This window comes from Bufo gargarizans, chromosome 1, assembly GCF_014858855.1.
Source record: "Bufo gargarizans isolate SCDJY-AF-19 chromosome 1, ASM1485885v1, whole genome shotgun sequence".
NCBI classification, from domain to species: Eukaryota; Metazoa; Chordata; class Amphibia; order Anura; family Bufonidae; genus Bufo; species Bufo gargarizans.
Window position 1 is genome coordinate 272193120 of NC_058080.1, and position 144179 is coordinate 272337298.

Sequence of the window (144179 nt, forward strand, 5' to 3'; positions counted from 1 at the left end):
GAGGGGGGTTCCTTACTATTCCCTGTTGATCTTGACTTGCCGTGCCCTGGTGTATGTGAATATGTATTAGTGTCATCAATTATGGAAACTGATTATATGTATATATAATATGATCGTTTTATTTATCTTATTTTCTAATTTTCTTCTCTCTCTTTTTCTTTCTCCAGTTATGGGGACTCCACCTATTCTGTGCATGGACAGTGGGCGTCTATTTCTGCGTCTTCCTGTTGATCTATGGCGTTGGGGGAGATCTCTGGGGCCTTATGTACTGCATTGTTTCTTATAAGATACTCAAGGGGTTCACTGTAATTATATTTCTTGGAGTGGTGGTTTTCTCTCTGGTTACTTAGACATGAGGGTCGGCGTCTGGAACTGGGCACCTTGGCATTGATGTGCCATGGATCCCAGGCCCGTCATGGACCGGGGGCGATGATCGTGAGAACGACGTGGCCCCTTTTGGTCCCCGTCCCAGTGTCATAAAACATGGGTATGGCACAGATGATTTAGGGGTAACCCCTGTTTGCCGATATACTCGAACCACGTTCACTCCAATCTCCAAATATTCTAAATACATAAATATACAGGTTGACCCGATAAGGTATTCAGTAACCCTCGTCTGTATGCGCCCATAGATTTCTATTTGGCCTAATGTTCTCCCTCCGCCGTTCTTTGTGAGCTTGCGCCTGCCCTATGCCTGCCGCTGGATTTTGTGGAGACGCGGAGTATGTTGCTGGGCCGGCTGTTGCCATGGCAGTGACGCCACTACTGTAGGCGTGTCTGGCCTGGTGACGCGGACCCTGCATCGTGGGTGCTTCCCGGCGACGCCTCTGGTTTGGTCATGTGGCCGCCTCCCGGGTCGCGTGCCTTTGACGTCACGTCTCCTTGGTGATGGCTACTGGCTTCGGCCTAGAAGGTGTCGCTTCTGTGACGCGGCTGACATTTTGGGCATGCGCAGTTCGACAGTGAGGACGCGGATCTTGGTGCCCCTGCACAGGTGCTACGGTGTGAGTTTTTTAACCCTGGTTGTTATAATTGCACTTTATATATGATACACAGGTGACTTTGAGTATGTTGATGAGTTATGGACCAACAACTAAATCACAGTTGAGACTGATAACAAAATTGTTGGAGCTGTATACACTGTGAATGTATTGTGATATATAAATCATCATGTAATTGTATTAGACAGATCCACTGTATATTGCACAATGCACTTTTATGAACTAATCATGCTGTAGATTGAATAATTGTCACTATAATTGCTTGCTATGGATTGTGGGTATATATACCCCTGTATGACACTGTGTGATATGCTTGAGAAAGACCGCATTGAGACGGTTGAAACGTTGCAGAGGGAATAAAAGATCCACCATTTTCACTTTATCTGGAGTGCTGCCTCATCCTTTTGATGCCTATATATATATATATATATATATATATATATATACATATATATATATGTATATATGCAATATTTATACTTTCAATAAAGCATTGAGAATAATAATAATAATAATGATAATAATAATAAAAAAAGACACTGACCTAAATCTCCCATATACACAAGATGGATGACATATTTATACAAAATGGATTCTCATCCCTCACAATTCCCCTATTTTGAGCTATCTTCAGTTCTGCAGCTGTCGCAGGACAGAAGATTTTCTCAATAATCTCTATAATCTCTTCTCTTAATACTTACTTTGTGCACATAAACAGTAGCCGAAGCAATACATATGCTATGAGGATAAATATGGCGACTTGGACAATCGTTTGAAGAATTTCCATGAACCACCCTCCCAAAGTTTTGAACCAGGGCAGGGTTGAGGAAGGAAAAGGTTTCTCCCCACTATGAGTCTTTGTCTGCACTATTTTCCTGTAACTATTTGTCTCTCATGGCTTTCACATTTTCTATTCCAGCTTTTACCTGTAGGTTACCTTGGGGATCTACAGCCAGGTCCATAAATATTGGGACATCGACACAATTGTAACATTTTTGGCTCTATACACCATCACAATGGATTTGAAATGAAACAAACAAGATGTGATTTAACTGCAGACTGTCAGCTTTAATTTGAGGGTATTTACATCCAAATCAAGTGAACGGTGTAGGAATTACAACAGTTTGCATATGTGTCTCCCACTTTTAAGGTGACCAAAAGTAATGGGACAATTGGCTTCTCAGCTGTTCCATGGCCAGGTGTGTGTTCTTCCCTCATTATCCCAATTACAATGGGCAGATAAAAGGTCCAGAGTTTATTTAAAGTGTGCTATTTGCATTTGGAATCTATTGCTGTCAACTCTCAAGATGAGATCCAAAGAGCTGGCACTATCAGTGAAGCAAGCCATCATTAGGCTGAAAAAACAAAACAAACCCATCTGAGAGATAGCAAAAACATTAGGCGTGGCCAAAACAACTGTTTGGAACATTCTTAAAAAGAAGGAATGCACCGGTGAGCTCAGCAACACCAAAAGACCCGGAAGATCATAGAAAACAACTGTGATGGATGACCGAAGAATTCTTTCCCTGGTGAAGAAAACACCCTTCACAACAGTTGGCCAGATCAAAAACACTCTCCAGGAGGTAGGTGTATGTGTGTCAAAGTCAACAATCAAGAGGAGACTTCACCAGAGTAAATACAGAGGGTTTACCATAAGATCTAAACCATTGGTGACTGAGCCTAAAAAACAGGAAGGTCAGATTTAAGTTTGACAAACGACATCTAAAAAAGCCTTCACAGTTCTGGAACAACATCCTATGGACAGATCAGACCAAGATCAACTTGTACCAGAGTGATGGGAAGAGAAGAGTATGGAGAAGGAAAGGAAATGCTCATAATCCTAAGCATACCACCTCATCAGTGAAGCATGGTGGTGGTAGTGTCATAGCGTGGGCATGTATGGCTGCCAATGGAACTGATTCTCTTGTATTTATTGATGATGTGACTGCTGACAAAAGCAGCAGGATAAATTCTGAAGTGTTTTGGGCAATATTATCTGCTCATATTCAGCCAAATGCTTTAGAACTCATTAAACGGCGCTTCACAGTGCAGATGGACAATGACCCAAAGCATACTGCAAAAGCAACCAAAGAGTTTTTTAAGGGAAAGAAGTATGACCTGATCTGAATCCGATTAAGCATGCATTTCACTTGCTGAAGACAAAACTGAAGGGGAAATGCCCCAAGAACAAGCAGGAACTGAATGAAGACAGTTGCAGTAGAGGCCTGGCAGAGCATTACCAAGGATGAAACCCAGCGTCTGGTGATGTCTATGCGTTTCAGACTTCAGGCTGTAATTGACTACAAAGGATTTGCAACAAAGTGAAAGTTTGATTTATGATTATTATTATTATGTCCCATTACTTTTGACCCTTAACAAGTGGGAGGCACATATGCAAACTGTTGTAATTCCTACACCGTTCACCTGATTTGGATGTAAATACCCTAAAATTTAAGCCGACAGTCTGCAAATAAATCACATCTTGTTCCTTTCATTTCAAATCCATTGTGGTGATGTATAGAGCCACAAATGTTAGAATTGTGTCGATGTCCCAATATTTATGGACCTGATTGTATATAATGGCAACAAGCAAGTCCTACAACCTGACACATACCTCCTTCCTTTGCTGTCAGGTAGTCTAAAACCAAGGTGTGTTGATTGGTGACAATGATTATCTGGTCCTGGACAATGTTAGAGGTGTTCATGAGTCTTAACACCTCCCATATCTGATCATCCAAATAATCAGTTGCCACCACTATCGTGTCCCATATCTGCATTACCATGGGGTACAAGAACAAGGTACTAAAATCTTATTGGAGATGCTCATCTCTACTACGTGAGGTTTACCATTTGGTCTGGTTGTATTGTCCTTGGCCCTTCGATACAGAGTATGTTTAGGTACAGCGTTTATATCTATATAGGAATGGGGTATTACAAAGGTTACAGGAGTAAGCCAGACAATTGTACATAGACCATTGTCTTTTCTGGGCAAACACTTGTATGCCTTATATACACAGACCAGGAATATATCTTCTGGGACTGCAACCACCGTACTATTAAACAACCGAGTTAGCAATTTGGCCAGTCTGACACCTTCTGCCAGTTTTGGTCCCTTTTCCTGACTCTGTGAGGAGTTAGAGGTTATTTGGGCAATTAAATCAACTAAGGTACGGTTGTTGCAGGCCAGATTCTTACCCTTTACAGGATCTATTTCAACATACTGCACCAGGCTGTTTGGGTTAGAGTCATTGCAGCCAAATTTGTTATGAGGACTAAAAGACATACCTTTCGACTGTATTTACAACAAGGCTTAACCTGCTTCATGCCTGAGAAAAAGATAGTAGAGTTGGCCAGTTCAGTCAATTCAGAAAAATTGAGGGGCACGGCGAAATAGGGCATACTGGCTGAACTCACAGGACTGTGAGTACTGATCCAACAGTCCCTCAATTTTTCAATGTCATTCAGTCCTTCAAACAACTCCTAATGGTGCCGTATCAAAGCATTGTCCCAGTCATCATTAAGTGGACGAAACACTGCTGACACGCTCAGGGTCAGAGCCACTGCCAACAGAAGAATCTTCATCCTGTGATTCCAAGACTTTTTTGCAATGAGAAGCGTGTATCCAGTTGGGTTTTTCTTCAACCTTTACAGTGGTGTGGGTGGTCAACAGTACTTGAAAGGGACCATCAAATCTTGGATCTAGTCCTTTTCTCACATGCCTCTTGTGCTGATATATGAGGTGGGAGTGGTTCAGCTGTACCTACCTCGTGGTGTGGGACCACTGCATATCCAGTATGGAACCGGCCATCCTCTCCCATGAACCTGCTTCCATCTACAAAATACTCAAAGTCAGGATTAGAAAGAGGTTTTTCATGAACATGTTAAAAACCAAACATTTCCTGCTGCATTAATTAATCATGAGGGTCATGTTCAACAAGATCAGTTAAAAGTTCTGATACACCTCCCTCCCCCATTTCTGAATCTGTTATCAGTAACAAAGTAGCAGGATTCAGAGTAGTACAAAGTTTTAATCAGATGTTTGCAGGCATGAGGAGTTTGAACAGTTACAGGGTAGTCCAGAACAATTTCAGAAGCTTTTTCAATCATCACTTGCACTGGCGCTACTGCCTCTGGCAACAGGATGGAGGCAAGCATTAAAGTAGGCAATGGGGCATTGCCTATGTCAGTGTTTCTGAGTCAGTATAGCAGTGCTATGCCCCTGCATTTCATAATAAAACAAACAGAAAGGTTTGTGATATTTTGGAATGCCCTGAGCGGGGGCAGACAGTATGCACAGTTTCAAAGTATGAAAGTTTTTAACAGCTTTTTCTTTAAGATGAAAGGGATCAGAAGGCAAACAATCATAGAGGGGCTGCATTAACATAGATACGTGCCATATCCAGGGGCGACAGTATGAGACAAGACCCAAAAATACTCTCAAGTTCTGTGCTCCTTTGGGCACCTGTATCTTTTGCACTGCTTCTTTTCGTTCGGGGGTGAGGTTCCGGGCACCGTGCGACAGGCAGTGTCCAAGAAATATCACCTTGTCTTTACAAAACTGCAGTTTATGCCTAGAAGCTTTAAATCCATTTTCTTGGAGAAAAATTAGGAGTGGTAGCTTGACAGCTGGTCTCCGTTTCAGCACACAAAAGTAAGTCATCGACATATTGCAATAAGACCACAGTTCCAGGAGGGGACCAGTCGGCTAGGACAGACTGTAGTGCCTGACTGTACATGGGCGAGTTCTGGGCCCCCTGGGGTAAAACAGTCCATGTATACTGGTTCCCCTTGAAAGTGAAAGCAAAAAGCTAATGACAATCTGGATGCAGAGGTACACAGAAAAATGCATTTGCCAGGTCAATCACAGTAAAACAGGTAGTTGTGGATGGAACTTGGGACAACAGAGTGTACAGATTAGGCACTATTGGGGTTTGTAGGACTGTGACTTTGTTGACCTCTCGAAGATCATGGACCATTCGATATGTGACTGGCTGACCCTTAACGGCCTTCTTCTTCACTGGAAATAAGGGAGTGTTTGCTGGGGACACGGTCTTGATGAGAACACCTGCTCAGAGAAAACTATCTTTTTGGCTGGACACTGCTATTTCCTAAGCGTGACTCAATGGGTACTGTTTAACTTGCGGGGGCTGACACCCGGACTTTAGAGACACCATCACAGGGGACATAGGCAAATTACCTATGTCCATCTTTGAGGTGGCACAAAGACCTGGCTGAGCAGACTCTTTTTCAGATTCTGTCCAATCAGGAAGATTTAATTCAGCCACCATTATATAAGCCATCATTGGGCAGAGAACTTCTACTGGGACTCCAAATTCTACGTGACTAGTCCCATCTGGGTGTAGATGGATACTGGCCCCGATCATCCTTTACCAAAATTTGAGTGCTAACAGTACTGTCTTTGATTTTTAGTTTTATTGGTTCAGACTCACGGACAAACACGGTTTCCCCAGTGAAACCCATGGATGGGACATGGTATAGACTGAGTTGATAGGGTTTTAAAAAGTTCTGGTCAACAACTGTTTTGTCTGCCCCCGTGTCGACCAGGAATGGTACTGCCTTTTTATTTCCTAGGGATACTGGGATATGTATTTGGGGGCCCACAGACTCTACTTTAACAGGCAGAACTGTCACGGGGGTACCGGTATCCTAGTCTGAAGACGGTGGTGATTGTGAACTAAATTGGCCACCGTTGTCTATAGGTTTCCTGGGAGCCCTGCAATCTCTCTTCATGTGACCTGGTTTTCCGCAATTGTAACATTTTAAATCACGTTTGGGTTTGGGACTGGTGCCCTGCCCCATGTATTTACGGGAGCAGGGTTTTTCTTCCTGTCTAGTTCTAACCCTTTGGCTGCAGCAATTAATTGGGTTAAAGGGGTCACACGCCATTCAGGTTTACAAGCTTTCAGCTTAGCCTGGATGGTGGGTCGAAGCCCCTCCATGAATGCACATGTCAACAGTTTTTCTCCCATGTTTCCAGCTTGATCCCAACCCATGTCGGTCCAGATAGTCCTTAGTCCAGCAGCATAAGTCTCTACAGTCTCCTGAGGACCCTGTACTACGTCTTTAAGACTTCGGAAACTTTCTTCCTCCCTTGTGTAAAAATCCTGAAAAATTCAGTCCCAGACTATAAAGTCTTGACCCAGTCTCTAGTCATAATATCCATGGGGACATTTCTGTGTTCGTTCATATAGTCATTCACCATTTGATGTTGTGACTCGCCCATCTTCAGCAACATCAGATCCTTTAAGTCAGTCAACGTAGCCCCATAAGTCACCTGTATCTGTTGAAGAGTCCTAGAAGTAGGCATAGGTCTCGTCAGAGGGTCAGGCAGTTGGGTCAAAAGTCTGAGTTGGTCTTTCGGACTCCAGGGGTGGTACTCAGTCACACTGGAGTGAAGAAATTCAGGTTCCTGATTCCGGCTGGTCACTCCAATGACCTGTCCAGGTGGTCCTGAGGTTGTATCAGATCCTCCTCCCGTCGCCCCCTGTTGTCCTGTTGTGGGTCTGGGTAGGATTCTTGTCTTAGTCAGAACAGGGTAGAGTCCTACAGGTCTGTGGGGTCAGGGGGCACCACAGGCTCGGCATGCATTGGGCCAGACTGGATTCTGATTGCCACAGACATTACAAGTCCATCCCTCCGATCCATTCCCTGTTGGAGGTCTAGGGGCAGTTGGATATGAGGAAGGTCATTCGTCAGCATCATTGTCTTTTGATTTCTGAGTATACAAGTCTACCTCTGACTACTTCTCCTCGCCACCCATCAGTTTCAACTTCCCCTGCCACTTTAACCCAGGTATTAACTACTTCTTCACATCCATGATCCTTTATCCAACCACAATGTGACCTTCTGAATCATTTCCAAATATCCACATTCATATTTCCATGCTTTATTCCTACCTTCTTCAACACCCTGTCAATATTTTTAAAACCTTTTCCTTCCCTCTCTTCAACTAAAGTCTTAGCTGTTTTGTAACCCTCTGGTATACTGAAATTGGTTCCCCATTTTGTACGTCAATCTTTTTCCACAGAAAGTTAAACATATATTAAGACGTCTATTTTCCCTCAGTTTCCTCAGAATTTCCCCACTATATTTACCTAGTGTATTCTGTTACTGAGTTTCTTAACTAATCAAAACCTCACAAACCGGACATTGGAGTCTAAGGACTTTGATTACCCTTCCTGTAATTCTCCAAGATTTTCCACATACAATAAAGAAAAAAATAAGGCATATACCAAAACTCCCAAAGACTTCCCAATTGAAACTGTCCATCTCTTAGGTCTCAAAATCCAACAATCATAGTCATTTTCAGGTTCTTACCAAAAATAGGCTCAACTATAAAAGGACTTATACGTACATTCAATCACCAGATCCTGGAACCAGACAAACCACTCAGGGAGACACAGATATAGTGTAAGATAAAGTCTCTTACCTTTTAGTGCTATTTATTATATCTGCAAATCCCGGACCGAAACGTCCAATTTGTTGGGGACCAGATGAAGTGTACTTTAGTTGAGCCTCACATTGGGCACCAAGATTTTGTTAGAGAAATATCCCTTCACCTAAATAAATCATAAATCATAAGACCATACATATGTTTCCATTCCTCTCTCCTCTTCTCCCCCCCCCTCTGCACTTCCTGAGGCTCAGAGTATACCGCGTTTCCCCAAAAATAAGACATCCCCTCGAAAATAAGACCTACTTCCAGTTTTGCCTCTCGCTGTAATATAAGGCATCCCCCCCAAAAAAGGGCCTCCCGATAATAAGGCCACCCCCGAACATAAGGTCTCCCCGGAATATAAGGCCCCCGAAGCTTTCGTAAGGCGTCTGACTCCTGTGGACCGTAGCAGCGGGCGCCACCGCGCAGATCACTGGTTGGCCGCAGCGCAGCCAGAGCTGTTCAGGCAGTGCGAGGTCTCTTTAAATCAGAGAGCCCGTGCCGCCGCCAGGACAAGCTGCTGCCTACTGCTCGCTCTGCCCTGACAGAGTCTGGCTGACTCACAATTAGACAGTGAGTAAGTCGCGCGGGGCAGGAGTCGGGCACATTGTGTGGAACAGACACACAGGGGTGACAGAGGTGGAGGGGGATGTCTGGTGAAGGTGGTAGGGGTAAAGAGACTAAATAATCCACTGTCCACTGGCACAGGGGAGGGGGATCACTTAAAATGACACGGGGGGGGGGGGGGAGGATCAGAGGGGGGAATCAAATGACACAGGAGGATCAGAATGGGGTACTAAAATGGTAATCCCCCCCCCCCGGTCTGATTCTCCTGTGCCATTTTGATTCCCCCTTCTGATCCCCTGTGTCATTTTGATTCCCCCCTCTGATCCCCCTGTGACATGGAAAAATAAGACATCCCTTAAAATAAGACCTAGCGCATGTTTGGGAGCAAAAATGTATATAAGACACTGTCTTATTTTCGGGGAAACAGGGTACTACTGTCTGCTAGAGAGGAAACTGTGGGGGAAGGGGGATGTGGGTACACACATGAGCTGACCTTTCCATGCCTTCTTTTAGATTAACCCTGTAAGCTCCATTCAAGACACTGACCTAAATCTCCCATATACACAAGATGGAGGACATGTTTATACAAAATGGATTCTCATCCCTCACAATAGCGGAGACCTAGAGAGGGTTGAAGGGATTTTCCAATTGCACACAAAAAAAATATACCACCGGCATTGAGCCTTACTACATTATATAATAAGATGATGATGTTCTGAGTGCATTTTGACTCCACCAGCATAATTGCGACCTGTGACCCGCATCCTGTCTTTATATGCTGACACAAAACTCACAGGAGTGTCTGTAGCATCAAGTCTCAGCTTCTTCTCCTCCCAGATCCAAAAAGTCTCATTAGTATTCACCTCAGCTGCCTTGGATATGGATTGGGGGAGGGGCACATAGACTTTTACTAATTATATAACAGGTTTTCGTTAGGATTTTCACTCCAGATCTTCTGTGTGGCAGGCAGAAGTTACCATTACACTACAGAGCTTCTCTGTTAGAGGGGCTGAATTTTCTGTACTTAAAGGGTTTGTCTCATTTCAGTATGTGGCATTTATCACATATAGTTAATACAAGGCACTTACTAATGTATTGTGATTGTCCATATTGCTTCCTTTTCTGGATGGATTAATTTCTCCATCACATTATACACTGATCATATCCTGGGGTTCCAGCCACCACTGCAGTCCAGATAAAGCTACTATCACATTAGTGTTTTTTTGCGGATCCGTCATGGATCTGCAAAAACGCTTCCGTTACAATAATACAACCGCATGCATCCGTCATGAACGGATCTGGTTGTAGTATGTCTTCTATAGCCATGACGGATCCGTCGTGAACACCATTGAAAGTCAATGGGGGACAGATCAGTCTTCTATTGTGTCATATTTTGTCAGAGAAAACGGATCTGTCCCCAATGACTTACACTATGTCTTGCTCCGCACCACATCGCGGACAGAAAAACGTTGCGGGCAGTGTTTTGGTGTCCGCCTCCAGAGCGGAATGGTGACTGAACGGAGGCAAACTGATGCATTCTGAGCAGATCCTTTTCCATTCAGAATGTATTAGGGCAAAACTGATCCGTTTTAGACCGCTTGTTAGAGCCCTAAAACGGATCTCACAAACGGAAAGCCAAAGCGCTAGTGTGAAAGTAGCCTAAGAGGCGGCCAGAACAGGAGTTGCTGCCTATGCGTGCTCCCACGGTTCCAGCCACCAGAGAGGCTGGTACGTTTTCCTATAGTGTGCAAGCACGGCCACTGCTGCTGGTGGTCATGACTAGTGTTGAGTGAAGCCAGCTTTGGGTGCTTCATCCGAAGTTGCTTTGTTCAAAACTTCAGAATCATACTGTATGGAGATCCGTCTTTGTCTCGCGTGACTTCATTGAATAACTTCAGCTCACCAGAGCCCATACATTCTAATCCTGTACAGAGACAAATCTCCGTACAGTATTATTCCGAAGTTTTGAACAAAGAGACTTTGGATGGCTAGTCGCTCAACACCAGTCATGACCATGGAAACAAGCAATGTATAATGTGATGGAAAAATGAATCCAGCCAGCAAGGGAAGCAATATGGACAATCACAATACATTAGTAAGTGCCTTGTATTAACTTTGTCTACATCAGGGATCAGCAACCTCTGGCACTCCCTCTATTCTGAGACTACAACCCCCAGAAACCTCCTTTGTCTTCTGCGAGAGTTACAAGAACAGACAAGTCAGAGTCCATGGTGGGAGTTGTAGTTCCACAGTTGCTTGAGTGCTGAAGGCTGCTGATCCCTGTTCTTCATGATAAATGCTATTTGCTAAAGTGAGTCAACCCCTTTAAAGGGGTTGTCCGTGTTCAGAGCTGAACCCGGACATACCCTTATTTTCACCCCAGCAGCCCCCCTGAGGCTAGCATTGGAGCATCTCATGCTCCGATGCGCTCCCTTGTCCTGCGCTAAATCGCGCAGGGCACAGGCCTTTTTTGTTTTCAATAACACACTGCCGGTGTGTTCGGTGACGTCACCGGCTTTTATGGGCGGGCTTTAGCGCGGCCCTAGCCATTTTACTGGCTAGGGCAGGGCCGAAGCCCGCCTATCAGTACAGGTGACATCAACGGGCTTCCTGGCAGCCCCATGGAGAGCCCCAGTTCATCACCGGAACTCCTAAAAATGCGTTTGCCCTGTGCGATTTAGCGCAGGACAAAGGAGAGCATCGGAGCATGAACTACCCCGAAAAGCTCAAGTCAGGGGGGCTGCCTGGGTGAAAATGGAGGTATGAGCTGAACCCGGACAACCCCTTTAATTGAAGCGACCTCGATTTCAAAAGCCAATGAGAGGTTCTATGTGGTCCCTACTATCAGGAATACATGTGAGCTGTGGTATATAATCACTACATGTCATCAGCATCCTGGTCCCACTGGGTCCTGGGACAACGACACGACAGCAGCCTGTGTGCTGTGCGGGAGGGTCACGTGGCCCTTACACGTCACCGCCACGTCCTCCGCGCAGGCGCCGGCCACCAGTCACTTCCTGGTTTTCATTCCTGAATGCCCACGTCATCACACCTCTACTGTGTGTACACTGGGCGCATCCTCCGCCCCTTCTTCACCCTTCACCCCGCCGCGTCTCCACAGCACCGGGGCCTGCACCCTGCCTGTCCAGTGCCGGGGATCTGCCTCCCCCGAGTCCTTCTCCTCCGGCACGTTCACACCTGACGGCATCCTTCACCATGAATTTCCTAAGGGGAGTGATGGGAGGTCAACAGAGCCCTGGGGTGCAGCCGTCTGGAGCCGACACTGTGAGTGACAGCAGCCCCTGCCTGCTTCTAATACATATAGCACGATGACGTCACGGGCATGGGTCCGATCGGGTCCTGTCGGCAGGTAGACAGCTCCTTGGAAGCAGTGATCTCAGGAGGCTTTGTCATTCTGTGGGGGTTTATGAACCATCCATGGACATGGCAGATACTGACCAGGCATCTCCTAAGAGAGGAGCCACATGGTGACTGTTGTGTGCAAAGGGCAGGCAACGGAATCAGTGGTGCCCTGTCTGTACCTGATGAGAGTAATACTCCTATGGTGTCTATAGTGACATGCTAGAATTTCTAGGAGGCGATGCTCTGCCTAGTGCTGCACCCCTTCACATCTGGTCCTTTTACATGGACCAGTAATCAGGCCTATTTTAGTAGAGACGCTGGTGTAAAAGGTGTCCGTGATCAGCAAAAGAACAAGCATACAGTCTTTCGTCGGGTGCTCGCGTCTTTCACCCAGCACCTAGAATCCTCATTCCCATGCAGCGGGTTGTGCTGTGTGAACAGGGATCTGCTGCTTCTTTTCTATGGGCATGAGCTCGTCCCCATACAGCAGAGGTGATTGCTGTATGTAAGTGAACCCCCTCATCTCTGCTGACCATCAGGCAATTATCGGCAGCATCTGGTTCGTTCCCGATAATTGCCTGAAACATCGGTCCATGTAAGAGGACCTTTAGGCCTAGTTCACACGAACGTATGGCTTTTATAGTTTTTTGCGGTCCGTTTTTCACGGATCCGTTGTTCCGTTTTTGAGTTCCGTTGTGTTTCCGTTTCCGTTCCGTTGTTCCGTTCCGTTTTTCCGTATGCCATGTACAGTTTACAGTAATTACATAGGAAAAATTGGGCTGGCCATAACATTTTCAATAGATGGTTCAGAAAAAACGGAACGGAAACGGAAGGCATACGGATGCATTTCCGTATGTGTTCCGTTTTTTTTGCGGATCCATTGACTTGAATGGAGCCACGACCCGTGATTTACGGCCAAATATAGGACAAGCTCTATCTTTCAACGGAACGGAAAAACGGAAACGGAAGGCATACGGAACACATTCCGTTTTTTTTGCGGAACCATTGAAATGAATGGTTCCGTATACGGACCGTATACGGAACACAAAAAAACGGCCCGTACACCCGCAAAAAAAACGTTCGTGTGAACTAGGCCTTAGGCTGGGTTCACACGGGCGTGTCCGGATTAGGTCCGGATGCGTCCCGGTGTATTGCGGCAAACCCGCGCGATTGGGTACGCAATTGCAGTCAGTTTTGACTGCGATTGCGTTCCGATGTTCAGTGTTTATCACGCGGGTGCAATGTGTTTTGCACTCGCGTGATAAAAAACCGACTGTGGTACCCAGACCCGAACTTCTTCACAGAAGTTTAGGTTTGGGTTAGTTGTAGTGTAGATTGTATTATTTTCCCTTATAACATGGTTATAAGGGAAAATAATAGCATTCTGAATACAGAATGCTTAGTACAAGGGCAATTGAGGGTTAAAAAAATAAAAAATAAATTAACTCACCTTGTCCTCTTCATCGCGCAGTTCCCGGTCTCTTCTGATGAGCTGTCGGCTAAAGGACCTTTGGTGACGTCAGATCACATGCTCCAATCACATGGTACATCACCACGGTGATGTACCATGTGATTGGAGCATGTGATCTGACGTCACCAAAGGTCCTTTAGCCGACAGCTCATCAGAAGAGACCGGGAACTGCGCGATGAAGAGGACAAGGTGAGTTAATTTATTTTTTATTTTTTTAACCCTCAATTGCCCTTGTACTAAGCATTCTGTATTCAGAATGCTATTATTTTCCCTTATAACCATGTTATAAGAGAAAATAATACAGTGAATAGACTGTCACCTAGCAACCATGAGTGAAAATCGCACCGCATCCGCACTTGCTTGCGGATGCTTGCGATTTTCACTCAGCCCCATTCATTTCTATGGGGCCTGTCCTGCGTTACAAACGCAGAATATAGAGCATGCTGCGATTTTAAAGCATTGCAGAAGTGATGCGTGAAAAAAATCGCTCATGTGCACAGCCCCATAGAAATGAATGGTGCCGGATTCAGTGCGGGTGCAATACGTTCACCTACCGCATTGCACCCGCGCGGAAATCTCGCCCGTGTGAACTCAGCCTTACAGCCTGTGCCCTGAGTGAAAGAAGCAGTTTTCTATTACTGACTGCTGCGGATTCTCTGCAGTGGAATTACGTGCCGAAAATCTGCAGGCAAAGCGGAGGAGAGTACAGAAATCTTATCAAAACGTTGCTGAAACCTGCAGCGGGAACTGGTTTTCAATTCACACTGTGTTTTCAATCCGCAGCGTGTTTGCAATGCAGGGTTTAGTTCTACCCACGATCCTCTGCAGAAAATCCTCCCATCATGTGTCGCCATATCCTAAGGGCTTATGCACACAAACTTATTTTCTTCCCGTGTCTGTTTCGGTTTATTTTTGTTTGTTTTTTTGCGGACTGTATACGGAACAAAAAAAAATGGAAGTTACTCCGTGTGCATTCCGTTACCGTATGTCCGTATTTCCATTCCGCAAAAAAATAGAACATGTCCTATTATTGTCCGCATTACGGACAAATATAGAATTGCTCTACTAGGGGCCAGCTGTTCCGTTACGCAAAATACGGAATGCACACGGATGTCATCTGTGTTTTTTGCGGACAGCAATCTACATACGCTCGTGTGCATGAGCCCTAAGTGTCTTGTCCACCCAGTGATCTGCTCACTGCCAAGGAAGCCATAAAGAAAATATTGTCCTGGATAGGCTATTGGAAGCCCCTGGGATCAGCTGTCATTGTCGCTGGAGTCTGCTGGTGACATACCGCGCAGTGGTTGCGAGATGGGGAACTGGATTTCCGTGATAAAAGCACAGTAGTGAAGTGAATAGAGTTTCATAAACCCCATTCACTGCATAAAAACCTGCAGTAGATTGTAGGCATCTTGCAGATTGTCGTATTCTCAGCGTGCCGTATATGGTGGGGATTTTCAACCCAGATTTCCTTCATTGCAATGCAAAAAGTGTAACACGGATTTCATTGAGGATTTTGGTTTGGATTTGTAGGCTGTTTCAACAGTGTGACACTTATACCGTGTGTGAACATAGCCTAAACTGATGAAATGTAGTCTTAGGGCTCATGCACACGACCGTATGACCTCCGAGACATACGGTCTGTGAGCGGGCCATATGTCCCGGAGCGGCATGCATCGTGCACACAGGAGCACGTAGCATCATAGGTTACATATGAGTGTAGGACAATAGTCCCGCGGGCGACCCGATGCGCACAGTATCATAGTAACCTATGATGCTATGTGCTCCCGTGTGCACGATCAATGCTGCTCTGGGGCATATGGCCCGCTTACAGACCGTATGTCTCGGAGGGCATACAGTCGTGTGCATGAGCCCTTACACTGTGGCTGTTGATGTCTTTGGCTAATGGAGGGATTTCCTTAAAGGGGTTATCCAAACTCTAACACATGCCCCCCAATGCCTGGGCCCCTCATATAGATTATACTTACCTACTGCTCCCAGACCCCCGCGTTGCTCCTGATCCCGGCAAAGCATCCGGTGAGGGGGGGGGAGGGGGCAGCCAATAGGGACGAGCCTCCCTAGCATCGCAGGTAACACTAGGGAGGCTCGTTCCCGTCATGGCCTGCTATTGGCTGCTTCCCCCCCGTCGCCATATGTTTTGATCCTCGCAACAGGGAGATGCAGTGGCGGTTGTTCGGGGATCAGGAGCGACATGTGTGTCGGGGAGCAGGTAAGTATAATCTATATGAGGAGCACAGGCATTGGGGGGCATGTTTAGACTTTGGATAACACCTTAGACAGGGGCCATCTCTACAATGGTCATATGCCCTAACGTAGCATATAGAAGTGAGACGTCATTTAATGCGCTGGGGTAATAGTGACATTACTTGTACCATACCTTTTGCATGTGCCTAGCTTAGTTGATAAGATACCATCAGAATGTTCATCAGAAAAACATCCAAAAGAAGCAGACTGAGGAGCACAGGATACCACGGAGTTGCTTTATTCATGTAACGTGTTTTTGAAAGCGCGCTGCTTTCTTCATCAGACACCCTGAAAGCATAGCAGGGATCGCAATTTTATACAGGTTCAGGCTACATACAAAACCCGGACAGATAAGATAAAAATAAAAAGCAGTGGAGCAGATGTATTTTATTTGAATACCTGGCTCATTGAATGGTCTGATTGAGACCCCCCCGGCATTAGTATCCGTAACCAGTAGGTCCAATTGACGAGCCTGGAGGAGTGGCTTCTGGTGGCCTCAGTGAGGTGGAATCTTTAATCTTTGCGGAACAGGAGCAGACCAATTCATTTAAATAGGGCCACCAAAAATGCGGACAGCACACCATGTGTGGCCCGCATCCGTAGTTCAGTTCCGCGGCCCCGTAAAAAAGATAGAGCATGTCCTATTCACAGCCACGGACAAGAATAGGCATTTCTATCACAGGGCCGGCCATGGGCGGTCCGCAAAATGCAGAACGCACATGGCCGGTGTCCGTGTTTTGCGCATCCCAGAAACACTTGCAGACGTGTGAATGGACCCTTACTTCAATGATGGTTAACCTCAATTTCATGGTATGGAAGGTCTGCTCGACATACTCCAATCCGCAGGGACTCAAGAGGAGGTAGATGACATTTATGATGAGATTTATCAAGACTGGTGTAAAGTAGAACTGGCTTAGTTGCCCATAGCAACCAATCAGATTCCTCATTCCATTTTCCAAAGGAGCTCTGAAAAATGAAAGGTGATTGGTTGCTATGGGCAACTAAACCAGCTTTCCTTTACAGCACTTTTGATAAATCTTCCTCAATGTGTTGTGTGTGGTGTTTTTTTGTTGTTGTTTTTTTTAGTTACCTTTATTGACAACATCACCTGGAGACAGGCAACCATGTAAATACACAGAGTGAATATCCTCAATAGAAATCATTAGTCCTACTTCTTCGTTCCCATGGATGTGCCCGGTGTCATGTATGCCTGGGTCATGTGACTTACGCCATATTTAGCTTTATTTGGTTATACATTACACTGGACTGATCCATAGGATATCCCATTCTACTGTGCAGATAGTGGTCAACTACGCAGATGTAAGTAAGGTAGGTGAGCAGAATTTGAAATGCGGCGTGTATTAGAAACGTGTACGATGTGGGTCCTTGTCTGCTCAGTGTTTGTTTGCTGATTGCACACGGACCCATTCATTTCTATGGGTCCGCATCTGTGTGGCTGTTCCGCAAATTATAGAACGTGTCCTGTTCTTGTCCGTTTGGCTGAAAGAATAGCCAGTTGCATAAGCAAATTGCGGCATACACTCGGTCGGTATCCATATGTCGCTGATCTGTTGTTTTCAGACTGCAAAATGGATAGTCTTGTTGTGTGCTATGTTCATACTACAGTTTTTACAGTACATTATACTGTTCAGTTTTTTGTTTGTTTTTTTACAAGAAAACGCCAATTCCATTAGACTATTCTGTTGGGAAATGTCACCAGTTGGCACGAATGAGCTTCTCTATAAAGAGATTATTTTGGCTGGCACGTTAAAATAATAAACTTATACTTACTGGCCCGATCCCGTCCACTCCAACATGGTCTTTCAAGTCTTCCTGGCCAGGATTTGTTTACATGACTGCAGCAGAGACATGTCTGTATACAGCATGTGACCACTGCAACCAGTCACTGGCATGAGTTTTCTTGTACCTTCTACTGCCCAGGGAAATGATAGACTGCAGCGGTTACATGTGGTATACTGGCACGTCATCGCTGCAGCGGTTACATGTGGTATACTGGCACGTCATCGCTGCAGCGGTTACATGTGGTATACTGGCACGTCATCGCTGCAGCAGCGCTGGAGCAGAGGGAGCTTTGCTGGAAGAAAACGCATCAACAGTTGTGCTGCGATAATGTAATTGGACATGACTGGCGCGGTCAATTACTCTCCCAGTGGTCGCGTGTTGTACATGTAAGCATCAGTACTGAGGCATTTGGTTACACCATGCACATTACATGATTGCTGCAGGCCTGGAGGAGACCACCAGACCCTCAGCACTGGAGTGGCAGGGGCTTGAATGGATCATTTATTTTTCATTTCATACACTTAGGCTACTTTCACACTAGCGTTCGGGTCCGCTCGTGAGCTCCGTTTGAAGGGGCTCACGAGCGGACCCGAACGCCTCCGTCCAGCCCTGATGCAGTCTGAATGGAGCGGATCCGCTCAGACTGCATCAGTCTGGCGGCGTTCAGCCTCCGCTCCGCTCGCCTCCGCACGGACAGGCGGACAGCTGAACGCTGCTTGCAGCGTTCGGGTGTCCGCCTGGCCGTGCGGAGGCATGCGGATCCGTCCAGACTTACAATGTAAGTCAATGGGAACGGATCCGCTTGAAGATGACACCATATGGCTCAATCTTCAAGCGGATCCGTCCCCCATTGACTTTACATTGAAAGTCTGAACGGATCCGCTCAGGCTACTTTCACACTTAGAATTTTTTCTAAGTTATTAATGCAGACGGATCGGTACTGAACGGAGCCTCCGTCTGCATTAATATGATCGGATCCGTTCAGAACGGATCCGATCAAGCGCAAGTGTGAAAGTAGCCTTAGACTTCTTAAAATCCTGGTCAACCTCTCCTGTGGGAGATACAGAGACTTTCAAGAGCACTTAGTTCATTCCATCCATGATATTTTGATGAGTGCCCCTCTCGTGAAAGTTTGGTTGCAACTTTCATGTTCCTGAAGGATAATAAAAGAAAAAAGTTGTGCAGCTTTGAGCTTTCAAGCTTTTCATGGCTGGCAACTGTTCCTGGCAGCTGATCTAGCAGCTGTCACATGCCAATGGTCCTACATATATAAATTACTGAACATGGGGGGCCTTGTGATGAAAGAGCTCATCCTCAAGATTGTCCAGGTTCATGGAATGTAAAGGGCAAGTATGGTAACAAAGTATTGAGAGGATGAAAGTGACCACAACGAGGAGAGTCTTGTCCGAGTAAAGGCCCATTGATGATTGGGGATCAGATATACCTACGATTGTTTGTTCCCAATCTTTGCCCCGTGTAAGCATGCCCAGTGGTCAGCAAATACTTGTTGACTGAATCTCTTCTGCTGCACATCTCCACAGGGATGTGCTGTCAATGAATGCAAACTATATACGTTAAACCGTAACAATGGAACCAGACAACGCTCCTGATCAAGCTTCAATGAAGAACAGGCAAGTACTTACCTGCCAGATCCTGTGCCACCACTCCAGTTCTCCCGGCTGGGCTCTATTTAGCCAGCTAAATAAAGCCTGGCTGGCTGGATCTTGCAGGTAGGTACTTATCCGTTCTTCATTGCAGCTTCATATGGAGGGTAGAGCAGTTGCAAGATTAATACGCTTGTTCGTACCCATACCGTTTACATGATGATGTCTATTTCTTTCTTTTAAATGGAGCTTAGGCTACTTTCACATTAGTGTTAGCAGGGTCCAGCTACAGTTTTTGTCCGGCCGCCAATAGGTTGTAGAGTGTCCCAAGACTGACCAAATCAAGAGAGGTGACTTGAATTACAGGGGCAAGATATCAAAAAATAGAAAAAGGGAATGTGGAACAAGTAAGGGTGATTTCACCTCATGTTTTTTTTTTTCCAGCAGGGAATCTGTTTTTAAGAGAAACTGGGTCTATTGCAAAAAATGTATGCAAACCTGATATCAATTTTTTGGGGATGGATCCATTCTTTACATTTTACAGAAACAAGGCAAACATAGGAAAAAAAAGTGAAGTTTGGTTGTCATTGGTTGAGTTTTTCGGTGTCATTGGGAGGCATGGAAAAAACAGACCTGTTATGGGATAGCAAAAAAGTATGGTGTTGTATGCAATCCATTTAGCAGATTTCTACACGTTTTCATAAGCATTTATGTCATTTACTTTTAAGAATTCATCTAAACCCTTTTTAAAACTGTCCACTGTTCCTGCTGTGACCACGTCCTGAGGAAGTCTATTCCACAGATTCACTGTTCTTACAGTAAAGAAGCTTTGACGCTTCTGGAGACTGAACTTTTTCTTCTCCAGTCGGAGACAGTTTTTCACCGTATTTTTTTTTTTGTATGACCCATTTATATATTTGTATAGGTTAATCATGTCCCCCCCTTAGACGTCTCTTCTCAAGACTAAATAAATTAAGTTCTTTTAATCTTTCTTCATAACTAAGACCCTTCATGCCCCTTATCAGTTTAGTCGCTCTCCTTTGTACTTTTTCCAGCTGCAGTGCATCCTTTCTATGGACTGGTGCCCAGAACTGAACTGCACATTGCACATGAGGCCGCACCAGCGCTTTGTAAAGTGGTAATATTACATCCCTGCCCCGCGAGTCCATACCTCGTTTAATGCATGACAATATCCTGGTGGCCTTAGAAGCAGCTGATTGACATTGTAAGCTGTAATTTAATCTACCATCCACAAGGACACCCAAATCCTTCTCTATAAGTGACTCTCCCAGTGCTACATCACCTAGAACATATGAAGCACAGAGATTATTACTACCAAGATGCATAACTTTACATTTGTCCACATTGAACCTCATTTGCCAAGTTGATGCCCAATCACTCAGAGCGTTCATGTCAGCTTGTAGTGTGTTGACATCTTCTGTAGACTGAACAGTACTACATACTGTGCAGCAATGGATTGGGCCTTAGCGGAAAGGGATGGAGTTTCATGTGAAAGAGGGCTGGCCTATGTTACGCCATTTTTCGCCAAATTATGTCGCAGTTCTGGCAGAAAAATCTGTTGAAATAAGCCAACCAATAGTTGGTATTGAGTCAGAGAAAAGTGTCTATCCCTGCAGCACATCATCCAGCCTGATCCACTGTGATAAATGTGGTGCAGGTCTACACAGCCCATAGGATTGGTAAATCTAGTTTATTTTTCTTTACAAATATGTTAATTATCCCTCGTCTTCCCTTTCCCAGATCCAAAAGCTTTGTGACAGAGTTGCTTCATCGACCTTACTTGATGACCGAAGAGATGCCGTACGAGCCCTCAAATCCTTGTCCAAGGTCTGTTACTGACTGAGCGCGTGGATTTATTTGGTTGTGTGCCGGTCTCTATACGGATAGAAAATCTCACAATGTAAATTATTGTATATAATAATCACTACACTAATTTATCATCCGTTTGAATTGTGTTGTTCCGTCTGCTTCTGTCAGTCTGATGACATCACTTTTGGAGTGATTGACCACGTTTGCTAGTCATCCGAGTGGCTTATAGGGGAAAACTACAGTATTAACCCCTTCCTGACCTGCACCTTACATGTACTGCGCTGGCCGAGACTTAAAGGGGTTGTCCAAGTTATATTTATTGATGACCTATCCCCAGGATAGGTCATCAATATCAGATCGGAGGGGGTCCGACACTCGGCACCCCCTCCGATCAGCTATTTGAAGAGGAGACTCGCACGGTGTCAGCGCTGCCTCCTCTTCACTGTTTACCTTCTAGCCGTTGCATCTGCAGTGGTGAGCAGGTGTAATTACACCCAAGCCGTCCCATTCATTTCAATAGGAAGGCTTGGGTGTAATTACACCTGCTCACCACTGCAGATGCAACGGCTAGAAGGTAAACAGTGAAGAGGAGGCAGTGCTGACACCGTGCCAGTCTCCTCTTCAAACAGCTGATCGGAGGGGGTGCCGGGTGTCGGACCCACTCCGATCTGATATTGATGAGCTATCCTGGGGATAGGTCATCAATAAATATAACTTGGACAATCCCTTTAAATGATTGCACCTGCTCACAAGAGCAGCGGGCGCAATAGCCGCTGGGTGCCTGCTGTTTCATATCTACGACTGGCGGTAATGCTGGACACAAACTTTCAAGCCTTCAGATGCCGTAGTTAAACCTGACCACAGCATCTGCACACGCTAAAACTCGGAAGCGCGCGTTTCTGGGTGTGCTCCGGTTCCCCCCGGCAAGGATCAGGGACGCTGGATGTAGTGTGCAGCATCCCCTGTCCTCCTGTGTGACAGGAGGCTGCTGCACATTAGTTCCTACGGAGTCTATGAAAGAAGCAATCTAATAATTGCTTGTTATAGTTTCCTAATTGTTAAAAATAAAAAAATAAACATTCAAATCACTCCCCCCTTTCCCATTCAGAATGCAAACTGACCTGTTTTGGACCGCTTGTGAGAGCCCTGAGCGGATCTCGCAAACGGAAAGCCAAAACGCGAGGGTGAAAGTAGACTCATGTACACTGCAGTGTGAATGCTCCTTTACAATGTTTGACAGATAAGGGCAGACTTATCAAAATTGTCTAATCCAATCAGAGCTCTGCTTTCAACTGTTGTTAAGGGCAACCAAGACCGTTTTTCTTTTTGACAGTCTTGATGAACAAGGCCCATTGTTCAAAGACAACCCGAAAAAAAAAAAATCTGTGTTCCTTTCTTTGAGCAGAAATATCGTCTTGAAGTGGGCACTCAGGCCATGGACCATCTGCTGAACGTATTACAGACTGACCGGTAAGAGACACTTCTTCTTTGGAGAGTTGAGAAAAGACCTAGGTCCATCAAGTTCAAGCTTTTGGTGGCATTTCTTCTAATGTAGAAATTATCAAGTGACTTCTTGGTCCCCGTGGGCTACACCATGTACTTTTATGTGCTCACAGTGGGAAGTCAGGTGTGTGCAGGGTAACCCCCCAAGGATGCATCTTCTTGGGCTGAAGTGTAGATATATCAATCGGTAGCTATAGCTGAGGGTGCAGGATTGTTGCTGATGTAACACAAGATGTGTTGAGTCACTTTCTGTTAGCTCCACTCTAGATCTCTGCTCTTTTCCATTGTATTTGATCTCAGAAATGTAGCTGATATGCTTTCAGGCTGTTTGAACATACAGTTTTGCTATAACAGTAATTATCGAAACACCCAACAATCCAACTATTGTTCATACCCAACCTGGTCTTCCCCCAATCACTAGTAGAGGCCACTATGTTCTGATTGACTAATGTTCTGTCCAATTGGCCCATTTTCAATGAGTTAAAAAAAGAGTTTTAACTTTGTGGGATAACCACTTTAAAGGGGTCAGTCCTGGTCAACATCTAAGGCTACATTCACACGAAAAATGGCCACACGTCCGTTTTAAAAACAAAGGTAGGCTATGGGGTTATTCACACGGCGGTTTCTATGACCGCTAGTGAATAACGGAAACTAAAAAATAGAACATGTTCTATCTACCGTTTCCTGTGACCAACAGCCCCCATACAATTGAAGGGGACCGTTTTTAACGTCCGTTTTTCAAAAAGGCATCGGTGGAAAAAAAAAGTGTTAAAAGCTGACTGTTTGTTTTTAGCTGACATTTTTTACACCGTCATGTGAATGTACCCTAAGTTCAGTGAAATATCTACCTGTCCATGTGTGACTTCTGTTCTCCCATGGAGAGAAGAGTGGATCCTTAGGAGAGGAAAGTATAAAGCCAAGACTTCTTATTCACCTCTTTTTGGGACTCGGCTGCATAGATGGAAAAATTACACCAAAAACAATGTGAGCAAGGCCTTACATGTGAAGTGGATTATCTGATCAGATTGCATGTTATCTTTCAGTGCTGATTCTGAAATTATTGGCTATGCTCTGGATACTCTATACAACGTCATATCCAATGATGTGGAAGAGGCAGGTAAGTCATGGGTCTCGCCTACATCATGTATATAACTCACTTTTCATTAGTAGTTATGGTTTTGAGTTAAGGTTTCTCAAATAACACTACCATCATCCACAGAAATTATTTTTATTTTATTTTTTACATTATTTATCTAACAGAAAGCGCCTGTCTGTCATAGAGCCAGAAGTTTCTTTCCTACATTGATAGCTTTGTATACATTATGCCTATCTTATTCTTTCTTAAGCTTCCCATACACGTTCAATTGCTCTCATGGCTTCGACTTGGCCGAATATTTGTGTATTGTATGGGAGGAACAGATAAAGCCTCTTCTAGACAGTTCCGGTGGTGGCTTATCTCACCGGAGAACCAAAGGATCAGGGAAAATTTCACCCAATCCTTGTCTCCCCTGATATCTGTCGGAGGAGAGTTGAGAGCTCCTCGAGACACGTTAGTGTAACACGCAAATGTATAATGTGTATGGCCAGCTCTACACCAGTAGAGTGGTGCTGAAAAGTTTGTGAACCCTTCAGAATTTTCTAAATTTGATCTAAAACTACATCAGATTTTTCCACAAGTCCTAACAGTAGATAAAAATAACCAAATCCAACAAATAAGTAAAAAATATTAGACTTGGTCACTTATTGAGGAAAATGATCCAGTATCATGCCTATGAACGGAGTCTGAACTTGGGCTGAAACATGTAACTGACGTCTGGCTCTAAATGGGTTAAATTAGGCATCCTCAAACTGCGGCCCTCCAGCTATTGTAAAACTACAACTCCCACAATGCCGTGCTGTAGGCTGATACCTATAAGGCTGTTCGGGCATGCTGGGAGTTGTAGTTTTGCAACAGCTGGAGGGCCGCAGTTTAAGGATGCCTGGGTTAAATCTTTACCCTTCCTTCTAGGCACCTCTGTTCTCGCTACAGTTAGTGCCTATCCTGTGTAAAGTGCTGCAGTCTGTTTCTTTTTGAGATATGTCTGAGGAACCAAGACTTCAGCCGCTGTGCTCCCTATAATCTAATATTGTATGGGCTTGGAATATGCTGCTGATTTCACTTGCATACCTCAGGACATATAAAAAAATGTCTGATGGATGGAAGTCCCCTTGCTGGAGTCCTCACTCGTTGGGAAAATGATGGTGACTTGTTCCCTGATTTGCCTTTGAGTGGGACAGAACGTGCGTAGTAGAGAAGAAGCAGAGGAGAGTCAGCAGGCTGAGCAGGTATCTCCGCATAGACCATGTTGGAGTGGACCCTGCCCATGCTGACTTTTCCCCATTTTCTTCCCATTGTTTCTTGGCTTAGGGACACAAATCCTAATGTTTCCAATAGGTGGAGACCTTAGACAGTGATTCGTCTTGAGGAACTACAGCAGGGTAGAGTCTTTAGTGAGTTCTTTTATGGCCTATAATTTATATTAAGGCGTATTGGGACAAGGGAAGAGGATACATCCTACCATGTACTGATCAAAGTGGTCAACTGGTAGAAGATGCTACATGGAGAATTCCCTTGTCAGTCCTGACGCCCAGGAGATGCCCATAGATGCAGCCAATAATTTTATATTCGTTTTTGATTGATGTTAATATTCAGGAATTGGCCATTTACGTCCTACTACTCTGATTTTGCTCCCTTATGTTTCCCCCACCACTCCTGTACCAAATTATTCATGCAGTTGATCGATTCCCTTCATGGAGCCTCCTTCCCAGAGATACAGGTGAACTACCACCTAAGAACACATTGCTTCTGGCAAACAGACAGGCTGCTTCTGTTGGTGACCTCACACGCATGCCCACCGCTACGGCATCATGGCTGACATTGATTTGTCGCAGTTAATAGTATTGCAGTGTGTGGTATATGATAAAATGTTGCTTTATTAACATGGCATGCTACAGTCACCACTGGATGTGTTAAATTGTTAATTGTAGCCTTCCTGTTTTGTAAACTTATCATCTTTCTTTCTTTCATGTCTTTGCAGCCGAATCTGAAGGTAAAATTTAGTGTCTGCATGGTGTTGTAGTCCTCACCCTGCTTTCCCTCTTACCACCCTGGTGTTGGTTTAGCTTTGTCTTGTGTTGCTCTTCCACTTCCATGTAGATCCTTACTGAACTAATCCATTAAAAAACCAAAACCTTTTACGCCTCATTGCAATGTAGATTTGAGAATGATGGACTGCCAGGCACAAAGGACCACATCAACTGTCATGCAATATGGATTCTTTTTATTGCGTTTTGTTTGCAATAAAAAGAATCCATTGATCGCACTACAGTTGATGTGGTCCTTTGCGCCTGGCAGTCCATCATTCTCAACTCTACATATCTCCTCGGAAGACTGGGCACCTGTCCTTGAAGTTCGTGTGACTGCGGCTGCATCCCATACAACTTTTTGCGATTCTGATACGCTTACATTAGAGTTGTGCCTAAACGAGCACAACTTATAGATGTGAGCCTCCAATTTACAGGGGTCTGACGTACTCACCCTGCGGTATGCTGCTTATTTCTGTTTTAACCCTAACAGATACGCCCTGCCCTCTGTTTGGGATCATTGCAATATATAGCTGTGATCTGAGGCCATTTATTGCTCTTGGTAAACTTGTGCGCCGACCATTGGATAGTGGCTGTGCTTGGTATTGCAGCTCAGCTATATTCACTTGAATGGGACTGAGCTGCACCTAGACCATGTGACAGATGAACGTGATGTCACTGGCCTAGGAAGAGACCAGAGTGCTGCAGCCTCGTCAAACAGGTGATTGGCGGGGTGTGATGGGAGTTGGACCCCCATCGATGTGATAATGACGAAAATCTCATTTAAGTGAATGCAATACCAGACACAGCTTGTGGACATGAGTGGCACTTTTTATGAGAAAAAAAAAAAAAAAAGAAGCAGACCTTTCTTTTTTAATCTTAAAAGGGGTTTTCTGGGAGTTTACTACTGATGACCTATCCTCAGGATTGACAATGTATTATATAGAGCAGCACAACAGTACCCTTGCGTGGAACTTTAGGAATGCATCAGCCAATCCAAGGCCCCACCAGATCCATAGGGGTCAACGCGACAATATTCAAAACAAAGGTGGTGGCAGCCTCTCCAATCCAACAAGGTTTATTCACAAGTGGTGGATGAGACAGTACAAAAGGTCCAAAAACAGCAACGTTTCGGCTACATAGTAGCCTTTTTTAAGCTTGATGATTGCAAATGGCAATGGCATGGGGCTGATGGCGCTGGCTGGGGGACATGGATGATGCTGGCCATGTAATTTGTATACATACAGGAGAAAATATCTGACGATATATCGTTATATTGTACATGCTTCAAATTATATTGCGATATAGATTTTAGGCCATATCGCCCAGCTCTACTGGGAGCTATAACTGTGTCTGTCTACTTACCAAAACCATGTGAGGAAGAAGAGCAGCACAATGTATAGGAGACTTGGTGCTTTTACAAAATATGTACAATAAAAAATAAATAAATGCAGACACTTATCTCCAGTCCAGGCATTATCCCATGAATTCAATTTCTAAATATCCGATTTAAATGAAACATGTCTTTGGGTGAAGTTTTACCTTTTATTGAATGCCCTTGTCAACCCATCAGCGCCGCAGTTCCAGGGGGGCTTGTTCTGCTGCTTGTTAAGTCCTGTTACCTTCACTAACTAACATAGTACCCACTTCACTTCTGTGACAAGCAGAGAAGATGGAAATTATTTTGCGGGTGCTAGTTCTTCTCTGCTTGTCAGGGAAGCAGAGTATGTTACTGTGTCTGGTCGCTTGACAAGCAGAGATGCCAAAGACTTATTGCATAGCCTGCTCAAATTATGGATCCTCCACCTCTACCCAAGGAAATAGACTGCAAAAGCATGTCTACCAATACAGAGTACAGAAGGTAGGACACTGAACAGTTATGAGACTGTATAGCAATACTGTAATCTTCACAGAATCTGTGTACACTGATAAAATTCACATGCTGGTGTGTGATGTCATCGAATATGTAAATACATTTTTGGGGGATAACCTCTCCAAAGGTATTTTCTAGGAGAAGAATAATGTATTTATAGAACCACTAACCTTTCTTGTGTGAACTACAAAGATCTGCCATTGTCCTCCTAATACTTTTCCTGATTCATTTGACAGAAGAGAACCAGCAAGTTCAGACGGATGATCTGGGAGTCCAGTTCACAGAAATGTTCATCAAACAGGAGAACGTCACAATGATACTGTCTATTTTAGAGGTTAGTCTTCGTAAAGAGAAATTTGAAATCTAGTTATATCCGTAGCTAAAGCCTAAGTCGCCACTAAATGTTATTTTATGGTACTTGGTCAGGCCCCAGTTCATAAGCTTTCTATCCAGGTTGGTTATTCTGCCCAGGTTAGATCTCGGCTCTTAATCTTTTGCATGATGTGAATAAAGGGGCTAGTGTTCTGAACACTACAATCTGGGGTCTATGCTAGCAATAGTGGTCTATAGATCTCAGTTTATCATGTCCGTGACATAAAAACTCCCCGCAGCTGTTCTCTCCATTGTCCATAACATAGTGCCACCTACTGAAAATATCCACGTCTAAAGCCCACCCCATGGTACATTTTGAGTGTGCACCATAGCCAGCTGCCCAAGCAATTCATGGCCGAGTGTCATGTCCTCTGCTGGCAAGGACTGGGGAGGCAAAAAGTCACGGAAAAGAATGCAACATTATATATGAACCGAGCCCTCATTCTGATATGATAAAATCTGAGACTCTCTGCCAATATATTTTGATCAAAACACATCTGTACCCGCCTACCCGCGCCAAGGTGGTCTCAGTCAGGCACGCTAAACCTACCTATCTACATTCAGGAGAGCAGACCCTACACATATAGTGTGCTGCTCCTAGTTACCTAGACGGACGAGTTTTTCACCACTTCTGTCTTGTACACAGCACAGGGTTAAGACACAGGCAGACAGGCAAGCTAGCCCTTCTACAGGCTAAAAAAGCAGCTGTTAGTTCCAGCATGAACAGTACTTGTAAAAATCATCTGAAAATCGCTGAATGCCATGTTGTATGCCTTATTTGTGTCCTAACCAGGCACATTCAGGGATTTACCCCAGCTAATATCTTAGTTTTTTTCTATCAAAACACACACACACGATTCATCTTTTCTTCAATTGCTTTTGCAGGAATTTGATTTCCATGTACGTTGGCCGGGTGTAAAACTACTCACAAGTCTTATGAAACAGCAGGGACCTCAAGTTCAGCAGATTATTTTGGTTAGCCCTATGGGTAAGTGACATCTGCTTCACTGAATCTTGAAATCGCCATCTTATATGCAATCTACAACGGCCTAGATATGATTCAGAGATAACTTGTCAATATGAGAGACCTCTTTAAATTCCACCATCAATGTGATACCCTAAAGCTGGGTTCACACGTTGCGGTATTGTGCTAACCACAAATTGCTGCGATTTTGAGATGCTGTTATTGGCTGTGCAGGTTCCACATGTTTCATTTGTTAAAAATAAAATAAAATTAAATAAAAGGTATGACCAATAACCACACCGTATCAATTCATGGTATAACATTCACAGTTTTGACGTGTGGCACACTACCATTAGATGTGAAACAAAGCTCTATAGTGAGTTTAATTGCATTAACTTAAAGGGGTTGTCCCACTTTGCTTTTTTAATCTTATCAGCAGTAGATGTCCTGATAACTTCCTGGTTCTCAGGCAGTTGAGTGAAGGCCACGCCTCCTCATGACTCACCCTGCGTGCTCGTTCATGTGTATGAGGTCATCCACATGGAGCCGTATGTGAGGTCCCGCCCCCCCCCCCAGTATAATAAACATTGAGTGCGGCCCCCCCCCCCCCAGTATAATATACATTTAGTGCGCCCCCCCCCCCCAGTATAATATACATTCAGTGCGGCCGCCCCCCCCCAGTATAATATACATTCAGTGCGGCCACCCCCCCCCCAGTATAATATACATTCAGTGCGGCCACCCCCCCCCCAGTATAATATACATTCAGTGCGGCCACCCCCCCCCCCCAGTATAATATACATTCAGTGCGGCCACCCCCCCAGTATAATATACATTCAGTGCGGCCACCCCCCCCCCCCAGTATAATATACATTCAGTGCGGACCCCCCCAGTATAATATACATTGGTGGCGCAGTGGGAAGTGCCAATGAGGGTTAAAAAAATAAATAAAAAATTAACTCACCTCCTCCAATTGTTCGCGCAGCTGCCGGTCTCCTGTTCTATCTTTAGGACCTGTGAAAGGACCTTTGGTGACATCACTGTGGTCATCACATGGTACATCATATGATCCATCACCATGGTAATGGACCATGTGATTAGCTCAGTGACGTCACCAAAGGTCCTTTCACAGGTCCTAAAGATAGAACAGGAGACCGGCAGCTGCGCGAACAATTGGAGGAGGTGAGTTAATTTTTTATTTATTTTTTTAACCCTCATTGGCACTTCCCACTGCGCCACCAATGTATATTATACTGGGGGGGTCCGCACTGAATGTATATTATACTGGGGGGGGGGTGGCCGCACTGAATGTATATTATACTGGGGGGGGTGGCCGCACTGAATGTATATTATACTGGGGGGGGGGGGGTGGCCGCACTGAATGTATATTATACTGGGGGGGGGGGGGGGTGGCCGCACTGAATGTATATTATACTGGGGGGGGGGGGGCGCACTGCGCCACCAATGTTAATACAAATGCAGGAGGTGGGTGCCGGAGTGAAATAGCCGGCACCCGACCTCTATGATAGGGGGCTGCGATCAGCGGCAGTTAACCCCTAAGGTCCCGCTCCCTGTCATAGAGGTCGGGTGCCGGCTATTTGATTCCGGCACCCGCCTGCTGTATTTGCGCATGCGCGGGCGTGCGCGTACTTGTAGGAATGGAGAGGCGGCCCGAGTACTTGTTCAGCCGTTGTGCGCAGGCGCGGCACAGCGATGCGGCCGGACGAAAGAGGCCGTATCCATGGGATACAGAAAACAACAAAGGAATCGCTTTACATGATTTTTTGAATGAAAGGTAGCTTTTGGATAATAACATGGATAGGAAGATATGTTGTGTGGGGGTAAATAGATTAGATAAAACCTATTTTATGAAGTGGGACAACCCCTTTAAAGCTCTTCTGTCAGCATGATCAACCCTGTTAAATCAGGTAGAGTTGACCATCCTAAGTAAAGTGATACCCTCCTTTTGTCTGTAGGGACAGGAGTCAGCACACAGGGTTAGATAAGAGTTCTAGCCCTATCAGTCAAAAGGCAAAGTGGAGTGCACAGAGCGCAAGGGCGTACTATTAGCGGTGCTCCAAGCCCTATGGCCAGCCCCTTGTTCCTCAAAGTAGGACATTTGCGTAAATATAAAAAGTTATGTATCGCTGCAGCTATTGACCCTAGAGACAAGAGAATGGTATAATAGTATTCAGCATGATCAACTCTACCAGGCCTGGTTAAATAGGGTTGATCATGCTGATGTTCTTTAATAGCACCCAAAGTGCAAATTTAAGGGCTGAAGAGAAATACATCAGTAGCGATTGTTCAACTTGTATCGCATAATAAATCTTGGTTTGTGACCAATGTTATTTTATGTATTTTTAAATTGTATGATGATTTTTTTTTTTTTCAGGTGTTTCCAGGCTTATGGATTTGCTTGATGACTCTAGAGAAGTTATCCGTAACGACGTAAGTCAAACACTAAATGCCATTCTGGATCCAGACTTCTGTCCCCCTATCCTGAGGCATAGCTAACTGGAGGTGTCTCCAGGACCACACTGTTTGTACCTGTTTTTGATAGTCCACATTTTCTTGGAGTATAGTTTTTATGGTTTCTGTGTCTTTTGGGAAGCACTGATATACCTTCAAACAACTTGTTTATATTATTTGTTCCCTTGCTATTTAAAGATGATATATATATATATATATATTTTTTTTTTTTTTAAGTGCTAGACAGATGTATGAAATGAAGAAAAAATCCACACTTATAATAATCCAATCGCTCCCATCCCTTCTGGCCCTGCAGTGGTCAAGTGCATCATTGGTACATGACTACTGGAGAGCAGTGATTTGCTGTGGTGGTCACGTGAAATTTAAAGGGATTGTCTCACTTCAGCATATGGCATTTATCATGTAGACAAAGTTAATACAAGGCACTTACTAATGTATTGTGATTGTCCATATTGCTTTATTTCCTATTATGCCCCATGATAGCAACTGTGAGAGATCCTCCCCCTTCCGGACAGGAAACAGGAACTTCCCAGATCTTTAAAAGGGTCCTCTGTACTCCACTGCTCAGTTTCTTCCAGTTTCTTGTCCGTAGGACAGGGGATGGTTCTTTCCCAGGTCTATTAGGGGGTTGCAGTACCTCTAGGGTAATTACCTTAGGCCTAGTGGAGGTACCGGATGGCGTAAGTCTCCACTAGGAGCCGTTGTAAAGCCCGGTCGTTCCCTCTTCATTATGCCATGGGGGGATCCCTGGTGGCCACCTCGTACCCTTCGGTCTGCGGCCAGCGAAGAGGGGGGAGAAGTCATCCTCTCCTCGTGGTTATCGGCAGGCCTGTTCCGGGCGCACGGGAAGTGACACGTGCGTTCCACCTGAACAGGAAGGGGAGGGGCCAAGAAACATGTTGGGGGGTGCGCGACCTTTTTGAAGAGGGGACGCCGGACAGCCAGCATGGAAAGAAGCAGCACAGCAGCAGCCTTTGATCAAGCGGCCAGATCTTCCTTCCAAAAGCGCACTGAATGGAACAAATGGAAACCAAAACACCAGTGTGAAAGTAGCCTTACCCCCAAAGCTTGTTGTCAACCCTGTCTGGATAAATTGGTAGCGGAAGAATCACCATCCTTACTCCAGAATATTCAGGATTTAGTCAAAATGGAGGTTCGTTCCTCTGTGTAAAAAATTTAAAAAGTCACTTCCAGGTTCGTCCAAACATAGGAAAACTCAGGTGATTGAATGTGACACTACTAGAGGAAGAAAAAGAGTCTAGATCCAGACGAAAAGTAATTTTTGAGAGTCTGAGACCAAGAAAAGCAAGAGTATTCCCCATTCAGGATTGCATTAAAGAACTAGTTAAACGTGAATGGGACAAACCGGATAAAAAGTTCTTTATCCCTAGAGCTGTTAAATGAAAATACACATTTAATGATGAAGAAATTGTGGCCTGACAGGATGTCCCTAGGGTAGACACCCCGGTAGCAAAAGTGAATAAAAGATCAGCACTTCCATTTGAAGATCTAGGATCCCTTAAGGATCTGATGGATAAGAGAGCAGACGCCTATCTAAGAAAAAATTGGGAGGTATCCACATTGTCTTTTAAGCCTAATATCTCAACGACCTCAGTGGCCAGATCGCTTAAAGTCTGGTTAGGAGAATTAGAATGACATATTGTGAATAAAACCCCAAGAGAACAACTACTGGAGGCGATGCCTACCATGCTAAAGGCAGTAGATTTTATTTCAGACGCCTCGGCGGATGCACTAAGGTTATTGGCTAGAGCAGCTGCATTATCTAACTCTGCCAGGAGATCCCTCTGGTTGAACGGATGGAAGGGTGATGTGGCATCCAAATCTAAATTATGTGCCCTCCCTTGCCAGGGAAATTTCTTGTTCGGGTCAGCATTGGATGACATACTGCACAAGGTGTCGGATAGAAAAAAGGGATTTCCAGTACCAGCTTTTCCCAAACAAAAAAAAAAAGCCATTTCGTGGGTGGAGAGAAAAGATTTGGCTTTGGGGACCAAAAGAAAAGTAGTGATTGGAGAAGTAGCAAATCAAAGGGTTTGTTGTTCAAATCCAAACCTCAAACCCCAAATGTGTCTCAGCAATGACGCTAGACTTCAGGTGGGCGGTCGTCTTTCTTTATTTTCTCAAGCCTGGCAAAATATCACAAGTGCCTGGATTAAAAAATATTTTAAAGGAAGGTTACCGCCTAGATTTCAAAAAGCTTCCACCAAAAAGATTAAAAACATTGGGGGGTGACACACTGCTTTATATCAACATTAACCAAAGCTGGTTTATGCTTTTCACCCTCTCGGCCTATTACTCAGGGTAATTCCGAAGATCAGGAGGAAGGAGGCAACAGTGATCTGAATAGCTCCATTCTGGCTGAAAAGAGTATGGTTTGCCTGGTTAAGGAGGTTATCTCTTTCGGATCCCTGGATACTGCTGGGGACTTGCTGTATCAGGGCCCTCTACGTCATCCGGAAGTAAAGAAGTTACACTTAACTGCCTGGATTTTGAGGGGGAGTTCTTTAAAGCCAGGGGTCTGTCAGAACAAGCGGTAGAAACTTTACTAGGTAGTAGAAAGGAGGTTACCTCTAACATTTATTTTAGGGTTTGGAAGACCTTTGTTCAATTTTCAGGGTCAGGCCTAGATCTGGTATCGCCACCAAATATTCCTTTCATTTTAGATTTTCTACAGGAGGGTCTTAACAAAAAATTAAAACCTAGCACTCTAAAAGTCCAGATTTCTGCCCTCTGCACTATTTGACTTCAGGTTGGCTACCCATCCCTGGATTAAGAGGTTTATTAAAGCGTCATCCAAGTTATTCCCTTCTGTTAAGGCCAAGACAGCTCCCTTGGGATCTTAATATAGTACTTTCTAGGTTAACCAAAAGTCCATTTGAGCCCATAGAGTGTATTTCCTTAAGAATGTTGTCTTACAAGACTGCATTTCTGGTGGCTGTTACATCTGTTAGACGAGTGGGGGAGCTTTCTGCCTTATCCGCCTCTCCACCTTATACCTTGGTACTGGAAGATAATAGGATAGTGTTTAAACCAGACCCTGCTTTTCTGCCAAAGGTTCTCTCGGATTTTCATAGATCCCAGGAAATAGTTCTCCCCTCTTTTTGTCAAAATCCCAAAAGCGAAGATGAGGAGACATTTCATACACTTGATGTGAGGAGATGTGTCTGTAGATACTTAGAGTCAACAAGGGAGTGTAGGAAAGACTCTCAACTTTTCGTTCAGTTCCAGGGTGTAAACAGAGGGTTAAAAGTTACAAGTCGCACTTTAGCCAGTTGAATTATGAAGACAATAGGCTTGGCCTATTCTCTGGCAGGTCTCCAGGTTTCTACGGGATTCTCGGCCCATTATACGAGAGCAGTGGCATCATGTTGGGCAGAGAAGGGGTGTGCCACCATTGACCAAAATTGTAGAGCTGCAACCGGGAGCTCTCCGACCACGTTTTACAAACATTACAGATTGGACTTATTGTCTGCTTAGGACCTGTCCTTTGGGAGAAAGGTGCTGCAGGCTGTAGTCCCACCCTAAAATTATCTAGTCTAATCTCTTGCAGGTGCTCTCATGGGGCGTAATGGAAATACATTGATTACTCTTACCGGTAATCTGTTTTCCATGAGCCCATGACAGCACCTACATTATTCCCCTCCCCAAAAGATTTATAAATTGACATATATATTTTGTTTCATAGAAGTTATCTTAAAAGAGGAGATATGCTGAATGGCATATATTTAAGATATTTATGTATGAGGTCTTAAGTTTCACTGTGTATAGGTGTTTTGGCGGTCCTAGGAATCTTGTTACAAACTGAGCAGTGGAGTACAGAGGACCCTTTTAAAGATCTGGGAAGTTCCTGTTTCCTGTCTGGACGGGGAAGGATCTCTCATAGGTGCTGTCATGGGCTCATGGATTACCGGTAAGAGTAATCAATGCATTTATGGCTAAACTCATTATATATTATACTTATTAACTTATTATATACTCATCAGATTATACACTGCTCATTTCCATGGTTATAACCACCCTTCAATCCAGCATTGGTGGGCGTGCTTGCACATTATAGGAAAAAGTGCTGGCCTATGGGTGCTCCTATGGTGACGGCTACCAGAGAAGCCAGTGCTTTTTTCTGTAGTGTGTAAGCACGGGCCACCAATTCTGTATTGCAGGGTGGTCGTAACCATGGAAATGAGCAGTGTATAATGTGATGGAAAAATTAATCCAGCCAGCAAAGGGGGCAATATGGATAATAACAATACATTAGTAAGTGCCTTGTATTAACTTTATCTACATGATAAATGCAACTTGCTGAAGTGAGACAACCCCTTTTAATGAGTATTTTTGTTCACAATGTGCATCCTTTTAAAGGGGTTGTAGAGTGAAGTAATGTTGATGACCTATCCTCATGATACATCATCAGTATCAGATTAGTGGGGGTCCAACTCCCAGCACCCCGCCGATCAGTTGTTTGAAGGGATCGTGATGCTTTCTTTTCACAGTCTACCTGTGCATTATCTATTTTGCAAGGCGGCACAGTGTAATTACAGATGCTCCGTTCCATTAAAGGGAATGAAAAAGTGAGCAATATTGACCCTGCCCGACGGGACCCCTTCAAACAGCGGACCGCCAGGAGTGCTGAGCGTCGGACCCCCGCTGATCTGATATTAATGACCCATCCTGAGGATAGCTCATCAGTATCGTTACACTGCCCCTTTAAGTAAATTCTGTTGTGTTACCTGTGCTGAGCCTCCATGTAATAATAGCGTAGACTTCTCGTGTTCGCTATAATAATCCGCTGTCAGTGATAGCCTGACATGGGCTTGCTCAGCAATCTGTTTTGTACTACAGGGCCTTCTGTTACTACAGCAATTGACAAAAAGCAATGCCGCCATACAGAAAATTGTAGCTTTTGAAAATGCTTTTGAGAGACTCCTTGACATCATAACTGAAGAAGGAAGCAGCGACGGTGGTAAGTGTGGGCAGTCATATAGTCAGCCAAGGATTTGGGGCACATAGCAACCAGTCATAGGGCAACTTTCATTTTTCAAGAGCAGAATCTGAAGTGAAAGCTGTACAGTGACTGGTTGCAAGGAAGAGAACCGTTCTGCTAAACGGCTTTCAGAACTCTGCCCCTTTTATTCTTAGAGGGTTTCTATCACTAGAATTTTCAGTATTAAACTGGGTGACATTAGCGATGTGCTAATGTCAGCGGCACCTAACTCTGCTATTCTAATGATTATCCGTGCCCCCGTTACTGTAGAATTCTTACTTTTATCATATGTAAATGAGCCTCGGGGGGGGGGGGGGGGTGTTGCTCCTGCACTTAGAGGCTCCCGTCTCCCACCTCAAGGCATCGTTCGCATCCTTCTGCGTGTCCTGGGGAAATCTTGCACCGTTCGGTATTCTGCGCAGGAGCGCTGAGGGAAGGGCGCTCGCAGGCTGCCAGCTTCCTCACCGCGCCTGCACAGAATACCGAAGGGCGTGGGATTTCCCCAGGACACGCAGAAGGATGTGAACGATAGAGAGACTTTGGTTTCCCCTCGCCTCGTTGACAACCACAGGGGGGGTGACACAAAATGGAGTCTCAGAGCAGGTACTTTACCTTCACACTTTCTGATCCAATCTATCACGTGGCTACTTCACTAGGATGTATGTTATCGCCATTCATTATGCTTTCTGATGATTATTGTTAGTAGAGGCTTGTTAAGGGTTCCTTTTCTTGTACTGTTTGTTGCATAGGTATTGTAGTTGAAGATTGCCTCCTGCTGCTCCAAAATCTCCTGAAGAATAACAACTCCAATCAAAACTTCTTTAAAGAGGGCTCCTACATCCAGCGTATGAAGCCATGGTTTGAAGTGAGGGATGACAACTCAGGCTGGTCTGCCCAGAAAGTAACAAATCTTCATTTGATGCTGCAGGTATTAATGCTAGTTAATGTGTGCCATGGGTGGCTGGGTATTCCTCCATTTTGACCTATGTGGATGTCATGTTTGTGCACATCCTCTGTGCCCACGTTCTCACCAGCTGGAGGGAAGATGTGATTGGCTAATGGTTTTATAAGGACCTAGTGAACTTTCCTTGTAGTTGTCGAGCATTAAAGGGGTTGTCCCATATTTAAAAGTTATCCCTTATCCACAGAATAGGGGACAAGTAGCTGATCAGACTGCTTGAACCCTCGACGATCTCAATAACAGGGGTCCCCACACTTGTAACAACTCGCACAATGAAAGGTGCTAGACCACGTAAGACATACCCAAATATCACGTTATTGTAATACATCAAATAGATTGTTAAAATCCAGTCAGTGCAAAGCAATTCATAGCGTACACAAGAAATGCATGCAAAATAAAGTGCCAGATATACTGGTAATAAGGAGCATCGCCCTTGCTATAGGACAGGGCTGGCCAACCTGCGGCTCTCCAGCTGTTGTAAAACTACAAATCCTACCATGCCCTGCTGTAGGCTGATAGCTGTAGGCTGTCAAGGCATGCTGGGAGTTGTAGTTTTGCAACAGCTGGAGAGCCTCAGGTTGGCCATCCCTGCTATAGGATAAAGCCAAAAAGTGCATCAGACCACTCGCCAAAAAGCGTAGAGACGGGCAGGTGTTCAGCAGTATGTATGGAGATAGTATGTAATAGAATGTATAGAGAACATCAGTTTTATAAGATCACTAAAATATGCCATCACTGTATAATTTGTGGCGGTCCAACCTCTAAAAGCCCCCCCACCCCCCTCCTCCCAAGAACGAAAGGCATCACTTCTCTGATTTTTTTTTAAATGTTTTTTTTGTACACAGCAGACCTGACTGCGCTGTGTACTGTAGTTGCCCCCATGCTGCAGTTCTCTGTACACTGGGCGACACAGTACAAATCACGATCTGTCCCACCGTCATAAAGCAATGCCATTTCCTAGCAATGTAACAACACTTCATAAGATCAGAATATCCCTTTAAGAAGGTTAAACAAGAAAAAGTCCCAAATTTGCTTAATCCATAAGGATGAAATAATATCAATAATAATAATCAAAGATATGCCATACATTCAGGAGCTTTTTTTCTGTAATAATCTGATAATCGAGTGTCTGATCTGGCTCATGTCTCAGGATTTCACCTGTGTGCGCAGGATAGGTAGAAGTGTCTGATCAGTGGGGGCCCAACAGCAGAGTACAGTGATCGCCTATCTCTGGCAGTGCCCTAGAGATAATAGAGCACACGCTGTGCCATTTATATAGGGAGACACATGATCCCCTTCTCATGATGAGACACATATTCCCTGGACTTATCTTATATGAGCTGTCAGCCTCCACAAAAGTGGTGGAAGTCGGAGCACCTGTTTTATGTTAAATGTGGAGGTTTACAAAATTTGACCAGTAATTGCTATTTCCCTTTTGCAGCTTGTAAGGGTCCTGGTATCTCCAGGGAATCCTCCAGGGGCCACTAGCAGTTGCCAGAAGTTCATGTATCAGTGTGGTTTGCTGCAGCAGCTCTGCATCATCTTGATGGCGACGGGGGTCCCTGCTGACATTTTAACAGAAGTAAGTATCTTCACACACAGACATCTTAATATGACTAAAAGAGGCACGCTTTAGTCTCAGACTCTTTTTTGCTGTTGTGCTTTAAAGTGATGTTCTAGGATTTTAATATTGATGTCGTATCCTCTGGATAGGTCATTAATATTTGATCGGTGCCGGTCTGACAACCTCCACCCAAGTCGATCAACTGTCTCATACTAGCTGCAGCTCCCTCCATTGTGCAGTAACCAGCTGCATCCACTTCACAATGGACGGAGCGGTGTAGTTACGGCGCCGACTTCTGATGCCAGAGCTACTGCAGAACATTGGGTCAGATTGGCTATTGATGGTCTATTCTGAGGATAGGCCATCAGTATTCAATCTTGGAATATCCCTTTAAGCTGACTATACACATGAGATAGCAGTCAGCAAACCACTTGTTCAGCCGCTAGATGTCTTTCCTAGCCTCCCACACATACTCATGCTTGGTTGAGCGTGAATGGGAGAGGAGAGAAAGCTGCTGTCAGCCTCCTGGCAGGGACTTATGTCCCTACTAATTAAAGGATCAGGCTCTGAAATCCAAAATGCCGATTCTTATCTTAACATTAGCCTCCACAGACATGAAGGTATTAGTCTGTAAGTGGAAGAATGGCAGCAACAATTATGTAAATGAAGCCTAAAATAATGACTCAGAAAAAGTGATAAATATAAGATTACTGGGACCTACACGGATGACTGAAATTGGGGTCTTCACTCTTTCATTCCTCTTGACTTCATGACCAGGGGAGCCAGTTTTAGTGATAACATCTTTAGGGTCCATTCACACGTCCGCAAAATGGGTCCCCATCCATTCCTGCGGAACAGGTGCGGACCCATTCATTTTCAATGGGGCCAGAATGTGCTGTCCGGATCCGCAATTGCGGACAAGAAAAGGCATTTTCTATGAGAGTGCCGGTGATGTGCAGTCCGCAAAATGCGGTACGCACATTGCCGGTGTCCGTGTTTTTCAAATTGCGGATCCGCAAAACCCATACGGACGTGTGAATGGACCCTTACTGTGTGTTACATGTCTTCACTATTGCCATTGAATGCAAGCATTGTTACCATCCAGAGGCTGAAAACAGTGCAAACCTAATACTTCTCATCGCTGCTGGTTTGCTACAATGAATCAGGTCCAGACAATCATCTCTGCCTGAGCTGTGCTTTCTGTATTATGCAGAAATGAACCCTATTGATAAGTAATTACATATATTGTGCAGTTATTTTTTTGGCTGACTTTTCACATTTAAACTGAGCATTGATATCTTCCATTGCCTTCTAAAGACCATAAACACCGTCTCCGAGGTCATCAGAGGCAGCCAAGTTAATCAGGACTACTTTGCATCTGTAAATGCTCCATCAAATCCTCCAAGGTAATCTTACATTGTGATTAGTCTTTCTGCTTGGCACATAAAGAGGTGACCTTTAAGAGTCTTTCTAAGATAAGAACACGTTGGCTGACCCGCCATCACTACACAGTCAGCATTTCCTTGCTCCGATGCTCCACTTGCCTGCACCGTGCAGGATAAGGTCGCGGTGACGCTCCACATCACTATGCTAGGCAGAGACCTCCGCCTGGCAGGGAGCCCGCTTAGATATTGTGTTACTATCTGCCTTCACATGCTTCTAATTTCTTGTTTCTTCCTCTTGTTTCCATGAAGGCCTGCCATTGTGGTGCTTCTTATGTCCATGGTGAATGAAAGGCAGCCGTTTGTCCTGAGATGTGCCGTTCTTTACTGTTTCCAGTGCTTCCTTTACAAGAACCAGAAGGGTCAAGGAGAAATTGTAGCCACTCTCCTCCCTTCAACTATTGACGGTAGAGCCTCTTTTGTGCATTTATTTCTGGATAATTGACCCTTCCCTGAAGCAGCAGTTTACTTCATGGCGCATCATATAATAGACTTCTGGATATGCTACAAAAGACTGATCAGTGGACTCTGGGGCTCACAGATCCAGAGAAGCGGAAGTGACAGCTCATACATTAAAGGGAATCTGTCACCAGTTTTATGGTGTCCTCAAGAAGGGCAACATAACCTAGTGACAGATCCCCTTAGCAAAATGCTGGGTCACTTTCTTTAATTCTCCCAGCCATTTTGTCAAAATCAGCGCATGCGGGTGAGTCCCCATATTCATGAGCTCCCGGCTTTCCCCGCCCACCCGCTGCTGATTCCTATGGGAAAAAGAACTGTCAATCAGAGGCAGGTGGGCGGGAATAACCTTCAGCTCATGAATATGGGGACTCTGGCATGTGCTGGAGCTGTAAGGATTTAAAAGTGAGGGCAGCAGAAAACTGCTGACATACTCCCTTTAAAGGGAATTTGTCACCAGTTTTACGCATCTAGGTTTTAAAGGGAACCTGTCACAGGGATTTTGTGTATAAAGCGGAGGACATGGGTTGCTAGATGGCTGCTAGCACATCTGCAATACCCAGTCCCCATAGCTCTGTGTGCTTTTTATTGTGTATTGTGGATGTGCTAGCGGCCATCTAGCAACCCATGTCCTCAGCTCTATACCCAAAATCCCGGTGACAGGTTCCCTTTAATGCATGTTTGTGAGTCCTGATATTCATGAGCTTCTGGCTTTCTCCGTAAACTCCCCTAGCCACCACTGATTGACCAAAATTTTTTTTTTCCAACTGAATTAGCCGCACGGGGCTGACAAAATCAGGAGCTCATGAATATTCAGGGTTATATACTCAATGAGACCTGGCATCTGTATGCTTGGGTTTTGGCTTGCTGTAACATTGGTCAGATCCCACCATTAAGACATTTGCATCATATCATATCCACATTATCTATCTCTCTCTTATCTATCTATCTACCTATTCTATCTATCCATCGATCCAGAATAATTGCCTGGATGGATATAAAGCCACCGTATGAATTTGGGAAGGCATGAGGTGCGCTTTGCCCAGTGCTGTATAGTTTGTGTAAACCAGCGTCTGTTTCATATCTTAGACTCGTTTGACAATAATCGGTTGCTTTCTTAGTGGGCTTTGTTTCTTACGGTTATATTTTATCTAGTGCAAAGGTGAAATCCCAAAAATCTGCTGATCATGGTTGTGGTTGAACTGCTACAGGGAACAGATGGTTGCACATTAATGTCTGTCTCTTTTCACAGCCACTTCACTGTCGGCCGGACAGCTACTCTGCGGAGGTCTCTTTTCCACAGATTCTCTCTCAAACTGGTGTGCCGCCGTGGCCTTGGCTCATGCATTGTTAGAGAATCCTACACAGAAAGAGCAATTGCTCAGAGTCCAGCTGGCGACCAGTATTGGCAATCCACCGGTATCTCTACTGCAGCAGTGTACCAACATCTTGGCACAGGTATGAGCATTCCCATGGCATCTGAAATCATGTGAAGCAGTGCTTCTACTAACAGTATGATGACTCATATTCGTTCTAGTGATTCTTAACAGTGCTTCATCTGAAGGCAGTAGGACAGTCCATCTGAAGTAGAGATCAGTATTTAGGAAAGCCGTGTGGTGCTGACCCTAGATTTGCACCCTAATACTTTGCGCCTTTCTGACCACTGAAGTCAGACACCTTTTAGCTGTATCGGGGGTCCATATGAAATACTGTGTGTGGTCAGAGTTTGGGGATGGGAGTGCACACTTTTCCATACACTCCCCGTATATTCCGTTTTTAGAGGGATTTGAGTGACTAACCAAAAATTGGCTCCTGGTATATTACTTGGGTTGTACAAGATTTAAATGAGGGTGTGCCGTTCACCCAGAAATGGCACCACTCTTGTCCACGTGTTGTGTCTGGTATTACAGCTCGGCGACATTCACTTGACTTAATTTATACTGAGATGGAATATCTCTGGAAAAAGTTGACTTTTTGGACACCCCCTTTAAAGTGACCTTCCAGTAACTACGGAACGCGGACAGAACACTTGCATGGTGCCATGCTTTTCATCTTTTTGGCTGCAGATCCGTCAGTTACCGGGATCCTCTTCTGCCGTCCAAGATGGCCGCACAGCTTCTCAGACTGCCTGAGGCACACTATGCATTTGGTAGCCCTTGGATCGGCCAGCACTACTCACATGAACAGTGCTGGCCGATCTAAGAGCAGGGCTGGACAAGTAAGTGTTCCGTTATTTCCCCAGTTAATCAGATTTTTTTTCTTGAACTGGAGGGTCGCTTTAATTATCAATATTTAGGGGACCTTTACTTTATAGACACTTTGTATATCAAGCCCATCCATGAATAAAAGATACCGGACATGTTAATTCGTGGATGCCTTTCTTCTAAACCAGGCATGCTCAACCTGCGGCCCTCCACCTGTTGTAAAACTACAACTCCCACAATGTCTTGCTGTAGGCTGATAGCTGTAGGCTGTTCGGGCATGCTGGGAGTTGTAGTTTTGCAACAGCTGGAGAGCCGCAGGTTGAGCATGCCTGTTCTAAACCAACGCATGTAGCCAGTTGCCTGTGCTCTGTTCAATTACATTTTTTAATAAACCCTGAGAACCCTTTGTGTTATTACTCAACCAAATTCACGTTTATCAACTACCATTCTCAGAAACATGATACACTCTTATCATTCGGCTATCCATGACCATAAATCTGTTTACGGTATACTACCAGCAATGCCCAGCAGAACATGTAACCACCACTGACAACATACTAGCCTCTCAAGCCTTCCTCTCCTCTCCAAGTTTTCCTGTTCACTACATTCCCTTCTGTAGGCTAGTGCGAGCCACAAGAGCAAAGGCCACAGTGCAAGCGCAGAACATACACTGAAGCACTAGCCCATAGAAGGGAGGGTAGTGCGCTGGCACCGGAAAACATGGAGAGGGCACCTGCACAAGATTTGGAAGTGCAGCACATTGACGTCAAGGGAGAGGGGAGGAGTGGAAATTGGGTAGAAAAGGCAGGTTTGGGCACTTTCAAAAGGAAAGTCCGCCCGCTGGGCACGTTGAGATGGATTTGCATATGAGCAATGACTTCACATCCTGGAGACATACAGGTAGGTTGGCAGTGGTGGTTACATGTTCTGTTGGACATTGCTAGTAGTATAAAATGTGAAAAGTGGGTGACACATTCCCCTTAAAGGGCATCTGTCAGCGGATTTGTACCTATGACACTGGCTGACCTGTTACATGTGCACTTGGCAGCTGAAGGCATCTGTGTTGGTCCCATGTACATATGTGCCCACATTGCTGAGAAAAATGATGTTTTAACATATGCAAATGAGCCTCTAGGAGCAATGGAGGCTTTGCCCTTACACCTAGAGGCTCTGCTCTCTCTGCAACTGCACTTTGACAGGGCCAGGCAGTGTAAACGTGATCATGCCTGGCCCTGACTCCTAAAGTCCTGCCGTGCGCTTCAGTATCTGCCATAGGCACAGTACAGCAAAAAGGCTCATAGTACAGAAGAGAAGTGCCAACCAGCCTATTTCCTGCGCCTCCGTTGCTCCTAGAGGCTCACTTACATATAATAAAACATCATTTTTCTCAGCAATGAGGACACATATGAACATGAGACCAACACAGATGTCTTCAGCTGCCAAGTGCACATGTAACAGGTCAGCCAGTGTCATAGGTACAAAACTGCTGACAGATGCCCTGTAATCTGTGTAAACTGCCTGACATAATTTCTGTGAAAGTCTAGTCTGTGTTATTTGTACTCCTCTAGACATGGGGGTGAGGGGTGACTGTGCCATTGTGTTTTTTGGGATAAATTCCACTACAAATATTATGAGTGCCATAAGAAGAATTCCAAAAAGCATTTTGAAAGAAATTAAATGTCTGACATATAATTTGCAGGGTGATAAGCTCAACAGACGGGTATGTATACGTTGGCACTGCTTGCTGCCACCCCAGGGCTTCTTTGACTTGCTTTTTCAATATGGGTTTTGTTTTTTGTTTTTTTATTTAACCTTTTAAATAACTGCTCTGAAGTGACTCACAAGTTCTCTTTTCTGCTGTGGTATTCCATCATAGGGTGCTGGGCTCATCACTGGTGCTTACAGGACGCAGCATGACCTCTCCATGATTCTGGCCTTCATGTCTTCTCAAACCAGGAGAGATGGAGGGGGCACTTAAATACCTATTATGGGTGTCTTTTATTATTTAGTTTGCATCTTTAAAGCCACAAAACAAATCTCGTTCCAATGTCCTTCACATCTTCTTTTTCCCTGAGGATGAATTGAATGTCAAAATTCATCTTTTTCTGTCTTGTTCTTGATGTATCTCTATGCAAATCTTTGCTTCAGTGTGAGTCAGCCTTGTTCTAAGATGCTACCTTCCAGCATTACATGCAAGTGATGCCTATCTTTGCCCAAGTCCAGAAAGATTGCTTAAAGGGGTTGTCCGGGACCAAATTTTAAAAATTTTGTACTCACAATGTACATCTAAATAAAGGTGCCTCTGTATATTTTCAGCTATTTTCGCTACTTCCATGTGGCTCCAACGGTCCCCCACTCATTGTTTATATAGCTGTTTATCTTTACCTGACTTCCGGCTGCACTGCCCTGTGGGTCCTGGGGCAGCGCGGCATCAGGTGGTTACAGCTGTCTCTCTGCTCCGCTGTAACTCCGCCCCCTCATCAATATTCACCTCCATTCATTCTGAAGCTCACCAGACTGGGGGGGGGGGCTTAGCAGAATACCAAGGGGCGGGGCTTAGTGGGTTGTCAAGGAACGGGATGGCGGCCAGCCGCTGTAACTCTGCCCGTCATCAATATTCACCTCCATTCATTTGCTGCCAGTGACGTCACCGGGCTCCCTGAGCAGTGGGAGAGGAAGCTTTGCTCGCCTGCAAGGGACCCGGTACGTCACTGAGGAGAAGAAACCAGTAACTTCCGGCCATGAATTTCAAAGATAAAAACGGGGCTGCAGAAATCTGTGCCAAAGGTACTACCTGCTTGTATGTAATGTGTATGCCACATTTGTACTATTAGAGCAATGTCCCCAATCCCGGACAACCCCTTTTAGCTCGGCATTACAGTGCCCCACTATTGCCCATATGTCTATGCCATTCCATTCTAAAGATGACCATTCGTTCCCCTCGCAGCACCGCACTATTTCAGTGGTCTTATTGTCTGCACTGTGATCTTGCTTGGCTGGCTGGAAACTATGGACATTTTTAAGAATGAAAGTTTTTACCAAAGAGAAGAGGTGTAGAAATTGTGCCCACTAGGCAAGATTAACTGGCTCCTTTTCAGTCTGTGAGTTCTCCTCTTGTGGATTGAAAGGCTTTCAGGAATTTTAATCTTGATTGATCTGTCGGATAGGCCATGGATATTAGATCACTGGAGGTCCTACTATCTGCTGTCTGAAGGAGATGTTGCTCTCCATTGAACTCTGCAGGCTATTAGATGTTTACAGTACTCCATCATCTAACCCCCCTCCCCCCATCAGCCCTCGACCCCCCCCCCCCATCTACCCCAGCATACATTTAGATGTTATTTATTCCTGCAGCTCTAATGCTCTGATGATCACTGATCAGTAGATGACTCAAGTCAAGCAGCCCCCCCCCCCCCCCCCCATCCAGCGCGGCCGGCAGGCACGGCAGCAGCAGCAACGTGGTCAGTGGCTTGCCTGCTGCCCAGAGGCTGGAGCCTCCCCAGGCTCTGTGTTAGCCCAGCCCTGCCTGAGAGAGCTGCACCCCATCAATCGAATATCCTAAGGATAAGGAAATCCAGGATAACCTCTTTAATTACCTTGAGAATCCCATAGGCAGTTGTCTGAGAAAAGCTGTTCCTCTAATAATCCTTTTGGAAATGTATGAATATATGAATGGATAACCAGGTGTTACCATTCCCTTGCCAAGAGTCTCCCTAGACTCTTATTACACAGGGTCAGACTGTGTTAGGATGCTCGCAACTGACAACTGCAGTAGTAACACCCAGTTGTCAATGGCTCCAGAATTTTGCCATGGTAACTGCAAGTATTTGCATGGCAGGTCCTCTTTAAATTCCATTTTTGAAGCTCTTCCAGTGGACACTAGGTGATTTTGAGGGGTCAAAAAAAAAAAAAAAACAGCATTTCCACCACAGGTTTTTTTGAATTTTGTATGGTCCAATTACTGTATTTTCTGTATTCAGTGGGTTAGTACAATTACTAAATTGCAAATGGTAGGACCTTGGAGTTTCCTGTCTACAGACAGTCCAATATAACAGTAGTCTGTTAAAATCAAGTCTTTTCCAGTTTCATGTGGATTTGCTCACCACATCCACTTGTCCAGAGAAGTCCTTTCATCCTCATCTGCCTCCGTGTTTCTAGCCGAGGCTCTGTACTCCACTCCGCTGTATGGGTCATCAATTGGGTGAAACTTCCTGTGCATCCAAGTCCTCCAGATGACCACTTTCCAGGTCCCCTTTACTTTTGTGGTATATAAAGAAATGAGAAAAGAAGGGTTCTGATAAAAAAAAAAAAAACATGCAGTGTACCCACTCCTTTTTTTTTACTTGCAAAATTAATTTCTTGTACACAAGCATATGAGTAAAAAGCACGGTTTGTACCTTACCGGCTTCACCTTATGGCACTGAAGAAGGGGGCACTGATGAAGCTGGAAGTCAAAGCCACCTGAGCTCCAATAGTGTTTTTTTACTGATGTGCTTGTGTGCAATTTGGTTGTGGTGATACAAATCATGTTGTGTTTTTTTTTTTATTTTTTTTTTTAATTCTCATAACATTTTGCAGTGGAAAAAATGTTTCTTTTTTTTAGTACATTTTAATGTTTCACTTTTTTATTTATTTAGTCTTGGCAGTGGACCAGGTGATTCCTCGTATAATACACTGCAATACTTCATAGTACAGTGTACTATTAGCACCTCCCTCTGTCTAAGGGCTCATCCACACGATCGTATGTATTTTGCGGTCCGCAAAAAAGCAGATCTGGCAAAAATATGGATGACGTCCGTGTACATTCCGTATTTTGCAGAACAGAACAGCTGGCCTCTAATAGAACAGTACTATACTTGTCCATAATGCGGACAATAATGAGACGTATTCTGTTTTTTTTTTGCGGAACGGACATATGGCGTGCACACGGAGTAACTTCCATTTATTTTTTATTTTTTTGCGGACCATTGATATGAATGGTTCCACATACGGTCCTGCTTTGATGTAGTAGTCACCATTGCCTGCAGCATATAAGCGGTAAATAACTGGGATCAGAGTTTAGTAGGGTGTCAGCTGACACATGCTGCTGATAGCGCTAGCCTGCTTCGTGTTAAAGGGGTACTCCGATTGTTTGAAGTTATCCCCTGTCCACCGATAATCCCGGTGATTCCCCCACCAATCAAGAGAGTGAGGTCCCCTGCTGCCTCCCTGAAATGAACTGAGCAGTCCAGCGTCCGGAAATAGCCAAGTACAGTTATCTCCAGAACTCCCATAGAAATTAATGGAGCAGCTACATGCATTTGTGGCCAGGGGGTTTGCAGGGGGTACGGGTCCCTCGTGATCGGTGGAAGTCCCAGCGTTAGGGCCCCAACTTATCTAATAATTGTTCCCTATCCTATTCAAACAACCTTTAGGACCATTCACCAGTACCATCAATGTAGGTGGAGGGGTGAGAGAAGTGCCACCAAAAAGGAAGTAGAAACATTTTCAATGTATACATCACTACTGTATTTATTGGTTGTTTTGACTGAAGAAGCCCTGTTAATTTCTTTCAATAGATTTCTAAAATTGACTTGCACTAACCTCTTTGTAATTGTTTTGCTGTTGCATTTTGGGGTTATCTAAACTATGTGCTAACTTTGCTGCTGGAATTTGTGAATTAAGACATGTCACTGAAAGTCCATGCATGCTGTGAGTGCTTTAGTTTTCATTGTGTCCAGAGAAGACTGTCTACTATCTTCTATAATACTTTATATTTTATCAATTTGGTTGCTGATGGTATAAATATAAAGGTATATTCAGAACCTGTCAAAATGATCTTCCAATATTCTAGATAGATAATAGATCACTTTGATAGAACTTGTGATCTCAATGGTTTCCAGAATGAAGATTTTAGAATGGTGATTTAACCCTATTTCCCCTAAAATTCTGGTCTGTAACGGTGTAGTGGCAACTACTAGAAGTGAAGAAATGTTCATGCCTATGTCATGACTTGTACAAAATTCCAAAAAAATAAAAAATCAAAGAACATGGGACTAGCTTTACTTAGAAGAACAGCAAGTTCCCAGCAGGATTCATGCAAGAAAGCCAAGTGCCACACGGGATCTTGCAGAAGTGCAAAATACGGGTGGAGAGCCGCTCACATATTATTTGAGGGTTGGCCTATCTTTATAATAATTGTCTATAAGGTGCAAGTCATACAGTTGTGTGCAATGCGCCAAACAGACTTTTTGGTCCCACCCATATTAATAGATCTGCCCGGGTTATAAAAATAAGGTAAGCTGCCTCTCCCTCATTCTGATAAAAGCATCTGCAGCACTGAAGTGGTTTTCCAGGATTTATATGTCGATGTCCTATTCTCAGGATGGGTCAGATGAGTTGGGGGTCTGACTCCCAGCACACACTCCGATCATATGTCTGAAGAGGCTGCAGAACCCCTCTGAGTGTCTTAGTGGCCTCTTCCTAGGCCAGTGATGTCATGTTCATCCGTCACATGGCCTAGGAGCAGCATAGTCCTATTTGCATAAATGATCCTGAGCTGCAATACCAAGGATAACAACTATACAATGTATGGCGCTGTGCTTGGTAAGCTTTTAGGAGGCTATGTCACTGCAGTGAGTGCTGCAGCCTCCTTCAGAACACCTAATTGTTGGGGGTGCCAGGAGCCGGACCTCCGCCAATCTGATATTGATGACCCAACCTGACGATAGGTCCTCAATATCGAATTCCTGGAAAGCTCCTTTATGAAGGCAACACCTGTTCATACTCCCTTTTAGGAAATGTGGACATCATAAAGGGAGCTCTCCCACTTGAGACCCCCTTTTTGAGCCACAGTGGAAAGCCGTTCTGTAAAAGTGATTCCTGTTCTGCCAGACTTGAGATGTCCAATGGGCACCATGTAACACTGCATTTCCAAATGCCTAGCCTGCACCATCTTCTCCGACAAAAACATCAGCTGGTTGCCCGGTGGTACCTATGATGATCAGCTGATTGACGTGCAGAAAGCATAAGGAAGGGGATTAATTCATCTGATCGGTAGCAGTGCCATTAGTTGAGTCCCCATTGATCAGATATTGGTGGCCTACCTTAAGGCTGGTCACACATTAGATATACACATACACGTTCCGCTCAGGCAAACGTGCATATGTTATCAATAGAACGGGGAATTGCAGCTGTATGAGCAGGAGCAATCTCAGCAGCAATCATTCATCACTATATAGTGGAGGAGATTGCTGCATGGAAACGCAGTTCTCACCTCCTATGATGAGCAGGCAGGTATTGGGAGCAAACGGTTCACTTACAATACTTTCCTGCCCAGGCCGCTGACAGACACCTGGTGGCAGCTTATCTCCCTTGAGAAGAAAAGGATCAGGCATGTGGAAATTCAAGTTTGGACACCCCTGTACACATTAGATGGTCAGCTGAAATTGTCGGGGGCAGCCGTAATTCTTCTAATGTGTGTGGCCTGATTAAAGGGTTTCCATTGTGCAGTATTAAATATTTTTTTTTTTTTTTTAATACAACTTGAAACCGTTAAGTGTATCCACGAGGCAGAAAACAGTGGGAGGGGGACATTTACTTGCAAGGCTTGTTATATATACACCACTCAACAAATTGTTGGCATGATTTTATACATCGTCTTCCGTTTCTGCAGGGTAGTAAAGTGCAGACCAGAGTTGGACTGTTAATGTTGCTGTGCACTTGGTTAACCAACTGTCCCATTGCGGTTACACATTTTCTACACAACGCAGCTAATGTGCCTTTTGTATCCTTTTATTACAAATCATGTATTACCTATCCAAAGATGATAAATCTTTGATCGCTTGGGAGTCCTACCTCTGGGACCCCTGCAAGTTCCAAGAACAGGGATCCCCGAGTTCAGTGTGTGAAAGTAATGGTAGTGCGTGTGACCTCTGCTCCACTCACTGTCTACAGCACTCAGCGGTCTGGTGGCCACACTTGCACACTACTGCTCCTGTCACACAAGGGACTCGGGACCTCATTCTTGTGACTGGTTGGGTTTGCATTATATTATCATTGTTATGCCAAAACATTTTTCATACTGAAAATACTAACTTTTTATGATGTTCATAAAATGGACACTGAAAAGTAGTCTATAATCTGAACAGTAATAAAAATAAGTGACTGATGTCCATGTTCCTCAGACCTTCCCCAGAGATGTACACAGAACTATAGAGCCTCATAGTCAGATCTAGAATGAGCACCAAACCCAGATCTTCCACATGACCAAACCTCAGGCAGAGTGTTACTCTTCACTTTAAAGTACCACTAAAAGGTAGCAATGTCTTCTTTCTTGAGAAATCTTCTTCCTTAGTGGACATCCAGCTCACAGCGCAGATATCGGAGAACCTTGGAGAAGAGGAGCAGCTTGTTCAGGGCTTGTGTGCCCTGCTCCTAGGAATCTGCATTTACTATACCGATAACTCGCTTGAAAACAATACCAAGTAAGTGTGTAACAAAGTCCTCCTTTTTCCTCATACGCCGATCGCTTATTCACTTCTTCTAATAGTTAGTATGGTTTGTATGTTCACACACAATATCCGCGTCTATCAGGTGCATTAAAAGAAGAGGATAGTAGAAACCTCTGCCTTATTGCCGAGGGAGATTTTCATTAGAGTTTTGTGGGTGTATAAATCCAATTGTGGTACCATATGCTGTCTGTTAACCTCACTACATTGGCTCTTTTTCTTTAGAGAGAAGTTGAAGCAATTGATAGAAAAAAGAATAGGGAAGGAAATCTTTATTGAAAAGCTGAGCTTCATCACAAAGCATGAATTCTATTCAAAGGCTGCTCAGAAACCCCAACCAAGTTTCTCCAGTCCTGACCACATGATGTTTGATCACGAGTTCACCAAATTAGTTAAGGAATTAGAGGGTAAGATACCAATCCATATTGTTTATATATCTATCATCTATCTCATATCCATCATCTATCTCATATCCATCATCTATCTCATATCCATCATCTATCTCATATCCATCATCTATCTCATATCCATCATCTATCTCATATCCATCATCTATCTCATATCCATCATCTATCTCATATCCATCATCTATCTCATATCCATCATCTATCTCATATCCATCATCTATCTCATATCCATCATCTATCTCATATCCATCATCTATCTCATATCCATCATCTATCTCGACTGGAAACTCCATTTCAATATGATGCAGAGTAGGTTGAGACTTAAAGGGACTTGCACTTTATCCTGTTTCCACATTTGTATATGTATATCTGTTTTTTAATGATAATACAATACATTTTGATATATGTACTGGTATTTTGGTACTTAATTTTGTTGAGTTGAGTAATATGTAGACGAAGTACACCTGTGTACGCACTTGCTATATTGATCCAGTTGAATAGGGGTTATCCCATGACTAATGTAAAAAATTCTAATCAGACATCATATAGTACATGACAAAGCTAGAACCAGCCCTGTACCTCACATGGATCCAGAGATCTCCCCATTCAATGCTCTGCTAGATTGATGTCAAGCTGACAGCTGAAGGGGAGTGTCTTCTCTGCTGCAGATAAGGGGGCGTGTCCATGCTCTCCCTATCCCAGCTCAGGAGCCAGTTGAAGGATGAAACTGAGCATGTGCGGCCATCTCAGTGAGCAGGTCAAAGAAATAAGAAAAAAGCAAACAGCAGGTGGCGCTACTCAGATACAGTTTAGGCTACTTTCACACCTGCGTTCGGGTGTCCGCTTGTGAGCTCCGTTTGAAGGGGCTCACAAGCGGCCCTGAACGCAGCCGTCTGGCCCTAATGCATTCTCAGTGGAGGTGGATCCACTGAGAATGCATCCGTCTGCCAGCGCTCAGCCTCCGCTCCGCTCAGTGAGCGGACACCTGAACGCTGCAAGCAGCGTTCGGGTGTCCGCCTGGCCGTGCGGAGGCGAGCAGATCCGTTCCGACTTATAATGGAAGTCAATGGGGACGGATCCGCTTGAAGATGACACCATATGGCTCAATCTTCAAGCGGATCCGTCCCCCATTGACTTTCATTATAAGTCGGAACGGATCTGCTCAGGCTACTTTCACACTTAGAAATTTTTCTAAGTTATAATGCAGACGGATCCGTTCTGAACGGATGCAAACGTCTGCATTATAGGAGCGGATCCGTCTGATGAAACATGACGGACCCGCTCCGAACGCTAGTGTGAAAGTAGCCTTAATAACTCAGTGGGGGAGATTTATTAAACTGGTGTAAAGTAGAACTGGCTTAGTTGCCCATAGCAACCAATCAGATTCCACCTTTTATTTTTCTCAGCTCCTTTGGAAAATGAAAGGTGGAATCTCCCCCAGTGTCTAAACTAAATTTTTAATAACACACAATTCCAAAAGTATTCAGGTCCAGGTGCTGGTTTTTAAACTGTAGGACATTTTTTGTGGGACAACCCCTTTAACTCTCAATTCACTGCTTATATTCCTCTCACTGAAGTTGTCTGGGGATGGGGGAGGAGAAGAGGAGCTGCTGCAGATAGGCAGAGAGAGTGTTTGTAAGTGACTTACCATCTTATTTAAGTGCAGGATTCCCCCCTAAACTACCAAGTACTGCTTTATAACGTCCTCCATTAGTGCTGCAGCTTCTGAAGTTGGGTACAGAGAGTCATGGAGCAGATTATTCTCTTTCTCCATGTGTATTCTATGGGCAGACATGATGCAAGCTCCAAGATGTAGCAGGGGTAACACACCAACTCTTAACTCAAATACTCATTGCGTTATCTCGAAGCAAAAGCCATTGAAGGCGTTTGCTTAACGCATTTAGTTTAGATGACACGAATCTATGTTTAATACACACAAATTACATAATGGACACAGGGACAGTCGACATAGAATGCATGAGTACAGGGCAAACCACGTAATCTACAGAAATAGTATTTTCCTCATGTACACCCACATAATGGCTTATTCTCAATAATTGCCTAAAACGACAGTTACACCTGATTATCCTACCCCAGCGGAGAATGGCAGGCTGTCCCTATCGCTCTAGAGGGAAACAAGCTAGCTAATTCCTGGGATTGCAGCAACAGGCAGCCTCTCACATTTACTAATTTGAGTGCAACAAGACCTTGCCGTAAAATGCACCAAAAGTTGGCGTACTGAGGTGCATTTTTTGCACATCTATGATTTGGACCTATCTATGAGGCCAAGGTGACAAAATAAAAATCCGCTGCACCTAGCTTGTCAAGTAGTGTAGTTGGGGAACTCGGAGTAGCTTAGTGGGAAAGGGCCATGACTTAAGGTGCAACAATTCTCACCAAAATTGTCACAAAATGCTATTCCCAAGTAAGGCAACCAATAGATATAACGATAGACAAAAGGGTCTAACCGTGCACCCGATTTCTCATCCAGCATGAGTGGCTGTGAGAAATGTGATGCGTCTTTAGACTGCCTGTCTAAGTTTACCCTCTCTGCGTTTTAAAATGTTCAGTAAATTTGCCCCAGTATTTTTAGGATTAGAGCAAAATTCAACGAACACAACATGATGCTTGTTGCATGAGGTAAAAAGGCTTTATAAAAATGGAGAGTTTTGGTGATAGATGGAAATGTGAAACATATTATCATTTGTCCTACTGACGGCGGTGAACATCTACAAAATACGCCAATCTTCAAAACGCACAAGTTCTAAAAAAGAATAGAAAAAACATTTTCTCTTGTTTCTTCTGTTTAGATTGTTCTCAATGTTCCTGTAATGCTCTGACGCATAGTATGCGAATAATGTGTATGTAGATCTATTTGTATATATTGCTATGTATTTGTGCATAGTGCTATACTAAAAAAATACAGCATTAGCCAGTGTTGGGTTGAAATAGATGGAATATTGAGCCTTACTCTCTTCTTGGTTCTAGTGGTCATTTCTAAAGCTATCTACAAATCGAGTGAAGAAGACAAGAAAGAAGAAGAGGAGAAAAAGTCCCTGGAGCAGCATGATAACATTATATCTCACTACAAAAGTGTCATCCGAGAGCAGGTAAAAGTAATAAATAACCAATAGCCCTTAAAAGCTATGTACACCTCTAGGAGCTATTTTTTTATTACTGCGTTGTACTCCTTTTGAGCTAAAACATTTTCAATTGGTCTTTTTAAAAATTTGAAGCCCTTTTTTCTGTACAGAGCTGAGATGATCTGATTACTACTTATGTTTTAACTTGCCATACAGCAAGCTATAATGGGGTTGATAACTATGTTCACTTGTATTTGCCATAGTTTTTGTCAAGCTATGTAGTCTAGATAGAAATGATCATCTTTCCTGTGAACAATGCACTATACATACTTACTCTATATGTACATATGTCCATCAAAAATTACCAGACGCATGAAATAGAAGTATAATTTATTAACAATTCATAATTAACAGTCCATACATAAAAACAAGTGCAGGGAAAAGGCGACATCCACATCAAGAGACACAAATGGTGACTCAAGTCCACACATGAACAATAATCAAGTGCAAGTGCATATAAATATCAAATCCATATAATGCAAAGAGTCTATTTACCCATTATGTGTCACCTCTGGGATGGCGCCAGCCCCGACGCGTGTTTTGGCGGACCTTCGTCTGGTGTCTGGCGTCATCTCCGAGGGACACACATTAAATACAATGGCCAACCAATCGTGAACCCCACAACCTAATCAAAAATATATAACATCTAAATACATGGCGCTAGAAGAAGAGGGAAGGAAATGATGGAGGCGCATTAGTAAGACGCGAAGTCAGCAGTGACGTAGCAGTCACATGACCACCCATTAAAGCACGTGATATCCCCGGCAAAACCGCGATACTTAGTTCACGAAAATGCTGGAGGGATCAAACATGGTATAACTCATGTGCGGGCCCAACGCATATCAATATATCAAGCAGAATAAAATAGATAGTAGATGGAATACCATGATCGAGCTTAGTGGGTATATCATAAAGCACATAATCTTGAAGTAATAAAATAAAATAAATTTAATATGATCTAAAAGTGATTGAATCTGAGTGACAAAATGTGTGAAAAAATAAATATATATAAATATGAGAAAAGATGTGTATAGTGCACTAAACAAAAATGTACAGTGTGGGCAAAACAATATAATACATGATTTACAAAAATCTCTTAAAAATAAACATAAAATAAAAAATTATATTAGATAATAAATATTAGCGCCGCCCAGCTCATCAATATTCACTTCGCTGGGCGGCCCTTACTGTCCCCGACTTCACAAGATCCGGCGCATGCGCAGGGCACTGTTCAGCGCAGCGCTTCAGAGCGGGGACCGCAGAAGCCGCCCAGCAAACTGAATATTCATGAGCTGGGCGGCGCTTCAAAGCGGCAGTTGGGGGAGGCTGGCTGGGCGCAAGAGAGGTGAAACGCCGCCCCTTGGGCAGATTGAAGACCGTTGGAGCAGGTTATAAAACTTAAAGTTTACTGTATGTATAATGTGGACAGGGGGGACACTTATATGATTGTAATACCCATTATAAGACCTGTAGTGCCATATATATACCTCAATATGCTTATTGGCCCTGTCAGTGTCCCTTTAATATTCTGGTTGGTATATTATTATTTTAATTTTTTTTTACTTTTAATTTAATAACTATTTCCCCCTTAGGGGCTAGAGCCTGGGATCTTTTGATCCCTTGTCCTATTCGCCCTAATGGAGCTCTATTAGAGTGAATAGGACTTCACACTCTCCCTGCTGCCCTGTGCTTAGTACACACGGCAGTAGGGAGATTACCATGGCAGCCTGGGCTTCAGTAGCGCCCATGGTAACCGATCGGAGCCCCAGGATTACACTGCTGGGGCTCCGATCAGAAGCTTCCACTGCCACCAATGAGAGGAGGGGAGGGAACCCTGTGTCCAATGCCACCAATCATTTTAATACTGGGGGTGGGGAGGGCACACTGTGCCTCCAATGTTTTTAATGCTGGGGAGGGGAGAATGGCGCACTGCTCCACCAATGTTTTTAATACTGGGGAAGGGAGAAGGGCGCACTGCGCCTCCAATGTTTTTAATTCTAGGGAGGGGGGAGGGCACACTGCACCACCAATGATGGTTAACCTTTAATACTGGAGGCGGTGCCGGCAGAATTGCATAGCCGGCTCCCTGCCTCTGACAGGGCGCTGCGATCAGCCACAGTTAACCCCTCAGGTGCGCCTGTCCCTCCTCCTCTTCCTCCCGTCTCTCCTCATTGGCAGCGGCAGCACAGGGGAGAGGGAGAGACTGCTTCCTTCTCCGTGTGCTGCTGTGGGAACTTGTAGCGCAGCCCAATATCGAAAAAATGGAAATCCCGGTATTGTATTGAAACGGTTACAAAAGTATTGATTGTGTATCGAAATTTCGATACCCGAAGCAACCCTACTCTTTACCTCTAAGAGCAGTGGGCATATATATATGTTATAGGTTGCTAAAAAAAATATTCAGTGGGCTAAACAACTGAGCCTGCTCCATACATAGCAGGTGCTGCCTCTGTTACAGTAACACTGGAAGATCCTTGATGAGTAGGAACTAAGGTTTATCATTCCTTCATTTATATTTTGTAGGACATACAACTGGAAGAATTAAAACAATCAGTCTCTTCTTTACAAGCTAAAAATGAACAGTTCCAGACTACTATCTCCCAGCAACTCGTGCAGATTCAACAGCACAAAGATCAGTACAATCTTCTCAAGGTGCAACTAGGTAATGGTCAGATATTCATACCTTCATTGTATGTAATCAGTATTGACCATTGTGTAAAAAATAGAATCTAAATATTGTGCTCATGTCTTACATAAAGAAGCACTCCAGCAATGTTTTGCCTGCATAACAGAACTCTTAGGTATTATCAAAGAGTTCGGCACTCCAACTGCCGTGAAACTACAACTCCCAGCATGTACTTTTACTCGGCTGTTCTTGTAACTCCCATAGATGTGAAAGAAGGATTCTGGGAGTTTCAGAACAGCTGAGTGTCGGAGGTTGATCCCTGATGCAGAGGTTCAGGCAGGCAATGATAGATCAATGACATGGACCTTCTGTCCCCTAACGCACATTACACAGTCTTAGTATATTCTTATGTAATACAGCTTCAGCCTGTCTCTTCTGCCTCCTGCTTGTGATAGGTATCTCCTTGTCAGCCCTAACAAGCAGGAGGCAGGGGAGAGCAGTGTGAAGTTGCATGTAATCAAAATATATAGTATAGTGTGAGTCATGGGAGTTGTACAGCTGTTTATGGACTCAAATGTTAAATCACTGCACTCCTTTGTAGAAGTGACATCTTCAGCCGCACTTTATGTACGGAGGGAATTGCAGAATGACAAGGAAGCAGAGCTGGATAGGGAGCTCTCTGAGTGCTGCCAGCAGAGATCTGATAAGGGTAGTTTACAGAAAGTCAGCCAAGCAGGAGAGATTCTCTTGTCTACAATGGAGATCAAGTTCTGGACCTATGGGGGGTGGGGAGGGGGGATGACACATCTACCCATAATTAAAGGGTTCAAAATGTATAAATGCAGATGAGCTGCAATTAAACAAATGACACTTAGTATTGCTGGTGAGTCAACATTATATATATTACAAATAAATAAAAATACTTGAGTGGGTCTTTAATGAATACCAATGGTTATAGGATCTCTTTTTTTTTCCTTCCTTACTATGTGAGTGAATCCTTATTTATGACAATTCTCGCATTCTGCATTCCTTCTGTCCTTTTTGTTGGAGGCCTAGATCCATTCACTTGGCATTTCCTTTTTATATAACTAGGAAAAGATAACCAGCATCACAACACACATAACAGCAATGCACAGATGAATGGCTTTCAGTCTGAAGAGGTCAGCCGGTTAAAAGAGGAAATAGAAGAATTGAAGAAACAGCAAGAATTACTGCAAGGAGAGCTTTCTGAAAAGAACACTTTTGTAGAAAACTTGGTAAGATTTTTGTTTATATACTGTATTCACGTTGGGATAGTGTGCTAATTGACATTCAGATGTAGAAGAAACTCTGAGTTTCCAGTCTAACGTTCAGGTGATTAAATGGGTATTCCCATCACAGACAATGGGGGCATATTGCTAGGATATGCCTCCGTTGTCTGATAGATGCGGGTCCCACCTCTGGGACCCGCATCTACGTCGAGAATGGAACGGAGTCCGGCCACCGCCAATCGCTCTCTTCATACAATAGCCAGCGCTCAGCTATTTTGGGCGGCCCCATAGAAATGAATGGGGTGGCTGCGCATGTGCAGTACGCCCTCCACCACCTTTCCTCGCTCCGTTATCTGTGTAGGTGCGGGTTCCAGGGATGGGACCCGCACCCATCATACAATGGGGGCATATCCTAGCGATATTGCCCCCATTGTGTCTGATGGGAAAACCCCTTTTAAAGGGAACCTGTCATCAACTTTATGCTGCCCATACAAATGGCAGAATAACGTAGACAGGTGAGTTGATTTCAGCACTCTGTCATTTAAAAGTTAAAAGTAAGTGGTTGCCGAGAACCAACATCACAATCATTGCAGACTGGGCCTGGAAAAGGGTCACAGCCACCTGAGAAGAGTCATGGTTATTCATAAATTCCTGTTCTCCCTGCCCACCTGCGTATGATTGACAGTCTTTTACCTAGTGTTCTCTCTTTCTCTCTAGGAGATGTCGGGGATATAAAGCAAAAGGCTTTATATAAAAGAAAGGATCAAAGAAAAATTTGAAATGATTTTGATCCTCGATGTCGACATATATGACACCTCAAAAAGAGTTCAATCGGTTATTTAATTATATTATGCAATCAGTAAAACAAGGTGCAAACATCTATGCAAAAATATAAATGATTTATTATACAATAATTTATATACCATCAATAAGAATGAATATAAAACCAATGATAGTTAGTAAAATATAGTACCCAAAATGCACCACAAGATGGCACCAACACAAATATCAGCGTATTCACAGTACCTCTCAGACATAAGACTATAATACAATACGTCTTGACCACAATTTTAGATATAAAAACTCAATAACCTTTAATAAGATACGAACCCTTGCTCTGTACACAACTATGACAAATCTCAGATAATAGGTAGCAATATAAATTATCAAGCCTGATATTGACTATGAAATTCCAATCAGAGTTTCTTCTGAAAAGCAATATTAGATCTTTGATTCAGTAATACGTGTCGTTACTGAATAGTTATAATATTGATGTAGCGCCCTTTAACAACTACACATCTGCCAACAGCGGAGAGTTTGCTAAATATCAGCCTGATTAATGTATGTCAATATTACACAAAATAAAGTTATACATTACCGAGAATGCAGATGATGTGCAGAGACTAAGGGAAGTCCGCTCTAAGGTACGTTCTGGTCATCGGGATCTTTCTCCTGGGGTCTCTCCTTTCTTGTTGGTGGTCCTTTTTTTTTTTTTCTTCTACCTCCTCTATGTGGGTTATTATCTACAAACTTATCAGTAAGACACACCTTCCTAGTTTGGAACTTTCCAATCACGGTCGGATAGGCGTGTACATGTGATAAGGGTGGTGTCACTACATCACCCAGAATGCACTTCTGCGCCTGTTGTAAGGTCACCTACTCATACCTAGGTGGCACTGTTGTATAAGCCATTAGCATCATACTATAAAGAGTTAACTGTGCAAGTCTGACTTCATCTTGCATTCTATACATTTGACATCTAAAACCTAAATCAAAACTAGAGGGATTCATTCTGACACTTGCCAATTAAGGACAGACTTCTAGGCGCCCCTTTGAATGTTTCTCACACTCCTAAATTTATGTTATAGATAAGAAAATGATGAGCTTGTTTTCTCACAGAGATATCTGTGCCTCCTCTGCTACACCAACGGTTAATTGATTGTGAGTAAAAACACCACATCTTTACAGATACTCATTAACAAATTCCATACCCAAACTGTCTTCATCATATAATAGGAATATATGCGTTCCTAAGAATATATATACGATGGCAAATACATAAATGTCCTTAATAACGAGAAGAGGGGATATGATAGAAACTTTTAAATACATAAAGGGAATCAACAAGGTAAAAGAGGAGAGAATATTTAAAAGAAGAAAAACTGCTACAAGAGGACATAGTTTTAAATTAGAGGGGCAAAGGTTTAAAAGTAATATCAGGAAGTATTACTTTACTGAGAGGGTAGTGGATGCATGGAATAGCCTTCCTGCAGAAGTGGTAGCTGCAAATACAGTGAAGGAGTTTAAGCATGCATGAGATAGGCATAAGGCTATCCTTCATATAAGATAGGGCCAGGGGCTATCCATAGTATTCAGTATATTGGGCAGACTATGTTTCTATGTAATAAGACGTAACAATATAAAACAATACATTTTTGATTTTCTTATACAAAACTAAGGTTGATTATAAGTGTATATAGGTACCACAGATTTTCTGCCTCATTAATAGATACCAAACTGTAGTTAATTAGCACCAGCTGCTTCTAGAGCTTACTCTCTTATTTCAGACATAAATTTATTTGGAGACAAGAAGGCCTCTTTTAAGACTGGTACATTCATGAGAAGAAACCTTATTAATAGTGCCCTTCCCATGAACTCTCTCTATGTCATCTTTAAAATACATACAAAATGGCAATATGGCCTCTTGTAGATATATATAATCAAATCCACTATAACTAGAATATTTAGATAAATGTTTTATACACTTATGAAAAAGCACAACAGAGAGAACTGCCAACCATCAGCAGATGGGCAGGAGAGCAGGAGAGTATGGATAACCAGGACTCTTCTCAGGTAGATCTGACTCTTTTCCAGGCCTGGGCTGTAATGATTATGATGCTGGTTCTCAGCAACCACTTACTTTTAGCAGATGTATGACACACCGCTGAAATCAGCATTTCTGTCACTATTTTATGCTGCCCTCAGTGAGATCAGCATAAAGTTGATGACAGGTTACGTTTAAGGCCTGTGGGCAAATTTGCATCAGGCAATCTACCTGTGATCTTCAATAAGCCATGTAAGTAAATAGAAAACTGACAATGCACTGAACATACTGAGGCCTCTAATATGGTTGGAAGATATCTTGTACTAATCAGAGGCTGGATGCTGCGTTTTTTGTTTCTAAGACATGCTGTATACATGTTGCACATTTCATTTGCTTCTTTTTATCTACAGAAGTACAGTCAATCCGGCGGTCAGACAGAGCAAACCACTGGAGTGTCAGAGCAAGTCACAGAGCTCCAAAAGGTGCTGTTCCTTTGTTAGTAGGGCTTTAAATGTGCTTAAAGGGGATGGCCACTTTTTATTGACTCTATTTATATGCAGCAGACATAATAATAGATTACTTACCAAGTATACCATACAGGTGAAACTCGAAAAATTTGTATATTGTGCAAAGTTAATTTATTTCAGTAATGAACTTAAAAGGGAAAACTAATATATGAGAGACTCATTACATGCAAAGCGAGATATTTCAAGCCTGTATTTGTTATATTTGGATGATTGTTGCTTACAGCTTATGAAACCCCAAAGTCACAATCTTAGAAAATTAGAATATTGTGAAAAAGGTTCAGTATTCTAGGCTCAGTGTCACTCTAGTCAGCTAATTAATCCATACCACCTGCAAAGGGTTCCTGAGCCTTTAAATTGTCTCTCAGTCTGGTTCCATAGGAATCACAATCATGGGAAAGACTGCTGACCTGACAGTTGTGCAGAAAACCATCACTGACACCCTCCATAAGGAGGGAAAGCCTCAAAAGGTAATTGCAAAAGAAGTTGGATGTTCCCAAAGTGCTGTATCAAAGCACATTAATAGAAAGTTATGCGGAAGGGACGAGTGTGGAAGAAAAAGGTGCACAAGCAGCAGGGATCAAGAGCCACCACACACAGACGGATCCTGGACATGGGCTTCAAATGTCGTATTCCTCTTGTCAAGCCTCTCCTGAACAACTAACAACGTCAGAAGCGTCTTACCCGGGCTAAAGAAAGAAAGAACTGGTCTCTTACTCAGTGGTCCATCGTCCTCTTTTCTGATGCATCTCATTTGGAAACCAAGGACTCGAAGTCTGGAGGAAGAATGGAGAGGCACACAATGCAAGATGCTTGAAGTCCAGTGTGAAGTTTCCACAGTCTGTGTTGATTTGGGGAGCCATGTCATCTGCTGGTGTTGGTCCACTGTGCTTCATTAAGTCCAGAGTCAACGCAGCCATCTACCAGGAGATTTTGGAGCAGTTCCGCAGACGAGCTTTATGAATATGGTGACTTCATTTTCCAGCAGGACTTGGTACCTGCCCACACTGCCAAAAGTACCAAAACCTGGTTCAATGACCATGGGATTACTGTGCTTGATTGGCCAGCAAACTCTCCTGACCTGAACCCCGTAGCGAATCTATAGGGCATTGCCAAGAGAAAGATGACAGACATGAGACCAAAAAATGCAGAAATGCTGAAGGCTGCTGTTTTAAGCATCCTGGTCTTCCATAATACCTCAGCAGTGCCATAGGCTGATAGCATCCATGCCACACCGCATTGAGGCAGTAATTGATGCAAAAGGGGCCTAAACCAAGTACGGAGTACATATGCATGATTATACTTTTCAGGGATCCTACATTTTTCTATTTAACATCCTTTTTTTAATTTATTTTTTTATTTCATGTAATATTCAAATTTTCTGAGATTGTGACTTTGGGGTTTTCATAAACTGTAAGCCATAATCGTCCAAATTATACCAAATAAAGGCTTGAAATATCTCGCTTTGCATGTAATGAGTCTCATATGTTAGTTTCACCTTTTAAGTTGCATTACTGAAATAAATTAACTTTGCACGATATTCAAACTTTTCGAGTTTCATCTGCATATTAATTTAAATATTCCGTACCGTTTTCTTGATCCGAAAAACCACTACTCCTGGCTCAGAAATGGTTTCTAACTCTACGATAGGCAGTTCTCATCCATAAAATGGCAGGAGATCGAGGGTCACGTGATTCTACACGTCCACGAGCAATCTGCGCATTCCTAAATGTCCAGGACAAGGGTGCCCAACTTGCGGCCCTCCAGCTGTTGCAAAGCTACAACTCCCAGTATGCCCGGACAGCCTACAGCTATCGAGGCATGTTGGGAGTTGTAGTTTTGCAACAGCCGCAGGTCCAGGACATGTCTCAGTATTCACCAGATCTTAGTTGCCTGCCATTATTACATTATTGCCATACTGTGTGATAAAGGGGACACACTACAGGTAGGAGGTCGATGGATGACTTACCAGAGCTTGTGGAGCAGTGTCTTCTTATTCTCTATCGTAGTTTGTTAGCAGGACCTTGTCTACAGCATAAGGGAACACCAGAAAATGTTTAAGGGGGGCAGATTTTTCTTCCCAAAGACATTAGTGAGAAAGGATAATAATGCAATAATAACAGGCATTTAAGATCTAGGTCTTCCCAATGGAAATAGTGAGTACTGGCATAGGTCCTGGGCATCCAGGAAGCTACACTATGCACAGATTGCTCATGGACACGTAGAATCACATGACCCTCCATCTCCTCGTGTTTTATGGACAAGAGCTGCCTGCTGTAGAGGGACAAAGCATTAACCAAAGTTAACACTTACCGTGCCAGATAGCAGCAGGAATCCGCTGACCAGACCATTATTTTACAGGTCATAAATGCAAACCAAATAATAGTAATAAAAGAATATTGTAAGTGCCGGTTGTTCCACCAGTATGGCCATGAAATCTAAAGCACATGCACTTGTGTTAATGTGTCAAGTACCAAAACTTAGGAAATATATTTGTAAATATGAATTGTATAATATTCTGAACTGGTTTGGTTGCTCATAGCAACGGATTATCTTCCACCTTTCATTTTTCACTTCTTCTTTGTAAAATGAAAGGTGGTGGAAGGTGCTATGGGCAACTAAGCCAGTTCCACACTTTACACCCGTTTGATAAATCTCCCCCTTTGTTTTTATACTACTAATTTACAGGAAATGGAAACACTACGATCCCAGCTCCATGTTCAGTCTACAGAAATCAACAGGCTACAGGCGGAAAGAATGGAATTGGTTCAAAAAGTAGAAGCCAGTGTAAGTTTCCTTTGTGTACGCACCCTAGATTAAAGGGAATTAGAAATTTATATTAGTTAAATCAGGTATTTTTTAATTTTATTGTAGAGTTGTTGTTTTTTTGCGGCCTTCAACATAAATACAAATTTGAACTAGTCCAGTTTGTACATTGGCTACGAGGCCTCACAATGTGTAAGGCCAGGCTCTCTGCATTCTGTAGTTCACTTATCAGTTATCCTGCTTAGACTGAGGCACAGTGGGCAGTCTCATCACATAATCATTAGAGGCGGACAGGCACTTTTATACGACAGAACGCCAAGAAAGGTTAAGAAAAAAAGCCTATATTAATGGAAAAGTTGTGCAGCTGCTCAGAAAGGAGATGCATAGTACACCTACTACCTCCTTTGTTTTGATTTGGTGTGAAATATACAAATTAATATGGGCATTATTCCTCTTCTACGTGATGGCATTTATTAAAAGGGTTTTCAGATTTTTTTTATTTTTTTTTATTGATAGGTCAACAGTATCTGATCAGTGGGTGTCCGACACCCGGGGGTCCTGTCGATCAGCTGAAGGCACCAGCACTTGCATTAGTGCTGTGGCTTTCTTGCAGCTTTGCCTATGCATGTGATGACCCGTTCATCTGTCACATGGCCTAGGCGCCGCTCATCCCTGTTGAAATAAATAGGTCTGAGCTGCGAAACCAAGCACAGCTTCTACACAATATAAGGGGCTGTGCTGAGAGAAGGCTGCAGCGCTACTGCAAGTGTCAGCGCCTTCTAAAACAGCTGATCAGCGGGGGTCCCGGGAGTTGGACCCCCAACCAGTTAGATACTGATGACCTATCCAGAGGACCAGATAAGTCTTCAGTTGAAAAAAAAAAAAGCGGTTAACCGAGATTTATTTAACAAAATTGAAATGAGGTTGGTCATCATCTATTTTTCCATTTATACTGCAGGCTACAGTATCTGCATCAGGTGACAGTGCTACTGCTTCCTCCAAAAATAATGACCAGGAAGAAAAAATAGCAAGTTTACTGCAGGAGATCGGCTCTTTAAAGGTTTGTTGGTCACAATAATATATACAATGTTTTCCACCCTACAGAAAATTCAGGTTTAACAAATGCACGTTACAACAATTATAAGGCTGGACCGTGCACTGTAGAGGTCATTTCTGCCATTGAAAACATTTTAGGCTACTTTTACATCTGCGTTTTTAATTCAAGTTTTGAGATCCGGCAGAGGATCTCAGAACCTGTATTAAACTGGTCTGGTGCATTTAATGCATCCTGATGGCTCCGTTTCAGCTTGTATCTGATTGTATTAAATCAAAACGCAACAAATTGGATTTGGTATGAAAATCATTGTAAGTGAACGGGTGTCGGATCCGTTTTTTTCAGTAACAAAAAAAACAAATGGATCTAGCACCTTTGACTTACATTGATTTTCATTCTGGATCCGATTTGTTGCGTTTTGCAAATCGGACACAAAAACGCTGCTGGCAGTGGTTTTGTGTCCAGCCTCAAAACGTCACGTGGTGAGTGATGCTTGTGGGCTATGCTCCCAGGAAAACGTCAGCCAAGTGCCCAAGAAGTGGAACTGTAATGAATGCACAATAACGCAGACGTCTCTGGATGCATATGAACATGCATGGAATTGGACAGAACAATATGTTTTTATGACTTTTTTTGTGTGTTTTAAATGCTGTTTTGCACAAAATATCCTCGATATAAAATATATACAGGCAAAAACGTATGATGGTAATATGGATTTGAATACAGGATATTAGAATAGTGTGAGAAGGTGCGGAGCAGTAGCGCTCTCTACTGTATTCTGAAGTGTTGGCGTCATAAAGACTGTTGAAGGTGACCTTTGAATTCTGTGCCATGCCCACTAGCCAAGCGCTGTGTCCCCTGCTACATCTTGTTTACATGACAAGCTTGATGTGACGGTGGTAACCAATTGCTGACTAGAACAGTCATGTCAGGATCTACTGAACTGCTACTGCCATTAATACATTTCAGTGCTCACATGTCATGTACGTAATCACATGCGAGGATATACGGTCAACAAGATGAGATGGGGGCAGCATAGCGCTGACAGGGTGGGAATGGAATTGGTAAGTGTGGGTTGGTTGGTTCATCTGTTAGACAACATTGTTTCACCTTGATGGATCTTGGACTGATTGCAGTGAAACCTTATGTTATGAGACATCATCCCTTCTCATATGAATTAGCAATATTTTCTAATCCCATAAAGTCCTTTATAGAACAAGTGTATTGCTAGCAGTAGTGTGAAGCAATTGTCTGAACTTGTAAATCACCTCTTTTTGTTCTTTATACTTAAGGATGAACTTAAAGCACTATCTGAGGAGAAGTCTTCTTTAAAGCAGGAGCTAGATTCGGCTCACAGCACAGCAGCCATTTTAAACGATGAGAAAATCAAACTAACGCAAGAGGTTTCTGAATCCAAGAAGGAGCAAGATGATCTTTTGATACTTTTGGCTGACCAAGACCAAAAAATTCTCGGTCTGAAGAATAAACTGAAAGAACTTGGTGAACAGGTTAGGCACCTTGAGGATAAACAGAAATTGGTCACATCCTGGCCACGGCATCTGAGCGCGCTGAAAACCGAAAGCGCGCCCTTCCGGTTATGCTCCGGCTCCCCCGTGCAGCGATCGGAGTAGCCAGAGCGTGTATGCAACAGCCCCTGTGAATGACAGAAGGCTGCTGCATAGTATTTCCTATGGAGCCCTTGCCTATAATAGGGCTCCATAGGAAAGTAGTAAAATCATCATAGATTCCAATGCGAGTGCGTTGGAGTCTATGAGAATAGCAATCTAATGATTGCTTGTTATAGTTCCCTATGGGAGCTATAAAAAAGTGTAAGGAAAAAAAGTTTAAAAAAATTCAAATCATCCCCCTTTTCCTAAAATAAAAATAAAAGCACAAAAAAATAAAATAAAATACATATCATGGGTGTTGCGATGTGCGAATATGCCCATAGTATAAAGATATTAAAATATATTCCTCATACGGCAAACAGAAAAACTGAAAAAAAAAAAACGTCCAAATGGGCGATTTGCAGTTTTTGGTTGCTTCATTTTCAAAAAAAAAAATTTTATTTATAAAAAGCGATCAAAAAGTCATACAAAAGTTCAGATTGCCCCCACACAGCTTCGTACACATAATTACCAAAAAATTATAGCGGTCAAAATATGGCGACAAAAGAATAAAACTGATTTTTTTTCGCACTTTTTAATTTTTTTTATCACTATCAAAACGCAATAAAAACTATACATATAAGGTATCACCGGATTTGTACTGACCTGTAGAATAAAAGTAACCGGTCAGTTTTATCATTCATTGAACATCGTAAATAAAAAAACAGTAAAACTGGTGGAATTGCTTTTTTTTTTTTTTTTGCAATTTTGGATTTTTTTTCCCCGCACTACATCATATGCAATATTAAATGGTGGCGTTGGAAAGTACAACTTGTCCCACAGAAATCAAGCCCTCGTATGGCTATGTGAACAGACAAATAAAAAAGTTATGGCTCTGGGAAGGCAGGAAGCGCAAAACGAAAATTCAAAAAACAAAACAAAAAATCTCCGGGCTGAAAGGGTTAAACACACACTGTTCAGTTATAATGACACAGGTTTAAAGCCCAGGACCACGCAGCATATACTTACCTTTTTCAGGCCATAAGATGCACCTAGGATATAGAGGATGACCCCAATTCCTTCTTATACCGCAGATCAGACCCCCATTCCTTCTCAGACTTCAGATCAGACCCCCATCAAACCCCCAAGCTCCATCAGATCTCCTCGCCTCTCCTACTCCGGAGCACGTGCTCTTCCTGCACTCACTGCTCCCTGGTCACCTGACATCACACAACATCAGGTCATAGTAAGCGTCTACGTACATCTTTACGTTGTATGCAGGCACGATACAGTGCAGATTGGGGCCCGGAAGAAGACCATGGAGTTGTGAGTACAGCTCTACACTCACCACCCCTCTTACATACTGATGTCTGCTTTTGGAGTAAGGCCTCATGCACACGACTGTTGTTCGGGTCCGCATCCGAGTTGCAGTTCGACTCTGATGCGGACCCTTTCACTTCAATTCGTTGCTCCGTTCCGTGGCCCCACAAAAAAAATATAACATGTCCTATTCTTGTCTGTTTTGCGGAAGGCACATGGGCGGCTTCCGTTTTTTTGCGGACAGTAAAAAATGAAATGATCGTGTGCATGAGGCCTAAAAATTACTTCATGTGGTCCTCAACAAGTTACAATAAGGAACAACTTTAACAAGGAATTGTGAAAAATACAGTAAATTTCTCTGATGTGTTCTTTTCCTTCTCTTTAGGTGGAGGATGAAGATGATTTGGAGTCTGGAGATGCAGGTGATGAAGATGACCTGGATGAGGAAGACAGCATAGACGACGATATATAGAGACATTTATTGGAAACGGAAGTCCTGATTTATTTTATTTTATTTTTTTCAGTAAAAATACTCACTATTAATTCCCATAATTGAGCCCATAGTATGCAATGTGAAGGTGAAATCCAAAGGAAGTACATAATTTAGGTCCTAGATCTGTTGCCATAAACCTTCAATATAGTCCACATACTTCCAAGCTTGGAAGTTTGGGCTTTTATTGTTCTGCCAGTGTTATATGGCACCTTATTCTCTCTGGTGCTCCTCCATTCCCTTGCCATGAGCAAAGCATTGCTATGCAGTGTCCAACGATCCCCAGTCCTCTTGACTCTTCTAAAAGTTGCTGCTATGGCCTCTTCACAGCAAACCCTGATAAGATTTCTATCTTTATATAGAGAATGGAATTGGGGGGTTGGATCGTTCTGTACCCCCGCTTTAACTCTAGAGTGTAGACCTGAAAAGTCTAGTGCCTTCACACCGGAATCGGCTGCAGTCCACAGTGGTAATATCCTATTTTATGTAACCTGTGGAGGTATCCGTATTTGTAGTTCTGATCCTTATTTCTTTTATTTGCATCAAAATTTATTTTTTAAATGGAGGGTGGATTGCTTAAAACCTGGATAGATATTGTCAAGCTTGTTGCCATTTGGCCGTAGGTGTCTGAACCAGTAAAGTTAGAGTTCTATAATTTATTGGCTTAAAGTCAGGCCATAGAGATTTAGCCACAGAACGATGTTTTAAAGGAGTGAAAATATGAATTACATTAATTTCATGTTTTACAAATAAAATAATGCATTTCCTTATCCATGTTTGCATTGGTTATTTAAAGGGAATCTGTCAGCAGATTTGTACCTATGACACTGGCTGACCTGTTACATGTGTGCTTGGCAGCAGAAGGCATCTGTGTTGGTCCCATGTTCATATGTGCCCGCATTGCTGAGAAAAATGTTTTTTAATATATGCAAATGAACCTCTAGGAGCGACAGGGCCATTGCCTTTACACCTAGAGGCTCAGCTCTTTCAGCAACTGCCGTACCCTCTGCACTTTGATTGACACGGCTCGGTGTGATGATGATTATTCTGTGTGGACCTGTCAATCAAAGTGGAGAGGACGTGGCAGTTACAAGGAAGTAAGGGGTTGTGTCATTTCAGCAAATAGCATTTATCATGTAGAGGAAGTTAATTCAAGGCACTTACTAATGTATTGTTATTATCCATATTGATTCCTTCGCTGGCTGGATTCATTTTTCCGTCACATTATACACTGCTCGTTTTTTATTATGGAGGTCAAGATGAGAGGAATGAAAAAAAAAAACAACTAATAAATCAATTAGTTTATCTGAACCTATCCTTGCCTGAAGCATCTTACGGTGACAAACAATTTTACTATTCATGGAAAACTCCAGCAAACACCTGAAATCTTACCCAACCTTGCCCAAACATTTGTCAGACCCTATCATTATAATAAAGGGGTTGTCCCACAGAAAATATTCTACAGTTTTCAAACCATCACCTGGATATGAATTCTTTTGTAATTGCAGGTAATTAAAATGTTGCATAGCCACTGATTTATTCAATAAAATGTGTCTGTGTAGCGCCACCTGCTCTTTGATCTTTTTTTCTTATTTCTTTGACCTGCTCACTGAGATGGCCGCACATGCTCAGTTTCATCCTCCAACTGGCTCCTGAGCTGGGATAGGGAGAGCATGGACACGCCCCCTTAGCTGCAGAAGAGAAGACACTCCCACTGAGCTGGGATAGCATGGACACGCCCTCTTAGCTGCAGCAGAAAAGACACTCCCTTTGAGCTGCCAGATTGATATCAATCTAGCAGAGCATTGAATGGGGAGATCTCTGGATCCATGTGAGGCACAGGGCTGGTTCTAGCTTTGTTAGAAAGAGGTTGTCATGTACTATATGATGTCTGATTAGAATTTTTTACATTAGTCATGGGATAACCCCTTTATTGTAATGTAGCTCCTGGGAGGCCACAGGTGCAAGACAGCAGTAAAGGCACAGGAGGGGCAGCATGTAAGACACTGATATTATGATGTATAAAAGGTTCTATGGCACTCCAATTATTTTGTAGATGCTTTTAATCAAGAAAATGTCATATCAAGACAATATAATTCATATCCAGAAAATCTATATAATCATAGTCATTTATAGTTCCCCAACGTTTGGGTCTCGGGTGACCTTTATCAAGGGATCTATGGGCAGATATTATGATGGCTCCAGCCAATTCCTGGTAGTGTTGGAAATGATTGGTTGGAAATAGCCTAATATCATGTAAATGTGACACAAAGTAGCCTGGAGAAGATTCAATGGCAACAGCAGAACAAAAAAAATTAGCAGTTGCCACCCAATGAATTCTTGCATTGCTGCAATGCAATGGCGCATGTACACTTTGCCCAATAGAGAGACTAGTTACATCAGACATCAGAGACTGGTGAGACTTCATATAGGAAACTTGTTTTCAGGGGTTTTTCATTTAAATACAGAATTATCAATCAGCCTGGACTCTTCATACATTTTCTATAATATTCTTTATTGTGCTTTGTTCTTTTCTTACATCTTAAACAAGGCTAGACACTGCGGTTTTGCAGTCTAAAACATAATACAGAGTGAGCAACTCAGTTGTCTCCTCTTATGATGACATCATTGTCTACAGTAGTGTTGAAAGATGATGTCGTTTGTTGGGTAGGCCCAGTAGTTGTCACCGATACAGTAGGTGACTCTTGTGAAGGCTGGACTGTTGTCTCAGATATGTTAGGTGTTTTGGTGACTGTACTCTGTGTTGGTGGGTTCTTCTGTAAGAACACAAAGTAGACCAGTTTAAGTATTTCCATCAGTTTGTGGCTGTTTTCAGGATCTCATATCATTGATCTAATAGTAACACAAATATCATTCCTAAAGGTGGGGCCACACGGGGCGGAACTGAGCTGAAAATCACTGTAGTTGTCTTTAAGTGAGCACAAGTTTTTTTTTTTTGCAGACAGCTGTATTACCTGCCATATCACGTGGTTGATTGTAATGGCTACATGGGTGAAGCAGCAGGGCATATGGGCACTTAGAAATTAATTAAAAACCGGCATCAGCTGCACACTGCCACAGGTTTTGGCTTCATCGTAGCTAAGTCCGTAACACCCCATGTGCCCTTATAATTGTGTAGTTACCGTATGTATAAACTATAAATACGATTAAATACTTACACAGATCAAATCCGGATATCTGGGGTAGTGCTGAAAGAGACCAAACGGGGGATACCGTCAATCTGAAATTCCATATTTCATACAGCGCTTCACGTTCACAATTGTTCACAGCTATATGTATCTATATCTGCCCCAATGTTTTATGTTTTATAGGTAAAGGGAATAACTAATAACTTGTACATCATGACATCATGTGACAGCCGAGTACGTAATGTTAGTACAGAATTATCCAGCCATAAAGTTGGCCACGTTAAAGTCATTTGGCCATCAAAACAGCAGTCACTTTTTAACCAAATATCAAGTAGATACAAAAAAAAAAGACAAGACAAAGGAAAAAAAAAGGAAGAAGAGAATAAAAAGGGGAAGGGAGAAAAGAGGAGAAAGAAGCTGCTGCCAATCAGATGTAATCTCTGAAGGTCAGAAGAGTGAGTCTGCTTCCCCCTACAATACAAACAGAGAATTCCCGGCGTCTAAGGCCTCATGCACACAACCGTATGTATTTTGCGGTCCGCAAAAAATACGGATGATGTCCGTGTGCATTCCGTATTTTGTGGAATGGAACAGACACTGAAAGAAAATACGTTCGTGTGCATGAGCCCTAATGACTAATAGTATAAGACATATGTAATAAAATTTACTCACCGAAATTTTCATTTCCTGGAGTCCGTAGGCAGCACACAATGGGGTCAACTCGATTGACCCCTACTCAAAGCAGAAGACATGTTAATCGGCAATATTAATTAAATATGCGAACAATCAATCACTTTGGCCCATTCCCTTCTGGTTCCTATAAAGGGTTGCACACAAGGCAAGACCATGTATTATCTACAGCAATAACATATATTTATTAAGGGAGGGAAGTTGTGCTGCCTACGGACTACTGGAAATGAAAATTTTGGTGAGTAAATGTTATTACTTCCTGGAAGTCCTACGGCAGTACACAATGGGAGTTCTGTAGCAATAGAAAAAAATCAAGGGAGGCTAATACACCAACTGCTTCCTTGATCACTCTTTTGCCAAAGGCTGACCCCTGTAGTGCTGAGACATTCAGTCTGTAGTGTTTTACAAACGTAGAAGCTGAGGACCATAAGGCAGTTTTACAAATTAGATCCAGCGGAATTTGTGCAATTTCTGCCCATCGGGTTGACGTGGAGCGTGTAGAGTGCGCTTTTAGAGGAAAAGGAGCATCCCAACCATCCAGTTGATATGCCTCTGAGGTGACATTTTTAATCCACCTGGACAGTGAAGCTTTTGAGGCCTTCTTACCCTTATTCAGGCCTGCAAACTGGTGCAAGAGGTTTTCTTCCCTTCTAAATTCTTGTGATGCTTCAATATAAAAGAGGACTGCTCTTCTTACGTCCAGCAAATTTAGAGACTGTTCATGAGAGTATTCAGGATTATTTCTTAATACTGGTAAAAATATTTCTTGATTCAGATTAGTTGCAGAACTAACTTTATGTATAAAACCTGAGAGGAATCTAAGATCTAGGCGGTCAGAGAGATCTCTGAGATAATGCTCTCTGGAGGACAAGGCTTGCAGTTCTCCTATTCTTTTCACAGATGTATTAGCAACAAGAAAGAGAGTTTTAAAGGATATATATTTTAAAGAGGCCATTTCCAGAGGTTTGAAGGCAATGGTAAGTTGCTTAAGAACGATTGCCAAGTCCCATGTGGGAGCTGGAGGTCTTCGCTTCTTAATTGCTTTAAAAAACCAATGTACCACATTTTGTTTGGTCAATCTTCCACTTAGGTGAGCATTTATGGCTGTGAAGTGAACCTTTTAATGTGCTATACTTCAGACCCTTGTCAAAGCCTTCCTGTAAAAATGGAAGAACCGCCGCCAGGGTGTCATGTTCTGCATTATGATTGGAACACCACTTTAAATAAATTCTCCAAACCCTTGAATAGATTTTCATTGTACATGGTCTCATGGAGGACATGATTGTCTATGATCGCATTGGTGAGGCCCTGGCTTGCCAGTTCTGTTCGCTCATTCTCCAAGCCTTTAAATGGAGTCTGGACAAATCTGGATGGTACAGTTGAGCTTGGGATAGAAGATCCTGGCACAGTGGAAGTTTCCAATATCTGCCTCTGGAAAGCGACAACGCGAGCGGAAACCAGGCCCTCCTGGGCTAAAATGGCGTCACCAAAATTGCTTTTGCCTCCTCGACCATGATATTCTAAGCCCTCATGATAGGAACGGGGGAAAGCATATGTCAGAATGTTCTTCCATAAAATGGATAGACCATCTAGAGCCCTGGGACGATCCTGTTTGAAGAGGAAGCAAAATTTGGTCGTCTTGGCATTCTCCCTGTTCGCCATAACATCTATATCTGGAATTTCCATCTTCTGGGTGATCTGAAAAAATATATTCTCGCTGAGACTCCACTCGGCAGGATGTACTGCATTTCGGCTCAGCCTATCTGCTGCAATGTTCTCTGTTCCCTGAATGTGGACTCCTGTTAGGCTGTGGAGATAGTTTTCTGCCCACACAAAAAATGTGGCGACATTCTCTGGACAGAGGCGGACTTCTTGTCCCTCCCTGCTTGTTGATATAATACACAGCTGACAAGTTGTCCAACTGAACTAGTACATCTTTCTGAAGGATAGACCGGAAATGACGCAGTGCCAACTTAATGGCCCTCAACTCTTTCATGTTGGAGGAGAGTTATTTCTTCCCGGGACCACTTGCCTTGAGACCATTTTCCTCCTACCCCAGCCCCAATTTGATGCATCTAATGTGAGAACCACCATTGATAAAGAGTTCTCCCCTTTTTCAGCCAAGGAATATTCAGCCACCACTTTAGATCTACTTTTGTGGAAGGGTAAATTCTGAGGAATCTGTCTAATGAGAGAGGGTTCCTGTCCCAGAAGTCCAAAATATTTGCTTGTGGATGATGAAAATGAGCTCTCACCCAGGGAACTCCATCTATCGCTGAGGTTAAAGACCCTAGTACCTTCATCGCTGTCCTGATGGGGACCCATGAGTTCTTCACCAGATGGTGGACTCCTTGGACAATCTTCATAATTCTGTTGTCTGATAGAGTGATCATCATTCGTCTGGTGTCGATGATGAATCCCAGAAACTGAAGATGATTGGATGGATTGAGACTCGATTTCTCCCAGTTGATTAGAAAACCGTACATGGCAAGCATCTCCAGAGTCACCTGTAGGTGAAGCTTCAATTGTTGTTCTGAAGAGGCTTTGACTAACCAGTAGTCCAAGTATGGAACCATGAATATCCCCTGCAATCTGAGTGCCGCTTGAAGAACCATGATCACCTTCGTGAACACACGTGGGGCTATTGAGATTCCAAAGGGAAGGCACGTAAACTGAAGGTGAAGAACATGAGAGGGCATCTGTATTGCTATTCTTAGAAATTTCCTGTGGGCTGGAAGGATTGGTATATAGAGATAGGCATCTCTCAAGTCTATTGTCGACATAAAATCGCCTTCTTTCAGGAATGCTGTAAAGGAATTGATGTTCTCCTTTATGAACTTTTTCTTCATTTAAATATCTGTTTAAATGAGTAAGATTTATCACTAAACACCATTTTCTTTTTCTGCAGGAGGAACAGACAGAAAATCGCACAGAAAATCTGCTGCAGATTTCATGATAGGAAGATTCTCCAAAATTTCTTCTCTTGGAACCCCTTCTTGTAGGTCATTTGTCAGTTGACTAAGCCAGATCCTTGGGTCTCTTGCTACTGGAGCTGAGGACAAGGCAATGTGCGTAGATGAGGTTGCGGCCACATAATCTTTCTTTAAAAAGGAGTCTGCCTTTCTGTCTAAAGGTTCTTTAACCAGAGAGCAATCATGAGAAGGGAACACAGATCTTTTAGAGAGCCTGGCGACTGCCAAATCTACCTTAGGCGGTGCTTCCCAACTGGATATTTCTTTTGGGTCTAGTCTGTAAACTGCTTTAAACCTTGAGCCTTGATCCGCTCTTTTATCTGATTTTGGCCACTCACTCTCTAGGCATTTTTGAGCACAGGATAAGAAGGGAAGTATTTGCCCTTAGTTGCAGGGAAATAAAAGAGTTGCTCTTTTTTAGATTTATTTTCTGTGTTCCTTTCCGATTCCACAGTCCATTTAACCTCTTTCATGAGCGAGGAGACACTATCACTATGGAACAGGTACAGACCCTAAGAGGCCCTTATAGATGAATGGTCTGAAGATATACCTTTCTCAGCGCTGTCAGAATCAGAGACAGTCTGTACAAATTGTGGTGTAGTTTCTTTGTGCATTCTTTTAGCTTTCTTAGCCACGTGCACTGGAAGCAGATTCTGCACTGTCTCTGTAATCTGAGGCTTGAATAGTCCCTAAATGAAGAGGCATGGGTTTGAAAAGCTGAAGATATATTAGCTGGTTGGAAGTTCAGACATATGCTCCCTTCGATATCATCAGGTAGGGGCTGATGCCAGGTTGAACACACTCTGTGTCTGGACTTGCGTTTCCTCTTATGGGAATTCATTCTGCAGACAGAAACAGAATTAGTTAAATTAACCTTCTAACCCCTTAAATGGGGTTAGCCAGATGTCACCCTGCAACAATACCTCTTGCACTAGAGGAATCTGCTGCCCGGCAGAGTGGACACCGGTGAGCAGATGAGCACGCTCTGCAATTTAGAGATTTATGCCTGGAATCTCCCGAGAGCCAAGGCGTCAGTGTCGTTGGTCTCGCTCTACTACACAAAACACAGAGTGGGCGGGTGCACTAGAGTAACTTACCAGACCTCTTCATCACCCACTGAAACCTCGCAACCCGAAGCACCAGCTCACAGAAGGCAGGGTGGGAGACAAACACACTGCTTGTGTCATATGCAATAATCACAAGTTTTGGCTGAGGGACAAGAGCACCTCTTGTATACTAGCACACTTCATATAAACTTTTGCCCTGCCATGAGGGACTAGCGACTTCGCTAGTATACAGGCCACCTAAATCCATGTCACTGCTTGAGGAGAAGAAAAAAAAATACATGGTCTTGTCTTGTGTGCAACCCTTTATAGGCACCAAAAGGGGATGGGCCAAAGTGATTGTTTGCATATTTAATTAATATTGCTGATTAACATGTCTTCTGCTTTGAGTAGGTGTCAATCGAGTTAACGCCATTGTGTGCTGCCGTAGGACGTCCAAGAAAAGTATTATGCTCAGAGGACAGTAGATTCTCCTTGGACATGTCATGTAAGGATGGCACCCAAAGTTCTCATGTGGGAGCATCTTGAGACATTCATAAAAGTGGAATAGCTGGGTCCATGGCATTTATAAAATTTAGAACAAGACCCTTCGTAAAGAACCAAGGTGGAGAGTAAGACCACTACTGGTAAAATAGTTTTAGCCAAATTTGTTGCATAGTTTGATTATCTCATCCCAGCTAAGCCATATGGGGGGGGGGGGGGAGCATCTCCTACATTCTCCTGGGGAGAAGTTGTCCTTTGAGAATCTAAAACATTTGGGAAGATGCTATAAAAGAGAGCAGGAATCCTGTACCAGTGGGTCGAGATCCAAGCTAGTCCAAAATTTACACGAGACTGAACTTTTATGAGATAGAATGCAATAGACCTTTCCGGGTTCTGGAAAGAGCACTCCCGTTCCCTTTCCCATTCTGCAGAAAATGCTGCACAATGGGAAAGAGAATCCCCTCTGCAGACCATACCGTATAGACATTTAGTGAGGAGAGGCAGAAATCAACTGGAAATGAGTCAGGGATGTTCATAAACTTAACAGTGCCCCTAGAGAGGCAAGGAAGCTCTGTAATTGACCATGGGTGTACTGTGCAACCAACATAAGAGTCTGTTTCCCCTAAATGGACTCTAGAGGCTTAGTGTCCCCATCCTCTAAAACATGACAAAGGAGAAGCTGAGGCTTGCATTGATATTTCACATTTTAAATTGTAAAATGAGGTCAGTAAAACATACATTCCATTGAAGATTTTTGATTCCATATTTTGGGAAAAGTCTTGGAGAAGGTTTTCTACTCTAAAATAAGAAAAAGAAACAACAAATCATACAAAGGTATTGCAGAAATTCTGTAGTTGTTTGTTGATTTTTATGTGATTAATTTAACTTCTTCATTACTGGAGTGTTTTACCCTCCGCCCCCCTCCTTCCTTACAAGGGCAATTTTTCAGTTGTAGCATTGGGCCAACTGCAAATAACTGATTAATTTCTTAGGCAACCTACATGTATTTGATATTATTTTAATGGGACACTTTAGACCTTCCTTTTGTACCATTAGATGACATGACAAAAATATATATTTAAGGAAAAACTGTGAAAACTATGAAAAAAAATGTATATTTTTCTTTTCTTATAATTTTTTTTTGTCTGTTACAAAAGGTTTCAAGAAAAAACATTTCTAAAACCATTACTGCACGTTTGTACTCTATTTGTAATTTATCTGCTGGCTGGGCCGCCACAAGACTTTAAAAGATTGGAGCGCATTTTGAATTTTGGCGGCCTATTTTTCTATTGCTGGTTGTATGGCACTGTACTGCCAGAAAAATGTTGCACATTGCCAAAACATTACAAGCCCCTTCAAAGTTTTTACCTTGGGGAAATTTGGACATTTTTTTTATAAATAGAAAAAAATAATTGTTTGTATATTTTCTAAAAACGTTGCAACTTTTATGCCTCATTCGCACGCCAGTGTTTTGGTCAGGGATTTTAGCCCAAGAACAGGTGCAGATCTTTCCCTTATACCTTATGTCTGTGGCGGCTCCAATCCTGGTTTTGGCTCTCAATCACTGATGGAAATCACTGACCAAAACACTGACGTGTGAATGAAGCTTTACTCGGTGGTCAAAAAGGTGAGATGGATGGGACCCGACAAATGTAATTCTTACACCAGAAATCCATGCAGGCTCCTACTTGGAGTAGATTTCTTTTTCTGCAAATTGACCTTCTGAGATGAGCTATGTGATATTAAATACTTGTCAATAACAACATAAGTATTATGGGAGTGATATCTTTATTGGCTAAACAGCAAACATCATATAAAAAGCGTCCAGAGCACAGTTATAATTTTGCCAGAAGATGGAGCCTCTGTGCTTGGAAAGCTTGCAATATGATTTTTGCTGGTTAGCCAATAAAAGTAACACAAAAGTATATTGTTGTTTTCTTGCGGTGTGAGCCTCTTAATACATTTGGTGCGTTTTACACCAGGGTAAGGCTACTTTCACATACTGTATGCACTTTCCCTTTCCGCTATTGAGATTCGTCATAGGAAAATGCTTCAGTTTCAGTCAATAGGGGCAAAACTGAACTGTAGGGAGTGCACCAGAATGCATTCCGTTCTGTTTCATTGCGTTCCCATGACGCACACAAAAGCGCTGAAAGCAGCATTTTTAGTGCGTCCTGGGATGCGGAGCAAGACGGATTCGGCATGACTTACAATATAAGATAATGGCAACGTTTTCTCTGACACAAAATAAAATGGATCTGTCCCCCATTGACTTACGATGGTTTTAGAGACGGATTCGTCTTGGCTATTTTAGAGATAATACAACCAGATCCATTCATAACAGATGCAGATGGTTGTATTATCATGACAGAAGCGGTTTTGCTGATCCATAACGGATCCAGCAAAAACGCTGGTGTGAAAGTAGCCTAACAGAAATCCTGGAGAGAAGTTGTCCTTTGAGAAGCTAAAGCCATCCTCAAATTCTGGAAGGATGGGAAGTGACCATGGAATCTGAGATACTGAAATCTTTGTTGCAATGCTGCTGTTGGCACTTGCTGCATCCTATTCTATTAGGTCTGTGTAGTGTACTTGGAATCTTAGCAATCAAACCTTAATAGTTGTTTCTCTGCTTTTTTAAGCCATTAAGGATAAGGCTACATCTGATAACCTGCAGTAATTTGAGATGACCACATGGCCAGCTGAGTTAAGTAAAACTAAACATTGACCAAACTTATCAGCAAGACATGTATGTGTAGTGTAAGATATATTTGCCGGAAACAACGTACTGGAAAACAATACACCGCCACGGAGAACAGGGCAAAAATCAGCAGATACTTCATCTTGATATCTTGAAAACAGAAATAGAATAAATAGTAACACTGTATTGCAGTCAGTCATCCAAAGTCTGCTACATTGGCCATTTATTACCTGATGTTCCTGAGGTATAGAGGGTATCATCTAGAGCTTAAGTAATGGAGAAATAGCAGGAAGCAAAAGAGGTTTGCCTTTCAACTGTTTTGTCATAGCCATGAGCCAGGCAGATGTTTAAAGGGGTTGGCCACTTTCTGGTTACAGTTGACCTACAGTGCTGCCCATAATTATTCATACCCCTGGCAAATTTTGACTTAAAGTTACTTTTATTCAACCAGAAAGTTATTTTTTGACAGGAAATTAAGGTGTCTCCCAAAAGATATTAAGACAATGTACAAGAGGCATTATTGTGAAAAAAAAAAAAACATTTCTCAGCTTTTATTTACATTTGAGCAAAAAGTGTCCAGTTGGCATAAAAAAGGAGAAGCCTTCAACCCAAAGAACACCATCCCCACTGTCAAACATGGTGGTGGGAACCTAATGCTTTGGGGGGGTCTTTCAGCCAATGGACTAGGGAACCTAATCACAGTAAACGGCACCATGAAAAAAAGAGCAATACATGAGGATTCTCAACGACAACATCAGGCAGTCTGCAGAGAAACTTGGCCTTGGGCACTAGTGGACATTTCAGCATGACAATGACACAAAACACACAGCGAAAGTGGTGAAGAAATGGTTAGCAGACAACAACATTAACATTTTGGAGTGGCCCAGCCAGAGTCCAGACTTGAATCCAATTGAGAATCTGTGGAGGGAGCTAAAGATCAGGGTGATGGCAAAAAGACCCTCCAACCTGAAAGATTTGGAGCTCATTGCTAAAGGTGAATGGGCAAAAATACCTGTGGAGACATGCAAAAAGCTAGTCTGCAATTATAGGAAGCGTTTGATTGCTGTAATAGCCAATAAAGCTTTTCTATTGATTATTGAGAAGGGTATAAATAATTTTGGACTGGACACTTTTTGCTCAAAAGTAAATAAAAGCTGAGAAATGTTTTTTCCCCACAATAATGCCTCTTGTACATCGTCTTATTATCTTTTAGGAGACACCTATGTCATTTCCCGTCAAAAAATTACTTGCTGGTTGAATAAAAGTAACTTTAAGTCAAAATTTGCCTGGGGTGTAAATAATTATGGGCAGCACTGTATGTGTTTGTAAGATGATAATACGGCACTTACTAATATAGTCTGTGGTGAAATTCTGCACCATTTATATTTATCTCTATCTATATTTCATAAGCCATGCTCCTTTGTTAGGCAAATCTTCTGTGCTCTCCATACAGAGATCCTGTCCATAAAATGGCTGCTGATGGACATGTGACCAGTCAAATCAATAAGGCGAGGGACATAACGATCTGATGCTCTAGATCAGACAGACTGAAATTGACCAAATTTATCACAATGCTGCACGCTGTTTGCTAAACTTGGTGCATGTTGCTGGACGTTAGACACTTTTACTTACACTACTTCTTGGCAGGCTTAAGGCCCTGTTAGACCAAATTATTTTTAGCAACAGCTCACCTCTATTTTCTATAATCTCCTGCGTTCCTAACAAATACGGTTCACAGTGCGGCCGTGACTAGTGCCGATAGCGCTGCTACATGCAGAGGTGGCGTGCGCTTGTATATGTGTGTCTGTCTGTTATGTTGCAAAGTATTGTAGCTGATTTACATTAGGGCTCCTGATGAGGGCTATATGTTAGCCAGAGATCACAGTGTATTCTGCTAGGTGCAACTAATGACATGCAGTAACAATAGGCAACAGAGACATTGTTTTTATTGAGTATTGGAGTAAGGGATACATAGGTTGTGAATAGGGCACCTATGGATGAGTAGATTGGGGTAGGGTTAGATCTGCGGCGCACCAAGTGAGATAGTGGTGATTCTCAGTGTGGCAAAAGCTAACCCCCCTGCACCCTCACTATAATAGATAGGGGCAGCAGTGTGTGTGTTTTCACCTAGGCATCAAACCAACGGTAATAGTGTGCCGCTCTGACTGCTCTTATATATTGTACATGATATGTATTGAGTAACAATGTTATTATCCTTCCAGATTTTAAACTAAAAGTACAATAAAGTTTGTTATTTTATTTTTGTGTCCCTTTGCATCGACCTGTGTAATAGACTGATGCAAATGAGCACTGACTGACATGTTTATCATCAATCAGCGCTTGTCCTGCCTGACCATCGGGTGGTCTAATAGAGACATTATTTCACACTAGTATTCTACACTTAGAATGGTGCACAGCCTTAATAATCTGGTGTATCTTACAACTCCTATTAGCCAAAACTATAAAGTGAGGTATAAAAAGAGGATAGGCATGGGGGTGGCATAACACAAAGTGTACCAGAAAAAATGTAGTCCTTAAAGAGGACCATGCTACAGAGCAGAAGAAGCTGAGCAGATTATGATATATTTAAGTGGGCAAAAAAGTCAGTAAAACATGTATTTTATACATTTTGTATGTTTACTTCCTGTGAACAGCTTATCGGTACAGAAACGAGGTGTTATCAGTGATTGATTGAATTGTTTATAAGTAGATATACAAAGATAGCACCTCCCTCCTGTACCAATAGCTGTTAGAGAGAATGTATAAATTGTAGGTTTTACTGAAACTTTTCCCACAAAATTATATATATATATATATATATATATATATATATATATATATACACACACATACACACACACAGGTGAAACGCGAAAAATTAGAATATCGTGCAAAAGTCCATTTATTTCAGTAATGCAAATTAAAAGGAATTGCATTAATGCAGCTTAAAATTTTAATTTTGTGAAAAGGTTCAATATTCTAGGCTCAAAGTGTCACACTCAGTCGGCTAATTAATCCATACCCCCTGAGCAAAGGGGACCTCAAAATTGTGACTTTGGGGTTTCATAAGCTGTAAGTCATAATCATCCAAATTATAACAAATAAAGGCTTGAAATATCTCGCTTTGCATGTAATGAGTCTATCTCATATATTGTATTCTTTTCACCTTTTAAGTTGCATTACTGAAATAAATGAATTTTGCACAATGTTCTAATTTTTCGAGTTTCATCTGTGTATATGTGTGTGTGTGTATGTGTGTGTGTGTATAATATATATATATATATATATATATATATGTATATATATACTCAGCTTCTCTTGCTGTATAGCATGGTGAATTCAGATTGCATTCTGACAGGTCCTCTTTAAATACTGAATACAGTAAAAGAGGATATAAAATCAACACATACCACTGAAATGTATGAAGGGTAAAGTAGTCTTCTAGATTATAAAGTCTTACCTGAGAGAGAGGCAAACAGTTGTCAGAGGGTGTTCATGACTAGAGTGCCACTGCTGCCTTATATATACTAGTAGCTCAAGAGTCATATGAGTGAGATTATTGTCTTACAAATATTGGATATGTCTTGCATATGTTCTGGGAATGCATATGTGTCATCTCTATACAACCTCTGTTAGAAAACAAAGGCTCGTTCTCAGAAGATCCCAGCTTCGTTTGCCAGGTTTTGCTTAATCTTTATTTTGGTTTCAGTGAACAACAAGATGTTCATTGTAATTTATTTGGTAAAGACCCGAATTCCCATTTTATAAATCCAGACTTATCTACCTATTTGAATTAGTCATTAACATGTTACACACAATTCCAACAACCAACCACATCCTGTATGTAAAAACTAGAAAATAAATCTACACTTATTGACAAAAAAATTTATCCACCATGCAGTTGTTGGAATCAAATTAAACGTTGTGTGTGTGAAAATAGCAATGATATATGAAAGTGATTACAATAGAGAGCGAAAGGATACGTTTATTGGGGAAAACTGTGGAATTGAAAGGAAGTTCTAGTACCCTATTGGGCCACTTCTGGATACAAGATAAAATATAGTTGGGCATTGAGGCATACAGGTTCCTTATGGTATCCTGTGGCACATGTGCCCACAGGTGTTAAACCTGTAGATCCTGTACACTCGTAGACAATGAAGTACTGCATCTGGAGGATACATAATTCTTGACAAAGAATAACCTGGCACTGGCTGGTAAAAGAAGACTTTCATATAAAGCCCCTTTCTAGGCTTTCTTTAATGTAGTCAGGCATAGCTTGTGTTTTAGGCAGAGATAGCAGGTAGACATGGTCAATGGAAGGAGTAATTCAAGGCACCTGGTCGATAGGACAATCATAAGAACGATGAGGTGACAGAGTCTGTTTCCTTCTTGTCAAAGACATTAGAGTAGTTAGCATAGGCAGGATGTAGGCCCTAAAGATTCTGAGGAACTTATGGAGCTCAGACAGGTTACACTGATGCCAGACAAAGTGACAAGCAGAACCACATTGCAGTATTTGCCCCGAGTTCCCATCTAGAATTGGACTATGCAAGTGAAGCCAGAGTACTCCCAGTAGCAGGGGACAGATAGATGCAGGCAGGACATATAATAAGATCTTCTCTTTGTGGAGATTTACAATTTGAAGCTCCATGGGCACAGTGATGTACTGTATGGTTTCCGTGAGGACTTTCCCGTTGACTGATTTTACCACCAAGGACTGCTGAAGGTGCATGCTAGGTATGCCGTATCAAGTCCCCAAAGCCTGCTGCAGAAGGTGTCCTGCTGAGCCGGAGACTAAGAAGGCTTGTATAGCAAACCAAATCTCATTGCAGGATACAGACACAGGAAGACAACTTTGGAGAGAGCTTGTCTTCACCCCAGGTTGTCTCTCCAACCAACCCTAGGCTCTACAGTTTCCTGCCTTGAGAGGGCAAGTGAGCACAGTGTCCTTCGATTCAGCAATACAAACACAAGTGTTTACTGCATCTATAATGATGCTTTTCCTCGGACCATCAGACCTTATCCATTTGCATTGGTTCAGGATTAGTAGATACAGAAAATGGAATCATGGGCCTCTGGAAAGTAAGTGCCAACCTGGGAACTCTCCTTTCAAGTGCAGATTCCCTGAATTGTTCTCTAAAGCAAAGATCAAATCGGGTAGCCGGGGTAATCAGGTTATCAAGAGCTGATGGGACATCTCAACTGGCAAATTTATAATTTACATGACCACAGCGACCCTGCAGTACAGGAGCAGTAGTGGGCATGGTGTCCAGGCAGACAGATATGATATGCAGATAATGCAGCAGTTGCTCCTGGCGACTATGCTGGGTGGTCAGTTATTAAACTTAAGGCAGGCCCATTTTGGGTCAGACACTGGTTTCTATGATCTGAGCAAACTTTAACGGTAGTAGGTGTGGAAGTACTATGCCAACTGACCCCTTTGACATTGGGCTACACCTAGGGGCGTTCTGATGGTTGTCACCTGGTATTCACCCTTTAACCCCTATACAGGGATCTGGACCTTACCGCAGGGAACCTCCAGGCCGCTACCTCCTGGAATAGGCCCGGTGTGGTTGTCAGTTGACCCCAAATGGTCAGGGACACCAGTGCAAGGCACTGAGGGTTGAGGCAAAATCGTAGTCAGTAACAGGCCATGATCTAGTCAGGCAGAGTTTGTGCCAATATAGGAAACAGAACCAAAGTCCGGGCAGCACAGGGTCAGAATCAGGAAACAGGCAGAGTTTGGTACACGTTCAGACAACAAAACAGCTAAAAACCTTATTGCCCTGGTTACCACAGGTTACCAGCCATTGGCTGGTGAAGATTTAGATATGCTCTGGCTCTTTAAACCTTGCCAGACATCTGCCATACAGGTACGGCGGAAGTTTGGTCTTTAAAAATGGCACCTGCTGAAGAGCGCAGCAGGCACAATAGCTGCCAGGTTTCTGCTGTTGTTTGGGTCTGTGATCAGTGGTAACGCTGATTGCAGATATTTAACCCTTCAGATGCTGTGGTCAATTCTAACCATTGCATCTGAGGTGTGAAAACTAGAAGCTGGTGGTTCACTGTGAAAGCTCTGAGCTGTCTGAAGAAACCAGGGCTTTTACAGCTGCAGTCCCTTTCGAGCCCTGCGGGTGGCAGGGCTCCATAAGAACAGAAAAAAATCTGCAATGAATTGTAAGAGCAAATCAATGCAATGTATTGTAGAAGCAATCTAATACTAGCTTTTTTTATAGTCATCTAGGGTGACTTAAAAAGAGTCTAGGGTGACTTAAAAAATATAAACGCTTAACCACTTCAGCCCCGCTAGGTGAAACCCCCTTCATGACCAGAGCACTTTTTACACTTCGGCACTACACTCCTTTCACCGTTTATCGCTCAGTCATGCAACTTACCACCCAAATGAATTTTACCTCCTTTTCTTCTCACTAATGGAGCTTTCATTTGGTGGTATTTTATTGCTGCTGACATTTTAACTTTTTTTGTTATTAATCAAAATGTAACGATTTTTTTGCAAAAAAATGACTTTTCACATTCAGCTGTAAAATTTTGCAAAAAAAAAAACGACATCCATATATAAATTTTTCGCCAAATTTATTGTTCTACATGTCTTTGATAAAAAAAAAATGTTTGGGTAAAAGTTATAGCATTTACAAACTATGGTACAAAAATGTGAATTTCCGCTTTTTGAAGCAGCTCTGACTTTCTGAGCACCTGTCATGATTCCTGAGGTTCTACAATGCCCAGACAGTAGAAAACCCCCACAAATGACCCCATTTCGGAAAGTAGACACCCTAAGGTATTCGCTGATGGGCATAGTGAGTTCATAGAACTTTTTATTTTTTGTCACAAGTTAGCGGAAAATGATGATGATTTTATTTATTTATTTTTTCTTACAAAGTCTCATATTCCACTAACTTGCGACAAAAAATAAAAAATTCTAGGAACTCACCATGCCCCTCACAGAATACCTTGGGGTGTTTTCTTTCCAAAATGGGGTCACTTGTGGGGTAGTTATACTGCCCTGGCAATTTAGGGGCCCAAATGTGTGAGAAGAACTTTGCAATCAAAATGTGTAAAAAATGACCGGTGAAATCCAAAAGGTGCACTTTGGAATATGTGCCCCTTTGCCCACCTTGGCAGCAAAAAAGTGTCACACATCTGGTATCGCCGTACTCAGGAGAAGTTGGGGAATGTGTTTTGGGGTGTCATTTTACATATACCCATGCTGGGTGAGAAAAATATCTTGGTCAAATGCCAACTTTGTATAAAAAAATGGGAAAAGTTGTCTTTTGCCAAGATATTTCTCTCATCCAGCATGGGTATATGTAAAATGACACCGCAAAACACATTCCCCAACTTCTCCTGAGTACGGCGATACCAGATGTGTCACACTTTTTTGCTGCCAAGGTGGGCAAAGGGGCACATATTCCAAAGTGCACCTTTCAGATTTTGCAGGCCATCTTTTACACATTTTGATTGCAAGGTACTTCTCACACATTTGGGCCCCTAAATTGCCAGGGCAGTATAACTACGCCACAAGTGACCCCATTTTGGAAAGAAGACACCCCAAGGTATTCCGTGAGGGGCATGGCGAGTTCCTAGAATTTTTTTTTTTTTGTCACAAGTTAGCGGAAAATGATGATTTTTTTTTTCTCTTTTTTCCTTACAAAGTCTCATATTCCACTAACTTGCGACAAAAAATAAAAAATTCTAGGAACTCGCCATGCCCCTCACGGAATACCTTGGGGTGTCTTCTTTCTAAAATGGGGTCACTTGTGGGGTAGTTATACTGCCCTGGCAATTTAGGGGCCCAAATGTGTGAGAAGTACCTTGCAATCAAAATGTGTAAAAAATGGCCTGCAAAATCTGAAAGGTGCACTTTGGAATATGTGCCCCTTTGCCCACCTTGGCATCAAAAAAGTGTCACACATCTGGTATCGCCGTACTCAGGAGAAGTTGGGGAATGTGTTTTGGGGTGTCATTTTACATATACCCATGCTGGGTGAGATAAACATCTTGGTCAAATGCCAACTTTGTATAAAAAAATGGGAAAAGTTGTCTTTTGCCAAGATATTTCTCTCACCCAGCATGGGTATATGTAAAATGACACCCAAAAACACATTCCCCAACTTCTCCTGAGTACGGCGATACCAGATGTGTCACACTTTTTTGCAGCCTAGATGCGCAAAGGTGCCCAAATTCCTTTTAGGAGGGCATTTTTAGACATTTGGATCACAGGCTTCTTCTCACGTTTTAGGGCCCCTAAAAAGCCAGGGCAGTATAAATACCCCACATGTGACCCCACTTTGGAAAGAAGACACCCCAAGGTATCCAATGAGGGGCCTGGCAAGTTCATAGAATTTTTTTTTTTTCGCATAAGTTAGCGGAAATTGTTTTTTTTTTCTTTTTTATCACAAAGTCTCACTTTCCGCTAACTTAGGACAAAAATTTAAATCTTTCATGGACTCAATATGCCCCTCAGCAAATACCTTGGGGTGTCTTCTTTCCAAAATGGGGTCAGTTGTGGGGTGTTTGTACTGCCCTGGCATTTGAGGGTCTCCGCAATCATTACATGTATGGCCAGCATTAGGAGTTTCTGCTATTCTCCTTATATTGAGCATACAGGTAATGAGATTTTTTTTTCCGTTCAGCCTCTGGGCTGAAAGAAAAAAATGAACGGCACAGATTTCTTCATTCGCATCGATCAATGTGGATGAAAAAATCTCAGCCAAAAAAAAAAAAATGGAGGGGAAAGGCGTCTGCCAGGACATAGGAGCTCCGCCCTACATCCATACCCACTTAGCTCGTATGCCCTGGCAAACCAGATTTCTCCATTCACATCAATCGATGTGGATGAATAAATCATTGCCGGGATTTTTAATTTTTTTTTATATATATATATATACAAAGTGTTTGCCAAAGCATAGGAACGCCGCCTCCTCCTCAGCTCGTATGCCTCGGCAAACATATCTGTTACTGCAGAGGAGAAAATCCCGTCTTGCAGCGCCGCATACACCGACTTGCGTGTAATCTGACAGCAGCGCAATGCTTCTGTCAGAATGCACATCGGTGCTGCAGCTAATCGATCGGTTGGTCCACCTGGAAGGTAAAAAGACAAAAAAAAAAAAAAAAAAAAAACCGCAACGCAATAATTTTATTAACTTTGCAACAGAACATGTAACTTTAACTTTTTAACTGAACATTAACCTTTTTGCTTACTGGTGTTTTTTTTTTTTTTTTTTTTTTTTTTTTACCTTTATAGAACAAACCTCTCCTTCCCCATGGGTCAATGTGCAAAGCGCAAATCGCCCAAAGATGTGGCGAAGTGCGTTATGCACTTTGTCCCATGTGAAAGGAGACGTTTGCAGCAGCAGTGAGTGAATGGGCCCTAATAGCCCTGTGTGCCTATCCTGGTGAGATGATCCCTATGCTAATAGTGTACCTGTGAGTGGTACTTCCGGAAACACTCTCCAAAGCATAGGGCAGGGTGGTCAGGACAGTCAGGACAGAAATAGCGGGTGTCACGCCTTATTCCACTCCTGCTACAGACATGACATCTTTTTCGGGGTGACGGTTGGGTTGAGGTACCAGGAACGACATTGGGGAAATGTCGCTCGTGTAGACGGCTAACTACACTGGTGGATGGGGCCACGGAACCTCCTGGGTACAAGAGGTTCTCTATGATCTCTTCCTGAAATTTGAGGAAGGATCCAGTTCTCCCAGCCTTACTGTAGAGAACAAAACTATTGTACAGAGCCAATTGAATTAAATATACAGACACCTTCTTATACCAGCGTCTGGTTCTGCGGGAAACTAAATACGGAGACAACATCTGGTCATTGAAGTCCACCCCTCCGATGTGGAGGTTATAGTCGTGGACTGAGAGGGGCTTTTCAATGACACGGGTTGCTCGCTCAATTTGTATTGTCGTGTCTGCGTGAATGGAGGAGAGCATGTAAACGTCACGCTTGTCTCTCCATTTCACCGCAAGCAGTTCTTCGTTACACAGTGCGGCCCTCTGCCCCCTTGCAAGACGGGTGGTAACGAGCCGTTGGGGGAAGCCCGCGCGACTAGTTCGCGCGGTACCACAGGCGCCAATCCGTTCTAGAAACAAATGCCTAAAGAGGGCCACACTTGTGTAAAAATTGTCCACATAAAGATGGTACCCCTTGCCGAATAAGGGTGACACCAAGTCCCAAACTGTCTTCCCACTGCTCCCCAGGTAGTCAGGGCAACCGACCGGCTCCAGGGTCTGATCTTTTCCCTCATAGATCCGAAATTTGTGGGCATAGCCTGTGGCCCTTTCACAGAGCTTATACAATTTGACCCCATACCGGGCGCGCTTGCTTGGGATGTATTGTTTGAAGCCAAGGCGCCCGGTAAAATGTATCAGGGACTCGTCTACGCAGATGTTTTGCTCTGGGGTATAAATATCTGCAAATTTCTGGTTGAAATGGTCTATGAGGGGCCGAATTTTGTGGAGCCGGTCAAAAGCAGGGTGGCCCCTGGGACGGGAGGCGGTGTTGTCACTAAAGTGCAGGAAACGCAGGATGGCCTCAAAACGTGCCCTGGACATAGCAGCAGAGAACATGGGCATGTGATGAATCGCGTTCGTGGACCAATATGACCGCAATTCATGCTTTTTTGTCAGGCCCATGTTGAGGAGGAGGCCCAGAAAAGTTTTAATTTCGGAAACTTGGACTGGTTTCCACTGGAAAGGCTGGGCATAAAAGCTTCCCGGGTTAGCGGTGATAAATTGTGTGGCATATCTGTTTGTTTCGGCCACAACTATGTCTAAAAGCTCCGCAGTCAAGAACAGCTCAAAAAATCCCAGGGCCGAACCGATCTGAGCTGTCTCAACCCGAACTCCAGACTGGGCAGTGAAAGGGAAAACTACAGGTGCGGCTGAAGTTGGGGACTGCCAATCAGGGTTTGCCAGCACCTCAGGGATTCTAGGGGCTCTACGGGCACGTCTTTGCGGTGGCTGCGACGGGGTCACTACTGCACGTGCCACCGTACCAGCTTCAACTGCCCTTCTGGTGCTCGCTACTTCACCAGGTTGTACGGCAGTGCTGGTACTAGGTCCAGGGAGGGCTGGGCTGCTGGTGTATGCCTCACCACGTAATCCGACAGCACCAGCCCCACTCTGCTGCTCTTGAAGCGGATCCTGCGCAACCTGTGGTCTAGCGACACGGGGCCGGGTACGCCTGGTGGTATCAGGGACCTCAGCCTCCTCGTCCGAACTTTGGGTCAGAGAGCCACTGCTTTCTACAGGTTCGTATTCTGACCCGCTGGATTCATCAGATGAGGGTTCCCACTCCTCATCCGACTGGGTCAGAAGCCTGTAGGCCTCTTCAGAGGAATACCCCCTGTTAGACATGTGGGCAACTAAATTTAGGGGTATTCCCTGAGACTACCCAAGAAAAAAAAAGCAAGCCTGTCTTACAAAGGGGAGGCTAGCGAAGTACCGGAGGCCGCTGCGGTTGATAAAAAATATCAAAACAGATTTTTTTATCGCCGCAGTGCGTGTAAAGTGATTGTGCAGTGAACCAAAAAAAAATTTTTTTGGTCACTGCGGTGGGGCGGGCGTGGGCGAACGCACGTGTGGGCGACCGATCAGGCCTGATCGGGCAAACACTGCGTTTTGGGTGGAGGGAGAACTAAAGTGACACTAGTACTATTATAGATCTGACCGTAATCAGTTTTGATCACTTCCAGATACTATAAAAGTACAAATGCTGATTAGCGATACGCTAATCAGCGAATAACGGACTGCGGTGCGGTGGGCTGGGCGCTAACCGATCCCTAAACTACCTAACCAAGGGGCCTAAACTATACTGAAACCTAACGGTCAATACCAGTGAAAAAAAAAAGTGACAGTTTGCACTGATCACTTTTTTCTTTTCACTTGTGATTGACAGGGGCGATCAAAGGGGTGATCAAAGGGTTAATTGGGGTTCAGGGGGGTGATCTGGGGCTAAAGTGTGCTGTTTGGTGTACTCACTGTGAAGCCTGCTCCTCTGCTGGATCCAACCGACGAAAAGAACCAGCAGAGGAGCAGGCAGCCATATAACAGATCATATTTACAAATATGATCTGTTATTCGGCTCTCTGATTGGATCTTTTAAAAATCAGCAACCTGCCAGCCAATGATCACGGCTGGCAGGTTGCTGACGAAATAGTCCTGAACGAAATGCCGGCGCGAACTGCGCATGCGCGGGCGCATATTCGCGTCATCTCGCGTCTCGCGAGATGACGCGTATATGCGTGACTGTGCGCAGCGCTGCCACCTCCGGACCGCACATCTGCGTTAGGCGGTCCGGAGGTGGTTAAGTAACCCCTTTTAGTTAGAAAAATAAACAATAAAAAAATAAACATCATAGGCATTGCCACATCCCAAAATGCCCATGCTAAAAAAATATAAAAATATTTATCCCATACAGTGTACAGGAAATAAAATCATAATGGCCAATTAGTTTTAGTTTTTATTTATTTTTTTGCTTCACCTCCCCTCACTTTGAAGAAAAGTAATCAAAAAGTGATACACACTCAATAAAACCTACAGATTATCCATTCAGTATGAAAACACAAGAACAACTATATGCATGTGGTATTGTTATAATCATACTGATCCAGAGTAAAGGACATGGGTCAGTTTTACTGCATAGGGAACACCATAAAAACAAAACCCAAAACCTGTTGCTGAATTGCGTTTTCAATTCCACCCTATTTGGAACTTTTTTCTAGCTTCCAACTACATCGCACAGTATGCAACAGTAAATGGAGCCATTAGAAAGTTGTCCTGCAAAAACAAGCCCTCATATGGCTATGTGAATGGAAAAAGAAAAAAGTGATGCCTCTGGAAACGCAGGGATATAAAAAAATTAAAATGCAAAAACAGAAAATCCCAGGGAAATGAAGGGCTTAAAAGCCAGTGGGGGAGCAGGCGCATGCCCTACAGGTGCAAGGTAGAGTCTGATTGGTAAGCGGGACACAGCCTGCGGGAGGAGATAGAGAAGGCTTGGTGGATGGAACTCGCTCTGGGGGGAGAGCAGCAGGAGGTGGGTCCGGCCCACCACATAAGTTTATCTGAGCAATGGCGGCTTATGACTGCCAGTGCTGTAACAATTAGCATCTAGACGGGCATCTAGGCTTGAACTAGACGGGCATCTAGGCTTTAACTTAGCTGTAGAGTTTGCAAACTTTATACAGTGTGAGCTAGAGATTCACATGGATGACATTACAATTTACACAGACAGCAAGGTTGTTCTGGGTTCATATAAAACCAGACACAATGCTTCTATGTTTATGCCAGTGACCACATTGAAAGCATTAGTAAGTTCTCTACACCTGAACAATGGCTCTATATTCCATCCATCTCAACCCTGCAGATTGTGCCACCAGGCCGGTGTCCTCTAGTGCCTTTGCAAATTCATCTTGGTTGACAGGTCTGGAGTTCTTGCTAAGCCAGACCAAAGAGACTTCTATGAAGGCATCTTCTGTGTCTAAGACACTAAAATGATCCAGAGATTTGTCCTGAAGTTTGCATCCTATTGTCACTATATCCAACGAGAAGTTGGATATGCTGTCAGCATTTCAAACGTTTCTCCAGATGCCTAAGGCTTGTATGTAATGTCCCATTGCTAGGTTAGTACACATTGTACAGTGCTATGGTACTGAGAACACTAACACTGGTTGTTGTGGTTGGCACATGTGTCATAAGCTTCTCTCTGCAGAGGACATTGCCATAAGTGAGTCGATTGTGATATGTAATGTATGGCAGAGTACCTTTCACATGGAACTGACTACTATGGACTTTTCTCACTTGATCTGCCAGATTCAGAGTGAGCATGCACCAGTAATGTAAGTCCACCTAGAAGTGGATGCTTCGGCAGCTTCAATTCCAGGTGGACTGACATCATCTTCCCATGCTCACTCTGAATTTGCAGTTGCTTGGGCAGCAGAGGCAGATCAAGTGCACAAGTCCAGCTTAATCAGCCACAGCACAGGCGTGAGAATGACAGGGCTAGACAAGATGTCTAGTCCTGTGAATCAAAGGGGAGGGGGAAGCACAGAGAAATTACATTAGCAGTGCTCCAAGTGCTAGGCCAGCATCTTGGTGCTCAAAATTGATAATTAGTAGTGTTGAGCGAACTTGCGATTTGCAAGTTCGGGGTTCTGGTTATCTAATAATTCCATAATGGATTCCGTTACCGCAGACCATAATGGAATTCTATGATGGCATGCATCACAAAAGCCTATAAGAGGCATTGCGTATTGCATTCCGTCATAATAGAAGTCTTTGCTGGCCAGCATAGACTTCTAGATACTCTAGAAGCGGAATTCTTAGATAACCTGAACGCCGAACTTGCAAATTGCAAGTTCGTTCAACATAAGTAATTAGTATTAAACAGATGATAACTTGCAAGCATGATCATTACTCAGCATGATCTAAACCCTACTAAGCAATATGCCTGGTTTATTAGGGTTGATCATGCTGACACATGCTCTTAATAACCTAGACTGACCAATGCCGTACTGCAGGACAAATTTATTCATCAATTCACATCAATGCAGACTTTGGCATGAAAAACATTAGTATGTACTGTAAGATATCCAAAAATACCAGTCACTTAATTCAGGGCTATTAATGGGGTATTCTGGTTTAGGCAAACATATTTTATTTTTTGCATATTGAAAAGTTATACAACTCTCCAATATAGTTTTGGTACGAGTCCCTACCTGCAGTCTTTAGATAAGATCCTTCATGCCTACTTGCAGTGGATAAAAACTTGTCTTAGACATGTGATGGACAAACTGGTGGTGGCTCATTATGAGATACGACTCTGATGACCCTGTACTTGTGTGATCATAACTAGGGATGAGCGAACTCGAACTGTATAGTTCGGGTTCGTACCGAATTTTGGGGTGTCCGTGACACGGACCCGAACCCGGACATTTTCGTAAAAGTCCGGGTTCGGGTTCGGTGTTCGTCGCTTTTGTGACGCTTTCTTGGCGCTTTTTGAAAGGCTGCAAAGCAGCCAATCAACAAGCGTCATACTACTTGCCCCAAGAGGCCGTCACAGCCATGCCTACTATTGGCATGGCTGTGATTGGCCAGAGCACCATGTGACCCAGCCTCTATTTAAGCTGGAGTCACATAGCGCCGCCCGTCACTCTGCTCTGATCAGCATAGGGAGAGGTTGCGGCTGCGACAGTAGGGCGAGATTAGGCAGATTAACTCCTCCAAAGGACTTGATTATTGATCGATCTGCAGCTGTGGATCATTGAGCTGCTGATACTCAATTGCTCACTGTTTTTAGGCTGCCCAGACCGTTTGTCAGTCACTTTTTTCTGGGGTGATCGGCGGCCATTTTGTGTCTTGTGGTGCGCCAGCACAAGCTGCGACCAAGTGCATTTAACCCTCAATGGTGTGGTTGTTTTTTGGCTAAAGCCTACATCAGGGTGAAGCTGTCACACCAAGTGCATTTAACCAGCAATAGTCTGTTTATTTTTTGGCCATATACTACATCAGGGGCAAGCTGCGCCTGTCACCAAGTGCATTTAACCCTCAATGGTGTGGTTGTTTTTTGGCTAAAGCCTACATCAGGGTGAAGCTGTCACACCAAGTGCATTTAACCAGCAATAGTCTGTTTATTTTTTGGCCATATACTACATCAGGGGCAAGCTGCGCCCGTCACCAAGTGCATTTAACCCTCAGTAGTGTGGTTGGTCAAGCTGTCACACCAAGTGCATTTAACCAGCAATAGTCTGTTCATTTTTTGGCCATATACTACATCAGGGGCAAGCTGCGCCCGTCACCAAGTGCATTTAACCCTCAGTAGTGTGGTTGGTCAAGCTGTCACACCAAGTGCATTTAACCAGCAATAGTGTGGTTATTTTTTGGCCATATCCCAGTCTAATTCTGTTAGTAAATCCATACCGGTCACCCAGCGCCTAAATACTAGGCCTCAAATTTATATCCCGCTAAATCTGTCGTTACCGCTGTACTGTTGTGGCTGGGCAAGTTATTTAGTGTCCGTTAAAGCACATTTTTTGTTCAGGGTTGAAATACAATTCCCAATTTAGCAATTTCATAATTTAGTGGTTTCTGCTATATCAGAGCTATTTGAAATCTATCCCTAAAAGGGTATATAATATTCAAGGTGCACATAGGGTCATTCAGAATAACTTCACACACACGCTACTGTGCATTTCCAAGTCTAATTCTGTCACTAAATCCATACCGGTCACCTAGCGCCTAAATACTAGGCCTCAAATTTATATCCCGCTAAATCTGTCGTTACCGCTGTACTGTTGTGGATGGGCAAGTTATTTAGTGTCCGTCAAAGCACATTTTTTGTTCTGGGTTGAAATACAATTCCCAATTTAGCAATTTCATAATTTAGTGGTTTCTGCTGTATCAGAGCTATTTGAAATCTATCCCTAAAAGGGTATATAATATTCAAGGTGCACATAGGGTCATTCAGAATAACTTCACACACACGCTACTGTGCATTTCCAAGTCTAATTCTGTCAGTAAATCTATACCGGTCACCCAGCGCCTAAATACTAGGCCTCAAATTTATATTCAGCTGAATTTGAATACAATACATTGGGCCAAATAATATTTTTGTTGTTGTGGTGAACGATAACAATCAGGAAAACATCTAGTAAGGGACGCGGACGTGGACATGGTCGTGGTGGTGTTAGTGGACCCTCTGGTGCTGGGAGAGGACGTGGCTGTTCTGCCACATCCACACGTCCTAGTGTACCAACTACCTCAGGTCCCAGTAGCTGCCAGAATTTACAGCGATATATGGTGGGGCCCAATGCCGTTCTAAGGATGGTAAGGCCTGAGCAGGTACAGGCATTAGTCAATTGGGTGGCCGACAGTGGATCCAGCACGTTCACATTATCTCCCACCCAGTCTTCTGCACAAAGCGCACAGATGGCGCCTGAAAACCAACCCCATCAGTCTGTCACATCACCCCCATGCATACCAGGGAAACTGTCTCAGCCTCAAGTTATGCAGCAGTCTCTTATGCTGTTTGAAGACTCCGCTGGCAGGGTTTCCCAAGGGCATCCACCTAGCCCTTCCCCAGCGGTGAAAGACATAGAATGCACTGACGCACAACCACTTATGTTTCCTGATGATGAGGACATGGGAATACCACCTCAGCATGTCTCTGATGATGACGAAACACAGGTGCCAACGGCTGCGTCTTTCTGCAGTGTGCAGACTGAACAGGAGGTCAGGGATCAAGACTGGGTGGAAGACGATGCAGGGGACGATGAGGTCCTAGACCCCACATGGAATGAAGGTCGTGCCACTGACTTTCACAGTTCGGAGGAAGAGGCAGTGGTGAGACCGAGCCAACAGCGTAGCAAAAGAGGGAGCAGTGGGCAAAAGCAGAACACCCGCCGCCAAGAGACTCCGCCTGCTACTGACCGCCGCCATCTGGGACCGAGCACCCCAAAGGCAGCTTCAAGGAGTTCCCTGGCATGGCACTTCTTCAAACAATGTGCTGACGACAAGACCCGAGTGGTTTGCACACTGTGCCATCAGAGCCTGAAGCGAGGCATTAACGTTCTGAACCTGAGCACAACCTGCATGACCAGGCACCTGCATGCAAAGCATGAACTGCAGTGGAGTAAACACCTTAAAACCAAGGAAGTCACTCAGGCTCCCCCTGCTACCTCTTCTGCTGCTGCCGCCTCGGCCTCTTCTGCTGCTGCCGCCTCGGCCTCTTCTGCTGCTGCCGCCTCGGCCTCTTCCTCCGCCTCTGGAGGAACGCCCAGCAAACAGGGGATGTACCACCAACACCACCACCACCTCCGTCACCAAGCATCTCAACCATGTCACACGGCAGCGTTCAGCTCTCCATCTCACAATCATTTGAGAGAAAGCGTAAATTCCCACCTAGCCACCCTCGATCCCTGGCCCTGAATGCCAGCATTTCTAAACTACTGGCCTATGAAATGCTGTCATTTAGGCTGGTGGACACAGACAGCTTCAAACAGCTCATGTCGCTTGCTGTCCCACATTATGTTGTTCCCAGCTGGCACTACTTCTCCAAGAGAGTCGTGCCTTCCCTGCACAACCAAGTATCCGATAAAATCAAGTGTGCACTGCGCAACGCCATCTGTGGCAAGGTCCACCTAACCACAGATACGTGGACCAGTAAGCACGGCCAGGGACGCTATATCTCCCTAACTGCACACTGGGTAAATGTAGTGGCAGCTGGGCCCCAGGCGGAGAGCTGTTTGGCGCACGTCCTTCCGCCGCCAAGGATCACAGGGCAACATTCTTTGCCTCCTGTTGCCACCTCCTCCTACTCGACTTCCTCCTCCTCTTCTTCCACCTGCTCATCTAGTCAGCCACACACCTTCACCACCAACTTCAGCACAGCCCGGGGTAAACGTCAGCAGGCCATTCTGAAACTCATATGTTTGGGGGACAGGCCCCACACCGCACAGGAGTTGTGGCAGGGTATAGAACAACAGACCGACGAGTGGTTGCTGCCGGTGAGCCTCAAGCCCGGCCTGGTGGTGTGTGATAATGGGCGAAATCTCGTTGCAGCTCTGGGACTAGCCAGTTTGACGCACATCCCTTGCTTGGCGCATGTGCTGAATTTGGTGGTGCAGAAGTTCATTCACAACTACCCCGACATGTCAGAGCTGCTGCATAAAGTGCGGGCCGTCTGTTCGCGCTTCCGGCGTTCACATCCTGCTGCTGCTCGCCTGTCTGCGCTACAGCGTAACTTCGGCCTTCCCGCTCACTGCCTCATATGCGACGTGCCCACCAGGTGGAACTCCACCTTGCACATGCTGGACAGACTGTGCGAGCAGCAGCAGGCCATAGTGGAGTTTCAGCTGCAGCACGCACGGGTCAGTCGCACTACAGAACAGCACCACTTCACCACCAATGACTGGGCCTCTATGCGAGACCTGTGTGCCCTGTTGCGCTGTTTCGAGTACTCCACCAACATGGCCAGTGGCGATGATGCCGTTATCAGCGTTACAATACCACTTCTATGTCTCCTTGAGAAAACACTTAGGGCGATGATGGAAGAGGAGGTGGCCCAGGAGGAGGAGGAGGAAGAGGGGGAAGAGGGGTCATTTTTTAGCACTTTCAGGCCAGTCTCTTCGAAGTGACTCAGAGGGAGGTTTTTGGCAACAGCAGAGGCCAGGTACAAATGTGGCCAGCCAGGGCCCACTACTGGAGGACGAGGAGGAGGTGGAGGAGGATGAGGATGAAGCATGGTCACAGCAGGGTGGCACCCAACGCAGCTCGGGTCCATCACTGGTGCGTGGCTGGGAGGAAAGGCAGGACGATGACGATACGCCTCCCACAGAGGACAGCTTGTCCTTACCCCTGGGCAGCCTGGCACACATGAGCGACTACATGCTGCAGTGCCTGCGCAACGACAGCAGAGTTGCCCACATTTTAACGTGTGCGGACTACTGGGTTGCCACCCTGCTGGATCCACGCTACAAAGACAATGTGCCCACCTTACTTCCTGCACTGGAGCGTGATAGGAAGATGCGCGAGTACAAGCGCACGTTGGTAGACGCGCTACTGAGAGAATTCCCAAATGTCACAGGGGAACAAGTGGAAGCCCAAGGCCAAGGCAGAGGAGGAGCAAGAGGTCGCCAAGGCAGCTGTGTCACGGCCAGCTCCTCTGAGGGCAGGGTTAGCATGGCAGAGATGTGGAAAAGTTTTGTCAATACGCCACAGCTAACTGCACCACCACCTGATACGCAACGTGTTAGCAGGAGGCAACATTTCACTAACATGGTGGAACAGTACGTGTGCACACCCCTCCACGTACTGACTGATGGTTCGGCCCCATTCAACTACTGGGTCTCTAAATTGTCCACGTGGCCAGAGCTAGCCTTTTATGCCTTGGAGGTGCTGGCCTGCCCGGCGGCCAGCGTTTTGTCTGAACGTGTATTCAGCACGGCAGGGGGTGTCATTACAGACAAACGCAGCCGCCTGTCTACAGCCAATGTGGACAAGCTGACGTTCATAAAAATGAACCAGGCATGGATCCCACAGGACCTGTCCGTTCCTTGTTCAGATTAGACATTAACTACCTCCCCATACCCATATATTATTGTACTCCAGGGCACTTCCTCATTCAATCCTATTTTTATTTTCATTTTACCATTATATTGCGAGGCTACCCAAATTTTAATGAACCTCTCCTCTGTCTGGGTGCCGGGGCCTAAATATATGCCAATGGACTGTTCCAATGTTGGGTGACGTGAAGCCTGATTCTCTGCTATGACATGCAGACTAATTCTCTGCTGACATGAAGCCAGATTCTCTGTTACGGGACCTCTCTCCTCTGCCTGGGTGCTGGGCCTAAATATCTGACAATGGACTGTTGCAGTGGTGGCTGACGTGAAGCCTGATTGTCTGTTACGGGACCTCTCTCCTCTGCCTGGGTGCTGGGCCTAAATATCTGACAATGGACTGTTGCACTGGTGGCTGACGTGAAGCCTGATTGTCTGTTACAGGACCTCTCTCCTCTGCCTGGGTGCTGGGCCTAAATATATGCCAATGGACTGTTGCACTGGTGGCTGACGTGAAGCCTGATTCTCTGCTATGATATGAAGACTGATTCTCTCCTGACATGAAGCCAGATTCTCTGTTACGGGACCTCTCTCCTCTGCCTGGGTGCTGGGCCTAAATATCTGACAATGGACTGTTGCAGTGGTGGCTGACGTGAAGCCTGATTGTCTGTTACGGGACCTCTCTCCTCTGCCTGGGTGCTGGGCCTAAATATCTGACAATGGACTGTTGCACTGGTGGCTGACGTGAAGCCTGATTGTCTGTTACGGGACCTCTCTCCTCTGCCTGGGTGCTGGGCCTAAATATCTGACAATGGACTGTTGCATTGGTGGCTGACGTGAAGCCTGATTCTCTGCTATGATATGAAGACTGATTCTCTGCTGACATGAAGCCAGATTGTCTGTTACGGGACCTCTCTCCCTCTGCCTGGGTGCTGGGCCTAAATTTATGAAAATGGACTGTTACAGTGGTGGGTGACGTGAAGCCTGATTCTCTGCTATGACATGAAGACTGATTCTCTGCTGACATGAAGCCAGATTGTCTGTTACGGGACCTCTCTCCTCTGCCTGGGTGCTGGGCCTAAATTTATGACAATGGACTGTTGCAGTGGTGGCTGACGTGAAGCCTGATTCTCTGCTATGACATGAAGCTAGATTGTCTGTTACGGGACCTCTCTCCTCTGCCTGGGTGCTGGGCCTAAATTTATGAAAATGGACTCTTACAGTGGTGGGTGACGTGAAGCCTGATTCTCTGCTATGATATGAAGACTGATTCTCTGCTGACATGAAGCCAGATTGTCTGTTACGGGACCTCTCTCCTCTGCCTGGGTGCTGGGCCTAAATATCTGACAATGGACTGTTGCATTGGTGGCTGACGTGAAGCCCGATTCTCTGCTATGATATGAAGACTGATTCTCTGCTGACATGAAGCCAGATTGTCTGTTACGGTACCTCTCTCCTCTGCCTGGGTGCTTGGCCTAAATTTATGACAATGGACTGTTGCAGTGGTGGCTGACGTGAAGCCTGATTCTCTGCTATGACATGCAGACTGATTCTCTGCTGACATGAAGCCAGATTGTCTGTTACGGGACCTCTCTCCTCTGCCTGGGTGCTGGGCCTAAATATATGCCAATGGACTGTTGCAGTGGTGGGTGACGTGAAGCCTGATTCTCTGCTATGACATGCAGACTGATTCTCTGCTGACATGAAGCCAGATTCTCTGTTACGGGACCTCTCTCCTCTGCCTGGGTGCTTGGCCTAAATTTATGACAATGGACTGTTGCAGTGGTGGCTGACGTGAAGCCTGATTCTCTGCTATGACATGCAGACTGATTCTCTGCTGACATGAAGACAGATTCTTTGTTACAGGACCTCTCTCCTCTGCCTGGGTGCCGGGGCCTAAATATCTGAGAATGGACTGTTCCAGTGGTGGGTGACGTGAAGCCAGATTCTCTGCTATGGGACCTCTCTCCAATTGATTTTGGTAAATTTTTATTTATTTAATTTTTATTTTAATTCATTTCCCTATCCACATTTGTTTGCAGGGGATTTACCTACATGTTGCTGCCTTTTGCAGCCCTCTAGCCCTTTCCTGGGCTGTTTTACAGCCTTTTTAGTACCGAAAAGTTCGGGTCCCCATTGACTTCAATGGGGTTCGGGTTCGGGACGAAGTTCGGATCGCGTTCGGCCGAACTTCTCGAACTCGAACATCCAGGTGTTCGCTCAACTCTAATCATAACCACAGCAGTAAACAATGAAAGTTCCCATTAAATGACTGCACACAGAGCTCCTGAAAACCATGAGGAAATGAGGAAATTTGCCATTACACAAAAATAACCTCTATTTGCTGAATCAATAGTCTAAGGGCACGTCCCTTCAGCCATTACTTGCTAGAACAGCATGCATGTCAGCAATGTAAGGAGGTCGGTCATGAGGAACTTTAGTGTTTACAGTAAAGATTCAGAACAGCAAGTCTTCATTAATATCACCTGCAAAATAAGAGGATAAAAACATTATTTTTTTCAAATATAATCACTTACAATATCTTGCAAAGCATATTTATGTGATGTGACTTTTGATCAATTGTCATATATTCTACTGAATATATAAATTATTATACAAAGAGTTTCATGATGTTCATTTTGGAATATTGATCAATAAAAAGAATAATTAATTGGACTGGTTTAATTATTTCATTATGATTTTACATAGGAATTTTCAAGTCAACATTACATTTCACCCAAAATGTTGCTGCTGGGTATTTAGGGAAGTTTGTGGCTATTTTTTTTATTGATTCAATGCATCTAAATAAAAAAAAATTAAAAAAGTTACTTTGCAACAGTCTCGATGGAAAATCTAGCATTCTCCCTAGTATTGCGGATGATGGTAGGAAGGATGGTCCCAGTTGTGGCCTGCTATTGGCTGATCCCCCGGTTGCTGGATGTTTTAATCTGAGTGACGAGGAGATACAGCAGCGGCCGTGCGGGGATCAGGAGAGATGTGGGTGCTGGGGAGCGGGGTATGTATAATCTATATAAGGGTCCCGGGCATTGGGAGGTCATTATATGGGTTGGATAACGCCTTTAAATAAATATCAGCAAGAAAAGGTGAATGGAGGAGCACAGGAGTATGACTGCAGGACCAAACTCTAAGGCCTCTTTCACACGGGCGTTGCGGGTGATGTGCATGAAAAGATGCGGGTGCGTTGCGGGAAAATTCGTGATTTTTCCCTGCGAGTGCAAAGCGTTTTAATGCGTTTTGCACGCGTGTCAGAAAAATCGGCACGTTTGGCACCCAGACCCGAACCCGGACTTCTTCACTGAAGATGTTAGATTTTATTATTTTCCCTTATAACATGGTTGCAGAATGCTAAGTAAATTAGGGATGGAGGGGTTATAAGGGAAAATAATAAAGATCGGGTCCCCCATCCCGATCGTCACCTAGCAACCATGCGTGAAAATCGCACCGCATCCGCACTTGCTTGCTGATGCTTGCGATTTTCACGCAGCCCCATTCACTTCTATGGGGCCTGCGTTGCGTGAAAAACGCACAATATAGAGCATGCTGCGATTTTCACTCAACGCACAAGTGATGCATGAAAATCACCGCTCATGTGCACAGTCCCATAGAAGTGAATGGGTCCGGATTCAGTGCGGGTGCAATGCGTTCACCTCACGCATTGCACCCGCGCGGGAAACTCGCCTATGTAAAAGGGGCCTAAGGCCACCTGCACATGAGTGCGGGTGAACGCACACAAGATCCACACAAATTTCCATGCAGATTTATGTGCGTTTCTGCAGCATGTCTCCACCAAAATCTGCAATTTGCGGATTTTGGTGCGGATTAGATGCGGTTTTGCTGCAGATCACACTCTTCCATTGAAAAGGGTGAAATCCACAGCTAAAACCAGAAACATAATTTGGAAATCCACATGATAGGTCAATCTCTGCACGGAAACCATCTGCAAAGTGTACATGAGATTTGTGTAACTGCGATTTGCTGGTACTGTACTATGCTGCGGTTTTTCTGCACGGGAATCTGCATGGAAAAAACGTGTATATTCCGGAACGTCTGCAGGTAGGCTAAAGAGTTTGTTTCTAGTATGTTACCATAGAAACACATAAGCCTGCATAGGAGCTGTAGTCAGTAAAATAGTTTTTATTTTAGAGGCAGTTAAACAGGATACATATTGGTTGGATAGGCTTTGGCTTTTCCTTGGACATAAGACATACCTTCTTTGATACCAAAACAGTGGCACCATTCCCACAGAGAGATGTGTCTGTCAGTGTTTGTGTTACACGCTTGTAGAAATGCATTCACGCAATGCTCAATGGGGATGAGAGGAGCTCGGAGGGCAGCCAGCTCTGAGTGTGTAAGCAGCCTGCAATACAATTCAAAGAAGGCTTTTAAACTCTTGAGGCAGCCATTTTTGATCCCTTCATTCCAAGAGCCATAACTTTTTTACTTATGTAGCCTTGGGCTTTGGTTTTTACCAGGTTGTAAAATTACCATGTTAAAGTCATTCTGGGGATCAGTACATTTGCAGTGAAACCAGATATGTATGTTAATGAGACATTATCCCCCCCCCCTCCCATCCCCCATATGTGCACTGCCGTAGGATGATCAGGAAATTGTAAATTAAATGGTACCATAAAAATAAAATAAAAAAACTGAAAACTCAAAAACAAAAGTTGGCCTGTTCCAATACACATGTACGGTGGATGTTGGTAAGGAGTTCAAACTAAACAAATTGTGATGTTAATATTCCTTGCATCAACAACCACAATATGGTCCCCACTTGTATGTGAGGAGCAGCAGGACAGGCAGCTTTGACAGACATGATCATACAGTATGTCCTTTCTCTGGTAGCACCAATCTCTGGTTTAGTGACATCATTAACTCCTTTTAGGGCTCATGCACGCAACCTTATTTTTTGTCCACATCCGATTCGCATTTTTTGTTAGTCTGCGGACTCATTCACTTCAGTGGGGATGCACCAACAAGGACAGGACGTTTCGTTCCGCAAAATGTGGAATGCACGCGGCCGGTATTTGTGTTTTGCGGATCTGCATTTTACGGACCGCAAAACAGGCAATGGTTGTGTGCATGAGCCCTTATTCTAATGATCAACTGGATTCAGGACACATAAACTGAGGGAGGGTCTTCTAAGATCAGTGATGAGGTTACAAGTAATTTACTTACCTGTCCATTGAATGCTGGTCGAGCTGATGAAACTGCCAGTGAACCGGATAGACATACATGTGGTAGTTCTTTTGAAAATCTCTCACTAAGAGTTCAATGTTGTGATCGCCTTCCTGTAGTCGTTTCTCGTTCTCATAGATTTTCTTCACCTAATGATAGAAAGCGGAATGCAGAGGTTAAACATTACCACCACCACCACAGTGTTTTCTGCCTATGTACCTACCTACCTAACATCACCACAGTCTTGTCTACCTACAGAGCTTTGGATGATGTGAATATGCAATGATTTTTCATGTTATATACAGCGGTATAATCATGCTCAACAAAACTAAATCACTGTATAATACAATATCATATACTGCAGCACATGAAGTCATTGATGGAGGTCCAGGTAGAACTTGGTGGGTTCTAGAGCTGCAAACAGTTTTTCTCTCCAGTAGACAGAGAATAAAAAAACTGTTGCTTCTCCATGTCTTAACTTGGAGAAATTCCAGGGAGGATTTTTATTTTTAAGACTATGGGTCAGAAATTCTAGCAACGGCAAAATGTTTGGCCAAGCAGGTCTTCCCTGACAGTAAAGGAAATGTAGCTGTATCCTGAGCAGAGTCAGAACACATTGACGGGGAACCAATGGAGGTGAGTAATGATTCTTTTTTTTTAATTTTCAACCCCTTCTTACTCATATTGTTAACAAAATAACTTCTGCCTGGAAACCCCTTTGAATAGGATATTTTTTACTATATTATTATATTATAATATTGAAGGTGGGTGTTAGGTCTGCAGTACATGCCTGCTGCTCTACTACTGTCCCCTGTGGGTGCGAATACCACACCACTCACCATGCCATCCGGCATTCTGGTCGCTGGCATCCTCTCCATTCTCCTGTCTGATTCAGCGTCTTAAAGGGCCATGCATTCCGAAATCCTTCCCCAGCCAATGGCTAAAGGTCCCTAAGTATTTAAGGCATCGACTCCAGGCAGAGGATGCCTGAGCTTTAAGTTCCCTGCTTACTAGCAATGGTGTTTGACAGTCTAAATGCTATTGCTATTTACGTGCATATATCCTGCGTTATTTTCTGCCTATATTCCTGCTGTACTCTTAAGTTCTGTTTCCTTCCTGCCTGTGCTCTCCTACAATCCACGTTCAGTTCGTTTTGAAGTTAAACCAGTGTGTCTACTCTCTGCTCCAGTCAGGTTCCCAGCCTGCCTGCCTTGTGTGTGCCTCACCACTACCCTGCCTGCAAGTCTTTTCTGTGTCCACATTAACTACGCGCTGCCTGGCTCTCTAAAACCAGCATTCTAGCCTTGGTGCCTGTTCTGTACCTATGGTTTCTTGTGTTTTTGGGTAAATTTTCTATATCCAAAGCTCTTAGTGCTTGCACAGAAGTCCATGACCCCATTCTGTATTCTGCCAACTACACTGGGACTATCCCAGGAGGTAGTGGTCTGGCTGCTAACAGCGATAATATTCTTTATTTATATAGCGCCAACATATTCCCCAGCGCTTTACAATCAAGGGGTTCAAATACAAACAGAGTCATAAATAGCATAGCAACAAACAAGTCAATAATTAAAACAAGATGAATGAGGACCCTGCTCTGAAGAGCTTATCCTGTATAGGGGATAAAGGGTGAGTACCAGAGAAGTGCCATAATAATGCCCTAAGGGTAAGCGCCAAGGTGAACTCCAAGGTGAGGTAGCACTGTGGGTTCACATGTGGTGATCCGTAACATTGGGGACCTGACTCTTAGGCCTCCTGCACACGACCATAGGTGTCCCTTTTGCCGTATTGCGGACCGCATTTCGTGTGCATTCCGCATCACGGATGTGGACCCATTCACTTCAATGGGTCCGCAAATCTGGAGATGTGGAATGGTGCGGAACGGAACACTGCAGAGTGCTTCCATTGGGTTTCGTCCTGTACTTCTGTTCCGCAAAAAGATAGAACATGTGCTATCTTTTTGCGAAACGGGCGGATCGCACACCCATTAAAGTGAATGGGTCTACGATCCGCTGCGGCTGCCCCACTGTCTGTGTTCATGTGTTTTGCGGGCCACCTCACGGCCATGGGCCGCACACTTTCGTGTGCAGGATGCCTTAGGATCCCTGCCAATCAGCAGAATGACTGTAGCTTTGCTCCAGTCATTTCATTCTGCTCATCCAGGGCGGTCCCTGTAGTCGGGCCTTCAATATTAAAGTCTTGAAAAACTCCTTTACGTTCATTCACATTAATCAATTCAACAAGTGTCATCAGGGTCACATACAATTATCTGTATTGTAAACCCAGGGTCCACTCTACTCAACAGTTTTTTGTAGCCTTTCCTTCCACCTGATGTGTATTGATTATTAGCAATAAAATAAAATATTGCTAGAAAAAAAGAGAGAACGCCATTCCTCTTACCCTGCTTTTTTGCTTCTCAGAAAGGAGTCCAGTGTTTTCGTCGCCCCGTTCATAGAGCTGCATGAGAACATTTTTTAACCAGTCTCTCATTCTGAATGGAAAAAGCATGAGTTCATATTCTGTGCAAGGAGGGATATCTGCAGTAAAAGGAGATTCATATGAAATAAAACTACAGATTATAGAACAAACCTAAATTCACTTTTCCAATCAGTACCATAGAAGACTAGCACATTTCGTATCTCTACATATTATGACTTTATCTCTACATGTGATGGCATCTCTGCAAACTGACAGGATATCTATTTCTTTATGACACCTCATGCAACCAGTTTATTCAGCTTTCCGATCCTCATTAAAAGGGTTTTCCAAGGCCACTCTGCCTAATCATATTCTTTCCACTTGGTGGCCCAATCTCAGTGTGAAGGCTTGGAATTTTATTTTTTTTTTTAAATTTACATTTAGTCAGGGACTACTAATTGCCTGCTCTTGACATGTGCATGCTTTATTGTCGATATTTGATAATGTTCGATAAAATTTAACTTTTATTGGTTATTTTAATAAATTGTGAACGCTTACTTCTAACCTACTTACTTAAAATTCTCAACGGCAGACCCTTAGTGTGCTAAATTATTGGTTACTTTACTTTCTGTTCTGATGCTAGCTTGAAGATGCTGTGGCAGTTTATTATAGGACTGGCTGTCTTTAAACAATATAGCCTCTGTATGTACTCTCTAAGCTCACTGAAATGACGCTGTTGTCTCTGCCACTGCTTGCTAGCTTTTCAGTGTATTTGTTTGCAGACACTTTGTGACATTTGCTGAGCTCATTTGCTGTAATGGTAGCTATCGAATCGCTACACTTTTCTGCTCACTAGACACTTAGTATCTGATAACGGCGCTGTCACTGTCTGTGCTGCCTGATAGCTACTCGGTAGCTTTCACACTAAACCTGGGTCTGCTGTGATCTAAAAACTAACTAGATCGCTGCCCCCCGACATGTTTCGCCATATACATTCTCCTGAAGACGCCATGTATATGGCGAAACATGTCGGGGGGCAGCGATCTAGTTAGTTTTTAGATCACAGCAGACCCAGGTTTAGTGTGAAAGCTACCGAGTAGCTATCAGGCAGCACAGACAGTGACAGCGCCGCTATCAGATACTAAGTGTCTAGTGAGCAGAAAAGTGTAGCGATTCGATAGCTACCATTACAGCAAATGAGCTCAGCAAATGTCACAAAGTGTCTGCAAACAAATACACTGAAAAGCTAGCAAGCAGTGGCAGAGACAACAGCGTCATTTCAGTGAGCTTAGAGAGTACATACAGAGGCTATATTGTTTAAAGACAGCCAGTCCTATAATAAACTGCCACAGCATCTTCAAGCTAGCATCAGAACAGAAAGTAAAGTAACCAATAATTTAGCACACTAAGGGTCTGCCGTTGAGAATTTTAAGTAAGTAGGTTAGAAGTAAGCGTTCACAATTTATTAAAATAACCAATAAAAGTTAAATTTTATCGAACATTATCAAATATCGACAATAAAGCATGCACATGTCAAGAGCAGGCAATTAGTAGTCCCTGACTAAATGTAAATAAAAATTTAATGTGTGCCTCTACATGTGCAGGGTATTTAAAAGTGTAATAAAGGCTTGGAAGTTAACCCTTTCCCGACCCCTGATATTAAATTTACGTTGGCGGCTGGCATTTAAAAATGGTGCCCGCTGGCGCATGATGCATGTTTTAAAGAGCAGACACCCAGCACTAATTTCTCAACTGGCAGTAATGCCGGTTGCGGACTTTTAACCCTTCAGATGCCGTGGTCATCCGGGTGTGCTCCGGCTGCCCCCGGAGGAGATCGGGGGAGCCGGAGCGTGTATGCAGCAGCCCCTGTCCTCCTGTGCGATGTTACCAGAGATAGTACAAAGCATTTAGGTGGGTAAACCTTTCTCAAAGCAATAAAATTGAGAGATTCATAACAGGGATGACAATAATCTCATATGGATCCCTCCGTAAGGTCCAAGATCCCTCCCTTCTATGAACCTAGTGGTAGTTTGCTGTTAAAATTATTAGGGTTAAGACCAGATGGCAGAACATGGTAGACGGATCAAACATGGCCGCTGGAATCCTAGCGCATGAGCGCTTGACACGTCTCTCCCTGTGCTCAGCTCACAAGACAGTGGCGGAGACTGCGCAGAATGAAGGTTTTATAGGGCTGTGACATCACAGGGGATGTCTACCTGCAGACTGCTGCTTTAGAATCACTGCATAACATGTGGAGCGCTCCCACCTCAAGGTAGTTTGTGTAGCTGCCTTTTAATTCACTTTCATGCACCCTTAGTGAAAGACTGCCAGTGGACTATTTCCCATTCTTCAAATGCATTGACTGCGTAGTACTTAGGAACTCTAAGGAAGAAAAGCGTTCAGAACCTGATACTGTATAACAGCGATATCTGTTGGGCAGGATACATTTATATTAGTGGCACCACCCTTTTAGGCAGTCAGCAGCTTACCATCTCCTCCCTACATTAGGCAGTGTGATAGGTCAGTACTGCACTCTGCCTATCATTGTTAAAGAGAATCTGTCACCACAAAATGCAGTATAACCCGCAGGCAGCATGTTATAGAGCAGGAGGAGCTGAGCAGATTGATATATAGATTTGTGGAAAATGAAGTAAAACATGTAATTTGTACATTTCAATCTATGCTTTTTTTTCCAATTGTAGATGAGGGAGGTATCATTAGCATTCTCTGTGCAAGTGTGTATACAGAGCTGTCAGTCCCTGATGGCTTTTAACAAGGGTGGTTTTAAATTCAGAAAGAGCAGAGATTTAAATGTATAGATTACAAGTTTTACTGAATATTTTCACACAAAACTATGTATCAATCTGCTCCGCTCCTCCTGCTCTATAAAATGCTGCCTGCATACTGCACTGCATTTCTTGGTGACAGGTTTCTTTAACAATGATAGGCAGTGTGCAGTACTGACATATCACACCATCTAATGTAGGGAGGAGATGGTAAGCTGCTGACTGCCTAAAGGGGTGGTGCCACTAATATGAAGGTATCCTGCCGTACAGATATCGCTGTTATACAGTATCACTTTCCCCAAATACCACCAGTTATCAAAAAATGCCTTATTCCATTGCACCCTGTGGCAAATTTGGTTTGATGTTCAGTTGCAGGAACTCATTAGTGAAAATATCTACATTTTTATTTCATTAATCCTCTGGATTGTTGTCCTGCTCTTTTATGAACTAACGATCAAAGTAGGGTTAAATCAATTCTGTGAGACAATGTGTACATTGGGGACCAACAAGCTAATCTATTTCTATTTACTTCATTTATTCAGGTGTTCTGTTCAAGTTTTGTACTATGTAGGCTTATACAGTACATGGATCATGATAACATAGGTGTCTTACATTTGCATGGCCCTTGATAGTCGAGATGAAGATGACTTCCTTCCTTGGTGCCTTCAAGGAGGCATTTTTTTCCAAAAAGGTGACAGGCACTTGTGTAAGTTTTGTTATCTGTCCCACAAACCTGAAGACAGAAAAATCTAAAAATATTCAGTTTAACATTATTTAATTGCAATAACAATGCAGCCATGAAGGAAGCCATCATTGCCTTAGGTTGTTCTGTCTGTGACATAGCCATTTCCTTTGACTAGAATGGATTACAATCACATCGCATATATATACCATTGCTGCTGGGGTCCAAAGGCCATGTAAGAAGAAACCGGTATTATAAATGGCACATAATAGGTAGCAGGCCATGTTACATAAGTTTGCCTTGGGTTCATGGAGCTTCACTGTCTGCAGTAACAACAGCTAGATGATTGACCAGCATTTTCATAGTTTGGTAAGCTCATACCAAGTATAAGAGATACATTTTTTAAAATTCACACTGGACCTGGGGCTAATCAAATCAGCTATTTTGTTGGTTCTATCTGTTGTATCATTTTATTTATCTTTTACACATTGTACCCTATCTTGCATTTATGGTCCCCTGATGAACCCGGCATGGGGAAACGCGTCGGGGCATTATAAGGTGTATTAGGGAACTAACAGGGGTGGGTTCCTGTGCAGGGTACATCAACCATCAGGGTGTTTCCCTGTATTCAGGGGTAGTGAGGGTCTCATTAGGGATAGTTTTTACCTGTCCCCTCTTGTTTGAACCACCTTCTACTTAATTTTTGATTTGCGTTGCCCTATAGTCATTTTTTAGTTTGTGAGGGTCTATTTTTGCTATCCCTATGTTTTTATGTATTTATATTAAAATTTAAGTTTTATAGTCAATTCCCTCTGTTCCTCAAAGGTGTACATAGCCTTTACGTGGCCAGAATTAGAGTTCTTTGATGCCAGCCATGACAGGCCGTGCCGTGAATGGTGCCAACTCAGCTCCTGGGCTCACTCTATACAGTCCTTAGCAATCAATGACGTACATGTATAATCATTCGCTAGGAGTTTAACAGACATTTTTCTGAATTCACAACAAGTTAGCAACAAGTAGATATAACTTACCAGATCGTTTCTGTTAGTGGGTGAACAGTAGTCTGGGTCTTGACAAGAACAGAAAGGGTTCCCATGTCCATCAGTTTTACATGTCTTCCCTCTTTTACAGTGAAAAATATTACACGGGTCTGGAAATACAGATCTTGTTAGAAACCGAATGTCCTGCAGACCTTTCACAACTTGGAGATCATTTCCCACTTCTTTGACAAAAAAGCCTGCCTAGATAGGAATCAATCATGATTCCCATCTGACCCCTCATTGAAATCAATGACCACAGCCCACACTGGACAGATAAAAGTAAAAAAAAAAATCTGGTTCCATTCAGACATTAGTTTCCCTAACTCACTTGTTTTATGTGTAATATTAAACTGGCTTAAAGAGGACCTTTCACTAGAATAAAAAATCTAAACTAAGCATACAGACATGGAGAGCGGCGCCCAGGGATCTCCCTGCACTTACTATTATCCCTGGGCGCCGCTCCGTTCTACCGGTATAGGCTCCGGTATCTTCATATGTTCGGCTCAACTGGGTGGAGCCTGCAGGCGTCTTCTTCTCTCAGGCTGTAGCGCTGGCCAATAGCAGCGCTCAGCTGCAGCGCTCAGCTCATAGCCTGAGAGGTTTTTTTTTTCTCTCAGGCTATGAGCTGAGCGCTGCGATTGGCCAGCGTTACAGCCTGGGAGAAGGAGACGCCGGCAGGCTCCACCCAGTTGAGCCGAAAATCTGAAGATACCGGAGCCTATACTGGGAAAATGGAGCGGCGTCCAGGGATAATAGTAAGTGCAGGGAGATCCCTGGGCGCCGCTCTCCATGTCTGTATGCTTAGTTTAGATTTTTTATTCTAGTGAAAGGTCCTCTTTAACCTACAACACTTAAAATATTTTTTTATTGCTCTCTATAAAGTTTTTTGATTGCACTAACTGCATGTGGCTAATAACTGATGTTAATGTAACTAAAAGGTTGTCCCACAAAGGACATTTTTCACCTATCCATGTCTGATAACTGGGGACTACATTGCTGTGACTCCCCCTTCCACCATAACTAGAACAGGGATCCTGGGCACCCTGTATCTCTTTACTGCACAACCACAATGAGGAGAAGTTTAAACAAAGCAGTGGTCATTCCTGACCACTTGTGCTTCACTTAATGCCTATGTTTGTGCTTCACTTAATGCCTATTGGGCTGATGGAAACAGCCATCTACAGCAATCGTTTTTCTCCAGTGATGTGACCTCTATCACCAGGGGCGGATTATGCCACAGACCCTTCAGGGAAATTTCCTGATGGGCTGATGCCTAGGAGGGCAACCCAAGCCTTCCTCATGGCCATCAATCGGTTACATAACGATGGGTTTCTCTCTTACATACCTGTCCAGCAGTCGCAGGTGACATCCTGAATTCAACAGTATTGACGTTCTCAGGACTGTGATACAGTTGTATACTGTGGAGCAGGTGGCAGTATTTTGTGCTGCACTGTAGTATTTGGTTCAGCTGGGGCAGTATATTGCTCTGCATTATTGAATTGCTGGCCCTGTCTACTTCTGTTGTCCCTGCCTAATTATTTTCCCTGCCTAATTATGTTGCCCCGCCTTCTGTCAATTTGGACCCGCCTGCAACATACCTTCTTTTCCAGGGCCACTTTTAGTTCCCAGTCTGGCCCTATCACCTATCCTGTCCCTTATGGAACAGTACCTTTAATTACAGAAATAGAACCCCCCCCAACCTTACAACATAACCTCATATGGAAATTTGCAATTATATTTCTGTGTCGTTGACCATGTCTCCAAGACACATAGGGGAATATTTATGAACTCAGGCGATTTAGATACCAGTCTTCGTCCCTCCTGTGCTGGCCGTTCATCTGCCTAAGTTATGTAGAGGTGCCAGCCTCTATATAACTTAGGCGGACTTGACACTTGTCTAAATCTAGGCCACCCCCCTTGCTGGCGTAGATTTAAACCATTTTCTACACCTGAAACAATCGTAGAAAATGATAAATTATATGGGTCAGCTGCCCCACCCTTATCCCTGCCCACACCACGCCCCCTTTTTTTGGACTTGGAGTGAGCAGTGGAAAAGTGGAAAAAGTCGCAGACTGTGGCGCAAATAAGCAAAAAGTGGCGTATATCTGTTCGTAAATGATCCCCATAATTTTTCTTGCAGACAATGAATAAAATCGCACTTTTACACAGTGGAGAAATGCTAAAATTTTAAATCCCCCCCCCCCCCAAAAAAAAGTAATGCCTTTTCCCAGTCTCTAAATCTTCTTAATCACCACTGTTCGTATTTTCAAATGTTCATGGTCTCCACATTTTTGCAAATCTACCACTTAAAGGGAATCTGTCACCCTGATTTGGACTATTATCATCAGTAATACATAAATAGTACTGCAGATATGTAGTCCAGTTAACTATTTTTTATTTTCCTACTGTTCAGCTGTCAGTGCTCAGAGCTGCATGCGCACAGGACTCATCTCCATTATGTTAGCACAGCAGTCTTGACTGTGTATTTCAGTGCAGCTCTGAGCGCTGACAGCAGAGTAACCAGAGTCAGTAGGAAAATTTTTTATAAAGATCTGGACTCCGTATTTGCAGTTCTATTCATGTATTACTGTAGATAATAGTCCGAAGTTGGGTGACAGATTCCCTTTGAGTTGTTTTTAAAAACTTTTAGCATCTTTCCTATCCAGATATGATCAATTTTTTTTTTACTTTTTCATGCCTAAACCATCAGTTCTGTTCTATATAGAGCAGAGGTGTTCATAGAATTTTCTAGACTAAACTGTATCACGATAATATAAACAGATATTAGCTCCTTACCAGTGGAGCGGTTCATATTATTAATTTTTGAACTTCTTTCCTCTTTCTGGCTAGAAATGTCAATATCCTAGATAAGAAAAAAAGACGTTAATTCATCTTGCAATGTCAAAAATGTTCTCTACGTGGCAGATTAAAATTGTATTTTTTCATTATTTACATCGTCATGATGGGCTATATGGTGGTCACTACTGTTCTTGAGATATCTGGGAAAATTAAGAGTAGCTTTATCTGGGTTTCCATCATTTTGGTCAATAGCAGTCATTTCACTGGTGTAGTCAAGATCTGGCACATCGCCCCTTATTCTGTTATTTACAGTGCTATCTGACTTCTGGTTTTGCTGCTCTCTTGTAGCAGATTCCTCCTGTTTTATTACAAGATCACCAAGAATTATTCTTGACTTGATACCATTTTCTTCTTTAATCAAATTCTTCCTTCTAATCTTTCTGCCATGTCTAAAAGTCTCTGCATCATCATCACCATCGACACTCCCTTCTTCCATGTTAGTTGCATTCTCCAAAACCCTGGTGTCAATTACATCTTCCAAAGAGGGTTCTACAAAATGCTCATTATGGGTTTCATTATTGATGCTTTGTCTCATAGTATCCAGATTGTGAGTGATGTTTAAAATATATTGCAAATCTTCATCATCATATATTTCCTCTAGGATATTTACATACTCTGTGTTGCCTTCTGCCACAGGTTTTACGTTTTCAGTGTTGAGTTTTATTGGAGAACTTCCATGTTCTTTCAAAAGTTCATAAGAAGAAAGCGCATGAGTTTGCTGATCATAGCTTTCAGACTCCTGACTTTCTGATTCAGTTTCTTTTGGCATTTGGATATCCACGTCATCTATCACAATGTCTTCATGCCCTTCTTTTCTATTTTCATTTTCATCTTTTGAAGTATTTTTACCATCCAGACGAGATTGTCCATGGTTATCAATATCCTCACTGAACAGATTCAAAAAGGATTTCTTTGAAAATGTGCCTGGCTTCATTTTAGAGTCTTCCGTTTCCTCATCAGAGACTATTTTATGTTCACTATGTGTGATGCTTTCTATTTTAGGCTCCATATTGTTGATGGCATATTGATCAATGATATCTTTATCTTTGTGTTCCTTCACCATCTTGCTCTTGTTTAACTAAATTAAATAGACAGAAAAGTCAGTGAATATTTTACAAAAAAAAGTTGAGCCTGCCATCTAAACAGTATTGCAACCACAAATTCTGTCTCAGTAGACTACCTGCATCTCAACTTCCACCAGTACAATTGTACCTAAGAACCTAAGTTTCTGCTGACTGTACTCCTTTCATTATATTATATATTTTCCAGTAATGAAAAGTTTCGCCTTTTCATCGCCTGGGGTTTTGATGGCATTGGGGTTTGGGGCAGTGGGTAGATATTGAAGATCTATCCTCAAGATAGGTTATCGGTATCCGATTGATGAAGGTCTGACTCCCGACACCCCTGCTCATCAACTCTTTGAGGAGGTGGCGCTCCTTCAAGAATACATCGCGCAGAGAGACAGTTTAATTATAAGTGCTGGCCCGATTCATTTGAAAGGGGTGAGTAATTGTAATTACACTGCTGCTACAAGCGAGACAACACGCAGTGTAATCTTGAAGAGGAAGCTGCTCTCGTACGAGTATGCGTCCTCTTCAAACAGCTGATCATGGGGGTATCAGGAGTCGGGTCCTTGCCGTTCTGATATAGATGACCTATCATGAGGATAGGCCGTCAGTATCTACCCACTGCACAATTACTTTAAGCTTTTACTGCTTTTGGAAAGGTTTAATCGCCTCCGGCACCCTCCGCACCTTGAGATGGACTGTCTATCCGAATCTAAGATCTGCACCCCACCATGTGAGAGTTTTGCATGCCTATGGTCAATTAGGAAGATTGCTTGCACCTATAGAAAGCGATATACTGTACCAATTGCTGCTATTTGCACTGCAACTCTCATCATCTACTCAGTAAAGAGAGACTTTATTTATTCTAATTAAACAGGGCCTGGTTATTGCCCCCCTCATCCACCGGCCCCTATTCTTATATTCCTGCCTTGTACCCTGCCAACTGTTCACCATCAAGGGCACCCCAGCTACCACCAGATAGGAGCCTCAGAAAGTTCCAGGGTGTGCCCCGAGGGAGGAAAGGGTGTGCCCTCTATTCACTGCATGGCCCCAGAACAGCCAGAGGGGAAGATTGCCACTGTGAACTGTATTACTACCATCATCTCCAGTAACACATCTCCCATCCTTGCCTCCCCTCTGGGTCGTTGCACATTCAAATGTAAAAATCACATTCATTCATTTTTAGGTGAATAGTTACCTTTAATCCAAGCATCATGTCATTATCCACTGTTAATGATGCTCCCTACAAGGAAAAGCAAGGTGGACAAATGAAAACGAGAGGTGGAATCTGATTGGTTGCTATGGGCAACTAAGTCAGTTCTACTTTGCACCAGTTTGATAAATGACCCCCAATGGATTGAAAGATAGTCTGTCATGGCAGTACATACTGCAGTAATTATACCGCAAGCACTTCTATGACTCAGAAGCTCTGCCTTCTGCTAATAACAGTGGCTGGAGCCCCAAAAGAAATGTCTGCCCTTAGATACCATTTACCATTTTGGCTTTTCTATCCATATAGGTTTAGAACTATGATTGCTGTCAATCTTTGGCCCCATTCAGATGACCGTATGGCTGCCATGCCTGTTTTGCGGACCACAAACAGCGGGTCTGCTAAACACAGGCATCGGCCATGTGTATTCTGTGTCACGGTGCGAACCGATTGACTTCCGTGGGCGTCCGATCCATGCCTCCGCACAGCAAAAGATAGGACATTCCCTATCTTTTGCCAAATATTGCCAAGGCGGCCGTACGGTTGTCTGAATGGGGCTTTTCTGAGTGGGATAAAGCTGCAATTAACATGTACCACCACTACTAAGTAGACGGTGTGCAGACTGAAATGAACAATCCATACAATACAAGTCATCCATTACTTTTTTTTCAGAGTAACTACAGCACAGAAACTCATCATAGAAACTATACAACTCCATTGTGTAGTGGATGAAGCTGATTACTTCAGCACTGATCCTACTGAATTAATGGGAGCAGAGCTGCAGTTAAAAGCTCAGTCCACTGTACAATGGACAGAGCTGTTTAGTTCCAACTATTAATGTTATAGATACTTACAGATGATGTAAAATACACCCCAATAAGACAAGCCACCAGAACAAAATAATACATTGTTGCCACACCTTGGAAAAGAAAGAAAACAAAATAATATTACAAAATACCCAAGCCTGAAATAATGAATTTAAAGGCTATCTCCACTTTTGGAGGCAATTATTTGTTTAGGATTGCATTTTACTCATTTTAATCATATTTTCAATTGGCCTTTATTAAAAATATTCAGCCGTTCTGTCGAAGAGTTAACTTTATTTCTAGCTCTGTGACTGGTACTTTAACTTTCACTTTGGTCATCTAATAACCCTTATTGCTAAACTACTAAGGGGTCATAAACACTTAGGATTGAACTTTAGGGCTCATGCACACGAATGTGTTCTCTTTCCGTGTCCGTTCCGTTTTTTTTTTTGCGGACTGTATATGGAACCATTCATTTCAATTGGTCTGCAAAAAAAAAAACGGAAGGTACTCCATGTGGATTCCGTTTCCGTATGTCCGTATTTCAGTTCCGCAAAAAAATAGAACATGTCCTATTATTGTCCGCATCACGGACAAGGATAGTACTGTTCTATTAGGGGCCAGATGTTCCGTTACGCAAAATACGGAATGCACGCGAACGGCATCCGTATTGTTTGTGGATACGTTGTTTGTGGACCGCAAAATACACACGGTCGTGTGCATGAGGCCTTAATGAGTGTTTGTAATGTCAGAGAGCAGAGATAAGGAGCCCTCAGCTATTTGACTGACAGAAAAGAGAGAAAACCCAAAGGGTTCTACTACAGCATCTCAGCTATGTGCACAAAAAAAGAGATCCAAAGTTTTAATAAAAACCAACTGAAAAAAAGATTTTTAGCTCAAAATGAGTACAATGCAATCATAAAAAAAAAAAATCTTATCGTGTTCCCCTTTTTTGGCTTCCAAGTGCTTTGGGTAGTAATCATTCCTGGGTAGTACAACCATTCCTACAACCTCACAAACGTTGATAGTTACCACTGTCACATTTAAAGGCCTCATGCACACAACCGTTTTTTTTGCGGTCTGCAAAAACGGGTTCCGTAGTTCCGTGATCCGTATCCGTTTTTCCTTCTGTGGGTCTTCCTTGGTTTTTGAAGGATCCACGGACATGAAGGAAAAAGTCTTTTGGTGTCCGCCTGGCCGTGCGGAGCCAAACGGATCTGTCCTGACTGCAAGTCAATGGGGACGGATCCGTTTGACGTTGACACAATATGGTGCAATTGCAAACGAATCCGTCCCCCATTGACTTTCAATGTAAAGTCAGGAGTCCCTATTATACCATCGGATCGGAGTTCTCTCCGATCCGATGGTATATTTTAACTTGAAGCGTCCCCATCACCATGGGAATGCCTCTATATTAGAATATACCATCGGATTTGAGTTACATCGTGAAAACTCAGATCCGACAGTATATTCTAACACAGAGGCGTTCCCATGGTGATGGGGACGCTTCAAGTTAGAATATACTACGAACTGTGTACATGACTGCCCCCTGCTGCCTGGCAGCACCCGATCTCTTATAGGGGGCCGTGATCAGCACAATTAACCCCTCAGGTGCCAGACCCCCCTCCCTCCCCAGTTTGAATATCATTGGTGGCCAGTGTGAGGCCCCCCCCGGCCCCCCTCCCTCCCTCTATTGTATTAATATCATTGGTGGCCAGTGTGCGGCACCCCCCGGCCCTCCCTCCCTCCCTCTATTGTATTATCATTGGTGGCACAGTGTGCGGCCCCCCCCGGCCCCCCCCCTCCCTCCCTTCCTCTATTGTATTAATATCATTGGTGGCACAGTGTGCGGCCCCCCCTCCCTCCCTCTGTTGTATTAATATCATTGGTGGCACAGTGTGCGGCCTCCCCTTTGCCCGCACCGATCATTGGTGGCAGCGGAGAGTTCCGATCGGAACTCCCAGTTCCCAGTTTAATCGCTGGGGCTCCAATCGGTAACCATGACGCTACTGCAGTCCTGGTTGCCATGGTTACTTAGCAATATTAGAAGCATCATACTTACCTGCTGCGCTGTCTGTGACCGGCCGGGAGCTCCTCCTACTGGTAAGTGACAGGTCTGTGTGGCGCATTGATTAATGATCTGTCACTTACCAGTAGGAGGAGCTCCCGGCCGGTCACAGACAGTGCAGCAGGTAAGTATGATGCTTCTAATATTGCTAAGTAACCATGGCAACCAGGACTGCAGTAGCATCCTGGTTGCCATGGTTACCGATCGGAGCCACAGCGATTTAACTGGGACTCCGATCGGAACTCTCCGCTGCCACCAATGATTGGGGGGGGGGGGGGAAGAGGGGAGGCCGCACACTGTGCCACCAATGATATTAATACAATAGAGGGAGGGGGGCCAGGGGTCCGCCCACTGTGCCACCAATGATATTAATACAATAGAGGGAGGAAGGGGGCTGCACACTGGTCACCAATGATATTAATACAATAGAGGGAGGGAGGGAGGGGGGTCGGGGGGGGCGCACACTGGCCACCAATGATAATACAATAGAGGGAGGGAGGGGGGGCCGGGGGGGGCAGCACTGGCCACCAATGATATTAATACAATAGAGGGGGGGCGCACTGGCCACCAATGAAATTAAAACTGGGGAGGGAGGGGGGTCTGCCCCCCTGCTGCCTGGCAGCCCCTGATCTCTTACAGGGGGCTATGATACACACAATTAACCCCTTCAGGTGCGGCACCTGAGGGGTTAATTGTACGGATCACAGCACCCTGTAAGAGATCGGGTGCTGCCAGGCAGCAGGGGGCAGTCATGTACACAGTTTGTAGTATATTCTAACTAGAAGCGTCCCCATCACCATGGGAAACGCCTCTGTGTTAGAATATACTGTCGGATCTAAGTTTTCACGAAGTGAAAACTCAGCTCTGAAAAAGCTTTTATGCAGACGGATCTTCGGATCCGTCTGTATGAAAGTAACCTACGGCCACGGATCACGGACGCGGATGACAATCTTGTGTGCATCCGTGTTCTTTCACTGACCCAACGGAAAACGGCACAACGGCCACGGATGCACACAACGGTCGTGTGCATGAGGCCAAAGGGTCACTTAGTGTTTTAGCCTAATGTTTCCCGTTTTAGACTAATTTTTTTTAGGCACATTTACTAACAAAAGTGCACCTGTTTTGGAGGCATTTCCACCTTGTTCTATGATTTTCTGTTTTAGACTAATCCTGGTGGCATTAGTTTTTTTTGTGCATTTTTTTCAGCCCATTTATGTATTTGTGACTTTTTACGCATGAATTAGGTGCATGAATTAGGTTGAGTGGTGCCGTGCAAGAATATTAGCAAAAAAGTCGCATTGGCGGGCAGACGCGCGGCTTTTCCCAAACAGAAACGTGTATATGATTGTGACGCCTTAAATACTATGCGACTTTTGAACTCCTATGCAACTTTTTAACTACTCTGCGACTTTTTCGCTAGGCTTTTGCACCTAATTTGTTAGCCGACCAACGAGTAGTCTAATTATGCACGGTCCATCTGAGCCCTTAGGCTAGGGCTACAAGGTGACATATAGCAAAATATCCAAATTGGATTTTTGTGCGACTGTCGCGACGCAGCATGTCGCAGTACAACACCATTGACTGTCATTACAAAAAAATGTTGCATGGCATTGGTGTGACCCATGTTGCAGTGTAGTTGTTCCCTTTTTGTTGCGCGTGTAGCCCTAGCGTTATGAATACAAAGATGCATCACCCCATTCATCACCTGCTGTGCGACTTTTTATAAATACTATACAAGATAGTGGCAGGCTAATCCACTACGCTCTGTAAAAAACGAGCATGATAAATGACCCCCTCAGACTTTCTATTAAGTCCGTCTGCTGCAGTGAGGAGAGAGACTGTGATATGCAAGTACTTTCTCAGCACTCAGACCCTCACAAATCAAAATCTTTGATATGTTTCTTTAATGTATCAAAAGTTTATTTCGTTGTAATATGATGTTTTGATCACATGCATCCCTCAGCTTTAGCACCTAGTTTTATCAGTTTTATATACTGTACGGCACTTCCATATTGGAGTTGAATAGACACAACACATAATGGCACTACTTAATGTCATCTCTACATTATTAGGTATTAGGGAAAATATAAAAAATATTACCTTAGTCGCTAAGATCCACTGCTATAAGCTATTTCCTGCAGATAGAAATCCAGCTAATTATGTACCCGGTCAGGTTATCAAATGGTCACAGTGGTGCAAGAATAACGGTCTAAAGCTCATTCTTTTTATAATTGTCTCGTTGGCTGGAAAGTAATTGAAGCCCAGTGAAGTTGAAATTATGCTGGCCTGTCACACAGCGACTGTTTACAGAGCAATGCCATGTTCCCAGACAAACGCTCCTCATTCATGTGTTGTAGAGTAAGGGCCCAATTTATGGTCAAGAGAAATTCATAAAGCCCTAACAAGGAATGAATGGAAATCCGCGCACAGGGGCGATTAGCTGAAGTTAATGTTAGGTTATCGCATTCAGAAATGATAAATGCATTGGAAAAGGGTTTCAGGTTAGGCTAAAATGCTATTTCCTGGATACAGTAGGAAATGTCAGGACACTAAGGCTGGGTTCACACCTGAGCGTTTTACAGCGCGTTCCTACGCGCTGTAAAACGCTCAACAGGCAAGAACCAATGATTCCCTATGGGAATGGTTCTCACCTGAGCGTTTTACAGCGCGTACGATCGCGCTGTAAAATGCCCGATGCCCCAATAAGTACATGGGCTTCTTTGGGGCGTCTTGTCGCGTGTTCCCGTACATAGACTTCAGCGGGAACATGCGACAATGGGCGTTCGCTTGTCTCTGTATGCGCGATTACAAACGCCCGTACAATCGCGCATACAGAGAGCTCCATCGCGAACCCTCAGGTCTGAACCCAGCGTAAATATTAGTGTTTATCAAGCACCATAGTGCTCGGGGGCTAAGGCCGAACACATCGGGATGCTCGGGTGCTTTACCGAGCACCCGAGTATAATGGAAGTCAATGGGAAAACCCGAGCATTAAACCTCTGAAGAGGTGAGGGTGCCTGGTTCATAGGAAAAGGTCAGAAATTGATGGAAACACCATCATTCGGGATGGTTCGGGAACAGCATGGGGAGGATGTCTGGATGCATCTTGGACTCCCAGGTCGCTGCTGGGAACGATGTTGCCAGAGTAGTACGCCACTTTTACAGACTGACAATAATACCCACAAAACCGAAGATAAAATCGATTTTAGAGAAAGAATTGTTAGGAAACATTCTTTCCTGTATATTTACTTGTATATAAAGTGCAAGTGCTGCCAAAAATTACAAGGAAGAGGCACTCCGATACAACCTGTATTTCACATAAAGGAGGGCCTCATTCACATTGTGATACAAATGTTCAGGTAGTTCAGGGACTCCTACACTCAAAAAGCCTATGCACTAAGTGAAAGGGCTGCCAAAAATTACAAGGAAGAGGCACCCAGATACAACCTGTATATCACATAAAGGAGGGCATCATTAACACTGTGGTACAATTGTTCAGGTAGTGGGACCTGAACAATTGTTCGTACCGAACTTTAGGATTTTTGGACCCAGACTTTCAGTAAAAGTTCGGGTTCGGGGTCGTTGTTCGGCGATTTCTTGACGCTTTTTGAAAGTGTTTAACTGTGTGACCTTAGAAGCCATCACAGCCATGCCTACTAATGGCATGGCTGTGATTGGCCAGTGCAGCATGTGACCCAGCCTCTATATAAGCTGGAGTCATGTAGAGCTGCACGTCACTCTGCTGTGCTTAGTGTACCGAGAGGATGATGCTGCTGCTGTGAGGGAGAGAATAGGACAGAATCTGTTATCAGAACTTCAATTGAACTCAGCGATCTACATAGATTTAGCTGTGTGGGTGCAGTGCACAGTCTTTTTACCGTGCATAAATCCCCAGTGACAGAGAAAAATAACTTTTATCCGTCTGTTAGTTAGGTGGGCGGCGCGGCCATTTTATGCAAGCTCAGTGCATCAGCACAGCATATGTGCTTTTGTGACATTGAAATCCAAGCTTGAAATACTGCACTAATAATTTGGTTTAAAAAAAACACCCTTTTTTGGCAAAATACACAATTTTACAGCCCTTGATGCATCAGCACGTGTGAAATTCAAACGCTATATACAGCTTTCATATTCTGTTAGTAAAAAAAACACACTTTTTTGGCAATATACAACATCTGGTGCCTTTGCAGGATTAGTCAGTGTGCAATTTAAGCTAGAAATACAGCTATAATTTTCAGGGTTTTTAAAAACACCCTTTTTGGGCAAAATACACTATTTTACAGCCCTAGCTGCATCTGCACATATGAAATTCAATCGTTATATACAGCTTTTATATTCTGTTAGTAAAAAAAACACCTTTTTTTTTTGCAAAATACTTAATATTACAGCCCTTGCTGCTTCTGTGATTGTTAAAAAACAAGTTTTTAAAAATTTTATAATTTTCTGGCTTTGAAAAAACTAAATTTTTGGGCAATATCCAACATATGGTGCCTTTGCAGGATTAGTCAGTATGCAATATAAGCTAGAAATACAGCTATAATTTTCGGGGTTTTTAAAAACACCCTTTTTGGGCAAAATACACAATTTTACAGCCCTTGCTGCATCAGCACGTGTAAAATTCAAGGGTTATATACTGCTGTCATATTCTGTTATATCCATTTTGGGCAAAAACTTAGTTTTTCAGCCTTTGCTGCATATGTAATTGTGAGATACACACTTCAGATACTGTGGTTCTATTCAGTTATTTTAAAAACAGCCATTTTGGTAAAAAAAACTTAAATTGCGGCCTAGTCTGGATCTGTACATGTGAGATACACACTTTAGATACTGTGGTTATATTCTTCTATTAATAAAACACCCTTTTTGGCCAAAATACACAATTTTACAGCCCTTGCTGCATCAGAACGTGTGAAATTCAAGGTTTATATACTTCTGTCTTATTCTGTTATTAAACAAACACCCATTTTGGGCCATAAACTTAATTTTGCAGCCTTTTCTGCATATGTCATTGTGAGATACACACTTTAGATACTGTGGTTCTATTCAGATATTTGAAAAACAACCATTTTGGCCCAAAAACTTAAATTGCGGCCTAGTCTGGATCAGTACGCGTGAGATACACCCTTTACATACTGTGGTTCTATTCAGTTATTTGAAAAACAACAATTTTGGGCAAAAAACTTTAATTGCAGCCTAGTCTGGATCAATACGTGTGAGATACTTTAGATACTGTGGTTATATTCTTCTATTAAATAAACACCCTTTTTGGGCAAAATACACAATTTTACAGCCCTTGCTGAATCAGCACGTGTGAAATTCAAGGGTTTATACTGCTGTCATATTCAGTTATTAAACAAACACCCATTTTGGGCAAAAAAAATAATTTTGCAGCCTTTGCTGCATATGTCATTGTGAGATACACACTTTAGATACTGTGGCTCTATTCAGTTATTTGAATTACAGCCATTTTGGTCAAAAAAATTAAATTGCGGCCTAGTCTGGATCAGTACGCGTGAGATACACCCATTACATACTGTGGTTCTATTCAGTTATTTGAAAAACAACTATTTTGGGCAAAAAACTTTAATTGCGGCCTAGTCTGGATCTGTACGTGTGAGATACATACTTTAGATACTGTGGCTCTATTCAGTTATTTGAAAAACAACCATTTTGGGCAAAAAACTTTAATTGCGGCCTAGTCTGGATCAGTACGAGTGAGATACACCCTTTATATACTGTGGTTCTATTCAGTTATTTGAAAAACAACCATTTTGGGCAAAAAACTTTAATTGCGGCCTAGTGTGGATCAGTACGTGTGAGATACACACTTTAGATACTGTGGTTATATTCTTCTATTAACCACTTCAACCCCGCTAGCTAAAACCCCCTTCATGACCAGGCCACTTTTTACACTTCTGCACTACACTATTTTCACCGTTTATCGCTCGGTCATGCAACTTACCACCCAAATGAATTTTACCTCCTTTTCTTCTCACTAATAGAGCTTTCATTTGGTGGTATTTCATTGCTGCTGACATTTTTACTTTTTTTGTTATTAATCGAAATTTAACGATTTTTTTGCAAAAAAATGACATTTTTCACATTCAGCTGTAAAATTTTGCAAAAAAAACGACATCCATATATAAATTTTTCGCTAAATTTATTGTTCTACATGTCTTTGATAAAAAAAAATGTTTGGGCAAAAAATAAATGGTTTGGGTAAAAGTTATAGCGTTTACAAACTATGGTACAAAAATGTGAATTTCCGCTTTTTGAAGCAGCTCTGACTTTCTGAGCACCTGTCATGTTTCCTGAGGTTTTACAATGCCCAGACAGTAGAAAACCCCCACAAATGACCCCATTTCGGAAAGTAGACACCCTAAGGTATTCGCTGATGGGCATAGTGAGTTCATAGAACTTTTTATTTTTTGTCACAAGTTAGCGGAAAATGATGATTTTAATTTTAATTATTTTTTTTCTTACAAAGTCTCATATTCCACTAACTTGCGACAAAAAATAAAAAATTCTAGGAACTCACCATGCCCCTCACGGAATACCTTGGGGTGTCTTCTTTCCAAAATGGGGTCACTTGTGGCGTAGTTATACTGCCCTGGCAATTTAGGGGCCCAAATGTGTGAGAAGTACTTTGCAATCAAAATGTGTAAAAAATGGCCTGCGAAATCCGAAAGGTGCACTTTGGAATATGTGCCCCTTTGCCCACATTGGCTGCAAAAAAGTGTCACACATCTGGTATCGCCCTACTCAGGAGAAGTTGGGGAATGTGTTTTGGGGTGTCATTTTACATATACCCATGCTGGGTGAGAGAAATATCTTGGCAAAAGACAACTTTTCCAATTTTTTTATACAAAGTTGGCATTTGACCAATATATTTTTCTCACCCAGCATGGGTATATGTAAAATGACACCCCAAAACACATTCCCCAACTTCTCCTGAGTACGGCGATACCAGATGTGTGACACTTTTTTGCAGCCAAGGTGGGCAAAGGGGCACATATTCCAAAGTGCACCTTTCGGATTTCGCAGGCCATTTTTTACACATTTTGATTGCAAAGTTCTTCTCACACATTTGGGCCCCTAAATTGCCAGGGCAGTATAACTACGCCACAAGTGACCCCATTTTGGAAAGAAGACACCCCAAGGTATTCCGTGAGGGGCATGGCGAGTTCCTAGAATTTTTTATTTTTTGTCGCAAGTTAGTGGAATATGAGACTTTGTAAGGAAAAAAGAAAAAAAAAGAAAAATCATCATTTTCCGCTAACTTGTGACAAAAAATAAAAAATTCTAGGAACTCGCCATGCCCCTCACGAAATACCTTGGGGTGTCTTCTTTCTAAAATGGGGTCACTTGTGGCATAGTTATACTGCCCTGGAAATTTAGGGGCCCAAATGTGTGAGAAGTACCTTGCAATCAAAATGTGTAAAAAATGGCCTGCGAAATCCGAAAGGTGCACTTTGGAATGTGTGCCCCTTTGCCCACCTTGGCTGCAAAAAAGCGTCACACATCTGGTATCGCCATACTCAGGAGAAGTTGGGGAATGTGTTTTAGGGTGTCATTTTACATATACCCATGCTGGGTGAGAGAAATATCTTGGCAAAAGACAACTTTTCCCATTTTTTTATACAAAGTTGGCAATTGACCAAGATATTTCTCTCACCCAGCATGGGTATATGTAAAATGACACCCCAAAACACATTTCCCAACTTCTCCTGAGTACGGCGATACCAGATGTGTGACACTTTTTTGCAGCCTAGATGCGCAAAGGTGCCCAAATTCCTTTTAGGAGGGCATTTTTAGACATTTGGATCCCAGACTTCTTCTCACGCTTTCGGGCCCCTAAAAAGCCAGGGCAGTATAAATACCCCACATGGGACCCCACTTTAGAAAGAAGACACCCCAAGGTATTCAATGAGGGGCCTGGCGAGTTCATCAAATTTTTTTTTTTTGCATAAGTTAGCGGAAATTGATATTTTTTTGTTTTTTTCTCACAAAGTCTCACTTTCCGCTAACTTAGGACAAAAATTTCAATCTTTCATGGACTCAATATGCCCCTCACGGAATACCTTGGGGTGTCTTATTTCCGAAATGGGGTCACATGTGGGGTATTTATACTGCCCTGGCTTTTTAGGGGCCCTAAAGCGTGATAAGAAGTCTGGAATATAAATGTCTAAAAATGTTTACGCATTTGGATTCCGTGAGGGGTATGGTGAGTTCATGTGAGATTTTATTTTTTGACACAAGTTAGTGGAATATGAGACTTTGTAAGAAAAAACAAACAAAAAAATATATATATTTCCGCTAACTTGGGCCAAAAAAATGTCTGAATGGAGCCTTACAGGGGGGGTGATCAATGACAGGGGGGTGATCAATGACAGGGGGGTCATCACCCATATAGACTCCCTGATCACCCCCCTGGTAAGGCTCCATTCAGACGTCCGTATGATTTTTACGGATACATGGATCGGATTCGCAAAACACATGCGGACGTCTGAATGGAGCCTTACAGGGGGGTGATCAATGACAGGGGGTGATCAGGGAGTGTATATGGGTGATCACCCCTCTGTCATTGATCACCCCCCTGTAAGGCTCCATTCAGACGTCCGTATGATTTTTACGGATCCATGGATACATGGATCGGATCCGCAAAACACATGCGGACGTCTGAATGGATCCTTACAGGGGGGTGATCAATGACAGGGGGTGATCAGGGAGTGTATATGGGTGATCACCCCTCTGTCATTGATCACCCCCCTGTAAGGCTCCATTCAGACGTCCGAATGATTTTTACGGATCCATGGATACATGGATCGGATCCGCAAAACACATGCGGACGTCTGAATGGAGCATGACAGGGGGGTGATCTATGACAGGGGGTGATCAGGGAGTGTATATGGGTGATCACCCGCCTGTCATTGATCACCCCCCTGTAAGGCTCCATTCAGACGTCCGCATGTGTTTTGCGGATCCGATCCATGTATCCGTAAAAATCATACGGACGTCTGAATGGAGCCTTACAGGGGGGTGATCAATGACAGGGGGTGATCAGGAAATCTATATGGGTGATCACCCGCCTGTCATTGATCACCCCGCTGTAAGGCTCCATTCAGACGTCCGCATGTGTTTTGCAGATCCGATCCATGTATCCATGGATCCGTAAAAATCATACGGACGTCTGAATGGAGCCTTACAGGGGGGTGATCAATGACAGGGGGGTGATCAATGACAGGGGGTGATCAGGAAATCTATATGGGTGATCACCCGCCTGTCATTGATCACCCCCCTGTAAGGCTCCATTCAGACGTCCGCATGTGTTTTGCGGATCCGATCCATGTATCCATGGATCCGTAAAAATCATACGGACGTCTGAATAGAGCCTTACAGGGGGGTGATCAATGACAGGGGGGTGATCAATGACAGGGGGGTGATCAGGGAATCTATATGGGTGATCACCCACCTGTCATTGATCACCCCCCTGTAAGGCTCCATTCAGACGTCCGTATGTGTTTTGCGGATCCGATCCATGTATCCGTGGATCCGTAAAAATCATACGGACGTCTGAACGGAGCCTGACAGGGGGGTGATCAATGACAGGGGGGTGATCAGGGAGTTTATATGGGGTGATCATGGGTGATCAGGGGTTCATAAGGGGTTAATAAGTGACTGGGGGGGGGGGGTGTAGTGCAGTGTGGTGTTTGGTGCGACTTTACTGAGCTACCTGTGTCCTCTGGTGGTCGATCCAAACAAAAGGGACCACCAGAGGACCAGGTAGCAGGTATATTAGATGCTGTTATCAAAACAGCGTCTAATATACCTGTTAGGGGTTAAAAAAAATCACATCTCCAGCCTGCCAGCGAGCGATCGCCGCTGGCAGGCTGGAGATCCACTCGCTTACCTTCTGTTCCTGTGAGCGCGCGCGCCTGCGTGCGCGCGTTCACAGGAAATCTCGGGTATCGCGAGATGACGCGCTGATGCGTCCAGGAGGAGTAAATCAACCACCTCCCGGACGCATCGGTGCGTTAGGCGGTCGGGAGGTGGTTAATAAAACAGCCTTTTTTGGCAAAATACACAATTTTACAGCCCTTGCTGCATCAGCACGTGTGAAATTCAAGGGTTATATACTGCTGTTGTATTCTGTTATTAAACAAACACCCATTTTGGGCCATAAACTTAGTTTTGCAGCCTTTGCTGCATATGTCATTGTGAGATTGTCATGGAACCATGAACCAGACGTACAACAAGAGATAAGTGGAAATAAGAAGGCTTTATTGAAAATCAAGCTGTAAGGCAAAAGTCCAAACGGATGGCTAAACCGAAGCAGGGTCTTGCGAAGCCAGAGGTCAGGAACCAGAAGGGTAGTCAGACGAAGCCTGGATCAGGAACCAGCAGGGTAGTCAGACGAAGCCTGGATCAGGAACCAGCAGGGTAGTCAGACGAAGCCAGGATCAGGAACCAGAAGCTGCAGCAGTCTTAGAAGCATGTGAACACAGGAGGACCAAGCAAGGAACTGAAGCCACAGACCTCCTATATATATGAGCTAGGCATCCAGTTCCTCCCAGTGGGATGGAGAAGCCGCAGGGTGGAAGGCTACAAGAAACCCAGAAACCAAGATGGCCGCCAGCACATGTCAAACGAAGGAGAGCAGCAAGAAGGTAAGACCATGACAGTACCTCCCCCTCAAGGGCCCCTCCTCCGCGGAGTAAAGAACGGTTTCTGAGGGAAGCGTGCGTGGAAGGCTCGGAGCAAGGCAGGAGCATGGACATCTGCGGAGGGAACCCAGGAACGCTCCTCTGGACCATAACCACGCCAATCGACCAAAAACTGCACCCGACCGCGGACCAGGCGTGAGTCCAGGATATTGCTCACCTCATACTCCTCACGATTGCCCACTTGGACCGGACGAGGCCGAGGAACCGAGGAAGTGAAACGATTACACACCAGTGGCTTCAACAGGGAGACATGAAACACGTTGAAGATCCGCATGCCAGGAGGAAGCGCAAGGGCATAGGCTACCGGGTTTACCCTGCGAAGCACTCGGAAGGGACCAACAAAGCGAGGCGCCAGCTTGGGAGTGGGCACTCGAAAGTTGAGGTTGCGGGTGGACAACCATACGCGGTCTCCGACCTGGTAGGAAGGAGCGGGCGCTCGTCTGCGATCAGCCTGGAGTCTCTGGCGCTGCGCAGAGACCTCAAGGGACCTCTGGATCTGTACCCAAGAAGCACGTAAGACGGAAAGGTGATCCTCCACAGCCGGAATATCCTGGGGAGAGAATACCTCCGGTAACACGGCAGGTTGGAACCCATAATTGGCCATGAAGGGAGACGTCCCAGAGGAAGAGTTCACCGCCGTGTTCCTGGCAAACTCAGCCCAAGGCAGGAGGTCAACCCAATTGTCTTGGTGATCGGAGACATAGCAACGAAGGAATTGCTCCAAGGCCTGATTGGATCGTTCTGCGGCCCCATTGGACTGAGGGTGGTAGGCCGAGGAGAAAGAGAGATGAATCCCCAACTGGGAGCAAAATGCGCGCCAGAACCTGGACACAAACTGACTCCCCCGATCCGACACAATCTCCTTGGGCAAACCGTGCAACCGGAAGACCTCCCTGGCCAAAATCGTGGCCAACTCTTGTGCAGAGGGTAACTTCTTGAGAGGAACACAGTGGCACATTTTGGAAAACCGATCCACAATCATGAGAATGACCGTATGGCCTCGGGATGCAGGGAGGTCCACAATGAAATCCATCCCCAGGTGTGACCATGGACGCTCCCCGGTGGCTATGGGTTGCAAAAGGCCCAACGGACGGTGCCGAGGGGACTTACTCTGGGCACAAACGGAGCATGCCGCTACATATGCGGCGATGTCGGAACGTAGAGAAGGCCACCAGAACAGACGTGAAACAGCCCAGGACAGCTGATTCTTTCCAGGATGCCCCGCGGCCTTGGAGTTATGGTAGGTTCGCAACAACCGAGTGCGCAACTCCTCAGGCACAAAACATCTGCCGTTGGGTCTCCCAGAGGGAGCACCAGATTGAGCCGCCAAAATCTGCTCACCCAGGGGAGAGGTCAGGCTGGTGCGAATGGCGGCCAGGATCTGATTCGGAGGTATGACCGAAGTCGGAATCGACTCCTCCCCGGACAGCTCGGAGTACTGCCGTGATAAGGCATCCGCTCTGATGTTCTTGGAACCGGGTAGGTAGGAGACCACGTAATTAAAACGTGACAAGAACAGAGCCCATCTGGCCTGACGTGGTGTCAATCTCTTGGCCTCAGAGAGGTAGGTCAGATTCTTGTGGTCCGTCAGGATGAGAACCGGAACCACCGAGCCCTCGAGCAAGTGCCTCCATTCTTTAAGGGCCTGCACGATGGCCAATAACTCCCTGTCACCAATCTGATAGTTGCACTCTGCGGAAGACAGTTTCCGGGAGTAAAACCCACAAGGAAGCAGAGGACCCTCTGGTGTTCTACGCTGAGACAGAAGGGCGCCTACTCCCGTCTCAGACGCGTCCACCTCGAGGACAAAAGGCAACCCAGGGTTGGGATGCGACAGAATCGGAGCCGACACAAAGGCGGACTTTAGAGCCTCAAAAGCTCGGATGGCCTCGAGCGGCCAGACCTGGGGATTACTGCCCTTCCTGGTCAGATCCGTGAGAGGCTTGGCTAGCATGGAAAAGTCCCTGATGAACTTCCGATAATAATTGGCGAAGCCCAAAAAGCGCTGCAGGGCACGAAGACCACTGGGCTGGGGCCACTGTAAGACAGCCGAAACCTTCTCAGGATCCATGGAGAACCCCTCAGCGGAAATGATGTAACCTAAGAAGGTTACCTGGGATCAGTGAAATTCGCATTTCTCAAGCTTACCGAACAGCTTGTTCTCTCGTAACCGTTGCAACACTCGTCTGACATCCAGAATGTGGGCCTCCATGGATTCAGAATATACCAAAATGTCATCCAAGTAGACCACCACACACTGCTGCAACAGGTCACGGAAAACATCGTTGATGAATTCCTGGAAGACTGCGGGCGCATTGCACAACCCAAAGGGCATAACCAAGGATTCATAATGACCGGTCCTGGTGTTAAACGCGGTCTTCCACTCATCGCCCGCCTTGATCCTTACCAGGTTATATGCCGCCCTCAGGTCGAGTTTGGTAAAGACCGTGGCCCCTTTGAGGCGATCGAACAGCTCGGAAATCAAGGGTATCGGGTAAGCGTTCTTGATCGTGATGCGATTGAGACCCCTGTAATCGATGCAAGGCCTCAACTCACCGCCCTTCTCTTTCACAAAGAAAAATCCAGCCCCTGCCGGGGACGAGGATTTGCGAATGTGTCCGCGTGAAAGCGCCTCCCTCACGTACTCCTCCATGGCCTCATTCTCCGCTACCGACAGTGGATAGACTTTGCCACGAGGAGGAACGGCACCAGATTGTAACTCTATGGCACAATCGTATGGGCGGTGCGGAGGTAGGGCAACCGCACGCACCTTATCGAATACATCCCGGTACTCCTCGTATTCAGGAGGCAACAGAGAGTCCGAGGAAGTACACAGCAACTTGACAGACCCATGGATGCAACTAGCCCCACACTGCGGTGACCACGAGAGGATCTCGGCCGATCTCCAATCGAAAGTCGGATTATGCTTCTGGAGCCAGGGGTACCCCAAGACCACTGAGTAGTGTGGAGACGAAATAACCTGGAGACAGACCGACTCTCTGTGAACGGCACCAATGGCCATCCCCACTGGAAGGGTCTCATGAGTCACGTGTGGCGGCAGAAGGGGTCTGCCGTCTATCGCCTCAAGAGCCAGTGGGGAACCTCGAGGCTGCAGAGGAATGGAATTGGCGGCAGCGAACACACTATCAATGAACAAACCACCAGCACCAGAGTCCACCAACGCCTGGGTCGTCACCGAGCCCCCGACCCAGGAGAGGACAACAGTAATCAGTGGTTTGTCAACACGGGAAACCGGGGACGAGGAGACTCCACCCAAGATCTGCCCCCGACAGGATCTCAGGTGCGAGCGTTTCCCGGACGGTTCGGGCATGCCAACCGAAAATGCCCACCGAGACCACAGTACATGCATCGGCCCTCGCGTCTCCGGAGTACCCTCTCCCCCTCGGACAGGCGAGCAAACCCCAGCTGCATGGGTTCACCCCCAGACAAGTCATCCCCAGGAGGCGTGGGAGGAGAGGGAGGCACGGGTGGGACAGCAAACGTAGGCGCCAATCTGTTAGAAGACCTCCGCAGGCTCTCCTTAAAGGAAGGTCTCTCCCTGAGTCTGGTGTCAATCAAAATCAGGAAAGAAATAAGAGACTCGAGCTCCACTGGGAGGTCCTTAGCTGCAACCTCATCCTTCAAGGCATCCGAGAGACCATGAGAGAAAGCAGCGACCAGAGCCTCATTATTCCAGCCCACCTCTGCTGCCAGGGTACGAAACTCAATGGCGTATTCAGCTACGGATCGTGAACCCTGTCTGATGGACATAAGGAGCTTCGCAGCAGAGGCAGCACGAGCCGGCACATCGAATACCTTCCGAAGAGAAGCAACAAAACCGGAAAACTCGGCAACCACCGGATTGTTGTTCTCCCATAAAGGGCTGGCCCAGGCCAAGGCCTTGTCCGAGAGCAGCGAGATCAAGAAGCCCACCTTTGATCTCTCAGTAGGAAAGGCATGTGGCAGCAACTCGAAATAAATGCCCACCTGGTTAAGGAAACCTCGGCACTGAGTTGGCTCTCCCCCAAAGCGCTGTGGAAGGGGGGCAGAACCGGTCATACCCCGAAACACCGCAGGCGCAGCAACAGGTGTCGGGGTAGACTCTGGCGCAACAACCGGAGCGGCAGTAGGAGCGGGCCCAGGAGCGACAACCGACCCATCGGCAACGGAAGCGAAATGAGCCGTGCGTTCAAGCAGGGTTTGCAACGTCACAGCGAACCGACCCAACAGGTGATCCTGCTGATCAAGTCTGGCAACCAGCGTAGGTAGCGAGGATGGCCCTGTACCGTCAGAATTCATGGCTTGGTCCTAATGTCATGGAACCATGAACCAGACGTACAACAAGAGATAAGTGGAAATAAGAAGGCTTTATTGAAAATCAAGCTGTAAGGCAAAAGTCCAAACGGATGGCTAAACCGAAGCAGGGTCTTGCGAAGCCAGAGGTCAGGAACCAGAAGGGTAGTCAGACGAAGCCTGGATCAGGAACCAGCAGGGTAGTCAGACGAAGCCTGGATCAGGAACCAGCAGGGTAGTCAGACGAAGCCAGGATCAGGAACCAGAAGCTGCAGCAGTCTTAGAAGCATGTGAACACAGGAGGACCAAGCAAGGAACTGAAGCCACAGACCTCCTATATATATGAGCTAGGCATCCAGCTCCTCCCAGTGGGAGGGAGAAGCCGCAGGGTGGAAGGCTACAAGAAACCCAGAAACCAAGATGGCCGCCAGCACATGTCAAACGAAGGAGAGCAGCAAGAAGGTAAGACCATGACAGAGATACACACTTTAGATACTGTGGTTCTATTCAGTTATTTAAAAAACTGCCATTTTGGTCAAAAAACGTAATCTGCGACCTAGTCTGGATCTGTACATGTGAGATACACACTTTAGATACTGTGGTTATATTCTTCTATTAATAAAATATTTATAGTCTTCTATTAATAAAACACCCTTTTAGGGCAAAATACACAATTTTACAGCCCTTGCTGCATCAGCACGTGTGAAATTCAAGGGTTATATACTGCTGTCATATTCAGTTATGAAACAAACTACTAATTAAACACCCATTTAGGGCAAGATCCTAAATTTGAGAAATATGAGAAGAGCGTCAATTAAAGAACATGGCCCAGGTCGTGGTGCTGCTGGTGGAGCTCCTGTTGCAGGGAGAGGACATGGTCGATCTGTGCCAGCTACACGCACAAGTGAAACCCCTTCCTCAGGTGCGAGTAGGCGACAGAACCTGCAGCGGTATTTGGTCGGGCCTAATGCGGCTCTACGAATGGTGAGGCCAGAACAAGTACAGGTGATAGTAGATTGGGTTGCTGACAGTGCCTCCAGTTCCTTCACATTGTCTCCCACCCAGTCTCCTGCTGAAAGATCAGAGTTGGCACCTGTAACCGATGTCCATCAGTCTTTCACCTCACCCCCTTGCAAATCAGCCAAGCAGTCTGAGCCCCAAGTCATGCAGCAGTCTCTTCTGCTTTTTGATGACTCTGTTAGCAGGGTTTCCCAGGGCCATCCATCTATCCCTGCCGCAGAAGTGAAAGAGATTGAGTGCAACGATGCCCAACCACTTATGTTTCAAGATGAGTACATGGGAGGACCATCGCAGCACGTCTCAGATGATGACGATACACAGGTGCCAACTGCTGGGGCTTTCGAAAGTGTGCAGACTGACAAGGAGAGCAGGGGTGAAGAGTGGGTGGAAGATAATGTGGAGGACGATGAGGTCCTCGACCCCACATGGAATCAAGGTCATGCGAGTGACCTATGTAGTTTGGAGGAAGAGGCGGTGGTCGCACAGAGCCACCAATACAGCAGAAGAGGGAGCAGGGTGCAAAAGCGGAGCAGCCGTCCCCTAGACAGTACGCCTGCTACTGCCCACCGCAGCAAGGGACAGAGCACACCAAAGCTAATCTCACTGTCTGCAGCGGACACCGTCTATTGAAAAAGTACACTAGATGTCACAGATATTTTTTGAATGCACACACGTTACACTGGAGATGTGGTGCAGCTAATGTCACTGTCTGCAGCGGACACCGTCTATTGAAAAAGTACACTGGATGTCACAGATATTTTTGGGATGCGCACACTTTACACTGGAGATGTGGCATGGATAATTTAACTGTCCGCAGCGGACACCGTCTACGGAAAAAGTACACTGGATGTCACAGATATTTTAGGGATGCGCACACTTTACACTGGAGATGTGGCATGGATAATTTAACTGTCCGCAGCAGACACCGTCTACGGAAAAAGTACACTGGATGTCACAGATATTTTAGGGATGTGCACATTTTACACAGGAGATGTGGCGCAGCTGATCTCACTGTCCACAGTGAACACAGTCTATTGAAATAGTACACTGGATGTCACAGATATTTTAGGGATGCGCACACTTTACACTGGAGATGTGGCGCAGCTAATCTCACTGTCCGCAGCAGACACTGTCTATTGAAAAAGTACACTGGGTGTCGCAGATATTTTTGGGATGCGCACACTTTACTGGTCCCTTCTGCAGCAGCTGGCTTCTCTGTGTGGTCCTGGTATCTTCTCTCTGCTTCAGACAATCGCTGGTTTGAGGATCAGATTTTTCGCCCTCTAAGATGCACCGGCCCATAAGACGCACCTAGGATTTAGAGGAGGATAATAATAAAAAATAAATTTCCATTGCACCTCAGGTCAGACCAGCAATCAGACCCCCAATGTTAATCAGATCAGCCCCCCAATGCCCCAGATCATGCCCCCATGTCAGCCATCATGCCCCCATGTCAGTCATCACCCCCCATGTCAGCCATCAGCCCCCCAGGTCAGCCATCAGCCCCCCATGTCAGCCATCACCCCCCCATGTCAGCCATCAGCCCCCCATGTCGGCCATCATGCTCCCATGTCGGCCATCATGCTCCCATGTCGGCCATCATGCCCCCATGTCGGCCATCATGCCCCCCATGTCGGCCATCATGCCCCCCATGTCAGCCATCAGCACAAATAAAATTAAAAAAATTAACTTACCTCCTGCTCCTGGACGACGACGCTCCTCACCACCAACGCTCTCTCTCTCTTCTTCCTGGTTCTCGGCTGTCAGCTGTGAAGGCTGCGCACAGTGAGGTAACATGGTACGCAGCCCTTTACAGCAGACAGCTGGGCGGAGGACCAGGAAGCGGTGAGTACAGATCCTTCCCTGCTTCCCGTTCCTCCGGTACTAATGAAGCGCTTTATTAGTATTAGCCCAGCCCCATAAGACCCTAGGGCGAAAAATACGGGGTATTTTTTTTTAAAGTTTCATTTTTCCGCCCCCCTCGTCTCTGCACTCTAAGGCAGCCGCTTGTTCTGCCTTATTATAGCGCCAGCCCTGAAGGTGACAAGAGGAGAGGGTACGAGTGATGGCTCTCTGAGGTCTCCTAGGAATATTTTTTCTCTCTTGTTTTTCATATTTTCTATTCCTGAAGGAAGTAAAAACACAAATGCAAATAAATGATATAAATTATGCCTCTTTTAAATATAAGGTCCATATAACATGCTTTTCTATTGACCTTTTTCATTTGTGATCAGGTCGGCTATCAGATAGTGACGCCTAACACTAGCAGTGGAGGTGTGGCAGAACCTAAAGCCTAGGATAGCCTAAAGGGGGCCACCCTAGGATGGAGGAGATGAGAGCTGAGGGCTATGGGTGGGAGGGTGTGTCGCCCTTGATGATCGCGTCATTTTAGGAGAGCGCAGCCCCCACCTTATATAGCCGCAGCCGGAGCCTCCCCTCACACAAATGCGGCGTCTGCCGCGCCTATACTTGTGATCAGGTCAGCTATCAGATAGTGACGCCTAACACAAGCAGTGGAGGTGTGGTGGAACTGCTTACGTAAGGATAGCCTAAAAGGGCCAAAAAGGAACACTAGACACAGATTGATCAAAAAATTAATGTTACATGATTACAGCAATAGTTTCTGGAAAGCAGCAGACATTTCTGAGCGAGGGTTGGGGATATACCTGGTATAACAGGAGGACTGCCATCGACCTAATTTCTTGATGATGTGCGTCGGAGTAGCATTTTTTGACGCCGCTGATGCAGTGCCTATCCTAAATGAATGCCCGGTGATTGATCGTGGATTTACCTTTAGGTTGGACAGCAGAATCCGTACATGCTTCAAGAAAACTTGAATGCTAAGGGGAACGGAGCCATGTGCTAATAGTGGAGAATGTGCTGTGGCATGTTTGATGGTGTCTAACCAACCTTGCAGGACCGCTACCGTGCACCAGTCATTCCAGGTGGGAAAATATCTCACTTGTACGGTTTCCCCCGGCCGCGCTGTTTTGGAATGATGTAAAGAGAGTGAGAACAGGGAACCATCCTGCACAAGATGTTTCTTCTGCAGGAAATCAGGGGAGGAACCTGCACATGTGAATTCACCTGGACGTAGGAAACCGTAGAAGCTGAGATATGTCGCCGTCTTGATGAGTAGGCTGGTGTAGTGCCCGAAAGACTCGTTATCTAACATGTGGGACAGGGATTTGAACATGTCCCCTGTGACCGGTTCCCGTGACGTCTTTGGTCCCACCGTTGTACATTGTATCCCCTTCAAGATGGCTTTAATGTGGTGTGCCAAAAATAACGAAGGTCTATCAGGGTAGAGTATGTACCAGAAATGCTGGATGCCGGTTAAATATAATTTGATCGAGCTATGGGATAGTTTGAGAGACTTGTGGCAGTATGCTATGAATGCTAAGATGTATGAAATATGGTCTAAGTCAGATTGCGGAAACAAGCGCTGGAAAGTAATGAAGTGTCCCCAGGCAGTATTGTAATTCCTCCGTGTATTTGCTGACAATGACTGATTAATAAGGGACCGAGCCACTTCCAAGCTGCCTCAATCCATGTACAGGAGGTTGTGAGTTGGTGTAGGAGTCGGGAATGGATCTGCGTCTGGAGAAACCTGGAAGAAAGTCTGGACAATGCATCTGCGGCCAAATTTGCCTTCCCAGAAATGTGCACAACTTCATAATGAAAGTGATGTTGTAATGCCAACCACACGAAGCGTCTTAAAAATTCCATGATCTCCCCGGATGCTGATCTACCTTTGTTGAGCAGATCCACCACGACCGTGTTGTCTGAAATGAATAATACTGTCTTGTTTGCCCAAAAACTACCCCATGCCTGTGCAGCTGCGACTATGGGGTAAATCTCAAAATTTAGACCCCCGGTGATGACTTTGAAAACCCAGGGATGCTGGCTACTTCTGCCGGCCAAGCACTAGCCATCCAGTGTTCACCATATATAGCCGCAAACCCCACTGATGAGGAGGCGTCTGTATGTATGACGGGGGAGTTACAGGAGACCGCAGGTATGAATAACGAGACTCCGTTCCAGTGCATCAAAAACTGGTCCCACATATTAAGATCCGCCATAGCCTGGTGATCAAGATAAATGAGAGAGTCTTGCTCTGTCGCAAAAGGCAACAATCGAAGGAGCCTAGAGATGAACGATCTACCTTGGGAGATAATTCTCATGGCGAAATTGAGCATCCCTAAGAGGCTCTGTAGTTCAACTTTAGATGTGACCCCCCCCCCCCTGAACCAGGCTGTGTACAGAATCCCTGATTCTCAACAACTTATCCTCATGAAAACTGGCCTGAAAAGTAGCGGTGTCTAATTCGATGCCTAAAAAGGTTATCCTGGTACCGGGCCCATCTGTTTTGTTATCTGCTACGGGTATGTGGAGATCCCTGAAAACCTGCATCAATGTGTTAAGGTAACCTGGAGACTGGGAAGGGGGTTCAATTAACAAAAAATCGTCCAGATAATGTATGACATGGTATGCGTTGAATTTGTGCTCCAAGATCCAATGCAGGCATTTGGCAAATTGATCGAATAGCCATGGACTAGATCTGGAACCAAACGTTAACTTGTTGGCAAAGTAATAAAAATGCTCCCATTTGATCCCATGCCACTGCCATAACTGAGGTAATATGGGGAGGAGTTTAAAGGCATCCGTGATGTCAGCTTTGGAGAGCCATGCCTGTTTACCTAAGGACAGAATGACCTGAATAGCTTAGTCTATGGAGGAATATTTCATCGTGAATTCCTCGGCTGGAACGAGTGAGTTGAGACTGGGTGTGGATGAAGAATGTGGAGCTGACAAATCATAAATAAGTCTTTTTTTTTTTTGAAAATTTCCCGGAGACCACCCCTATGGGGTTGATCCTAAAGGATTCAAACGGGGGTTTGACAAATGGTCCAGTGAGGTAAGCCTTCCCTAATTTGGCCTGGATCAACTGAGATACTACTTCTGGGTTGCTTATGGCAGATTGTAAATTCCTACATTCAAAGGGAGCCTGGGGTATGGCAACCTGTCCTGTGTGAAACCCTGCTGAAAAACCGGAAATGACAAATTCAACCCATGCTGTGTCTGGTTGACCCAACATGTAATCAGCAAGAGTGTCGATATTCACCACGCTTAGTCATGTGGGATTGTGCCCTTTTTGTGGGCAAGCGACACGGGGGGGGGGGGGGGAGGGGTGTGCCCTGAAGCAATTGGCGCAAAGATGCAATAGCCGGCACTGATTATAAAAGCAGCCCCCCGCGTTGAAATTATTGCAGATTTGCGATTTCCCTAAGTATCTAATGGGCCGACCTAACTTATCCACCCCAGAGACAGTTTTAGACTGAAATGGATCCGGGGAGTTTTTAGGGATGGGAATGTCTATGCGTGCGTTGGTGTTTGAACACCATTCTGCCGAATGGGAATAGGAACCGCAGTTGAAGCATGCAGGTGCTTTGAGCCGGGCAAAGTGCCGACAGAATAACTCAGTATCCATTACTGCCCAATCAATAGTATGCTGAAATTGGGCTAATAATGCTGCAGCTTTGGCGGAGAAAGAGCGGTGGTATTCATAGAAAGTCGTGCCCCCATTCTTGTGGCCTAGGTCCACCACCTTGTAAAGGTCCATCTCTTCTCTGCGAATGGGTGACACTGAGCAGATCACATCTCTGTACAAGCTGAAAGCCAATACAATTTCCGTGATGCTGAGCTTTCTGTTTAGTCTGATGTCCCTGGATTTTAGTATGACTGACACTTCGCCGCATGCAATTGCTTTGTTGTCCGGTACCTCGTGAGTGACTATCAATAATGAGGCTAGGTTAATATCCTTACCCTCTAAGATGTCTTTCCTCAGCTTTGCGGGAATGAAATGAGACGGGGATATGTTGGTAAAATTGGGCGGGCCATTGATGCCTGTGCCGGCAGACGTGGATGGAACCACTGGACCCTGACTGTCGCCAGTGGATGTACATGCCCTACTTTCAGTGAGCTCAAGTCTGGCCTGGAAGTTGGACATGTAAGAAGACATGTTGTTGATTGCTGCGTGCAGCTGAGTGATAGATGTTTGTATAGTATTCATGGAGACTGTCTCTTGACTGGGGCCTGAATCTGACTTGGCCTTCCTGGCAGATGCAGAGAACGGGATACCTCTCCTCAGGAGTTCCGCTGCCAATTTGGGAATGGTCCAGGATCTCAAGGAAGGGATGTGATCCCTGTCAGACTGCAGATCAAGACTTCTTGGTGAATCGACCCTGTGATGGTTCCATCTAGAATAGTATGAGACATGAAGGCCATGTTTCCCAAATGTACCCCTGAATGTGCATGCACTAGTGCACCCTTGAATTAACCACCTGTGAAGTAGCACCTTAACCGTATGCCCGTACCTGGTGGTGACATGAAATACAATATGTGCGAATGTCACCCAGAACATAGTGAGTAGTGTGAACCTGGCTGTCAGTTGGAAATGTGTACGACATGACAATGAGTTGAACCTATGAACTAAAGATTGGGATGTAAATTTGGTGAGCTGAAATTAAATTTATTTTAATTTTTTTGACAGACTTGAGTTAATACCTGTAGTAGCGACAGGACTTGATTTGTGTCCAGCACACAAGAGGGATTTGTGTTCTGCCTGTAGTCGTTTCAGGACTTAAATCGAGTCCTAAATCGTGAAGGACTAGCGTTTGCTTGTAGACGTGACAGGACTTAAATCATGTCCTGAAATCGTGATGGACTTAGTGTTTTGCCTGAAGTCGTGACAGGGCTTAAATCGTGTCCTGATAGCGTGACAGACCTGCGCTTTGCCTGAAGTCGTGACAGGACTTAAATCGTATCCGAAGACGTGACGGACTCGCGTGTATGCGTGTATGCTTCGGCAGCACATATACTAAAATTGCAACGATACAGAGAAGATTAGCATGGCCCCTGCGCAAGGATGACACACAAATTCGTGAAGCGTTCCATATTTTTATCAGTATCAATCGATTGTTCAGAGGAGTGGTTATTATATTTTTAAATTTTGTTTTTTGGTTCGAAAAAATTAAATAAATAAA

The 144179-nt window shown here is 44.1% G+C and overlaps 1 protein-coding gene and 1 non-coding gene across 7 annotated transcripts; both read left to right on the plus strand.

Annotated features, from left to right (window-relative positions):
- The first annotated feature begins 12070 nt into the window (after positions 1–12070).
- Positions 12071–70590, plus strand: USO1 (USO1 vesicle transport factor). 6 transcript variants are annotated; one of them, XM_044303162.1, is made up of 27 exons: positions 12071–12309; positions 21292–21378; positions 22766–22830; positions 23907–23980; positions 25638–25679; positions 25941–25952; positions 28096–28193; positions 29117–29219; positions 31591–31646; positions 36549–36669; positions 37440–37618; positions 39093–39233; positions 40533–40621; positions 40910–41064; positions 42369–42574; positions 45020–45040; positions 50975–51085; positions 51667–51785; positions 52035–52216; positions 55205–55326; positions 57883–58021; positions 59078–59241; positions 62470–62541; positions 65272–65370; positions 66308–66409; positions 67696–67911; positions 69716–70590. In XM_044303162.1, exons 1-27 carry the CDS (start codon positions 12241–12243, stop codon positions 69800–69802), a joined length of 2931 nt encoding a protein of 976 aa, XP_044159097.1. In that variant the 5' UTR covers positions 12071–12240; the 3' UTR covers positions 69803–70590. The 6 variants fall into 6 exon arrangements, with proteins under 6 accessions (XP_044159097.1, XP_044159105.1, XP_044159114.1 ...); XM_044303170.1 differs by lacking the exon at positions 45020–45040; XM_044303179.1 differs by lacking the exon at positions 25638–25679.
- A 73401-nt stretch (positions 70591–143991) lies between these two features.
- LOC122925258 lies at positions 143992–144096 on the plus strand. The gene has a single exon (XR_006387574.1). It is a non-coding gene; the product is annotated as a U6 spliceosomal RNA (small nuclear RNA).
- The last annotated feature ends 83 nt before the right edge of the window (positions 144097–144179 follow it).

Bases quoted from the DNA above. Each gene is read 5' to 3' on its own strand.
- USO1 (XM_044303162.1), top strand. From the start codon at position 12,241: ATGAATTTCCTAAGGGGAGTGATGGGAGGTCAACAGAGCCCTGGGGTG. The intron at 39,234-40,532 runs GTAAGTATCTTC...TGCCTTCTAAAG, and splicing joins CTGCTGACATTTTAACAGAA to ACCATAAACACCGTCTCCGA. The intron at 40,622-40,909 runs GTAATCTTACAT...GTTTCCATGAAG, and splicing joins GCTCCATCAAATCCTCCAAG to GCCTGCCATTGTGGTGCTTC.